Genomic DNA, 126834 nt, shown 5'->3' on the forward strand with positions numbered 1-126834 from the left:
TCAAGAACTTTGCTAGGCATGCGATTGATAAGATATATAGAGTGAGATATAGCATGAAACCAAAAGTATTGAGGAAGAGAAGCCTCACAATAAGGTAATTGCAGTCTCAACCAGATGTCTGTTCTTCCTTTTGGCTAAACCATTTTGTTGAGGTTTGTAAGGACAAGAAAACTGATGCACGATGCCTTTGGAACTGAGAAACTCATGAAATCGATTGCTAACATATTCACCACCCCCATCACTCTGAAAGTACTTAATAACTGCTGAGAATTGATTCACCACAAAAGCATAAAACTTCAAAAAGTGAGAGAACACCTCTGATTTTGCAAACATTGGATAGATCCAAGAGAAACCAGTGAACTCATCAATGAAAGTAACAATATATCGATATCCTTGAAAAGATTTACAAGGCGATGGTCCCCATACATCGCTATGAATCCGATGAAAGGGAGTTACAGCTTTATTATGATGAGTAGGAAATGGTAAACTATGCATTTTGCCACTCAAACAATATTAGCAAATGTGAGGGTGAGAATCGACTATGTGAGGTAAGCTAGCAGACTTAAGCATACTGTGAACCACTTCATTAGTAGGATGTCCTAACCTACTGTGCCACAAGGAGAACTTGACCTGTTGTCCAAGATAAGCCACTTCATGATGAGCAGCTTTATTAGGAGGTAAGGAGGAAGCAGCCACACCAGGAATCAGATAGAGGCCACTATGACTCCTCCCTGTGAGCAGCACTGTTTGGTGACCTTGTCCTGTATAGAAAACCTAAACTGATCAAATATCATAGAACAATTGTTCTCCTTACAAAGCTGATGCACAGACATCAAATTAGCAGTGAGTTTAGGGACATGGAACACATTAGACATGTGTAAAACAGAAGAGGAACTAGAAACGGAGGCATGACCAATATGAGCAACAGGCAAACCTTCCCCATTGCCAACTGTTACTCTATTCTCAGAAGCACAAGGCTGAGCAGACTCCAAAGTATTGACATTTGACACCATATGATGGCTAGCACCACTGTCTGCAATCCACAGAGTCTCAGGAGCATAGGAGACTTGAGCAGTCATAGCATTGAGAGTATGTGGTGGAGGAGAGCCTTGATAGACATAATTCGAGCGATGATAACAATCAAGAGCACCATGGCCACGTTTGCCACAAATCTGGCACTCCACCACAGAGGAGGAAGGAGATGATGTAGAGGAAAGGTTTCGATAAAAGCAATTCACAGCAGGTATGACCACGCTTAGAGCAGATTTGACATTCAGGTGTGATACCAGACCTAGGAAAACCACCGGATGGCCTCGGAGCAAAATAACCACCACGATTGGTCGGACGATGATTAGGAAACCTCCCACGACCAAAATTCTGAGAAGAAGGCCCATAAGTGGAGAAGAGGTAGCACGAAAACCGAGGGAGCAGAAGCGGTGTAGGAAGAATACCAGCCCCTGGAGTTGGAGACATCGATGAACTATGGCCAATCATTGCCGTCATAGGAGAAATAAGAGAGGAAGGACGCGACTCAGCCTGTTCATAGCAAGGAGCTGCGTCGAAAATTCTTGAGAGAAATAGGTGTCTCACGAGCAACAAGCACAGTTCTAATCATATCATAATCGGAAGGTAAACCGTTCAAGACTGAAATCATAAGGTCATCATCAGAAATGGACACACCAGCAAGTGCAAGTGATCACACACATGCTTAAGACGAAGCGAAACTTTTCAATGGAATCGCCTTCATGCGGTCGAAGCTCGTTTTGAGAAAATTGAGGCGAGCTCGAGAGCGAGCATATCGATCGATAAGACTGAGCCAAGCATCACGAGCGGTTTTGCTTCCGATAATGTACTCGATCGCGTCATCGACAGAGTTGCAATTAGGAGGAGAAGCGCTTTGTCAAGCTAAAGCCAGTTCTTGTAGGCAGCCGTAACCTCAGAAGTGGCTACTTCTTCATTCACAAAGGCAAATTTGGGAGGAGGAACAACGGAGCCATAGAAGTGACCAAAGAGCTCATGTCCTTCAAGAACTGATTCAATTTGATACCGCCACTTCATGAAGTTATCATCATTGAGGCGAATCGTAATCAATCCAAGGAGACCATCAACCTTGAGAGAAGAAGCCATAGCTGAAAGTTTGAGGAAGAGACAAAAACGAAAGGTTTTGCAGATTTGCAATTGAAGAAAATTAGGGTTTGCAGAGGGTAGAATTGGGGAAAAAATGAAGAAGAAGATTAGAAATTAAGTTTGGCGGAGATTAGAAGTGGAGAAGAGGAAGAAGAAGACCAGAGCAAGAAGGCGGAAGACAGAGAACTCAGGAAGATCGAGAAGGCGTGAGCCACCAAGGGCGCTGATACCATGCTAACAGTATAGAAAATAGAGAGAAGAACAGAATGATACTTGAGAGAAAACCAGAGGAGTAAACTCAGAAAAATGTTATTAAGAAGAAGATTACCGAGATATGTAGCCACTCAGGCTTCATATATAGCAGAGCTGTGCTTAATCTCTAAGTAAGCTCTGTAACTAACTCACATGAATATTACAGTTGTTACAGCTGTGAGCTACACGTGATAAACCCACGTGGCTTAGTTAATAACAGATAGCTAACCAATTCTAGAAGCTAAGCTAACTAATTCTTATTTTGGTAAACACCCACCTCAAGCCTCAACGCCCCATCTCCTCCCCACAGCCCACCCTCCCTCCCCGTCCCTTATTCCTCTGTCCCTCTATCTTCCTCTATTTCTACCTTCAAACTTTTATTGGGGTTGCAAGGCTCTTGGTTTGTTCAGAGAGAGAGAGAGCTCTCACCTCCTCACTTTGAAGGTGTGAAACGAAGATAGTAGAAACGAGTAGTGGATTTGCAGCATGAGTCTCTGGCTTTTTCCCCCACAAATAAAGAAAATTTTGTATTAATTTTTTATCATTTATTTTTATTTTTTTAGTTGTTAAAAGTCTTATTTACCCCCACAAATGTAACATGTGCTCACATGACTAAATTTAACAAAAAATGTAATGGTATGACCAATGTACCTATTAATAAAGAGTTGATGGACCATTTGAACGAAAAATTTAGTTGAGAGACCAAAATGCAACTCGGGTATAAGTTTAAGGACCATTTAAATAAATAACCCTTATTATGTTTTTCCTTGACCGTCACTTTAGATCATTTGTATGTTGTATATTAAATATATAAAATGTAGCAATAGCTTGAGAGAAATCGAAACTCTATTTCGCTTTAAAGTATTTGAGCTACAAACTCCTTACACCTTAATGTTATTTTAACTATAGCTAACATCATTTCACCCCTCGACTTTTGAGGTGATTTTCAATATGTGTCACGAGATTTCAATTTCATCAATTTACACCCTAAACGTTATTAAAAGTGACCAATTTACATCATTCGTTAAGTTGACTGTGAGATCAAACATAATAGATGACATGAATATTATGGGACCTACCTCTTGAATTGGCTGACCATCCCCTTACAAAAACCTTAAAATCAATTACATGAAATAATAAAATTCTCTCTCTCTCTCCCCTCTTTTCTCCTCCACCACGATGGTGCCTTTATCGGCTTCTGGAACGGCGGCCACCACGACGGCCAGTGAAGCGAGCTGCTGCGGGACGCCGAGCTTGTCTTGGAGGAAGTCGATGAGGATGCGAGCCTCTTGAGGGTGAGGCTGGAGATGTCGGGCCGAGCTTCTCGAACTTCCCAAGGGCTGTGACGCCGCTAAAGGACGGGGCTGGGGGCTTCTCGATCTTATTATTTCAGTTTGCCCCTCTTTATATTAAAGATTTATGTTAGTTGGTAGAACCAAAAACTAGATTAATGGTAGTTGTGATGTTGAAGCTAAAGAGGAGGCAGCCATTGTTGTGGCGTGGATTTGAGTTTTGGGTTTGGGGTGGTGTTTGAGGTGGAGAGAGAGAGAGAGAGAGAGGTTGTTTGGGAAGCCAATGGTGATGTGGCTGGATAGGTTTTTGTTTTAAATTAATTGTATTAGTTTATGTAATTGATTTTCAGTTTTTTTTTTTTAAGGAGATTGGACAACCAATTCATGATGTGGGTCTTATAATATCCACGTCATCTATTCACGCCATCGATTAATATTTGACCAGACAGTCAACATAATAGAAGGTGTAAATTGATTATTTTTAGTACTGTTAGAGCAACTCCACCCATTTGCCCTTAGTCATGGCAGGGGGGAGCTAGGGCAGTTACTATTCATGTGAATAGTGGCTGCCCTTGCAAATAGTATTTTATGTTTCTACCCGTTGCCATGGCTAAGGGCAGTTACTATTTATTTTTTTGTTTTATTCACAAATTTTTTTACCTCAATAATTAATTTGGATAATATTTTCGTATAAGATTTCTGGGTTCCTACATGTCAAGACTATTCATAATCGGATAAAATTTCGGGATAAGATTTTTGGGTTCAAATTTCGGATGAATTTTAAAATTCAAATTTCAGATAAATTTGGGTTCAAATTTCGGATAAATTTGGGTTCAAATTTCGGATAAATTTGGGTTCAAATTTCGGATGAATTTCAAATTTCATATAAGATTTTCATCCAATGAAATCAAGTCACGTGTCATCTCTATCTTGCCAAATTTTTCTATAAAACCAGAGGCTCCTCCACCAATACCTCTCACACCACATCTTTCTATATTTTCATTTCTTAGAGTTTAGAATTCATACTTCATTCATTCTCAATGGAAGAATATAAGAGATGCTTGGAGAGGCAAGAGCGAGAAAGAAAGGAGAGAAACCGTAGAGCCGATGAAATCAATAAGTTGCAGAGACAAGTCGATGAACAAGTTCTCATAGCAGTGGCAATGGAAGAGGAAGAAAACCAAGGTCGCCGTCGTGGTTCGCAAGTCGACCGTCGTTGGAATGTGGACAGACATAGGCATTCTCGGGGTAAGAATCTTTTGGAAGATTATTTTATCCCAACTGCTTTGTACTCTAATGTTGATTTTCGAAGGCAATTTACAATGCAACCCCATTTGTTCAATAAAGTCATGCATGATATTTGCAATTATGATGCATACTTTATTCAAAAGTGTGATTTTGCTGGGGTTTTGGGGCTTCTTCCGGAGCAAAAGTTTACAGCTGTTATACGAATGTTGGCATATGGAGCATCTGCTGATCAGGTGGATGAGGTTGTCCGAATGGGGAAGTCCACCACGTTGGAGGCTTTGGTAAGATTTTGTGATGCAGTTGAAAATTTGTACACTTGGGACTACCTGCGTAGACCTACTCCCAGGGACCTCCAACGGTTTCTACAAAAAGCCGAAGCTCGAGGATTTCCAGGAATGATTGGTAGCATTGACTGCATGCATTGGCAATGGAAGAATTGCCCAACTGCCTTACAAGGTGATTACGGAAATAGAAAAGGCCAAAAAAGTATCATCCTCGAAGCCGTTGCTGGGTTCGACACATGGGTTTGGCATGCCTTCTTCGGAGTTACCGGAGCCCAAAATGACCTCAACTTCCTGGGTCAATCTCCGATCTTCAACGATGTTTTGAGAGGCCAAGGCCCCAATATTACCTATCAAGTCAACAATACAGTCTACCATACGGGGTATTATCTAGCTGACGGTATCTACCCAAGGTGGACCACATTTGTCAAATCCATTCCGAATCCCCGATTCCAGAAGTAAAAATTATTTGCTACCTATCAAGATGGATACATGAAAGATGTCGAAAGGTGTTTTGGCATCCTTCAAGCTCGGTGGTTGATTGTTCGAGGTGCGGCCCGTATGTTTAATGAAGAGATCCTCCGAAGCATTATGATGACTTGCATTATCCTCCATAATATGATTGTGGAGGATGAGTACGATTATGATGCTGGAGAGGTCTACGAACCGGATCCAATGAACACGGCCTTGACCTGGATTTATGAAAGGCTCATGGAGCCAAGTGGAGAACCGTTTGAGCCGGAATTGTTGGTGAGGGACGATCATTTCATGACCCGGATGATAGATCGATATACAGATATGCAATCTTCGTATATTCATGAAAGGCGTCAACTTGACTTGATGGAGCATCTATAGCGATGAGCGGGAATGAAGATGAATGATGGAGTATAGATGCTTTGGTTATGTTTTATTTACTTATGGTTTGGTTGTGTTGTTTTTTATTGCTTATAGTTTGGTTGTGTTGTTTTTTTATTTATTATTGTGCCTTGTTTGTAGTTTTTTTAATTTTGAATTATGTTTTGTTTGATGTATGGAATATGTTGAATAAAATGGTCTTTTATTGAATGCTTTGTTTATTAAATAAAGAAATCCAATACAAGTCATTAAGAATTACTACTACTAAAATAGAATACATGAAGTACACCAACTTTAATACAAAACATGAAAAATAAAAATACATAAAAGGTATGCCAACTAATTTAATGGTTTTGATCATTTAACCAATCCGTGTTGCTAGGCCCATCATCCTGGAAAAGTCTTCTTCTCATAACATCCCTTCGTTCTAGCTTCCAATATTGTTTTGTTTCAGGGGACATATGGCCACTGGCAGATCTACAGAGGCGCAAGGAGGTGCAGATGCACCTCCCCTCGCCGGAAAATCAGTTGGAGAAGCTGGAAATGCCCCTCTGCAATTGCCTACCAGCTGTTCGATTATTTGCTCCAAAGAAGCTCCAGGCAGCAGCTCCTTTGCTTGCAGCGCGCAGGCTGCTTGGCTTCTTTTTTTTTATAAGTGATATGTCCAAAAAGCATAGTTTTGGTCCAAGTGAAAACCAAAAACAAATAATAATAATAAAATAAAAAGAAATGGTCAGCCTCAAATGAGTTTCAATTGAAATTGGATATCCCAAATAAACCCTATCATCCCCAACTCTTAACCTTACCCCTCCACACCTGAACCACCATTACCCACACCGGCCAACTCCCCAACCACATTCCTTTTTTCTCAATCCTCCTTTGCCTCCATCATCCATTAGCTTTTCTCTTTGTGCTTTTTTCATTATCATTGACTATCTCCCACTCTCTCAAATTAGTACAAGTAAATTCCATTACATTCATTCAACAACAAAACCATGAAAGGATCTCTCTCCCTCTTTGTATTCTTTGATTCATTTGGTAGAAACCCATTTGTTTTTAGAGGCAAAAGAAGGGTTGTGAAGTGGGCATAAGCCATGGCAACTCCTAAACCAGAACAGATAAGCCATCCACCAATGGACCAACCCTCCACAATTTGTTTGGAAAATTAATTTCTCTCTCAAATTTCAAAGTAATTTCTCTTTATGCTTTAATTAATTAAGATGGATTGTTAGGTTTTGGTTAATTGATTGAGTTTTTGTTTTGATTTTTGTATAGATTTTTTTGAATTTATTTATTTGTATATATTTTTAGTTTTTAATTAATTAATAAAGATTGCTGTGGTTTGATTAAATGATTAATATGGTGAATCGGTTAATATGATTAATATTGTGTTTTTAGCCTTTTAAATATCGTTTAAATTATCAGGTTATTTGGTTGTTTTTGTTTTGTTAAGCTCTTAACCTTTGAAATATTGCCCCTTCCTTAACAAAATTCTAGATCCGCCGTTGCATATGGCTTGTATCCATCGCCATAGTTTCCCGATCTGTCTTCTCCATATATTTTTTGCGCAAATACTCCTTTTCTCGTGCACACTCGGCTTGAATTGCCACCTCCATATCTTGGCGTTTCTACTTCATTTCAATTCTTATGGCGTTTTGCCTTGTAATTTCCTCCAAAAACTTTGAATTATGATTGCTTGAATTACCCGCTTTCTTTGCCTTCGCAGCCTTTCCGCCAATAGGCCTCGGTTCCTTTTGGATGGGTGAGTCTTCACTCATAGGGGAATCGAGAGGTGAATCCGATGTCGTTGAATCATGGAGAGGCATCTTGTTTAATACAACGTCGGGACCCGTGGGAATAATTATGAAGCGTTTACAATATTTCACCACTTCCCAACATTCATGATGGGTGAAACTTTTTTTGCCACCCCCGGTTGCACCGAACCACATCTGTGCTTGAATGAGCTATTTAACAAAAAAATGGAAATGCAATAAATATTTAAAATATATTGGATATGCAAGTAACAAAATAAAAATAATGGAAATGCAATTAACCTTACAAATAAATTGGAAGTGCAAGAAATATGAAGAAACAATTGGAAATGCAATAAATATTAACAACATATTGAAAATGCAAGAAATATGAAGAAACAATTGGAAATGCAAGAAATATTAACAACATATTGAAAATGCAAGAAATATTAACAAAATATTTGAAATGCAAGAAATATTAACAAAATATTGAAAATGCAATAAATATTAACAACATATATATATATATATTAGGACATTAAACTTAATAAAACGAAAATTACAAAATACTTACCTCGTTAGTACGATTTTCCCCACTTCTATACAAGTTCATCGCTTTTGCCAAGGCATCTCTCCATTTTGCCATCTCTTTGTTGAGAAGTTTCCACCTACTCGACAATGCCATTTCCGTACGAGGCGATTCTGGAATTTTTCGCAAAATTCGGCATGAATTTTTTTCCACATATGGAAAAATTTCATCTCATTGCCTGTCACGGGACAATGACAAACTCGGAGCCAAGCCTCACACAAAGAAACATCTTCCATAGTGCTCCACGCCCCTCCGGTTTCAATAGAATAAGCCATAAAAATAAGAAATAAAAATACAAGGTGAAAGAGATGAAAATGTTGAGTGAAGAGTGAAAAAAATGTTGAGTAATTGTAGAAGTTGAATAAAATGTATGAGAATTGGTGTTGAAAGTGAAGGGTATTTATAGGTATTTATAGGGAAAAAAAAAATCAGAATTTTAATGTATTTTTTAGTTTTTTTAAAAAAATTTTGATTTTTTTTCATAATTTTATTGCTGGAAAATCGCCAGCCGTTGGATGAAGGCTGTGGAATCAAATCGAGCACTAGGGCGTGCCACATGGCTTCGGTAGTTGGGCTGCGTCGCGATGTCGTAAGGTCGGTTCAAATTTTTACCGTTGGAAAATTTGATTATCGCGTGTCGACGTCGACCTTATGTCGGTGGCGTCACCCCCGTTTTTGGACCTCGGGCGGAAGTTGCTGCGGGCCAGCCAGTTGGTGGGTCCCACACCTCCCGGGCCAGGTTGCTCATTGGAATGCAAATTTTTTTTTTCCCCCTAGCCTCAGGCTGGGCTTATCACTAGAGTGACTCTTAGGGTGTAAATTAATGAAATTAAAACCTCGTACCCATATTTAAAATCACCCCAAAACGTGAGAGAGTGAAATGATATTATAGCCCTTTTAACTACGAACAAACGAATCAAAAGGGATTTTCTTTTCAATGACAAAAATCTCATCATTTGACTTCGGACCAATATTAAACAAGGACAAAAATGGGGATAAATTACATGGACCCATCAGTGTTATTTGACCTTAAAATAACTGAAAAGTTACGAACTGAGTCAAGTGAGCTCTCCTCCTAAGCATGGCATGTTTAGTAGAGGAAGACTGTAAATTAGATTACTATCATTTGTCCCAAAAAAAGAAATTGTCTTTTTGTGTTGTCGTCAAAGTGAGAGGGATTTTTCTCTCAAACATTGGTGCCAGTGAATTTCAAACCTAAGATTACTAATTTGCAAATCAAGACTATTTTACTAAAACACTGTTATTAATTTCGAATATGAGATCACTAATCTGCAAGTCAAGACCATTTTACACTAAACTAAACTCCGTTGGCAAAAATTGCCTTCATTTTGAGGCTTCCGACAAATAGCCCAAAAATCACATGCCAAGAGGCCCAAAAATATATAGTTTAGCCCAGTCAGCTAGCTTGACCAATCTACACATTTGCATAATTCTTCCTCACAAATTTGTAATTGTTATAAAATATAAATGTTATGAAAACGCAAATCGAAAAGAAATGCAACACAATTTTTTTTTATTCATCTCTCATATTTAAGCATTAGATTTCATTCACATGGAAACATCAACATCCATCTCAACATGAACAAATACATACATAAACACACACATTATATATAAATATATAGAGCCTCAAAAGATCGATCAGATTCCCATCATTGTACGTTCACCTCCTTCACATCCTTCTTTGGCTTCTCAGTTCTAGGAATGGTGATGGTCAGAACCCCATCCTTCAGCTCTGCCTTTATATCATCAACTTTGGCATCATCAGGCAGCTGGAGGGTGGTGTCATAGTAGCCATATCTCCAACCCTCCGATCCTTCTTCCTCCTCTTCTTTGTACTCTCCTTTGATTTCCAAAAACCCATCATGAACAATGATCTTCACATCCTCCTTCGCAAGCCCTGGCACATCATACTGCAGTTTGTAGCTGTCACTTTTCTCTTTGACACGCCCGGTGAGGGACCATGGTGATATGTTGAGGTTGTCAAGCAGCCTGTTTATGTTCTCTGTCGCTTGCACCAGTGCATTTCCGAGGCCCGAGGGAAAGAATTCTAAGAAAAGAAAATGTTAGCAAATTAATTCTCACTTTGAGCTTTGCTTGCTCAATAGTTTTAGTTAGAGTCACATTTGGGTCACATTGAAAGTCGTGTCAAACTGTCAATCTGAATCACAGGTTTAAGAGTGCAAATAATCGATGATTCAGATTTATAGTCTGAAAACATAATAATCTATAACTAAATTGTACACTTGAACCTAATTAAATCATTAGGTTTAAACATGATTAAACAAGAGTCTAAAATGATCAAGGATCTAGATTATAAGGGAGTGAAAAAGTACCATAAAGAGCAGGAACGAAGTTTCTGTCACTGTCCCTCCAAAGTCCCCTCCTACGTTGCCTTCTAGGGAACAACCTAGACCTTTTACCTTGAGAAACAGCAACATCTTTGTTCTCTGATTTCTCACCAGACACCTTCTCATTAGCTTCTGTACTATATCTCTTCACAATCTCATTGCCACCTCTGCCTCTGCTCTCACCAACAGTCCTCTCATTAACACCATGCCCCAGCACAGAAGCAGCAGAAAAAGAAGCTGGAGAAAGCACCCTCTGGTGCAAGTTTTTCAAAGCCAAACGCGCCAAAGCCATTTCACAAACTTGGTTTTTGAGTCTGAAGAATTAGGGTTGGGGTTTTTTGTTGTACGGCTGGTTTGGTTAGATGATGTTGATGGAGAAAGGGTGGGCGGTGGCAGTGAATTTAGAGAGGGTTGTGGGTGCTTTTAGTTTAGGACAATTGGAGAAGGGTCTGAGAAGTTCTGGTAGTGTCCTAGGTACAAGAGGACACGTCAGCAACTGAAGGTTGGTGATGTTCTTGATCCTTCTCAAACATGCCAATGGATCAGATCAACTATGACCCACGAGGAATTTGTAGATTTTTCTCGAGGGAAATGCATCTGATGCCACGTCTTTTCACGTTGTTTACTTGGTTTCTTTTGACTTACTTCATGTTTACAGATTATGTGGCATTTTTATTTATTTTTAATACAAAGTAATAATTTAAATTAACAGAAATTTTCTCACACAAACTACAAATATCAACACAAAAATGTATTAGCACAAAAGTATCATAAAAATTCGAACCTAAAAACACTTATCTGCAAGTCAAACATCTCTTTGAAAAGACCTCATTAGCGATTATGTGGCATTTTTTTTGTTTTCCACCAAATTGTGTAGCTTTCCAGTCATCCATTAGAAAATTAGGAAAAAGTTACCAAATGTAGAAAGTTAAGAAATTTAGAAGGGTAGATGTGGCTGCTGCTTTTCACAAAAATCTCACTCAATGGAGACAAGACAACCATGTGAAGCCACACATGTTTGCATACACAAAAGAAGATTTTCTTTTGGTTCATTAGTACAAAGGCTCATGATATTTTACGCCGGCATACATGTTGTAAATCCTTATATTCATCCGTTTCTAAATATATTTCATTTTAGGTAAGGGAACCTATTTTTACCGTAAAGCTCATGTTCACCGCACAAACTCAAAAGACAAAGCACAAATTGCGGCATGTCAAATTATCACTGTGATGAAATTTTGCAAATGGAAGTTGAGAATTTTGCAAAACCGCCCAACATGAATGGTGGCAGAAACCAATCCTATAAAACAGTTTGAATGCAGTACAAGGGCGCATCTAAAAGGCCCTGGGAGTTAAAATCCAAGGAGAAGCAAGCAAAAAATGATGTTATAGTCAATGTACACGCCATGCTATCGCTTCCTAGTTGCTAGGAGGCAGTAAAAATGTCACAAATACTTGGATCAACTTCCGTAACTAGCCAACTTAAAAATCTCTAGTACCTCGGCTGCTCAATCATACAAACCCTCTTGCTCCCAAACGTCGACAAGAAAATCTACCATTTCCTGTTAATATCATGAGCAGCAAATAATTATATAGTCTGTTTCTAAAAATTACAACAGGCCGGCAGAGGAAGAGAGACTCACAGGGAGAGGAATAGGCTGAGGGAAAGGCTTGTTACTCCCAAGTAAACTTTCATACGACGCATTCCAACTGCAAAGGCAGAACGATTTAACCATGCTGAGACAATGAGTGCTGACAAAGTACAGAAAGGTACTCATGAATACTCATTTCCTACTTTACAGAGAATGAAGCATGCAGTCAAACACAATTTCCGACTTACTATGTGCAATGAAACTCGGAATGAAGAAACACAGAAAATAAAAATTCTAACATTTATTGTTTTCTAATATAAAAAATAAATATATTGTGAGAAAAAAATTTCTTTTTGTCGGAAGTGAACGAAAGGTTGTTGTATTCAATTGTCGATCAATTACAACAAAAATAGTGGATACCATGTATTTGGTTACGCCTTAAAAGCCAAACAGTTCTTTCTGGCAGATCTAAACATAAGAGGTCCACTAATCTTGAGTAGATAAAGGACAAAAGAAGCAACTTACCTTAATTTGGGTTCTCGAATTTGCTTTGCCGGGCTCTGAGACTTTTTATTCCCTACCCAACGCTGCCTAGTTTGGTTCCAGAGAAGAAGACCTGCAGCAGAGATCCCAAATAAGATAACTTTAACAGGGCTCCACACACACACACACGCATTTGCAAGGCCAGAAGAGCAACGGAAGAGAAAGATACAAATATAACAAAATGACTAGAACACAAAGTGATCTACGAGTCTTGAAATCATGGCAAATATATGAACTGTAAATTAAACCTTACAAGATCACGTCTGCAAGGAGATCTAGTAGGCAAAAGTGCGAAACAAATTAGGAAACGGGCTGTTAGTAACACAAATTTTGATTGACTAAACTAAAGGTAACTATACCGCCAATGCAGCTCAGTCTTTAGGAATGTCCATGAGGAGTCCGAATATGACTCACCTGATAGCGAGTCGATAAACCCAGTTTCCAATTTAACTATCTCAGACACATGCATATGTAAATCCAACAAAGTTACTGAAACCTCAAAAAGGAACAAAGAACTTGCCATGATTTACAAACTCAGAAGGGGTGGTATTGCTGCAAGAGCCACCATGCGGATCAAGCGTCTGGTTTGTGCTGATTGATGACATGCTTCCTTGTGACTGAACTGCACTGTTGTCCATATCCCACGTGCTGGTGGTCCAGAAGTCCTCTGATATGCTTGGTTTATTTATTGTCCGACTTTCGTTTAATAATCCTTTTGGTGGCTCATTCACTGAATTTTTCGGTGTGGTCTTACCATGGCATGCTAGACAGCCACTGCTCTGTTACAAATCACATCTGATTCTGTTAGAAATCATGTATACTCGTGTAATTTAACAACACCAACTAATACAAACTAAACATCAAATCCTATACAAAATCCTAGTCAAAGTCCAAGCTATAGGTTGGTAAAACCACCGCCCTGAGAAAATTTCACCAATCACAACTACAATTTTTCCCTTCGAAAAGATGAGAATCGCTATTGTCAATACAAAAGTAGTGTGACAAGTGAACCCTGAACAGAAAATTCCTTGAAAATAATTACAGAGGGGATCAACATAAGCAGAAAACCACACAATGGCACTGCAATGACAGAATTCCAGATCCTGGTGTCAGCACAAGTTATGAGTACTCAGCTAAACTTCTTAATCAGGATATGCTTTAAATCCAAATCCCAAAATCCAGTTCAACGAAGACCATTACGAAACAGCCCTATTAATAATAATCAGAGGTATGCATTAAATTAACCTCCTAGTTCCGAAAGAAATGTTGAACCTTTGTTGCTTGGCATCTGAGGAATGTGAGCCTCTGCTTAAGGGTACCTTACACAGAATTTAATCTAATTGAATTGACAATTTGATAGTTTTCTCTATCAAGTCCAACAGTATACAATTCCCAATTTATCCTGTTTACTTAACCATATACAATCATATTACTAGGCTAAGCTAAGTGGGTGAAATTCCTAGAAACTAAAATCCAAGTATAAACCCACAAATCCTATTTCCGATTCATAATTTCTCAACCCAACTATACAACCCATTTCCTCTTCTCCACCCAACAATCAAATCAATTATTGACACACAAAATTTAATCTAAATGAATTGACAATTTGATAGTTTTCTCTATCAAGTCCAACAGTATACAATTCCGAATTTATCCTGTTTACCTAACCATATACAATCATATTACTAGGCTAAGCTAAGTGGGTGAAATTCCTAGAAACTAAAATCCAAGTATAAAATAAACCCACAAATCCTATTTCCTATTCATAATTTCTCAACCCAACTATACAACCCATTTCCTCTTCTCCACCCAACAATCAAATCAATTATTGACACACAAAGATAACGAATGAAGAAAACCCACATAAAGTCAAAACCAGATATCTCATTCATCCACACAATCTAATGAAATTTCACAACCCAGAAATGGAATCAGAAAACTTACCCCATGCATGCAATACAGGAAATACCCAGAAAGCAATATCAGATCTACTGCGAGGATTTTCCCGGGAATGTAAAATCAATTCAGCAAAATCCGATGGAAAATTGATTACAGGAAAGAAAACCAGAGAGCCCTTCCTAAGAATCCAAACAAAAACAAGACAAATCGATCACAATTCAACAATGAAACTCAATAAAACAATAAAGAACAACAAAGAGAGAGAGAGAGAGAGAGAGGTAAAATCTTTGATGGCATAGAAACTGACCCGTGATAAAATGTTTCTTTCTGTTATATTACTCTCGCCCTCTCGCTCTCAATCCTGAAATCAAATTCCAAAGGCATCGACTTCCTGAAGCAACGCCCAGAAGAAGAGATGGCCCTTGGATTCTTTGAACTTTGCTTCGTCTTCTTCTTTTCTGGCAAATGGCAATTATTGGAAGACGGAAGGGAAAGCTACGACTGAGATGGGAAGATTTATATAATGGGATTGGTTAGTGGTAAGCTTGGATTCTCACCATTTAATTATTTTGCGTGGGACTTTTACCTTACCTGTTTTTACATTTTAGACCCTAAATTTGGTCAGTTACCCTTTGTTTTTTGGTCAATCAGTTTCCCTTTTGTTTTCAGACAAAGAATTTTCTTAAAACCGAAAAAAGAAAAGAAAAAAGAAACACTATCAGAAGAGATTCCACGTTTTTTCATGTAGGAAAGATGATATTTCATTAAACCGGAAGGAACATTATATGATAAGAACTAGCATGATAACGGCAACTTCGTTAAAACCTTCCCTTCTCAAAGAAAACAAAACCCCGGAACAGGAAAGAGTATCACTCATGCTATTGACTAAATATAAGAGTCAAACAATTTATATGAAACAAAGCAACCTAAACCCCAACTACAAAACCCTTAAAACAACATCACATCATTACGTAGGGATTGTTAAAGAAGTCATCCTATGATCTAGAAAAAGCATCATAGTTCTTCGTACATAGTCAAAAACGTACTATGGGTATTAGAATAGATCCAGCCAATCATCCAACCACAAAACCATTGAAACACATCCAGTGGCGGATCCAGAAATTCTTCAGGGGAGGGGCAATGTTTAAAAGACTAAAAGCAAAAAAAAAACAAAGAAGCAGATAACCAATTACCCTTATAATTACCAAAGTTTTAAAAGGCAAGGTGTAGATGCTAAGTAACTTTAGTCCCGCAAGATGAAGCGTAAGTCTTAAAATGATGATTAGTAAGTTTTTTGTGAAGAAAAATTATAAATAATAAAATATAATGAAACTAAATCAATAAATCTGATTAAGGCTTCATATTCAATTAAATATAAGTAATAAATATAATAATCAATTTCAAAACCTAATATTATTCAATTAGTCATACAATTGAAATGGAGCAGGATGATTCCTAAATTGACAGGAAGGTTAGGGCGAGAGATACATGCGGTTGAGAAAAAAATAATTTGGGGTTTAGTGTGATTGTATTGGGAGGAGGGAGAAATAGATTTGGAAAAAGGAAACGACAAAAAAAAGTTTTAAAATAACAATCAAAACGCACACTTTTATTAAAACCCAAAGGTTAACCCAACGACGTCGTTTAAGAAAAAGAATGGGTTTGGAAATCATCTTCTTCCTCAAGCAGCAGGTTCTTCTTAGCGCATCCAACACGTTCAGGCAGAGTAGAAGGGGCAATCTCTACCACTTTCAAAGCGTTTTCCAGCGTGAGGAGGTGCAATTGCGCCTCTGTGGATCCGCCACTAAACACATCTCATCGCTACGCAAATAATGTCAAAGAAAGCCTCCTATGATCTAAAGAAAGCATCATAGTTCTTCGTACAGAGTCAAAAACTTATTGTGAGCATCATAGCAGATCTAACCAAACACCAACCGCCATCTCCAATTTTCCTGATCTAAAACCCCAACCGACAAGTAAGGGAGACCAAGATTGGCTTCTTAGCCTGAAGAAAATTCCAAAGAAAGATCTTCATAGTAGGAACGTTCATTAGTTGCCAAGCCCACGAACGTTCCATAGGAGAATTATTAGGTTGACCTTGGAGACCCTTTGAGGCTGGTCTCCTCTGCCTTGTCAACAAAATCCTTAATACAAAATCTATGCTTACTAGAAAAATTCATGCCACCAACAAACAGATGCCCAACACCAGTTTCCGCACATTTTTTATTCCAGCTTGGTGCAGCATACTTGTCATCCTTTTCAACATAAGAGGTGGTGGCCACCTCCATAGTGTTAAGATGGAGACCCCTTACCAGTGATCGGCTCCTTGGGAACCTAGAAAGGAAGCTGATGCATCCACCCCACGGAGAACAAAAGAATGAAAAAAACGCAGCGTACCCAATACACCAAAAAGAACCCAAAGAGACAATCAAAGTAGACTGAGAGAGACGACGCAGAGAATGAGTAAAGAAAACTGGAGAAATCCTAACCCTAGTCGTCAAGGCTCTCATTGAATGAACGAGAGAGCGACCTTTTTTTGCTTAATTGATAGAAGAGATTCCACATTGAAATCCATTTTCTCATAGGGATGAAAATTTAATAAATAGGAAATTACAACTCCCTCTCAACATTTTTCCTTAAAAAAATCCACAGTTGTTTGGTGCTTTTCGAATTGCTAAAAGCACTTCTAACAGTGTTTGGCAGGAAAGTGTAGAAGCGTTTATAGGTCATAGAAGCGCTTTTTGAAGAAGCACTGCTAAGAAGAACATGAATTTTTTTATTTATGAAAATTCAAGATTTTGATAATAAAAGCGCTTTTGTTAGAAGCGCTTGTTAGAAGCGCTTATGAGCAGAAATAGTTCCAAAAGAAGCCGTCTCAAACGAGCCCTAAAGAGGCACCTGTGTGTTGCTGGCCAATAACTGTTCGACAGTCAAATTAGTAAATTTTGGAAGTGATGTCAGTAATGAAGGATGAAAATGGTTGTTGGGGCAATCTTGGTAATCGTGTAAATGTCATTAGAAGACTTAGGACCTGTTTAGGAATGCTTTTGAGATGGGTAAAAGCATTTTTTGACAACTAAAAGAGCTTCTAACAGCATTTAGCATAATTTAGAAGTGCCTTTGAATCATAGAAATGCTTTCTGGAGAAGCACATGCTATGTCCTTCTTCAGGAAGCACTCCCAAGTGCTTTTCCAAAAAGCATTTGGATTTCTTATGAAAATTTTACTGTCTTTATGTACTTATGGTGTTTCCAATCTCGAAGTAGCTTGGGAGTTGGTTCTCACATGATATATGTTCAGCATTTGTCACTGATTCTTATGGATCATGTGGGTGGGATTCAAATGCATGGAGTTTTTAAAAAAAATAAAAAAATAGCCAAAATTTACCCCCTACTTTCATAAATGTCAGTTTTTATAAAACTAAAAAACTCACCTAAAAATACTCAAATTCCCTCAAAACTAAAACCTAAAAAACCTAAAAAAGAAAAACATGGAAACTTGCAATCTCTGTTTTCATTTGATTTCAAACATAAAAACTCCCCTATGTCAGTATCTGTTGTCTCTGTCATTGGGCTCTTCGGTAGTATCTGTTGTCGTCAGCCATTCTGATGTTATCACCATTGAAGGCCACGCACAACTCTTTGTCAACCATATATGGACTTCAAAGTTGCTAATTAGATTCCAATATGAATTCAACATTGCGGAGATGGATCAATAACTCTATGAGTGCCTTGTTAAATATATAATACAAATATATGGCTTATTAGAGATAATTAAGTAATTAGATAATGGAGATGAATGAGATCATAGAACAAAAGCTTTCCTTCACCTCAATGTTGGGTGGATGCAGTACTCGTAGTACACTGGAACTCAATGCTACTTATAAATAATATACAAATTTATAAATAAACCCAATCCTAGACATGTATTTATAAAAAAACCCAAGCACTATTTAAACATAGAAACACACCCAAAATTAACCCCAAAGTCAACTTTTTTGGTGTGTTTATAAATGGGTTTTGAGTGTGTGTAATGATGGGTTTTGGGTGTGTTTATATGTTTAAATAGTGCTTGGGTTTTTTTATAATTTCAACCCCCATTTTGGGTGTTTTAGTGAAACTCCCTAAATAATAATGGAGGGACTAGCTAGGAATCAAGTCATATTCATGGTTCAACTCCTTCAATGATATAACATGGGATTGAACCTTTGTTTTTATGTTTAAAATCAAATTGAAAACAGAGATTCAATCTCAAATCTGATAAATAAATAAATAAATAAAGCTACATCAAAGAGTTGAAAAATCAACTTATAAAAATCGAAAAATAATTAGAAAATTCAAATAACAATTTAATCAAGAAAATATTACCTCAATAGTAGAAAAACTTACCTTCACGTCAAAACATGAAAAATACAATAGAAGAAGAAGATCGAAAACTGCACTACAATTTCTTAAAAAAAACCCAAAAATTCCCATATTTAAGTGGGATTTTCAATTAAAAATGTAATTTTTCATGCTTTATTATTGAAAAACAAATTATATTTCATAATATCATATATAATTACTAATGTTTATAAGATTCTACTTCCAATGCTAAGAAATAATAAAATAATTTAGCCAATTGTAATGAAATGAAAAATGCAATGCAGTGTGTGCAAAATTGCAATGTCGTGTATGCAAAACTGTAATGGACCACCTATCTGAAATTTCACTGAACTATATCTGACATAAGCAATCATAAACTGAATTTACACACACAAACTTAGACCTCGGAGTCCGTAATGTAGTTCATGCCATAAACTTGAAATTAGCAATTATATCTCTATTATAATTTGGTAGGCCAAAGTATATTATTGAAGTGGTGGCAGTTTTTTTGTCCACCTCTAGCTAGAACAGTAAAGAAAAAAATTTGAAAATAAACTCAAATCTGACAAAAAATACTAATCAATGCAAGCTCCAACTCAAAAACCATAAGAAATCCAAAACTTTCAACGAATTTCAAACAACTGCACATTAAAAGAACCTGAAATCACACAAAAAATTGAAAAAAAAATCGCACTGATTTGTTGTATGAAATTGGAAGAAGAAATGGAAAAGAGAGGAACATGGCTCATGAAACGCAAACCAAAAGCTAAATGACTGAAGAGCACATTTACTTGGATTTGTTTTTAGCTATATTTCAACTTTTTCTCCGATGGCTTTTGATGATTGGATTTCTTGAGTATACAATTTTCATGCTTTGACTACTTCATCTGGCACAGAAGAAAAGAACATATGTGGCTTTTGAAGGATGTTCTTAGGTTCAGCATATGCTCAGGATAAACCGATCATTTCACCTAAAAAATTAAACCAGCCCAACAAGGCTGACCTGCTGTTTGGCCTTTAAGAGCATTCCCAACCGATGTGTCAAAAGTGCCACATTAATATTTAACGGTTAGAAATAACATCTCACATCACTCAAACCGAATTATCAAAGCTGATCGTAATGAAGACTGAACTTTCAACCGTTACTTTTGACATCCCAAAAGTAAGATGTTAAATGAATATTTTTTTATTTTTAGAAGATAGCTAGCTGTTACTTTTGACCAAACCTAGCAAGATGGCATCAAAGGACTAAATAATACACCTGGTATATGAACTCAACTAAATCTTGTCCCAACCGATTGCGATTGGCTACATGACTCCTTTTGCTAAAACAGAGGAATGGAGTGCTAAGAGCGATTCAGCCACACACCCAGGGAGGGGGAAAAAGACAAAAATCCGTTTCGACCATGCGGCCGGGCCGGGGTGTGGGACCCATCAACCGGTGGCCGAAGGCAACTCTCGCCCCGGTCCAAAACTCGGTGGAGGTAGCGTCCATGACGACGTCGGTGGCGTCGTCACGCGTTATTCAATTTTTAACGTTGGCGCGTGCAATGCGCGCCATAAAAATTTGAACCGCGTCTTGACGTCGGTGCGACGTCGACCACAACGGGTGGAAGCCACGTGGCAGATCCCAGCTCGATTTGATTCCAAATTTTAATCCAACGGCTGGCGATTTTTGGACAATAAAATTATGAAAAAAAATCAAATTTTTTAAAAATTACTAAAAAATCCTAAAAAATTCTGATTTTTTTTCCTATAAATACCTATAAATACCCTTCACTTTCAACACCAATTCTCATACATTTTATTCTACTTCTACAATTACTCAACATATTTTTCACTCTTCACTCAACATTTTCTTCACTCTTCACTCAACATTTTCATCTCTTTCACCTTGTAATTTTAGTTATTATTTTTATGGCTTCTTCTATTGAAACCGGAGGGGCGTGGAGCACCATGGAAGATGTTTCTTTGTGTGAGGTTTGGCTCCGAGTTTGTCATTGTCCCTTGTCAGGCAATGAGATGAAATTTTTCCATATGTGGAAAAAAATTCATGCCGATTTTTGCGAAAAAATTCGGACTCCACTCGTACGGAAATGGCATTGTCAGTAGGTGGAAACTTCTCAACAAAGAGATGGCAAAATGGAGAGATGCCTTGGCAAAAGCGATGAATTTGTATAGAAGTGGGGAAAATCGTACTAACGAAGTAAGTATTTTGTAATTTTCGTAATCATTAAGTTTAATGTCCTTATATATATATGTTGTTAATATTTATTGTATTGTCAATATTTTGTTAATATTTCTTGCATTTCAAATATTTTGTTAATATTTCTTGCATTTTCAATATGTTGTTAATATTTATTGCATTTGAAATATTTTGTTAATATTTCTTGCATTTTCAATATGTTGTTAATATTTATTGCATTTCCAATTGTTTCTTCATATTTCTTGCACTTCCAATTTATTTGTAAGGTTAATTGCATTTCCATTATTTTTATTTTGTTACTTGCATATCCAATATATCTTAAATAGTTATTGCTTTTCCATTTTTTGTTAAATAGCTCATTCAAGCACAGATGTGGTTCGCAACTGGGTGGCAAAAAAATTCACCCATCATGAATGTTGGGAGGTGGTGAAACACTGTAAACGCTTCAATATTATTCCAACGGGTCCCGACGTTGTGTTAAACGAGACGCCTCTCCGTGATGCAACGACATCGGATTCACCTCTCGATTCCCCTATGGTGAAGATTCACCCATCCAAAGGAACCGAGGCCCATTGGCCGAAAGGGTGCGAAGGCAAAGAAAACGGGTAATTCAAGCAATCATAATTCAAAGTTTTTGGAGGAAATTGCAAGGCAAAACGGCATAAGACTTGAATTGGAGCAAAAACGCCAAGAAATGGAGGTGGCAATTCAAGCCGAGTGTGCACGAGAAAATGAGTATTTGCGCAAAAAAGATATGGAGAAGACGGATCGGGAAACTATGGCGATGGATACAAGCCATATGTCCCCTGATACAAAATAATATTGGAAGCTAGAACGAAGGGATGTTATGAGAAGAAGACTTTTCCAGGATGATGGGCCTAGCAACACGGATTGGTTAAATGATCAAAACCATTAAATTAGTTGACATACCTTTTATGTATTTTTAATTTTCTTGTTTTCTATTAAAGTTGGTGTACTTCATGTTTTTTATTTTAGTAGTAGTAATTCTTAATGACTGGTATTGGATTTCTTTATTTAATAAACAAAGCTTTTAATAAAAGACAATTTTATTCAACATATTCCATACATCAAACACAACATAATTCAAATCAAAACAAAAACTAGAAACAAGGCACAATAATAAATAAAAAAACAACACAACCAAACCATAAGCAATACTAAACAACACAACCAAAACATAAGGCCTAAAACATAACCAAAGCATCTATGCTCCATCATTCATCTTCATTCCCTTTCACCGTCCATAAATGCTCTATCAAGTCAAGTTGACGGCTTTCATGAATATAGGAAGATGCATCTCTGTATATCGATCTATCATCCGGGTCATCATACGATCGTCTCTCACCAACGGTTCCAGCTCAAACGGTTCTCCATTTGGCCCCATGGGCCTTTCATAAATCCGGGTCAAGGCCGTGTTTATTGGATCCGGTTCATAGACCTCTCCAGCATCATAATCGTACTCATCCTCCACAATCATATTATGGAGGATGATGCAAGTCATCATAATGCTCCGGAGGATCTCCGATCAAACAAACGAGCCGCACCTCGAATAATCAACCATCGAGCTTGAAGGATGCCAAAACACCTTTCGACATCTTTCCTGTATCCTTCTTGATAAGTAGCAAATAATTTTGCTTATGGGATCGGGGATTCGAAATGGATTTGACAAATGTGGTCCACCTTGGGTAGATACCGTCAGCTAGATAATACCCCGTCTTGTAGACTGTATTGTTGACTTCATAGGTAATATTGGGGCCTTGGCCGCTCAAAACATCGTTGAAGACCGGAGATTGACCCAGGACGTTGAGGTCATTTTGGGCTCCGGCAACTCCAAAGAAAGCATGCCAAACCCATGTGTCGAAGCCAGCAACGGCTTCGGGATGATACTTTGTGCCTTTCCTATTTCCGTAATCACCTTGCGGCAGTTGGGCAATTCTTCCATTGCCAATGCATGCAATCGATGCTACCAATCATTCCCGAAATCCTCGAGCTTCGGCTTTTTGTAGAAGCCGTTGGAGGTCCACAGGATTAGGTCTACGCAGTAGTCCCTAGTGTACTGAGTTTTCAACTGCATCACAAAATCTTACCAAAGCCTCCAACGTAGTGGACTTCCCCATTCGGGCAACCTCATCCACTTGATCGCAGATGCTCCATACGCCAACATGCGTATAACGGTATAAGCTTTGCTCGGCGAAGGCCCAAAACGATAGCATCACACTTTTGAACAAAATATGCATCATAATTGCAAATATCATGCATGATTTTATTGAACAAGTGGGGTTGCATTCTAAATCGCCTTCGAAAATCAACATCATTGTACAAAGCAGTTGGGATAAAATAATCTTCCAAAAGATTCTTACCCCGAGAATGCATATGTCTGTCCACATTCCGGCGACGGCGACTTGTGAACCACGGCGGCGACCTTGGTTCTCTTCCTCTTCCATTGCCACTGCTATGAGAACTTGTTCATCAACTTGCCTCTGCAACTCATTCATTTCATCGGCTCTACGGTTTCTCTCCTTTCTTTCTCTCTCATGCCTCTCCAAGCATCTCCTATATTCTTCCATTGAGAATGAATGGAGTATGAATGCTAAACTCTAAGAAATGAAAATATTGAAAGATGTGGTGTGAGAGGTATGAGGTGAGCCTTTGGTTTTATAGAAAAATTTGGCAAGATAAAGATGCCACGTGGCTTGATTTCATTGGATGAAAATCTTATCTGAAATTTGAAATTCATCCGAAATTTGAACCCAATTTTATCTGAAATTTGAATTTTGAAATTCATCCGAAATTTGAACCCAAATGTATCTGAAATTTGATTTTTGAAATTCATCCGAAATTTGAATTTTGAAATTCATTCGAAATTTGAACCCAAAAATTTATCTGAAATTTGAATTTTGAAATTCATCCGAAATTTGAACCAAAAAATCTTATCCCGAAATTTTATCTGATTATGAATAGTCTTGACACGTAGGAACCCGTAAATCTTATCCGAAAATATTATCCACATTAATTATTAAGGTAAATAAAATTGTGAATAAAACAAAAAAATGAATAGTAATTGCCCTTAGCTAGGGCAATGGGTGGAAACACAAAATTCTGATTTTGCAAGGGCAACCACTATTCACGTGAATAGTGGCTGCCCTAGCTCCCCCCTTGCCATGGCTAAGGGCAATATGGGTGGAGTTGCTCTAAGAGGGCAACAAGAGAACCCGATTTATTGGAAGAGAACACTATAAAAAATCTGCTCAAAATTCCTTCCTTACTAACTAATCAGGAACCACAAGATTTAAAAGGCACCGTTATATCTTTTGTTAATTTTTTTTTAAACATGCAATGTTTCTCTAAACATTCACATTATCTAAATTTTTTCTTTGTTGTAAACAGGACGATCTAGAATATCTGGGGAAGGTGGTGGCTTGTTCCATTGTGGCTGCAACTGTTAAGTATGGAAGCATAGGTTTTCCTGAGATAACCGGACCCAACTCCTGTCATTGTAGCCATTTATTTTTTATCAAGCAAAACCATGCATGCAGAGGGGTAAAGCTAGGATAGGAAAACCCTCGTGACAAGTTTCACTCACTTTCTTAGCCCTTTATTTCACCAATTTTGTGGAGCTGCTACAAAATTTCCAATGATTTCTTCCACATCCATTTGAAAGCACTTCCTGTAACATCCATTTGGTCTACTTGAAAGCAAATTCAACTGCCATGAAATTTTCAGCTGCTGAGATAAGAAAATCCCATATTACATGAAAATCAGATATAAAAGCCAGTGCATTATTGTAGCCAGTTGACCATGAGCAATGTGTCAACCCTTTTGCGCCTAAGTTAGATTCCTCTCGTCATAAATTAGAGTAGTTTAGACTATCAAGAGTTGATGATTGAATTATTGGCTATATTGTACATATTATCTTATATTTCATATCAGAGAGATATATAAAATCTCAATGGATATCATAATATAATATAACATCTCAATAGATTTGATGATTGAATTATTGGATATAATGTACATATTATCTGATGTTTCAAATCAGAGTGATATATAACAACATCTCAACAGAGATTGTAATATAATATAACATCTCAACAGAGTTCATGATTGAATTATTGGCTATACATACATATCGAATATTATAATTATTTTCCCTACTATACAACGTACGTGCTTCTGACAAGATTATCTTCAAAGTGTGAATTCAAATGAGACTTCTCTCTTTGCATGCTAGAAAATACCTTCAACTGCTGACATAAGAAAATCAAAACCTTCTTCAACTTCAGTAATTGTAGATAGAATAGATATAATTTATGCACAACATTCATCGTATAAGCAGTGGAGTACATACCTGGAATTCGGAAATGGGGTTGTCGGCACGAATCTAGGCCTAGCCAGGTAGGGACAGTCCTAGCCCGAGACAATTTTTGAGAATTTTTTTAATACCTACATAACCCATTGAATTTCAAACCATTAAAAAATTATATATATATCCTCTTAAAAAGTATTTGCAAAATATAAAAAAATAAAAACATTCTCCAACGATTTTATATTTATCTTTACTTTACCCTCACTACATGTAAGTTTTTTTTAGAGTGCTACTATTTCCACCCACTTGTCCTATTTCCCCAACCACCTTATTTTCAAAATTTCAAAGACAAATTTATCCCTTTGTAAAATGACTTATAAGGACTTATGGTAAAAAGGATATTTTAGAAATAATTAAAGTGCAGGGTATTTTAATTTTTATTATCTCTTAATCACTAAACAATTACCCCTAATTTTTTTTCTATGTCTGACCCTCACCCTTCTCTTCTCCTTGGAAATTCCATTATATCTACAATTCTCACTGGCGCCGCAAATCACATCAATACATTCATCATTCTTTCTCTACATCAATTCAAGTATTGCTGGATAATACAAAAGGCTAATCCTATAGAAACCTTATATCCTCTTGAGACCATCTAAAAAATCCAACTAAACTCTTCCTGCAAATCTGAAAAATCTTTTCTTTCATCGTCACAACAAATATCTCAATAACTTTCCTAGTTGAAGTCTTAAAACAAATCGGTTCATGATAGGTTTTATAATTATTAGTTATTGTATCCCAAACACCTAGAACAATGTATCTATCTAAACCAATTATCTTCATACATAGATCTGGAAAATATAGAAGATGAGAGAGGCATGAATCATGATGCAGCGGTAGTGAGAAATCCGATACAACTGCCATGGTGAAGAGAGGGAACCGTCATGGGAGAATGAGTGAGCGAGATGGGTTTAGCGGCGCCGGTGAGAAATCTGGCGACAGTGGAAATTTTGTGGGAAAAGGGCGGGGGAGGAGGAAGAAGACCGAGGGAGATGGAAAGGCTTTTTAGTAATTATTGCTTTAATTAGGATATAATAAATAAATAAGACTTAGCTGTATTGGATGAGTTGGCATGCCACATAAGGTGGTTTATAAAGGGTATTTTAATAATAATGGTGGGTAGAAAGAGAGGATTGTCTTTTTTCAAATTTACATGGTGTGTGAGAAAATAAGGTGGATGGAAAATAGTACAAGGGGTGGAAATAGCAGCACTCTTGTTTTATTATCAATTTAGTATTTGAATAAATAGACACATGGAATTTCCCAAAGAAAAAACAAACATAAAGAAAAGAAGAAAATTTGTGATGATAAATGAATAATATAGATAGACATTAACAAAATGAAATCTTAATAGACATTACCAGAAGAAGATGTGGAAGCAGCACGTGGCGGCTCATCATCATCAATTTGGTAAACTCCGTCTTTTTGTACAAATTCTTTACCAACTTTGATGTTTGGGATGTGAGAAATCTTGGGCCACTCTCCTCTGCCTTTTCGGCAACCTTCTGCAAGTGCTTGGAGAGCATTCCTCATCGATGACCAACTCCTTGAGATGGTGTATTTCGTAAGAAGTTGGGCAGTGTTTCAAGCGAATCGCAAGAAATAATTCTCAAGGAAGAAAGGCAGGGCATTATTGTAATTGTCTTTTGAGAATCCTCTTCTTCACTCCACCCTGTCATTCCTTCCCACTCTTCCCACATGGGCATATAATTGAATTCAAGTCTTTTCAAACTTGGGAATAAAATAAGTGGTGATGAGGATGTTTGCGTTTCTATTGTTCCATCTATTCCCAAAAACTCAACTCCTACCTTTTTCAATCTATCCCAACTGAATATGATTAGTACTTCAAGGGACTCCAATCTCCCCAAAGGAGGCACAAACTCAACAACAGGGAAACTTAAGAGGGTAAGGCTTCTCAATTTGTTTAACGACGTCATCCAATGGGGCCGGAGTATGGTGCCAATGTAGAATTTGATAGATAAGGATTCCAGATTTGGATGTGGTTGTAAGGCATTCACTGTTTCTTCCTCGATGTGCTGCGCTGTTTCATCTAGGGAACTCGAATTCAGACTGACAAGGCAATTTTTGTTCACCAAATGCGCTTTCTCGGCCTGCCTCGCGTCCTTGAGATTCTCCAGAAATTGTATTCGGAAACTCCCACGAAGCTGGTCCATGTTTCTCAAATCACTTAACTCGAATAATGCTTCTTTGTTGTTATCAACGTCATCATCGTCATGGATGCAAACTTCATCTAGCGTTCGTAGACTTGTTAACCTTGCAATCCCCTTGGGCAATTTTAGTCTACGACACCACCGAACATGAAGATGCTGCAAGTTAATCAGCTTTCCCATGCCTTCAGGTAATCTTTCAAGTCTTATGCACCAAATGAGTCTCAAGGTTTGCAAATTGATTAAATTACACATGGTGTCTGGCAATTTCATCAAATCATGATTATTAGACAAATCAAGATACCTCAAATGTGCCAATTCTCCAACCTCATTTGGAACTTCTTTCAATGAGTTACCACTTAGATTCAACGTTCTAAGACATTTTACTTGTGAAATTAACTCTTGACCAAAACTAGTAATCTTTGAATCAAAAGTTGCAAGAGTCCGTAAATTCTTGCAGTTGCACAAGGAACTCGGAATTAGTGGACCTTCGGGTGCAAACATTAATGTCAAATGACGAACTTTCGTATATCCATCAAACTCCATTATTCTCTTATTATTACCACCCTCAGCCTCCAAAACTAAGCATTCATTCTTAGTTAGAAATTGTAGAAAGTCATGCACAACATCATGCATCTTGCACCCCGTTATATTTCCAAGTTCATCTTCCTCAAATTCTTGAAAGAAAGAGCGCGTTACTAAGTTATTAAAGTATATTTCACCTACTGCTTCTTTTTCTTTGTTTTCAATTGAATTAAGATAATTTTGTGATATCCACAATTCAATCAAATCATCTTTAGCAATCTCATAATCTTTTGGGAAAATAACACAATACAAAAGACAACGTTTGATTGCTGGGGCCAAATCATAATAACTTAGTAACAGTGGTTGGAAAACTTGTTCCTCAACCACATCTAACTTCCATATCTTACTATTCAAAACGTCTTCCCATTCTTTCTTCGTTTTCTTATAGCGCATGAGACCACCCATTGTCTTTGCAAGAAGGGGCAGGCCCTTACACTTTTTGACAATTTCTTTACCAATAAATTCTAATACTTTGGACTCATTTTTTTCTCTATCAGCCAGTGCAATGTGATAGAACAATGCCCAACAATTTTCTTCACTCAACACCTCCAAATTGACCATATGATGTGCTCCCACCATCCTCGCAACTTCCTCTTTTCTTGTGGTCACCAATATTCTACTACCCACAGCCCCATTTTGTAAAGGTAGCTTTAATTGTTCCCACTTTCCATAGTCTTGGTTCCACACATCATCTAGGACAAGAAGGAACTTCTTGCCCTTAACAGACTCATGTATAATGGACTTTAGAGTTTGCAACTCATTTGAAGCTGGGGTCTCTTTTGTCAGACCCTCAATGATGGCTTTGGCAATTTTGATCTCATCAAAAGGATCTGAGACACAAACCCATATTCTAGTGTTGAAATGAGCTTGAACCTTTTCATCATTATAGGCAAGTTGGGCAAGAGTTGTCTTGCCAATCCCTCCCATCCCTATAATAGGGATGACAAGGCAGGTCGCCCCTCCTTGACCATTGCCACTCACCAACTTTTCTACTACTTTGTCCTTTTCGTCGACTCGACCAAATGTCTTATCAACGAAAGAAGAACTTTTTTGTCGTTCAATTTGTTCAATTCCTCTTTTCGTGGATTGAAAGTCATACTTTTGTCTTTCACTAGCAATCAGAGCTAATCTTTCATTTAGTTCTTTTATCTTCACAGCAATGTCATGACGAAGAACTACTTGACGGCCAAAACAAAACCAAGGGGCAGGAATGCAGAAACATACCTTCTTGGTAGTACTAGTACTACCAGCATTACCAGCTTCTTGTTTCTGAATATGTTGCTTCAGGATTTCAGTACTCCACTTGTCCAACACGTCGTCCACCTCGTAGGATACATCCTTCAACCTCTCCAGCCATTGTCTCACGTCCACCTCCTTCACCTGCCTCTCTTCTGCATTCTCGAGCACAACTTCAATATCTTTGAAATTGCTGGTGAGTTTTGCCACTTCTTTCCTAACACCCATAACTAATCTGACCTCTTGTTGGATGATTGAGGCCAACTGCTCTAGGAGCACGGAAATGAGTGCTTCAGCCATTTGTTTGCTCTAGAAATGGATTTCTAGTGGAAGAAAAAGAAAGGGAAAAGGAAGAAATCTTTTAATGCAAATGATAACAAGGTAGTGTTGGGAATTGTTGTAGGCGTTCTCATTTCTCCCCAGCTAGTTTTATAATGTTGAGGCTGATGAAGAATGCTTGTAAGTCAATTCAGGCACCACGACGACAACAATCAACACGAATAGAATTTATCTCTTCCCTAACTTGTTTGTTTCTTCTCTTTTAATTCCTTACTTTTGCTTTCCCCTACCTTATTCCCTTATTCTTTTCTTGTTTGCTTGGTCGAAGCATCCTCCAAACAACCTCTTATTCAAAAATTAAAAAAATTTGATGGCTTCTTATCTCCTAAGTGAAGCTGAAATCGACGAGTTGTTTTTCCTTTTTTTCCCGATAAGCTAAAAACAAGTGAGGTCTAGGCTAGTTTTATAAGAACAAGGCCGGAGAATGTTGCTTGTAAGCAAACATCATAATATTCATCCGTGGTAATTGGTAAGCAAACATCACAACGTTAACCATTTGGGTGAATTGACTTTGCATACCTTAAAATTCACCCATATGGTTAAGAACTTCTTTGACATGTGCACAGCTCAACTTCCATCAAGTATAAATGTGCTCTCCCAACATTTTCCTTTTCGGCATTCCATTTCATGATAGAGGGCAAAAAGGGGAATTCAAGTTGTAAGAGCAAACCCATTATTGGGGCTCTAAGAGCACTTCCATGGCCAAAGGGGGCCTAGGCTCCAAAAACAACTCCCACTGAGGGAAAATTGTCATGGCAAGAAGTGGCCCATGAAACTGTGCAAACCCAAAAAGAAGACTAGCCTGGGCTGCTACTTGGTCAAGTTGATGTCAGTGTGATGTCCGCCATCAATTTACATAGCAAAATAATTGGAAAAAAAATAAACCAAAAATTCAGATTTTTTTTTTCCATAAATACCTAACCATATTCTTCACTTCCCACACCAAAATCCATACAAATTTCTCTCCTCAAAATCTAATGTGAATAGTTGTTGCCTTGGATTGCCATGACAATGGGCGGCATTAGAAAAATTAGTGATTAAGTTATGATAACAAATGATATGAAGTCATCGGTACTTTTCTGAGAAAGAACCCAATGGTAACGCATTGGTTATGCATGTACGTTTACAAAAAGCCTCACCAACTAATTGTAGTACTCAGACAACAAATATCCATCACAAGAAATTGAATAAACCGCTTTGAAAATGAGATATACGTGAACTAAAAAAATGAAATTTTCATTTTCCCCTCTAACCTGCTTCAATGATATAAATCAGTAAATGCATGGACCAGGTGATTCTGTATCATCTCACAAATGTTAAATTACAAGTAGAACAAATAAAACATCTGCCACTGCACATTCAATGTCTTCACACGCTGGCAAGTTTGGGAAGGCGTTGGAAATTCTTGACGGCACGGCTCATCCAGTACCCTTTCTGGAAGAAAGAAAAAATCTAGAGCCAAATTTTGGTAAACACACCAGACTAGAGGTTGTCTCTCAGCCATTTTAGAGCACTGTTTGCAACGGACCTGCATATTCCAAAGACATGTATTTATAAAAAAACCCAAACACTATTTAAACATAGAAACACACCCAAAATCAACCCCAAATTCAACTTTTTGGGTGTGTTTATAAATGAGTTTTGAATGTGTGTAATGATGGGTTTTGGGTGTGTTTATATGTTTCAATAGTGCTTGGGTTTTTTTATAATTTCAACCCCCATTTTGGATGTTTTAGTGAAACTCCCAAAACTTTTTTGGTCAATTGCTTTGCATATGATGAGTACATTAATTAATGAAGAGAAGATGAAAGTAACTAGATACACATCTGAAGAACAGAATACTCTACACATGAAATCAGACTCCATATATAATCTCGAGAGCTTAGAGTATATGATAGGTAAGGGACACAACCCTAAAAACAAAGTTTCACTAAAGTTTATAAGAAAATGAGTTCGGGACTATCTATTCGGCCGTTGAAATGTCTAAACCACAATGCATAGTGATTAGAGCTAAGGTAGTGTGTGGTTGCTCTAACCAAAAAGTTGATACAAAATTAATGGGTGCATGGCCAATAATCTGGTGAGAGATCACAGGCTTCTGTGGTCCTTATTATTGCCCAGGCATCAACTGAGGACCTACATCACCAACCCCACTATCTGCCTGCCACACGTCCATTAGATATTGCAAATTAAGCTCAGCGTTACCAGCCATTCCCTTTCTTTTAAGCAAAAAGTTGAACAAAAATTAAACAAAAAACAATGAGGTGAAGTGTTTTTTTTTTTTTACAAGCAAAATTTCATTAATAAAAGGGTATATAGAAAAGATGTATAAGAAGAACACACTTTAAAAAAAGGTAATTGCATACGATAAATTGGGAAAAATAAATTCAATAAGATAGTGAGTAATAAATATTACAAAATTAAGCCCAACTCACTCGGAGTTGACAGATAAAGATAAAGAATCAAGATGATTCTGTTACGCACCAGTGCTACAAATTGGAAGTGGTGTTCGTTGAACAAAAATTATTCTCCAATACACTAGAGTTGGGTTGGTTTGGTCAACTTAGTTGGGCAGCTTAGGCTACTTGTAAAATCATCTCCATGGGGCCCCCACGCCTCTGATTCAGTGGTCGAAAGAGCTCCCATGGGTTGCTTGTTGGCAGTCCTTTAAACTTGGAATTTTTCCTTTCTTTATTGATTGATTCACTTTCAAACTTGAGTTTGAACAAGTAAGTGGATGTGGTCCATTCTGAGTTTTGGATTCACACGGTTCACATTTTAACCTCAAGCCTATGAATGGGACTGATCGAGAGTGCAATTATTAGTTCTTGTCAAACTCAAAACAAGTACTTCTGGTGATCGTTAGGTTTAAATTCTTGACTGGAGGGGAGACCAAAGCTTCCCCTTCTTCACAAGGAACGCGTGCAGTTGTTTATGTTTCATGTCATTAAAGATTTTACCACTAACTTGATCATATCGACGAGGAGTTGAATGACACTTGAGCTATAAGTTCTTTACGATGTGTGCAGAGAAACAGATATCTAGCCAACATAAATTTTTTTAATGAGCAAAAATTGAGGGATTTGAACACTCGGGACCTCATCAAAAAGAAGGGTGAGGGTGTCTTAAGATAACATCAATATACAACCATTTTATTTTCTAAATAATAATTTTCATTTTTATCAATTCTTTAGAAAAGGATTAGTTCTTAAACGAGTGTATGTAACCTGTTCTCTTATGAAGAATCCCAAAATTCAAAGCAAATAAGAAGAATAAATAAATAAAAGCCAATAATTTGTTGTAATAAACCAAAAACAAGAATTATACTCAAAGATTTCTAAATTTGATTGGTAGAAAATAGAGAGGAAAAAAAAAAACCTTGCCCAAATTTACTTATTTAATTGGACAAAGTTCAAAGTATTTACAACCACATTTGGGAAGAACAAAAAAAAAAAAAAACAGAACAAATTTACAACCACAGAAAACAAAGATTTTTCTTCTGTCAACCAAGATCCCAAGAAACACCAGAAATTTCCAGAGGTCAATGAGAACACTGCATCCTTTGCACACGGTTCTTGAGAATTCCATTGTACAAAGCAATCCGATTCTCAGGAATTTCGTTTCTGCAACTTCTTCTCTCAACTTTGCTCTGCTTTCTCATCACCATTTCCTCTCCACCGCCAATTGGCGGCTCCTCAACATTTTCAGCAAAATGCACTTTCTTTTTCTTCCTCTCCCTCTTCTTATCACCTAAAGAAAAAACAAACCAAGAATCATAAAATCTTTGCCACAATTCTTCAAGAAAGGAAAAAACCCCAGAAAAAGAAAGAATTAATAAGAGAAACAGAAACTCAAGTACCTGAACACAAGCAAGAACGCAGAGTAGTTTTCTTTGGATTTTTCTGGGAATTGTGGCTATCAGAAAGTTGGGTTGGTAGGAAAGTCTTCTGCCTAGAGAAAGCAAGGAAGACGAGAGTGCTTGAGACGGCCATGGCTGTGGCCAAGACCAGACCTTGAGAGCTCAGCATAGAAGACATGGTGGAACAACAAGCACAGAAGAATTAGACAAGGAAAGGGAAGGAAGAGAGGGTTTCGGGCCACCGATCGAAGAGGATTTTTTATGTTTGCGTTGTGCGTACAAGTTACAGACGGACATGAACGGGCGGTCGCGGTTGGCATATATATGGACTCTGTTTTGTTGGATAAAAATGAAAAAGGAGGGGAATTTATGATAAAATAAATAACTGGAAATTGTTGACGTGGAAACAATAAATTAATTTTGGTTGTTTGGTTGTGGGGGTTGTTTCACAGGCTTGAGCACTTTCCATGACTCATTTTGTTTAACGAGTTCGAATTTCCGAGCAGTTTAAATTAAATTAAAGCAAAATATCGTTTGTATAAAAATAAAAAAGGAAATTTGCGTTGTCATCCAACCGCTACAATCACCAAAATCTCCAATAATAGTGTTTTAGGTTTGAATGTTTAACCGCAAAAACAACTCAGTTACTTAATACTTGTAATTTTCAGGTGATGATCTTAGTTTTTCTTTTTTGAAGACTTTATATTACATTCCCTAAAATAAAATTTGTGAAAGTTTTTTTTTTTTAGTTAACAATAAAATAAACGTGAGCATCTGGAATTCTCTATTGCTTTCTGTATTTTCTAGGAAGGCAAAGGTAGAAGTGTTGGTTTTGGCTTTTAGTTTGGGTTGAGTGGTTTGGTTAACTGCGTTTTTCTAGACAAAATTAGAGAGAGGCCAAATGGGTCCTAGGGATATAGTAAGCGGTCAACTTTTGTTGGACTTGTAGTGTGGACAAGGTGTTTGAAGGAGTGCAAAATATTGTTTGAAAGCCAATTAAAAAATGTCATGTGGGGTTGGTTGATATGCTCTTCAAGCTTAAGATTCCTCTATGGCTACCATTACCCCTTTCCCAAAGGATAATCCATAACTAAGTAAACACAATGCATGTGACGCAATAAGTCGTCACTTAAGTAGTTAAGAGTAATTACTTATGTACTCAAAGTTCTATTTTCAACATCTTTAGTCATTGAGTTTAGTCATAATAAATGACAACGGACTATGGAATTGAAATTTTAAATTACCAATCTCATACAAGCGAGTTAACGACAAACCCATCGAATAAACATAATTTCGATATGTATATAAGCTTCAACAAATAATGGGATGAGCCTCGTTGTGGACCTCCAAACAATTGATTAGGATTATAAATTCAATTTTATCATGTAATTCTGCCCACCAAACGGAATCTAAGCGAAATCATTCTCCACTTTTGAAAATATTCTAGTGGCAGCTTCCTTCTCCTACCAATTTTGTAGTTTGAAGGTTAAATTTGACTGGCCACCACGTGTGAACACAAAGACTTGGAAGTCAATGATTTGGCCATGCTGACACGTGTCCTGCAACGGAAGCACCACCGCAACAGTACGATTTTCATGGTCCAACCGAAACTCCGCGTGCTTTTGTTGCATGTACGATTCGTCGAGAGAACCTGGAAGAAGCCGTGTATTTGCAGTCCAATCTGATTATGACCTCAATTTTCTTCTAGAACTTCTTTTTTCTTTCCCAAATTTTTTCTATAATCAAAAGAAATATTTACAAACAAGGTTACTGATAGATTCTTTCACAACAAAAAGTCCGGAAGTTATAAAATAAATAATAAATAATAAAAAATTGGTGTGAGTTCGGAACGTTATAATTCATTAATTATGGGCTCGTTTAAGAGTAATTTTAAATATAACAAAATCATTTTTGAAAAAAATCACTCTCCAGTGTCCATTTAGCATTAATTATTTAGACTAAAAAGTGATTTTTGATAAAGTTTTTGAAGTACACACGGTTTGATAAAAGACGAGATAATTGCTTTTGGGATAAAATAGATGTCAGCGTCCTTGATTTTGGAAAGCAGCTCAAGGGCTGATTTTATTTCAGCTTTCGCGGAAAGCTAAACAAGGGCCAATGGTGTTTAATGAATTTTAACGAAGTGCCTATAATGTCCTTGTTAACTTTTCTAATTTACATCATATATCCCTCATCTTCTTCCAGCCCAGCACGTTTCAACTATCCCTCATCTTCTTCTCACAGAGGCCGTCGCATTCTTCTAACAACCTTCAAAGGTGAAAACCCTCTCAAACCTCCTGGGAATATTTTGATAAAGTAACAAATTGACAAAGCATTATTGCACACAACAAATTGAAACCTTTGAATAATTTGATAGAGCAATGGAGGGTTTTTCGTCCCTAAGCTTCAAACAGTCAGAGAGAGGCATAAATCTCTCTATCTGCCACGAAGTCAAAGCTCAAGGTAGAGAGTGGATTGTTTTTGGATGTTGTAGTCGGTGAGGGTGTGACCATCATCGAGCTGCTTGCCAGCAAAGATCGGCCTCTGCTGGTCTAACAGAATACTCTCCTTGTATTGAATCTTGACTTTGACATTGTTGACTGTGTGGGAGCTTTTCAGGGTGTTGATTGTCAAAGATCATGGTGGATCTGGGAGGGTGGGTCGGGCTGGAGAGAAACTCACACATCACTTTTTGTTATTTTCAGCCAATAAAGCAATGACACGGATAATTTTAGGCAGAAGTGATTCTCATAGGGCCTGTTTGGGAGTGCTTTAAGAAGGGCCAAAAGCGCTTCTGACAGTATTTGGCAAAAACATTTGGAAGCGCTTCTGGGTCATAGAAGCGTTTCCTGGAGAAGCACCTGCTATGTGCTTCTTTAGAAAGCACTCCCAAGTGCTTTTCCACGAAGCACTTTAATTTTTTATGAAAATTCTAAATTTTTATAATAAAAGCACTTTTGTTAGAAACGCTTATGAGTAGAAGTACTTCCTAGAGAAGCAATCCCAAACGAACCCTAAAGCACTTAAAACCACTTAAGCTAATTATTTAGAGAAGTGATTCTTCATATAAATGATTTTTGACTTATACAAAATCACTCACAAATGAGCCCTACAAATTGTTGTTATGGTGAATAGAAATTCTATTTTGTTTTCTGATAAAATTTTCCGATTAATTTTCTCATAGAAATTACTTGTCCCCTTAAATTGGAGTTTGACCCTTGTCGTCTGTGTAAATATTTTTTAATTAGAAACTAGCCTCTCTACACACTCTTCCTCACCTGCAAAATTTTTTAATTTTATTTTAGAATTAAATTGGGTAATTGTGTTATATGATTAATTATCTGATTTTTCTTTTAATTTAATTTTTTTAATATGAAAAAATATAAATTCACTGTATTATTCTTATTTAATTAATAATTTTAATTCTTAATGTTTGCCCTAACTCCTGACATTTTCTGTTATATTATGTGACAGTACATGTCTCACAATAAAGTGGAACCCCTCGAATCAGTATATTTGTTTGGCTTTTGACCAAAAAAATAAGTTGAAATGTTCCATTTGCAGGAATTAGAACAAAGATTTCTTACGGACATAGCAACAAAGGAATTGTTAAAAAAATGAAACTAACGCTGAGCATGAGCAACAAACTGTGTAGGGCCAGATAAGAAAAGAAAAAAACCAAATAAGATACACACAAGAAAACATTGCTCATAAGTCACACAACAGTATTACCACATATCACCATAAAACCTGCTATGAACATCCTGCCATTAAAAACATCTATGCAGGTTGTGACACAGATACACTTATTAATCTACTATCACAAATAGTAGTGTTAAAACAAAAACAACATAAGTTTTTACTTTGACAAAACCAAGTGAAAAAAAGACACTCTTAAGTAGTAAGGATCGGAGGAAGGTAGTCAGACTTGGCACCTAGGACACGAGCCTTGGTATCGGGGAAGAATTCACATCCTGGCAACTCGGTGACGGTTCCTTCGCTGGAAATGCCAATTGGATATCGGAGCAAGTGACCAGGCAAGTCATGATTAAGAGATTCACTTGAATACAGATCCCAGTATTTGTCAGCAATCTGGTTCACCTTGGTAACACATTCAACGCTTTCTGGCTGGAGGAACTTCTCATCGAGCATGCCAAGGTGCTCATACCATAGTGCCATGCGGAAACCATGGATCTGACCACGTGCTGGCTCCCTGACCGACAGATGATATGGTTGGTAGGCTCCCATGGCAATTTCAGAGTCCCTGGCACCATCCATTGATCTCTGGTTGATGTTGGCAGATCCAATAATGATGTACTCATCGTCAACTGCAAAAACAAAAGGGTGAGTCAATTATGTGATTTGTAATATTCAAGATAGGCAGAGTAAAATCAGCGTTGTTCTATGAAATACAACACTACGGTAGAAAGTTTCACAGATTTCTTTATAACAGACTATCTAATATTGTTATTGTACTGTATAATGATAAACGCCATAAAATTGAAGAAGCTTCCTGGTGTTTGAATTAGGATCAAGAAGCAGGTAATGATAGCTACATTACCGACACTCAGAACAAGAAAACAAAAACTGCACATCACTTCCTACTATAAATCGTCCCCATAACCACCACAAACCAAGATAAATGTTAGATAAATTCTGAAGTTTGAACCAAGCACAAAAGTGAGTTCAGTAGAGAATTGGGCTTGGTTCATGTGAATGGAGATGTTGGATCAGGAGCAACTTACCTATCATCATCTTGGTATGAACATAAATCATGAAGCGCCGGGCTTCCTGAGCTCTAATATAATCTGAATCTGGTTCTGGTCTCTCTGAGGGTTCATATTCTCCAGGCTTCTTCACCTCCCGGTTCCCAAGGCAGAAAAATGTCAAATAATTCCGAGGATCCTCCTCGATGCCTTGCTCTTTAAAACTGTTAAAAATATCTGAATACATCATATCCATAGTCCTCCTCTGCCAGTCTAATATTGCCTGAACAGATGCCGACTCTGGGATCCCCTCTGGCCACATTGGGACAACGACATAGACAGTAAACCTCTCTCCTTTTTGAATCTTGTCACAAATCTTAAGCGAAAGCTCCCTTGGAATTACATGCAAAGCGCCAATGTCCTCAGGCTTTATACCATCAGCTTCCCAGGCAAAAGAGCTACCAAGAAAGTACTGATTTTCAATATAAATGAAATTCTTTGCGCGTCGAATAGCATGGATATAAGCATCCTGAATGCTTCGGTCAATGATGTTATCCTTCCCACTAACAAGCCCAGCTCTGGCCGCATCTTCAGGTGTATCCGGGAAGCCAAAAGCAGCTCCTCCATCAATTGATCTGAATAACTGAACATTCCAAGTCTCATGGTCATCCGGATACATAACAGGAGAAGGGGGAATAATGACATTGTCTAGCTCTCTTAGCTGAACAAGTAGATCTTTACCACCTTGCTTTCTCCATCTCTGCTCGAAGTTAAACAAAACATCCCAAGCAATAGGCCCTTCTAGTCGAGAGTGAATATCATGCCAAGGTTCTCTTGGACCACCTTTTGTAATGGATGCACCAGTAAAATTTGGCTGATGGAAATCATCATGGTGTGCAGTATCCAATGTCCTGAAAATTGAATGGAAGGGGGTATCATATCTTCCATCACACAGATCAAGACCACCAACGAAACTCACAATTCTTCTCCTCTCTGATCCTCCATTTGGCATGTCATTGTCCACAACCACAATCTTCTGGTGATGAGTGAACATGGTAGAGATTTGTGCACCCTGAACAATGCTTCCACCACCATCAGGATTACGAGGGCATAAGACACAGTGCACGTCCAGTATTCTGGAAGAATTGTGCAGTTTCTTCATCATGGGTTGCCATGAGTCCATCTTTTTTTAATAAACCAACAGAGGTTCTGTCATCCCAAACAAGCACAAGAACCCTAACACCTTCACTTGCTTTCTTTTTAAGCAATTCACCGATGGTGATGTCACCACCAGGCTTTGGCCTCCTTGAGTCCCTTACCAAGGAAATTTCAGTATACACTGACCAGCCAGTAATGTAGATCAGGTGTTTTGCATTAGAAATTGCATCAAAGATATCTTCCCAGCATCTGTGGGGCTCATAAAACTTGCCTCCAGCAAGAGGAATTTTAGGAATAAATTTATCGGGGATATGAGCATCTTGGTAAAGGTTAACCTTACATCCTTGTCTCTGTGAGAAAAAAGTAAATGGAACTCCAGGAAATTTAGGACTCCTAATACCCAGACCCCAACTGCGGTCCTTTGTAACATGAAAAAATTGTAGCTTCACATGTATCTTAGGATTTCCATGAACGGGTCTTTTCTTTTCGTCCAAAATCTCAGCCCACCTATCCACTTCTTCCCCCTCAACAAGATCGTCAACAGGTACATATGCTCTTCCAATTAACGACGCCCCAATAGGATTAGACTCTTTGACAGTAAATATAACATTTGCAGCAACGTGGGCACAGTAAATGTGGAAAGACTCATACCATCTAGGATTAGAGGGTTCTTTCTCTATAACTCTGGTTCTACCAACCCTAGCCCTTTCCAGATCAACGGTTGCATAAAGTCTACTAACTCCTTTGCCAATACCAACAGTCTCCTCAATTTTTCCAGTAATCTGCACGGTAAAATTTCACGATAGAGATGTATGAAGGTCAGAACAAAAGATTAGCTACGTTTCTAATTTATCATGATCTTGTGACAAAGAACATCCTACAAGTAACTTCAAAAACTTCTACTAGAAAATGGACATCCTACAAATAACTTCAAAAGCATCAAGTGGTTAGAAAGTTTACCAATAACAAAAGGAAAAAAAAAAGCAGAAAGACCGATAATAGTTTTGAGTTACTTATATAAGAGTATCTGCAACTCCCATGAAAGAAAATGATATCCAAACTGACCAGATTTGTTAAGCAACACGTGTAAAATCCATGGAACGAAACAGACAAAATTGTCAACAACTATCATATGTGCCGCAAAGTGGAAGGGGGTGAGTGAAAACATCTAGCCTTTGCCCCAGCCAGCTGCCCATCCCAGTAGAATTCTAATTCACACTTTGCTGAAATGTATCATTCAAGTTACATCCACAACCAAGCTTCTCAGGCAATTATTGTTTACACTCAAGTTCTTTGGTGTTTTATCTAATAATAAAAATAAAAACATCTGCATTGACCTCAAAACTTCAATTATTTTTCCTTATTTTTATTTATTTATAAATTTTATCTCCATCTGTGTGATTACATGAACAATGCTACCATACAGTCAACAGAAATGCCTACTTAAACAATATCACAAATGTCCTGGACTTCTATTTTATATCTAAATCCAAATGGACCCGGTTTTCTCATTTTTTTCAGGAACACCATAGACAAAAAACAAACTCTTTTTATATACTGAAATAAATTTAGTGAACCATTCCTGCAACTTGCATGCTCACTATACATTCCAATGACCAGAACATACACGCGAACACGCGCGCATACACAATTATATGGTCATAAAATTATACGATCACAGATTCACAAAAGATCTCAAATCACCATTATCAGCTCGGATCTAAACGATAAACAACAAATAAAAAATTAAAATCATATAGCATATACCTTACGGAGGAGATTTCCACTACTACTATGCAGCTTATCAACCTCATAGATCGTAGCGTGAAGCGTTCCATGAAGCCATTGTTCCTGGGGCTCCGCCATTTCTCACCTACAGTCAATGATCAAACAAAATAAACAAAACCCAATTCGTAATGAATCCCCAAACCACCAAATAACCATAAAAATGGAAACTTCACTCAAAACTAACCAGAAACCGATCAGATCACACAGAAAGAAATGTACCCAACAAATTCTTTTTGACTATATTGCAATGAGAATTAACGTTGATCCAAATGAATAGTGATTGAGAATACAATTATTAATCAGAGTTGGATGAGTTGGGAAGAACTCACTTTTGGTTTCAGAGAGAGAGAGAGAGAGAGATCTGAGAGAGTGAAAGCAGAGCAAAGAAGAACAGAGGTGTGATCCAGTATTGGCTCAACGTGTAGATATAAAAAAAAGTTAGAAATTGATGCGCACTCTTCTTACACCCTCAGAATGTGAAAAGTCCAAGAAAAGGAAGAAATAGAGATCCGCTAAATTAGCTTTTAAGGCAACCCGTGTAGAAAGATGAATGGTTCTTCTCTTTCATTTCCATGTCTCCATGATTAGCTTTGTATGCAAGTCCCTTGTCATTTTTTAAATTGCAATCATGCCCATTCACATTTTGGTTCTTTTTCTTTATTCACTCCAATTTCAGACTGAAGTAAATGATTTTATGAAAATACTGAGTCTTATGATAAATTTTGATAACCTCAATAAAATAGACCACTTTTTATTTATTTAAAATACAAGTGATAGTCAACCAAAAAAAATACAAGCGATAATTTATGAAATTCAAACTTTGGTGTAATGAGGCGAGCTCACAATTCTGGCCAACTCGCCTAACTTATGTATATCAATAAACTAATTTTTTTCAATGAAAAGAGAAAAACCAACTAAGCATATCAAAACAAATTTTTCCAACTACAATTAAAAAAATTAGAAAACCAAACACAGTTTGTAAATAAATATATCTTATATTTGTCAAGAACTCTGCAAAAATAAATTATCTTAATCATTTCAGTTACAAATTATAAATTTGAATCTCTATGAGTGAGAAAAGTTCAAAGTTAAACTTTTTTAATTATTTGGAGAGTATTTCAAAATAATTTTACTAATAAATTGCCGGCTTGGCCAATATTAGTTTATAATAAATTATTCCTGTCGATATTTGATAACGTGGTATTAAATTGCATCTATGACTTCACCACCGCCCCATTCTTGGCCACGTGCATTCAGACTAGAGCAATCTATATTAATATATAAAATATACAAGTGTCAGAGAATATGACACATTTGGGAACATACCGAGTTATTGGATAATATCAATATAGAGGCACAAGGAGGTGGAAATCCTTGAAGATGGAAGAAAGTTGCAACTCTGCTTAGTTTCTGGTGCACTCCATCTGTTCGACAAAAGGACTCAGCGAATTGACTCGGCCTTTGTTGTCGTGCGATGTGCGCTTCTCTTTTTCTTTTTTTTTTTTTTTTATATATTAAAAAAAAAAAAGGCCAAAATAACGTCGTTTTAGGCTAGGGGAAAAAATAATAGTGTCCTTATTATACACGAAGGAGAATAAACTAACCGCCACCAGGGAAAAAAAAACTGACGTGGGGCCAAAGAGAAATACAGTGGGTTGATGAAGAAGAGTTAAGGGTGAGAAAGATAAGTGAGTGGGGTTTCGGAGGAGAGGGTTTTGCTTGCATTTTTTTTTTTCTATAATTTTCCTGGAAAATGGGGCAGAGAAAGTTGCACCCAAAAAATAAACATAGAAGAATGACAGGTCCAACAGAGAGGATGAAGTTGATGTCTTTATTGTACACCGAAGAGAGGAAAGTTAAGGAACTAAACCTCTCCTGCTGTTGTAAAAAGATTTTTTGAGAGATTTTTTCAATCCCCACCACACTAAGTCTTTTTTTATTTTTTATTTTTTTAAGAGTGAACTCCATCTAAATCTTTACAAAACATTTTAGCTAAATATAAAACAAGTCTTTATAAAACATCATATTCATATCCTTTTTTTTTTAAAAAAATAGAGAATTCCAAGTCTTTATAAAAATTTGTTCATCAATCAAGTTTTGTGCCTTTAAAAATTGTATCTCCGTTGAAAAATTCATGACCAGTGTACGCACACTATCACGGTAACATTGTCACATCTTGGGATCGGCTCCACTGTAGCATGATATTATCCTCTTTGGGCTCCCTTCTTTGCCCTCACGATTTTGTTTCTAGGAGCTCATGAGCAACTTCTCAATGAGTCACCCATTTTGGGATTGCTCTAGCCCCAACTCGCTTAACTTTGGAGTTCCATGACTTGTGTGAGCTCCCAAAGGTCTCGTCTTTAGATGAAGGTGGGCATGTACATATAAGGCACATCACCCCCTCTCCGTTGGTTGATGTGGGATGTTACAATCCACCCTCCTTAGGGGCCCAATGTCCTCGTCGGCACACTCGGACCACATGGCAGAGTGACTTTGATATCAAATTGTCACATCCTAAGATCGACTCCGCCGTAGCACGATATTATCTGCTTTAGGCCCCTCTCTCTGCTCTCACGGTTTTGTTTATGGGAGCTCATGAGCAACTTCGCAGTGGGTCATCCATCTTGGGATTGCTCTAGCCCCAACTCACTTAACTTCAGAGTTTTCATGACTTCAAAACTAGCGAGCTCCTAAAACACCTCGTGCTAGATGGAGAGGTATGTACATATAAGGCACATCACCCATTCTCCGTTGGTTGATGCGGGATGTTACAAACATAAAGATTCGAACATGAACTTATTTGTCTACAGATCAAAGTCATTTTTCACTGGGCTAAACCTCGTTAGTACCAACTTTTTCTTAGTCAAATGATATTGGGAGAAAATATTGGAATAGGTTGAAAAAACATGTTGGGTGACATAAATTTATCTTTTTGTTTTGGGGGTAGAGTATTAACCCTGGACTTCCTCTAAGAGCATCATCAGTGAGGGGTTGTATAATAAGGTGTATGTTAAATATACACCTTTTGTGATTGAAATCACTCGCAATGAGGAGGTGTAAACCATTGTAAATTTGCATCACAACCGTGAGATGCAAATTTAGATGCACATGTACATCTTTTTTTACATCCCTTAGAGCATCTACAGTGGAAGGTGTATTTTCGGGGGTGTAAAGCTACTTTTACATCCCATTTACACCTCCGATGGTTGTAAATGTGATTTTTGCTACAGTAGGGAAGATGTAAATCTCAAGATATATACCTTTTCTGCTGTAAGTCTCACTTTTGTTCACTTTTTCTTACATTTTCTCATGTAGGTCCCATCTGCAAGAAATGTAAAAAAAGATGTATATGTGCATCTAAATTTGCATCTCATAGTGGTGATGCAAATGTACACTCGTTTATACATCTCCATTGCAGGTGATTCCGATCACAAAATGTATATATTTAACATACACCTCATTATACACCCTCCCACTGTGGATGCTCTTATAGGTAGGGCCTACATGAGAAAATGTGAACAAAAGTGAGCAAAAAAGTTGTTGAATGAAACTCACTTGCCCAAGATGCCCCGCTACAATAGTTGCAGGACCAAAACTTCATATGTGGCCCCATGCCTATAGGATGTCATCTCCCCAACGACTACATTGCAAAATTAAATGATGTAATTCCTGTTTTTGTTCAAAAACAACCAACAGACAACAGCTTTAATTTTTTCAAAATGAAATCAGGTCCAACAGTTCAGATTAAATGTACTTTACAATCCAATGGTTCTTTTTGAATGAAATCATATCTTCTCAGAATTCAAATATTTTTATGTCTATTTGTTCGAAAAAATAAAATGAACCTAACACACACAAAATTAATTTTATAAAGTTAACACAAAAATGAATTAAGACAAACAAAAGAAAATCAATTATACATATTTAGATTTACATCTTCCCCACTGGAGCAAAAACCACATTTACAACCCCCAGAGGTGTAAAGAGGATGTAAAAGTGGCTTTACATCCCCGAAATTACATCATTCCACTGTGGATGATCTAACAAAATAAATTTTTTTACAAAATATTTTCATAATGCAAACTTACACAAAATTACACCACCACGATGCTGATAAAACCCTTTATTGCAAACGTTATTTAGTTTGTTCTCACTTATTTATGGTGTTTGTGCTAAAATAGTCATTTTTCACAACTTTTATTCTATAATAGTCCATGTCTCATATAGTGTCTCTTTGTCGTTCCTATAGTGCCTCTTTAATGTAAAGGGACTATTTTAGAATAGAAGTTGTGAAACAGGGTGATTTTAGCCAATTTGACTTTATATTTTGTCTATAATTCATGAGGAAAAAATGTTGGAAATATCTCCTCATAGTCACTCATTTGGTACATAATTTTATCATTTGGCCCAAATCTTAGCACATATTACACACCAGTTTTTTCCTCTTTTATTTATTCTTGTCAGAAATAGAGCTTGGAGACAGAGGAAAAATGCTCATCATAATGTAATTAGTGGGGAGCCCTGATTGTGGGCCCTCTACATCATGATATTTGTGGATAAGCATGGCTCACCTCGAGTCCTATATAAAGTGCCCTTGCCACGTTTCTGTCGCTCTCACTTTCACATCCGGTTTGAGTTTGACTACAGACTACGCGGCTATTACGCGCTCTGCAGTCCGCACATAATTTTTTGTAAATGTTTTAAATAGTAATATTTATACTCCAATTTGAATATTTATAAATAAATAAATAAAAAGTATTTCTAATCCTAAATCCTAACCATCTTTTTAAACATAATTAAAATTTCATCAAGCTTTTTTTTGGGGTTAGTCTATGTAATGGGAGGGAAAATTGAAATGAGTTAGTATTAGAATAACATCATTGGTTGGATCTAAATAAAATTTAAAAAATATTCATATTAAATTAAATATGTGAGTATAATTTTTCAGTTTTGTGAAGGGTCCAAATTTGAATTCCCGTCACAAAAACCGCACCAACAATTATTAAAAAGTTGAAAAAGAAGATAATATAGTATATTAGAGAGATGAATGAAAACTTGAAAAAAAAAAAACAAGTGTTTAATTGTTATTTGAATGACTTAATGATGTCATTAGAACGACATAACGTTTGAATATAGACACGACGAAACTTCAGAATTATATATTGTTATTTTATTGCTAGACTATGAATGTTGTCACAATGTAATCCTTTGATGCAATTTAGATGTGAAACGCTAATGTTCATGTCATTTTCTTATTAAATGACATGACAACTACATGAAAATAAAAAATATAACCCAGACTTGTGAGAAACGAGAGGAATCCGCGGTGGGTTCCTCCACTCTCCCGGTGTACATATATCACCGACCCATCCAACGACAACTAAATCATTACCACTCCCTGTCCTAGCTATGTTGTCGTCTTTTTGTGGTCATTGTCGCAAACAATGGGCTTAAATAATTTTCCTTGTATTTCAATGTCTAGCTTTTTATTTTGAGTATCCATGTTGACATTTCATCTCTTTTAGCCATTTGTACATCAAATAAAATGTTTTACAATTTTGTTTATACTCACAAATAGAGTGTACAAGGTTAAAAGAGGTGTGTTAAAATCACTTGTAATATTTTATGATCAGAAAAAAATCGTAAATTAAAGAGGGATGTGACACCATAATTGTATTCGTGAATCACTTTCTTATAATCAATTACACTCTATCTGTCGTTTTTCATAAATAAAAGAAGAAACTGAAAAAACTTTTGATGACATTACTTTATATCTCATACATTTCAATTTTTTTCTGTGACAAATATGGACTTCAACTTTGCCCAAATTGAGCAGCTTTCAAAGGTTGAACTGGAAATTGGAGTATAATGAATTTATAACATGTTTATTTATTAGAATGGGTATTGAAATGATTCTAATTCCTGCTTTTCCTGTGCTTACTAACACATGAGTATTGGAATCATTACAATTCATGACTTCCACTGTGTTTATTAACACATAAGGAATAAAAGATTATGTGGGTTCCACTTTAAAATTTGTAATAGAATGTCCTCAAATTAGGTAATGGAATCAACTAGAGGAAGTAGTTAATTTGATTCCAATACCTTGATTCTCTTATCTAAATTCCCCAATTTATTGCTTCTTCCATTCTTGATATGTAAACATGCTTAATAGAATCAGTGTGATTCATTTAAAAAAATTCATCACAGCGAAGTGAAGAAGATTGTAATGTTGGTAACCCAAAAGAAAAAGTTTGGGTTACCATGGGGATAGACAGTAAGACGTTGTAGTAAACTCAACCAATCTTTTGCAAAGGGAAGCCCAAACGATGGGTTGTCCGTGGCCCATATCAATCTTTTCCTTCTTGTACGAAGCTTGAGCAATCAAAATCTAGCACAAGCTTTGCTTGGGCCAATCATGTTTCTTCTCATTCTCAATTATAAGCAAACAAGCCCTCAAAATTAGGCATCCTATGGTAATTCTCAAAAGTCAAATTTTACTTTGGAAATTGACTTCATATGATGCGTCTAGTCGTAATTTTCCTAATAAGTAGATATGTTATAGATAATGCGTACAGAAAACTAGTTAAATCTCTAGTTTGGTGTTTCTTTTATGTTTAGCTTAAAAGATCAAGAAAATGACAATTGGTTAGCCCTTGTAAAGGCGAGAAAATCGGTTCGAATCATAACAAGTGAAGTGGTCGATCCTTTCATTGTAATTAAACAAGATAAAAAATAATAATTTAGAGAGCATTGTGCTTGGTGAGTTGAAGAGTAAGCAAACAAATGTCTCCATGGGCTAAATTTATCTCCATTGTTGTTTTTCTTAGGCAGCAGCAAAAGCGTGGCCTTCATTTGTGTTGGTCACTGAACACGGAAAAGGGTGTGAAGTTATCCAAGTCATAAAATAACAAAGGGAGATAAAGGACATGGAATCCAAGAAACGTAAAGGCGATGGGTACTAAACTAAGTCATAAACTCCCTCACGAACTTGTCATGATATTTTACATGAATATCTCTCTCCTATATAAGCTGGTACCACCCCTTCAACTCCTCTCACCCCTTCAACTCTACTCTCTCTCTCTCTTTTCTACCGAAGCTGGTTTTCGGGTTCTCTTCCACATCACCACCACTCTCTGTAGGCTGAGTTATTGTTCATGGAGTGAGACCTGCTGTAATAAGAAGTGACGTAGGCAACTGAACCATGAGCTAATAGAATTATGAGAGTGAGGATTCAAAGTGTGAGAGTGAGGGAAGTTGACACTTGACACTTCCTCAGTCTCATACTTTGAATTCAAACTCATAATTCTATTAGCTCATGGTTCAGTTGTAGTTGATACAACGAATTTCTCTCCGATATAAGCTGGTACGACCCCTTCAACTCTTCTCTCTCTCTCTCTCCTCTACCGAAGCTGGTTTTCGGGTTCTCCTTAAGGCACGGCAGTGGCCAATATGATCCCCGGCTGCCAGGACATGCACGTGCTTTTCCACATCACCACCACTCTCTGTAGAGGTTATTGTTCTTGGAGTGAGACCAGCTGTAATAAGAAGTGGCGTAGGCATCCACCATCAAAGTGCCAATGGCAGCAACCAAGCCCAGTGAAGGGAAAAAAAGAAGGAAAAAACACATTTCTCCTGTATGGAGTTGCAAAGAAACTACACCCAATCGAAGGTATTTCTTTTACACAAGATTCTTAGATTTAAGCTACATCATTTTATGCAAATTATAGAGAAAGAAAACACAAAACTTCAGAAAAAGAACCAAACAAATGGCCCAAAAAAGGAAATTAAATTATAAGCATTAGCCTGCCTTGCCTACGCCCATATGGCTAAGAAAGACATGCAGCCAGCCCCAAGAATAAGAGATCATAAATTAGCCCCAAAGTGTTGGTTGAAAATGATGAAAGAAATCTTTTTTTTTTCTTTTTCTTTTTTACAAAGAAAGTCTTCTGGTTCAAGTCCCATGCATTAATTCAAAAAATTGATGGAAGGCCAAGGCAGCTACTAAGGTCTTATGGTGGCCAGACTTCCAGAAACACCTAAAGAAATTCCTATGATAATGGAGTGGACAACAATACCCAACTCCAAAACCTGCAACAAAATAAAAACAAAACAATAGTACTTCACCACTAATTAACTAGTACTTGTAAGTAAATAAAACATAATGGATTAATTAATATTACCTGAGAAATTACTCTATGGCTAAGAAGTTCAGTTGTAGTTGAAAAGTGTCAACTACAACTGAACTATGAACATGAGCAAGAGTTGCGTGAGTATGGACAAGCTCTTAAAGTTAATGCTCTTCAACATCACCACCATGAGCATGAGCACTTCAAGTGGTGGTGATGTGGATGAGCATCAACTTCAAATGTTTGTCCATACTTAAGCAACTCATGTTCATGCTCATGGTTTAGTTGCAGTTGACACTTCAACTACAATTGAACTTCTTAGACATAGAGTAATTTCCCAGGTAATATTAATTAGGGGAATGCTAGCAACATTCTCTCCAACCTTCTCTTTTGGACCTTCTCCCTTTTTAGCTTGACATGTGTCATTCTCTTTACACTTAAAGCAATGTCATTAATATATTATACAAGCTAACTTTTGCTTTCCAAGTTTACCTTATTAAATGCATTCAATTTATCCCAAAAAAATTCACAACTTTCTTACCATCTTATTAAAAAAAAATTTAATGACAATTTTTTATTTATTTAAGAAAATGTCTACTCTTTAAAAAAAGAGGAAATGTCCCTTTTTTTTTAACGTCAAGTTTAGACTTTTTTTTAATTTAAAAAAAAGGACATTTCCTATTTTTTTAAAAAGCAAAAATTTTCTTTAAAAAAAATAATTTACGTTAAAAAAAATTTAATAAGATGGTAAGAAAGTTGTGAAATTTTTTTGGATAAATTGAATACATTTAATAAGGGTAAACTTGGAAAGCAAAAGTTAGTTTGTATAATATATTAATGATATTATTTTAAGTGTAAGGAGAATGACACATGTCAAGCAAAAAATGGAGAAGGTTTGGAGTTGGAGATTGTTGTCCATTCTATTCTTATAGGAATTTCTTTAGGTGTTTATGAAAGTCTGGACATCATAAAGCCTCTATAGGAGCTGCCTTGTCCTTCAATCAGTTTTTTGAAGGCATAGGACGTGAACAAGAAGATTATTTGTAAAAAGGAAAAAAAGAAAAAATATTTTCATCATCATTTTCAACCCACACTTTGGGGCTAATTCTCTTCTTCTTGGGGCTAGCTGCCTGTCTTTGTTAGTGATATGGGCTTAGGCAAGGCACCCTAATGTTCATAATTTTTCTTTTCTTTTTTGGGGCCATTTGTTTGGTGTTCTTTTTTTGAAGTTTTGTGGTTTCTTTCTCCATAATTTGCTCTCAGAATCTTGTGTTAAAGAAATACATTCGATTGATGGTGTAGTTTCTTTGCAACTCCATACTGGAGAAACGTGTTTTTTTTTTTTTCCTTTATACAGTCCAACTTTCATCTGAACCATTAATCTAGTTGATTCCTCTCCCATGCATATGCATCAATGTCATGGTCCGCCAATTCTTTTCTATACAGAAATTATTCTAGTTGAGAAATGCTGAGGAAGTTTCCCTTTGAGAAAGGATTTTTGGATCTTTCAGTTATGTCTTTTGGTTTCCTTTGTTTCTCATATTTGGTTATCACGTTAGGACAATCTCAAAATCATTAATAAGCTTGACGGAGCACAACTCTTGATGAATAGTTGTGACTTACGTGAAAGGTTACCTCTTAATGAAGAGATGCAACCAAATTAAGGAAAGCGGTGCTTTAAAGACTTTACATGCCAATTCAAATGCACTGGAATAGATACTTTATAAATAGAGGTTGTACATATGCATGAAAACATAACCTATATATATATATATAACAAGAAAATACTCTCTCTACCATACCTCCATTGTTTTCTAGAGAAACTAAACCACTAGAAACTAATTTTTGCAGTTTCAATTTCTAATTCATCATTAGTGTGTTTGGGTTTGCCTGTGTTTTTGGGTGTGCAAGTATTAGTCAGGGTTTTTTTTTTCGGTCGAAAGTGTTAGTTAGGGCGTATATTTGTATATCTCCTAAAGGTTGTGGGGTGCAAATAAAGTCTGAAAGACAAGATACCTACGTGCCTTGAAACAATATTTTATCGTACCATAACCCACAAGAACTATACAACAAAAGTCAGACCCATAACCCACATTAACGTTGTAAGTTGTAACCAAAAGCATTAATTGGTGATTTAGCCCTAAACTTCTACCTAACTTTTGATTTACACCTATCCTTTTTTTTTTATATAGAAAATTAAGGATATGAACTTTTTTACGCCAATTTCCCTATTGCCGTCTAAATTCTCAACATTTCATCCAATTTGCTGTTAAATATGAGGACAAATTGATCACTTCAATGTTAAAGTAAAATAAAATAATTTGAAATAACAATGATAACAATAAAGTTATAAAAAAAAAACCCCGCCACCCACCTCTCTCTCTCTCTCTCTCTCTCTCTCTCTCTACAAGCCCTTCTTCCCCAAATCTCAGCCTCCTATGTCCTCCTCACAAATCACACCACCACCCATTCTCTCTCCCTTGACTTCTCTCTCTGCCTCACTGCAACCAAAGCTCTAACACATCCCATACAACAACACCAAAACAACCACCATATATTTGAACAAAAAAAAATCCAGATGCACATATTTGAACAAAAAAAAAACAAAAAAACAAAAAACAAATCTATTTGAGCAAAAACCGCACCAAGGGCGGGGGTTGTGGTGAGGTGGGTGACTTTGTGGGTGTCGGGGCTGAGCGAGAGATACAATGAGGGAGAGACTTGCGGGGAAGAGGAGAGAGAGAAGGAGAGGAAGAAAAGAATAAAAAGGGGGAAATGAGGAAAAAAGAGTATACAAATTTATAAATAAACTCAATTCTAGACATGTATTTATAAAAAAAAACCCAAACACTATTTAAACATAGAAACACACCCAAAATCAACTTCAAAGTCAACTTTTTGGGTGTGTTTATAAATGAGTTTTGAGTATGTGTAATGATGAGTTTTGGGTGTGTTTATAAAGTGTTTTGGGTGTTGGGTTTTTTTATAATTTCAACCTCTATTTTGGATGTTTTAGTGAAACTCCCGAAAGAGTAAGAGAGAGAATCGGGATGTGTGTTGTGAATCCTTTTTCAATTTTATTTATTTATTATCACGTAAAAGTTAACTAAAGATAACAATAAGACAGATGTAACTATTTAAGAGTGGAGGTGAGCAAAACTGCTCCCTTTTCTAAAGTAGTTTATCCTTTATTGCAACTGTATGGGTAAAATTGAAAAAGTGGAAATTCATTAAAATGATGGGTATCGGCAGTAAGAAATTGAGTGCAAAATATCCCCACTCAATCGTATGATTTTAAAAAGAAAAAAAAAAGGGGTTTTGATTTGTCCCTAGGAAAGCTAGTTTATAGTAGTAAAATCTAGTCTCTCTCTTTTTAGGTCGAAAGTAGTAAAATCTTACTTGAAAGGCCTGGTTTTGGTTTGAGTCTTAGGGTAAATTGCCCAAGGGTTAAAAACCCATTATGATCTATGTACTGCGGATGCGATGCGATCAACTTAATTACACTCTTTGACTAGAAAGAAATTGGGTATGGCAAATTCTTTAACATTGATTATGGGTTAAGCTACTTACCTAACGTTGCAGATCCTCCACCTTTCAACCTCAACCAACCCAAAAGGCATATTTTGAGCCATCGTCAACCTCTCATAACTCAAAGTTTCTTCTTCTAGTTGTCAGGACCAGTAAAATCTGTGGTTGGCAAATTGGTGCATAGCCTAACTTAGTCGACATGTGCTTTCTGACTGACTAATTGAGCTTATGCAGATTTTCGTGGTGCCTATGAACTTGCTTCAAAACGTCACTTTAATGTGTATCACGAACTAGTGTCTCCGTTTGGGTTGGGGGGGTCCTCATTGATCTATAGCTGAGCTGTTTTTTGCTAATGTAATGTAATTATATATGTGTGCAATCAAATTCTTAATTACTACAACCACTACCTATATGTTTGGATTGGGAGTAATGTTATCTTACAAGATAGTTCGTTATACTATATTGTCGGATTGCGACACGATTCATTATTGTTTGTATGTATAAGACAATGTTTGACCTAGTATATTACTCCTAGTACTGTATAGGTAGTGGTTGAATGTACAGGATTGCAATTACATTGTAGTTAGCATTCGAGGATGGGTCGAGAATTGGGATAGACATTATTTTATGTTGGGTTGAGTCAGACTTGGGTTTCAATACCTTAGTCTAAGCTCATCCACATGAGCCGAGCTTTTTCAGGGTATTAGGCCGGGTTGGGGCCGCCCATGAAAATATTTTTCTTATTGAAAATGAAAATATAGTCAACTATATTCAGGCTTAATTTATTAATATTCAATTGGATATCACGGGTTCGGGCTGGTCCTTTTTTGCCTGCAGATCACAAGAAATTTTCAATATATATAGGACATGTGGAATTATTCTTCAAATTACTGCATTGCTTTCTATGACATGTGGCTGGCTGCAGCCTGCAGTGGAACTATTTCACATGTCCTCTGACTATTAGATGGTGCACCATCCACGTGGTGTACCAAAAACACCCGAAAATTACTCGCAAATCACGGATTAAATAATGATCCCTAATTGGGTAGGATTTGAAAAGAATAACAAGTTAGAGAGCATTGTGCATAAGGAGTTGAAGAAAACATGTATTTTAATCCCTAAATATCCCTCCAAACCATGATGAAACCATAAAATCACCACTGTTGCTATGCAAACGACGAAACTAAATTATTATTTTTCCATTCAATGCAACTAGCAATAGGTAGGCAATCTCAAATGACAAATAATTTAGCTTTCTTACCTATACTATATACTTCAAAAAGATTCAGAAGATAGATCCAAAAGTTGCCCGACTTTTTCCCTCAAGTGTAGAGTTGTTATAAACATATGAATTGATGGTTTACAATTAACTCATGACAATTATTGAGTGCCCACTTTGGTGTAAGGTACAAAGCCGCTTTCAAAGATATGTGGAGCTAGCTAACAGCTGCTTCTGTAGTCTTCATCATGTAATAAAAACTACAATATATGCTTGCAAAATCTCCTAGAACCTAATAAAGTTGCAACTTATAATAGACTGATTCTTAGTTTTTTTGCACGTTAGCAACAAAATCTGCGATCAACATTCAATTTCTTTCTTATTTTTGGTACAAGTCGAGCTGTCCAAATGGGTCCTTCAAAAGCAAAAACTATGTCATATTTTTATAGATTTCACTCCTTAAGATAGGAGGACCATCGTTGTAAATTAAGAACATGTTTAGAGCTATCTGTGTAATAAATAAGTACTTTTGTTTATAAGCGTTTTAATTAGAAACATTACAAACTTCTATTAAAAATCCTATTACTCTTTGAAAAACCACTTAAAAGTGTTTTGTGAAAAACAGAAAAGCGCTTTTATAACCTATAAATACTTTAATTAATTTTTTAGAAAATTTGACATAGATCCAAATTCTCATTTAAGAGTTGGACTTAATCTTTGGATTTTATGTCCAAGTACTTTGACTTGAATGCCACATAAGATTACATTACTCTTTAAATTTTTTGATGTAATCATATATATTTTTTCTTTTAAAATCTATGTTTCTATTCCAATTATGCCCCTATGATTTAAATTGGGAAAGACTAATTTATATCATAATAATTAGCTAATTAATACATCTATGAGTAATGCTATACTTACCACATTTTTATCCCACATTTTTATACCACATGATGTGGCATGTCCATATCATATGTCATATCAATTAAATGAAGGGAGTTTCACTAAAACACCCAAAATGGAGGTTGAAATTATAAAAAAACCTAACACCCAAAACACTTTATAAACACACCCAAAACCAATCATTACACACACTCAAAACCCATTTATAAACACACCCAAAAAGTTGACTTTGAAGTTGATTTTGGGTGTGTTTCTATGTTTAAATAGTGCTTGGGTTTTTTTATAAATACATGTCTAGGATTGGGTTTATTTATAAATTTGTATTAAATGAATGAAGTGTATTTTAATAAATAAAATTAGAAAAACAGAAACTATTATTTTACATGATATGGTATGTATACATCAGCTGCCACATCATGTGGTATGAAATTGTGGTATAAAAATGTGGTAAGACTAGTATTATTCTACATCTATTGACTCTTATTGCAATTCATAAAGGGATAAAAAATTAATTTTTGGCCAATAATTACTATATTTGACCTTTTAAATAATTATGATTTGAATTTATAAAATATTTGTATTTATTCTTACCTATTCATTTGAATTTTGAAAAGCCTATAAAAATAACCAAATTTTTTTTTCCTATAAACGCGCTCTTTGGTGTAATGTTGATGTCATTCTATGGGGTTTCTTTGTCTTTCTTATTCATCTTGTTAATCTTCTTCTTTCTTCTTACAATCCTGAGAGTTATTTATTTGATGGATGAAAGTGAATAAGCCTCATACATATTTTCATGACCTACAAATTAGGTAAATAAATCCAACCAAAGACATATGATGTTTAATTACCTATGTTGTAGATACTTAAGTTTACCCTATTGTGTAGGTAAAGTAACATATATGTATGTTTCTATGCTCTCGACATGGTGGATCGTAGGTGTTTTAGTTTATGTACATGAGTAGGTAACAATTTTTATTTTTGTTTACTCTATGGTAGAGGTATATTATATACTATTGTAGATAGATTATCCTATGGTGTATGTATATTGTCTTGTTGCCTATTGCATAGGTATATATGTGTGTTTTTTTTTTCGTCATATTTTCGACAATGTATAATACTATTTTATGTATCTTTTTTTATAGGTAACATACACTTTTATTTGTCTATTTTGTATCTGACTTATAGGTAGTCTTCTATTTTATATTCCTAACTTATAGGCAGTCTTCTAATTTATGTTCCTGACTTATAGGTAACACAATTTATCACTAAGTTTTTTTCATTGCTAATAATAACACTATTTACCTGTATGTTAAATACATAAATTCATGTGGGTGCTTGCCTTACTGTAATTGATTAAATTGTATTTTATGCATATATTAGGTAAATATTATAAAGGAAAGAATTCAAAATTTAAATCAAGAAATTCAATTATAAGGAAAATAATGCATTAAATTTAGATTTCAATATGTTTTCCTTATTTACCTCGAAGGGTAAAATCCACACACACACACACACACACAAAACAAAAAAAGAAGAAGTCAAAGGACCTACATCTAAAACAAAAAACTGAGCTAAATCTAATGACAGCTAATCATTTTGGACCTAAATCTAAGAACCCTTTTTAGCTGTCAATGTTAAAATCTAAGAACCCCTTTTACCAATCAATGTTAAAAATGCTCTTGGTTGTTAAAAAAAAGGTTTTTGACCCTTTTACAAACAATGCTAAATATTAGGGCTGGGCTCGGTTTGGGTTGGTTCGGTTTTGGGCTCAATCCAAAATTGAACCGTAGGCTTTGGTTTGGCTATTTTGAAAACCGAAACCAAACTATAATTGATGAAAATTGACCACTTCGGTTAACCAGACTTGGTGGTTTGGTTCGGTTTCGGTTTTTTGGCTTTCTTAGAGAGAGAGAGAGAGAGAGAGAGAGAGGAAATAAAAGCAATGAAGAGGAGAAGAAGAAAAAAAAAAGGGAGATATGGAGAAGAAGAAGAAGAAGAGGAGAAAAAGAAAGGTGAGAGAAGAAGAAGAAGAGGGAGACGGAGAGGGCGTGAAGACATATATAAGAAGAATGAGAAAATAAAAATAGAGAGAGATGGACTGATGAAGACAAGACAAACAGAGAGATTGAGAGAAAAGAAAAAGAAAAGATTAAAACTATGTATTATATATATATATATATATTTCTTATAATAATATTATATATAATATTTTTTAATATTTTCGGTTTGGTTTGATTAAACCGTGGGTTTGAATATTGCAAACTGTACACCGAATCATATATTTCGGTTTAATTTGAGTTCAAACCGATGACTAAAAAAAAATTGAAAAAAAACCAAACCAACCCAATCCATCGGTTTGCTTTGGGTGGGTTGGCTAGGTTTCGAGTCCAAATGCCCAGCCTTACTAAATATAATCCCCAAATCTCATTCTTATCCACTCTAGTATAGTGTCAATATTAGTACTGAAACAAAGCCAGTGGAAGAAGCCAAATTTGGTTTGACTTTGTTTCGGTTGGGATTGTACTTACTCTTTTCAATTCGACCTCACAAAACAAAAACTAGAATCATCTAGCTTGTTTAGAGAAAAGAAAGAAAGAAGAAAAAAAGAAAAAGAAAAAGAAGAATTAAAAGTAGATGTTACTGTCTAGCTGTCCCTATGACGAGCTTATTATTTCATATTGAAAGCACAACTCCCACATTTTTTATTACACTGCTTCCATAAACATCTCTCTCCCTCCCTCCCTCCCCAACTCCCTCCTCCCTCTGTTTCTCTCTCTCTCTCTCTCTGACAAAAATGGTACAATCAAAGAAGTTCAGAGGGGTCAGACAACGCCACTGGGGCTCCTGGGTTTCTGAGATTCGTCATCCATTACTGTATTCTCTGCTTCTCTTCTTCTCTTCTTCTCGTTTCCTACCAACCCCCCTCCATTAATTCCATTGCTGTTTTCTCAACAAACTATTCACCGTATACTTCCACTCTTTAAGAGCACAATTACATATATATATATATATATACATACGTCACAGCTCCTTTTTCTTTATATTTTGCTTATAAAGCTTACATATATTTTTCTAGTTCTTGATTCTATGTGTTCTTCAATTGTAAAAAAAGAGTCCCATTATAGCATGGTGGTGTCTTAATTACTTGTTTAGCGTATGGTCTTAATTTTGGGTTTTGGTTATAGGAAAAGACATAAGTACCAATTTAGCTTATAGATTTAGTATGAGTGACAAAGTTTGTTAGTTAATTATTATGGGTAGGTGTTCTAATTAAGGGCCTAATTAGGAAATGTGAAAGAAGTGTCAATTCATTGATTTGATTCTTAGTATCATTAATTAAAATTTTATTTTATTTTCTTTTTAAATTGCTAATGCAGGAAAAGAAGGGTATGGCTTGGGACATTTGAGACAGCTGAAGAGGCAGCAAGAGCATATGATGAGGCAGCTATTTTGATGAGTGGTCGAAATGCCAAAACAAACTTTCCAGTCCTCACAAATGAAGTGTCCAATGATCATAACAACAACAACAACAACTCTTCATCATCTTCTTCCTCAGCACTTTCAGCAATCCTCAGTGCCAAGCTTCGCAAGTGCTGCAAGTCCCCATCTCCTTCCCTCACCTGTCTGAGGCTTGATACTGAGAATTCCCACATTGGAGTCTGGCAAAAGGGTGCGGGGCCGCACTCTGATTCGAACTGGCTGATGATGGTTGAGCTGGACCAGAAGAGTTTGCAACCACCCCAGCCAGAAACTAGCACCTCTGTTTTGGACACACAGGAAATGGCAGCAGGGCAGGATGGTGGGGATGATAGCATGGATGACGAGGAAAGGGTTGCATTGCAGATGATAGAGGAACTTCTGAACAGAAATTGATAAAATTGGTACTTCGGTGTAATATGGTGTAGTCCAATCAACATCACATGAAGGTTGATCACCAAAGTGTATTAGGAATTTTCATGTGCTTAGTCTTGTCAATTGATGCATTGGTATTTGTTTGGTTTGAAGTTAGGATTTGTTTCTTTCGTCAATAACACCATGACATATGTGATAATATTTTCACGTGACATAGTATTATTGATCGGGGATGATAAAACAGTGTTATTTCCTTTGCAACTAAGTTTTTCTCTTACAAGACCCTCCATATATATATAGAGTATCACTTTAGAAACTATTTGGTTGGTGTTAGAAATAAGAAGAAGAAAAAATGAGAGGTATAAAATTAGTGTTTTATATGCAGTCGCAATATTTATTAAAATCAGGGTTTGCAAAGAGGATGTAATGATGTAATGATGTATGATAAATAAAAATTGATATTGATTGACTTGGTTTTGAGTTCTCCATCTCTCTGATCACTGATCAGCAAATATGTATTTGTTCTGTTGTGCATATAGATCTTTGTGAGGTCACAAATGAATTGCAATCCACAAATTAGCATGTGATTTTATTTATTTATTTATTAAAAAGCTCCAACATACATGGAAAGGTGATAATGCTTCAAGAATATGCTAAAACTTCTTGTGGTTAATGTGGAAATAATATTATTAATGCTTGGCACGTGTTTAATTTAGAGCAACAACAACTAGATAGTGATAGTTTGAGCTATAATTTTCCTTCTTAACAGTCTCATCTTTTGATGAAACGAAAGATAACTTCTTCTTTTTTGTTTTTTTTTGGTACAATGGAAAGGAATCGCATCTTAACTTTATTAGCATAAATTTCATGATAATTAAAACGAGTTATATGACGCATGTGGTTTCTTATATAAATCCATATCGGTGGCAGTTGGCAGTTGGGTGCCATGCGTAAGTCCTTTTGATTCAAGGTTGTGGGTCTGTTTTAGCGTTGGTGGTAAAAGTAGTCAATTTCTCTCTAAATTTTTGTTCACCAAAAAAAAAAAAAGGAGTTATATGATGCATGTGATTTACAACACTCTAGCTTACTTACCATAAAGTCTTGTATCAGATGAGCACTAGTGTGTAGACTTTTCATGCTACAAAAAAAAGAAAGAAACAAATTGCATCAAAAATAAATTTACCTATTTCGTATGGCCCGAATTAGAAGGTGGGTTTTTTGGGATAATAAGAGGATCGATGGATTTTATTTTCGGCTGTTAGGTGTTTTTTCCACAAGAGATGTGAAAAGCGTACGGCTAATTCTATTAGAACTCAAAATACCATTTCTCTATAATAATAAATATTCTCATTATTTGTGTTTTCAATTAAAGAAAATACAATTTAATCAACTAATAATGCTTTGGGTTGATAGCCATGGCCCACATGGTGTGCCATTGCAAATTGCAATACGATGGTTGCCAGGCAGAGAGAAGTAGAAGGAAGAGGAAGGAAGAAGAAGAGCTTTATTTTTTTGAGTTTTATGAATCGATCTTTCTTTTGTTTTTTTGTTTTTCTTTTTTATGAATCGATCTTGTCAAGCACGTTTATAAATTAAACGAAGTGCATGAGGGAGAATGGCCTTTATTTAGATATGCTGCATGTTAAAATTTGAGCAAGGTATATATGAAATGTCTCCTCAATGTCACGTGTTCAGGTAAAGCATAGAAAGAATTGTAAATGGCTATTCTAGTATTAGAAATGAGACCTATTATGTTTTTTTTTTACACTGACGATATTTGAATAACAAAGAATCGAACACAGAACATCAAGTGTAGAGATACATTTTAAATATTAAAGCTACAGGGCCCTTTATTATACTATTATAGTGTACGAGCAAGTTAATTTTTTATGTGAACATCGAAGAACAAATGTGTCACATTGACAAAGACACTTTGGGTTGTTATTCAACCGTGCACACCGAAGTTAAATCATTAGTAGGATTTGGACCAACCATTATAGGCTCTAATGAATATATTACGTAAAGTATATTATATTGTTGGCAAAATAGGATCTAATGAATATATTTATCACATAAAATTTAGATATAATCATCATAATAATCAAATGGGTATATAATTTCGAATGTTGTATATTTTTAACAGGAATAATCATTGAAGGGTGATGTTGAAAATGGAGGGTTATAAAATTATGAGACCAAAATGCACTATGAGAATGGAAGATATAACTGGCATTCCTCCAACTAGTGATATATATTTGTTGGGACTTGGGAATATAAAATCTCATGTCAAGTACTTTAAATCTTTTATTTTAATATATAAAATGTTTCATACTCTTATATCTTGCACTCTAAAATTAGACTGTAAATATATTTAAAAAGATTAATAAAAGAAGTGTGAGATGACAAATTAGGCGTGTAAATATATCATTTTTCATATATATAAATAATTACTTTTAACTATTTGAGCTATAATTTCATTGTGCATTGTCACATTCCTAAAGGATAATGATGTGAGTGTTGCACGTATATTTTCTCATATCAAATTAAAGTAATTAATGAAGCTCCAATCTTGTTGGCACTCTTTAAGGATACGCGTCCTTGAAGCTTTTCAGCATTTCAATGGAATTTGCTGGTGTTTGGAGTATCAAAACCCATGTGGTGGAGGTCCATTAGGTTCTAGGACCATGAAAGGGCTTAACCCATTTGCATCTTTAACAGGACCACGAAATTTAAAAACCAATTCATTAAGCCAGGAACAGCCAAACCAACAGCCAGCTGGTTGTTCATCGATACTTCATCTACAGTTTGTAAGTACTGCCCACTTAAATGTTGCTTAGCATTAGAGAGTGGAAGGCATTTGATTTTGCTAAGAGTTTAGGCAACTTTGTTTTTTTCTAAGAAGTGGGCTTTGTTAGGGTTTAGTTTGCCTTTTAAAATATATATATGTATATATATAATATAATTTTATTTTATACAAGAGATATTCTATTTTAATCTAATTTAAATTACGAGAAGGGGAATTTGAACTCGGATGCAGAATGAGGAGCACATCTACTCTAGTCAACTTAGCTAAGCCCATGTATGCTTAATTTGCCTTTAAGAGCATTTCCACCCATTTGTCATGGTAAAAGGCACCGCAAGGGCTGTTATTATTCACATGAATATTGCCTACCCTAGCAATTATTTGGTTGGTTTTCCACTTATTGTCATGACAACTTAAGGGCAACCACTATTCATATGAGACACGATGAGAGGAATTTGTATAGAATTTTGGTGTCGGAAGTGAAGAATATGACTATGTACTTATAAATAAAAAATTTCATTTTTCTTTAATTTTTTTAAATTTAAATTAGTTGTTGACGTCACAATGATGTCAGCATTAAATCATCTTGCCTTGGCAGCAGCCCAGGCTGGTGGAGCCCAGCACTTGCCCTTGCAAGAATTGGGCACTGGAAAACGGCATTGGGAGCCTAGGGGGCCTCTTGTCTTGGCTAGTCCCTCCCGCTAGAAATGCTCTAACAAGGGGAATTATGTATAAAAAGCGGGAAAAAGCCAAAATTCATAGAGGATCAATTCATTCCATTTTTGAGGGGGCTAATTTCCAACTTTTTATCTAATTTTTTTGATGAACAACTAGCTAGAAATGGCAAAAGACCTAAAGTATGGTAGCTCAATGGATCCAAATCCACAGAGAGAGTTCTTGCTTAGAGAAGAATAGAAGAAGCTAGTACATGAATGTACTCTCAATACAAAATCTCAAGGACCTATGAAAACATTGTAGCAAATAGCAACCTAAACAAAGAGTAGGCGTCAAATTATAAGCATGAAGAAAGCAAGCATAGCATGAGGCAATTTTGGTGGGCACTTGGAGCATGGAATTTTTTCCCTTATTTGCAAGATCCTTCATTGTTGCACTTGCAGTAATAATCATAGTCCCGCATTATTCTGAAGCCTATCGTGACGGTTGTGTGGGCTTTCTATACAATAATTTCTCGTTTATTATGACAATGGCTGGTGTTCACTCAAATCATTCTACAGGAACAATGATATTGAACAAGAGGCTTAATTAACGTACAAGGTTTTTAGGGTGCATTTTAGATGCTACATTATCTAAAGTCATTGATGGAGTTCTAGGGTGGCTACATACGAATAATTATTGATTGAAAAAAAAAACCTTTGACTTTTATGAAGTGTCATTAACCTAGAGGTGTTGGTTAGTAGGAAAAGGGGTTTGAGAATGCAAAATCAATTATTATTATTATTATTGTTTTTCATGTTTGGAAAAATTTATCTTGACTTACGGGACTGACTACTAAGGGAGAAAATGAAACCCTCCATTGAAAAATTCAAACAAAACCCATTTCCAAAATAGCAAGTGTATGACTACTCGGGTTCCATTTTCAATTCCTATTGGAAATCGATGCAAACATTAGTTATATTTTAAGTTTTTATAATTACATATTGCTAATTTAGGGCTGTAATGTAAAGAGAATAAAGTGACATTCTATGGTTATTTTCTCAGCATGATCAAATGCGGGAAAAAGAGTCTTTCACTTTCCATCATCTGAGAAAGACAGGAGAATGATTTTCCATAAATTCCTTTCTGGAACCAAATGCCTTGAAAATCCCATAATTGTTCCTTATGATATATAGAACTTTCTGGTTATTTTGTCTCTAAAATTTAATTATATAATATATTTAGGCCATACTTATAATCTACACAATTGTCGTTCATGAGAAATCAGGCCATACTTAGCTTTTTATTATTATAAACTTATTCCTACTTATTTTAGGCAAAAATAATGTGCTCAGGACGTGGTCCAGTTGTAATTATATTTAAGATACTGATAAAGCCCATTCTAGGAAGGCAAGCTATCAGTAGGTTAGGCCCATAATGCCATCATTTATGTTCATATTTTCACACTAGAATTCAACGTCCTTTTGTTTTTGTTGGATTATTTGTTTTTGTAATTCGAATGCTGCTCTTAGTATCACATCCTACAATGCATGTAATTTAGACAGTTGATATCTTAAGGAGCTCGATATTTTTTGGGGAATTTTTGACATACTAAACCTTATGAATTGATATGTGTTTTTTTTTCCTTTTCCGTTTTGTTATTATGAATCTATCATACCTCTACGGCAATTGATCTAAAACATGAATTGTTTATTCATCACGTAACGTTAGGTGAACCTCATTCTTTTTTGACTTATTTACTGTAGTACTCTCTGAAACTTCGGTTAAATATCATTTTACCACCCCCAAAATTAAAGTGATCCACTTAACCCTCCTGATCATGGTTTCGTGTTCCATTTTACCCCCAACCGTCATCTTTATTAATAACTTTGTTAGTTTTAATGACATGGCATGGTTATTTTAGTCTTTTTACCACTAGTGATGATGTGTCATGTAAAGAGCCCACTTTTTTTTTTGTATAAATGGAATAAAATATATAATAAAATAATGTAATTACTTGTTTAATTTAAAAAAAATGGAAAAAATGAAAAATGAAAGTCTTTCTACATTAAAAAAAACAACAATAAAATCTATATTAAAAAAAAATTGAATTAACTACACTTTAGTCCCTGGAGGTTTAGTGTTAGTATCGAAATGGGCCCCAAGGTTTTATTTTAATCAATTTCGTACCTAATATTTCGAAATATTACCAATTTAAACCAGCCATTACATTGACCGTCAAAGTCGGGCGTTAGCGCTCGCTAACGTGGCGGTTGTGGGACTTACCTCATAACCAAGCGTGATTAGAAAGAGGCGAGACGAAGGGCAATTTGAAAAAGAAAAAAACCAAAACCAAGCGGTCGCCTTCTCCAACGCACGCGTTCCAAGGCTCCTAAGCGATTACGACCTTGAAAAATCGAAGAAACTCATAAGCCGAGTTGTGTTCATGTTTTGGAGAGGAAATAAGTGACGAAAAAAATGGAGGGAAACTGTCGAAGAAGATTCAATTGGCTGGCCAAAATGGATGAAGAGGAGCCGATGTGTTGGTGCGGAAAGGCTGCTACAATTCGAACCTCTTGGACATATTCGAATCCTAGGAGGCATGTGTGCAGCAAAGGTACGTGAGACTAAGAAGGGTTTTAAGGGCTGTCAGTGCAGGCGAGTTTGATCCGGCCATGTGTGAACGGTTGAAGGCAGTGATTCCTGGGCTTCTAAAATCGTGGAATAAGCTGGAGAAGTCAGTGGCAAAGGCAAGACAAAGAGAAAAGGTCGTTTGGGTGTTGTTGGTGGCTTCATGGGTTCTATTTGCAAGCATCATTTTGGGAAGGATGTGTGGATGTGGAGTGAACAAAAAGAGGAGCTTGGAATTAGCTTCTGCCATGAATGAATGTGTTGTTTGTGGGTTGTTTTGTTGATTCTGTGATTCCGTTAACCTTTTATTTGGGTTGTTAGTAGCATTTTGTAATGGTTTAATTGTTATGTAAGGGTTTAGGGTTTTAGTGTTAAGGGTTATAGGGTAAGGCTTAAGGGCTTAATTGCTGACTTTTTATAACTTGATGAAGTGAATGGAATGGCAAAATTTGTAGAAAATGGAATGGCAAAAACAATGTAGCAGGGAAGTTAGAAAATGGATGCACCTGGAACAATCAAGTGAATGACCAAAATAATGAAGTAAAATGGCAACCCAAAAACTCAGAAAATTCTGCATTCAAAATGGGCTCAAAATAGCCAGATAATAACATTGCATATCTTACATATTTCATGTCCATTCAAATTCATTCCAAAATGGCAGTTTCAATGGATGTATTTGCATTCACAGTGGTTGAGGCTTATGTGAATGCCATTACATCCATCAAAAAAAGTCAGCACTAAAGTTATACAGGACCTATTTATCAAAAACAAAAACCTCCTAATCACAAACTGCCTGTCTAACAAAAAAAAGTGAGTCATCAAATAGCTTTTTCAATGAGCTTCGATTTACAACATTTGATCCTGCAGTTGATACAGAAGTTGATGCTTGAGGGCATGAAGTTGAGGCTGGTTGTGCTTCAGAAGTGGCATGTCCTTTTTTACTTGGTTTTGGCTGCAAAATGATTAGGATGTTAACCTTTTATTTGGAAATTGAAGAAAATTGATAATAAAATTCATGAAGAGAAGTTACTTACAGAGGCTTCCTTTTTTGCACACGCCTTGGAGGCTTGGATCTTTGCTTTAGGGTGCTTGGACCACCAGCTAGAGTGGATGCGTCAGATGGATCAATAGTGATCTACAACATAAAAACTACAATAGTTAGCAACAAAAGCTTAGGGTTATTAAGGGATAGAATTGAACAAGATTGAGTTGCTATACCTAGGTATTTTCAGTACCCCTCTTCCTCTTAGTTGCAGGTTTGGCTTTTAGGGGAAGATTCCTATGGAAAGTCATCTTATTGTGCCCCTTTTGACCACATTGCCCACATTTGAGAGAGTCCTGTGTGTTGGGAATGCGAGATAATGCAGTTTCAGCTTGGTGGCTTAATGCTTTCATCTTCATCTTGCCCTTGTGCTCTCCCTGTTCTTTGTTTCTACATTTTCTTGGCCTTCCAGGCTATTTAGAGTAAGACGGAGGAAGACATGGCTGAAAGTCACTCTTATCCCACATATCCATCCCATTCATAGGCAGTATGAGATTCTCATATGTCTTCAAGTAAGTTGTTTTCAAATAGCAGTCATCCACAAAATCCATGACATTAAGACCCCCTTTATAATTTATGGCTGCAATAGCATGAACACAAGGCCATCATTGCAAATCCCAAGCTCTACAAGAACAAGTTCTCAATTCCAAGTCCATAATATATTGTGCATGGCCAATAGTTGACACTTGAAATTTACCTCCACCTGACCACATTGCCACACAAGCACATGCATTGGCTTTATTTCCCTCCACCTTCTTAAATATCCTTGGGCAGATAGGCCTGTTCCATGTCAGCATTTTGTCCCTTCTTCCTTGTATTCTCTTCATCAGCTTACATCTAATATACTGAAACATTGACAGAATTGGTCTATCCCTACATTCCAATATGGTAGCATTGAAAGACTCGCAAAGATTATTCAACAACATGTCACACTTCAAATGAGTGTTGAAGTGTGACTTGGACCAATGCCTTGGAGGTTTATCTGGAGTGGTTAGCCATTCATATGCATCATTTGACAGTTTTTTCAGGTCTTCCATGGCCCTTGTAAAGTAAGGGGATATTGGTTGCATATAATGCTTCCCAAAACTTGTCTCTGACGCTTTTTGCTTTGAAAAACACCCTATAGTTGGAAAACGGGTGTCTTGCACAGAACTTGTGGTCACAATTAGGGACCACTTGCCCAAAAGCAGGTAGTAAACCTTTTTGTTTGTCGGATATAAAGGTGAAGCCAAATTGATTAACAATCAGACAATCCTTAACCAATAGCTTCAGAAACCAAATCCAAGATTCCTTGCATTCTGATTTCACAACTGCATAAGCAATTACCCAGGTTTCATTGTTGGCGTCTATACCCACAGCAGTTAATAGTTGCCCTGCATAAACACTCTTCAAAAAACACTCATCTAAACCTATAATATGCATGCACCCAACTTTGAAGCCTTCCTTAGCTGCTCCTAAACAATGATACAACCTTTGAAACTTTGGTTGCCCCAACTGTTGTTGGAAATCACACTTAACCATTGCTGTGGTTCCTAAGTTACTCTTCCTTAATTCCTCACAGTAATCCCAAATTCTTGAATATTGTTCATTGAAACTGCCCTCAATCAGCTTTAGTGCCTTATCTTTTGCCCTATACACTTGTTGTCTTGACACCCCTATATTATAATCATTCTCAACAGTTTGCTTGAATGACCTGACTGCCACTGGGGATTGGACTTCAAAGTGTGAACGTATTTCTTGCTTATCCATGTTGACTTCACAGTAGGGTTCTCCCATAACTGTGTACATGTGTACTCACCTACATATGTCTTCATTTGCAATGTGTTCTCATGTTGCATTTTTGAAGCATACATCATCCACCCATAATCTGGGTCCCCACAAACTGCCTTCAGCTTCAAAGCCTCGTTCCTAATAAACACTACATCCCTATTCTGCAAGATGGAGTATTCTCTGGCAGCTGCCATAAACACCTTACAATCACTAAACAACATCCCAATCTCAAACTTTGGATCTGCCATGTCAGTTGCAGCATTGAACTCTAGCCAATTCTTATCAACTTCCTCGTCAAAATTATACTTTGCATAATCCTTGCACTCAGAATCTTCATAATCCAATTCAACATCTGTAGGCCAATCAGGAGCAGCCTCATTCCCAGTTTCTTTAACCTCTATCCATTCAGTTTGGTCATCCACCCATTCATAAAAAAAAACAAAAAACATCATCTTCATCTTAATCTTTACTAAAGTTCTTGGGAATCATATAGTCTAAGTCCTCACTATCAGAAGCATCATCATTTTCATCTTCAAAGTCTACAGCATTTGCCAATCTTCTTCCACTTCTCAACATCATGGAATGCCTTTGAAACTCAATCCTGACGCCATCAACCCTTCCTTGAAAAACTTTGTTTTTATGGTGAACAGTCTTTGTCCTCCTCAAACTGCCGCATCTTTTTTTACCAAATGCACGCTTCACCCTATGTGATATGTCTTTATCCTTGCCTTTGCCTTTATCAGAACAACCCTGACTTGGCTTTTCTTGGCCCTTGTCAAAATTCTTCTCATTATTCACAGTGGCAGTTTTTTTGCCTTGTTTAGAAGCTTCATCAATCAACCCATCTTCATTCAACTCTTTGCCTTGTCCACCTGCTTCTTGATTCAACCCTTCTTCATTCAACTCTTCTATTACAACACTTGTTTTTTTTTTTTCACCTTTTGCACCTAGGATACTCCCCCACCCACTGGAACAATGGCACCATAATTGTCATCAAGCTCTTGAATCACTACCCCAGTGTTGGTCCCAAATTCATCATCCAAATTTATAAATATGTTTGAACCCACTTGACTGTAAAACTGCTCTTGACTGCATGCCAAGACATGTTCTAGGAATATATTTATCACCCTAGTGTCTGGCACAAATACTAGCATGTCTAAGACATCTGTATCCTCACTCAGCTTAACTAGGCCACCATCAAAACTATCATCTGGAATATTGTACCAGCAGTTAATCAAACCTTTGTGCCTTAAATCCTTGACCATGGCGTCTATCTCAGTTATTGATGTAACAACCCGGTCCTAAATAAATTGGTAATTATTAATTTATTCAGATAAAAGACCATATAATATTTTTATTAGGTTTAAAGTTGACTTTTTGACCAGGAAGGAATTTGGGAATTCAGATTGTACCGTTGCATAGAGCATGGCGAAATGAGTCCATAGATATATAGTGGGCCCGAATCAGAGTTGTAACGAAAAAGATATGATCAAAATACCATCACTGGCACAATCATAAATATTGCGAAAAAGGTTTGATAAAATCTGATTTTATCTCTCTGTCCCTCTCTCTCTCTCCCCCGCGCAGTTTCTCTCTCTCCCTCTAGTTCGCACAAACCCCCTCCCTCTGTTCACCGACAGCCATTTTTGGCCGTCGTCGCCGCCTGAGTACCATCGGCCACTAGACTGGTCGGGTTCTAGCTGCCACCCAAGCGACCTTTCCGACCATCTCCGATGTCACCACCACCGGAATCCACCGGAAAAGCCGTGAAAGTCGTCGATTTTTGACAGTTTTTCACCGGCTTCGTTCTCCTTCATCTAGCCACCGTTTCCAGCGAGTGAGGTATGCATTCTCACCTATTTTTCACAATCTAGCTAATGGTTGGGTAGGATTGCATCAATTTTGAGCGTAGGTAGCTTGATTTTCGAATTGAATTTCGACCGGTTTTGGGATCGTAATTCCTGCCACTTCCGGTCATTTTTTCGGGGTATGTCCAAGAACAAAAGTGGTTCCAAATAGGGTGTTACACCTAGGTAGGAGTCTAGAGTCGTGATTTTGAGTTTTTCGGTGATGTGTTATCGCTTTGGATAACGACGCGTGGGTACTGTAGAAAAAGGGCATTGTGTCTGACACATTCTCCTGGTCCTCACGAGTGCGTAGGTATGTTCGGATTTCAATTTGGATACCGTTTGAACCCCGAGCGGATTCTGCCTATTGTGTGTTATCTGGGTTCGATAGGTTTGAACTGTTGAATGGTCTTGAATTTATTATATGTTTATCTAAGCATTCCTAGGATCGTGTAGGAATTCATGGATCATGGATCGGAACCCCGGATGTTCTGATTTAATAGCTTGAAGTTGGTGTTTTATAATAACTATCCGATCGTGTGATCGCGAGCAATCCGACCGTTCGATCAGAACCAAACTTGTAGGGCATATATTCTAAACCTTGTGGAACCCATAGGAACTTTCGGATCAAAATGTGGAGGTCAGGGGTCCCGTGGGCCCGATTGACCAAGTTTGGGTACTTTGACCCTTGGTTGACCGTGAGTCTTCCGATGTAGTTTTACCTTCCTAGGAGGACTATAATGACCTTGGTGATAGGTCTTGAGCGTTGTTGAGTTATGTTGATTACATGGGTTTAGGATATTAATTTGTTGTTTTTAATTGGGGAATTATTGAATGTTATATTGTGGTTAAGGTTTATGCAATATTGGAAATTAATATATATATATATATATATATTATAAAGATATAAAGATGTTTGATTACACTGTGTAAGTACCATCATGTGATTGTTAGGTCCCACGTGGCGAAGAATTTTCGGTGTGAGGACATACCCCATACGTGGCATTTGATGTTCCAGCGTATGGGGAGATTATGTGATTGTTAGGTCCTACGTGGCGTATGATTTTCTGGCGTGAGGACAGACCTCATACGTGGTGTTGGATGTTCCGGCATATGGGGAGATCATGTAATATGAGATAATAGGTCACACGTGGCGTAGAATTTTCTGGAGTGTTGACAGATCCCATACGTGGCGTTGGATGTTCCGGTGTATGGGGAGATTATGTGATTATTAGGGAGATGAATTAAGGGTTGTTATATTATATTGGGAAAGGAATAAATAGTAGAATATGTTGTTTTGTATTACCGTTATTGATTGTATGTGGTTGGAACCGGGACTTCCATTGAAAGAACTGCGTGTGGCTTGATCCCTTAGTAAGGGTACGTAGATAGCCTGGGGTCCCACCTAGGTGCAGCCGTGAACTAAAGTTAGTTTGGTTTGTGGTTGAGTTGGTATCGACTTGGTTGGTGGTTTTAAGGCTTGATCGAAAATGAGGCTTGAGTGAATAAATATTTATGATTCAGTTGGACTAAGTGAATGTTGTTGATTTGTGGTTGTGGCCAAGTTAGGTTTGAAACCCGGTGTTAATTACGATGGGTATGCGTAAATTAGTTTGAGTTCATTAAATGCATGGTTTGTTTTCATAATTTGAATTAAGAGCTGGGTAGGTGGTTTTGCTGCGGATTAAATTGAAGGCCGGAGGCCGTTTATATGAATTGCTTGAAACTATATTGTGCATGCTGCCGGTTGTGATATTAAATGTGTTTTATGCAGGTTGGAATTCTGGGAAATGTTCAAATTACAGGGGAGACTCTGCCAAAGTTTCGGCAGAAAGTCTCATGCCTTTATTCCTTTTTGGGAAAAGAGGATATAGTCTCAGAAGTGGGCCCGACATCGGGGTGATGTCGGGAATTCCACAGGATTCGTCTCGGGTTCCGATGAATTCGGGGCGGGTCCGGTCAATTGACATTCTATCCTTATCACAATAATCAAACCAATCCACAGACCCATTCACATAATAGTTACCTCTTATTTCACCATTATGGTACATTTGAATAGAAAATCCTGCCTCATCCCCTGCAGGTTGGAAGCCACACATGAATTTTTCCAATTTTACCCAAAAAAAAAAAATACATGTACTCTTGTTTACAAATACGCACATACAAATACACATACAAATACAGATATACAAACAGACAAATACAAACACACATATACAAATGCAGGTTTCTATGTCAGTACACACATAAACAAAAGGTAAGATTCCCAGTAGTTGTAGGACCATATACAAAAGCTAATGTTTACTTCCGCATACCACATATCATTCACACCATTCTATCTACCAATTAAATAGACCCAGTGATACCGACACCTAACTCGAAACTCACAATCCATTATAAAAGCTAAACTTTCAATCGACACCAAACTCGAAACTGACTCTATTTGAAACTATCACTCGAAAACATCATCTGCCAAGAACCTTAGAACAATAAGCCATACATACTGTAGAAAGGTTCTCCATATCCTTCCGGATGTCTATTTGAAACTATCACTCGAAAACATCATCTGCCAAGAACCTTAGAACAATAAGCCATACATACTGTAGAAAGGTTCTCCATATCCTTCCGGACGAAGTCCCCAACTCATATTATTCAGATTTTTTGGAAACCTCCGTTTCAATATGATTTTTGCAGTCTATTTCAAATTTTTGCACTCCAAAACACGAACAAACCCTTAAACCCTCTCCTCTATGTTTGTCTCAGTACACGAACACAACTCAGAAACAGAGTTTCTTGATTTTTTGAAGCTTGGTAATTGAAGCACCTTAGAAAGCATGCATTGGAGAGGGAAGGAAGGCAAACATGTGTTTTTTTTCTCTTTCCGAAATCCCCTTTGGTCTCGTCTCTTTCTAATTGCTATTTGGTTATGAGGTGGGTCCCACGACTGCCACGTCAGTGATTAACGTCTAACTTTGACGGACAATGTAACGGCTGGTGTAAATTTGTAATATTTCGAAATGTTGGGTACGAAATTGATTAAAATGAAACCTTGGGGCCCATTTCGATACTAACACTAAACCTCCAAGGACTAAAGTATAGTTAATCCAAAAAAAATTTAATTGATAACACAGCACTTTCCGATTACCTCCCTAAACCATTCAATCACCACCATCACCTTATATAACCTTTACCTTTATCACCTCATCCTCTAATTCAATCTCAATCTCTCTCTTGCTTTATTCTCACAATCTCAAAGAACCCACCAACATATGGACAACAAGCCCAGCTCTCTTTGCCTTTTCTCTACATGTCATTCTCAACGGCAGTGAAAAAAACTAAATCCCCAACCCATCTCAATCGACGCCGTCAGCAAGCCTTCTACAACGCAGAGAATGAGATTGAGATCCTCTCAAAGTTCACAACACAGGATTGTGATTACTGTGCAAATTCGGTAATTGACGGCCCACGGTGAGAGAGAGAGAGAGTGAAAAAGATAGAGTTGAAATTGAAAAACCATAATTGTTTTCAAATCTGGGTTGGCTGGTGCGATGGGTTCAAGGTTTTGTGTGTGGAAGGGAGAGAAAGGAAGAGAGGGAAGAGAGAAGAAGAGATGGGGAGAGGGAGACGAGTGGGTTGGGTTGGAAGGGAGGAGGAGTAGTTGTGGACAAATACCAAAAGAACGGGGTTCTGTTATGTAGGTGGTGGTCAAAAGAAATCGGGTTGCAGGCGGGAGAAGAGGGGGAGGGGTTTTGGGACTGGGTTCTAGGTTCTGCGGTGGGGTAGGAGACGGAGAGATGGGTTTGTTTGATTATTTTATATTTTTTTGTTACTTTTTTAAATTTTACTTTGTTTAAATGTAGTTTTTTTATTTTTATTTTATTTCAATTATTAATTATTATAATATTTAATTATATTTTTTTATTTATATGAGGTGGGCTCCACTTGCCATGTCATCAAAGTTAATGGACTTTTGGATGGAGTTGACAGAAGGAGGCAAAGTGAGTCGTCAAACTTCGGTCAAGGGGGTTAAGTAGGCCACTTTAATTTTGGGAGGGTAAAATGAGATTTGACCGAAATTTCAAATACTACAGATAAATAAGCCTTTTTTTTAATAAGTAATATACTGAAATTTGTACTCCCATATCATTTAGTGAATATGTTATATGGCGCTTTTCATTTGGTACACAAAATCTCGTTCGGTTAAGTTTTAAGGGGTTGTTTTCATTTTCATAGAACAAAAACACGGCAAGAACCTGTTTGGCAGGCCAAAAACATGGAGAATGTTTTCATAAAATGAAAACAAGTTCACATATACTTGTAGAGAACATAAAAAAAAATGTTTTCATTCTTACGGGAAACGCTCAAAACAGGGGAGGTTGAAAAAGAACAGTTGTCGCTACTCACTATCGTCAATCTCTTGCTCAATCTTCTCTCCTTATCGGACCAAAAAACAAAATCTTCTCTCTCCTCGCTCGCCCTTTTCTTCTCCCCCTTTCTCGACCTAACAGCCATTACAAGCCAATCGAACCATAATCACCACAACAGACCAACCACCTGCTAATCGCACCACCACCCAGTCGATCGACCCTACCATCAATACCACCACCCACTTAGCAAACTGCCAAAGGGGGGGAAGAGAGAGAGAGAGAGAGAGAGAGAGAGAGAGAGAGATGTCAGGCCTTGGATGGGAAGGAAGAAGAAAATAGAAAAGAGAGAAGAGGAAGAAAGAAAAAAAAGACAAGGAATAGGCATGGGAAGGAAGAAAAGAGAAAGGAGAGAAGAGGTAGAAAGAAATGAGGAGAAGAAAAAAATAAAAAGAAAGGGACGGTGTCGGCTAAAAAAAATAAAAATAAAAGAGATAAAGTGTTGTGAAACGTGTGTGTGTGTGTAGATGTAGCAAGACTTTTTGTGTATGAAAAAGTAGATTGATGTAAGTGAAATAGTGTTTTGGTGGGTGAAATGTTTTCACCTCCAATTCTTCCGCAAAGCATTAACTGCTTTGCTCTTGTAACTTTCTCTATAAAAGGGATCCTCAGCTGAAGAAGAAGATACACTGATCCAAAGAGAAAATAGAGAGAGAAGAGAGAAAAGAGAGTGTAAGATCTAAGAATTAGAAGAATTTTATCTGAGGGAGAAAGTTCTATCAGTGTATACCACAAGAGCAAATATCATTCCACTCCAATACTCAGTGGTACTTTCATACTCTGTCTATTTTATAACACGTTACCAGCACGATAGTCTCTCTCGTTTACCTCTTAATTTTTCTAGCTAAACACTATGTAGTTATTTCTCTGTTTCCTTTCTGTCATATTCTACTCTCACTTTACTATTACAACGACATGCAAACTTTCTTTTTTGTATGCTCACAATTTTTATGTGTTTCATTTAGGGATGGAATCGGTTCGGTAACCGACCCGATGGGCTCTAACCAATAACCAACCGAGGGTAGTCGGTATACCCAAAATTGAAACCGCTGCTGACTCCGACTCCGTCGGTTGAACCGAAACCATCTGTCGGAATAGTTCGGTGACGCTAAGAAACTAGATAGATCAATAGATAGAGAAAAAGAGGAGGAGAAGAAGAAGACGAAAGATGAGGAGATGAAGATGAAGGCTGGCGGCGAAGAGGAGAGAGAAGGAGGAGGAGGAGAAGAAGAAGAAGGGTTGTGACGAGGACAAGAAGAGAGATAGAGGAGGAGAAGAAGAAGAAGATGAGATGGTGAGATGAACTTCGAAGAAGAATGGTGGCAGCAAAGAGGAGAGAGGGGGATGAGAAGAATAGATGAGCTCATGAGGGGGATGAAGAAGATGGCGGCTAGAGAGAAAAATAAAAAGAAGAAGATAAGAATAGGGTCTGAAATTGAAGAGATGCTAGGGTTAAAAACCCTAATTTTTTTAATAATATTTTTTAATTCTCTTTAGAAGCTATTAAATACTCTTGTTGTACAAAGATTTAATAAGAAAGTGAAGCAATCTAGTGGAAAGATGGAATGATTTGAAACCCTAGGTCAGGGAATCGAATCCCTTAGAATGCATATTTTTGCACAATTTCACACGCATGTCAGTTCGTTCGATGAACGGCTAGTTTCGGATTTCCTCAACCGCAACCGGTCCGATTTGTTGCGGTTCGGTTTAGTTTGCAAATCGAAAATTGAAATTTGAGTAACAAATACCGAATCAGCCGGTTCGATTCTGTCCGATTCGTTCAGTTTTACGGTTTTCGATAGAAAATGCCAGCCCTAGTTTCATTCATGTTTGTTTAATTTATTTTTTCGTATTGTAATTTGGAATGACGCAGTTTTATCCCTCATCCTATTATTTTATGGTGGTGTAGTTTCATTGCCCATCACGTTGTAACATACATTATCGTAATAAAAATGGTAGTGTGATTTTAAAACCCATCTTATTATATCTTGAATAGTGGCGCAGTTATATTGCTCACAATGTGATAACTTATATAATGGGAAAGTGTCAGTTCTACCGCCCTCCCAATAGTAATATATATTTATTTATCAATAATTTCCATTTATATATTTATTATATAATGGAAAATTACTTATGGATGTCATTATCACATATCTGTATGGAGAACTAGATACAGATATATACATGAAAGTCCCAGAAGGACTTAAGTTGCCTGAAGTAGCGACCAATAAACCACGAGGCATGTTCTCAATTAAGTTGAGAGATCATTGTATGGGCTAAAGCAATATAGACGAATGTGGTGCAATCGCCTTAGTAAGTATTTACTTAAGGAAGGATAAACAAATGATTCTATTTGCCCATGTGTGTTTATTAAGAAATCAAAGTACGGGTTTGCAATAGTGATAATATATGTCGATGACATGAATATAGTCAAAACTCCTGAAGAGCTCTAAAAGACTGTCGATTATGTCACACCAGAGGCGGAGGCACATGGGGACTAGTGTAGTCACTAGCCCCACTGAAATTTTATTTAAAGAAATAGTACTAGTATGCAGGAATCTAGCTACATATTTAGAAGCCATATGGGCGAAAGAAGTTAAGCCATAGTGGCATGGTCCAGCAGCCAAAGTAGATTTCAACGAGGGCCCTATTGACCAGCCAAATATCCTAAAATCATACACTACCCATTCCTAAAAGGATTAGAATTATTATTATATATTGTCTTCTTGTATAAATCAATAAACTTAAGCCTTTTTCTCTTTTCTTGGGTCAGAAACACGACCAAACCAGCCAGTTGCTTGTGAGTTTTTTTTCTTCTTAAATTCTAATTATATTATCAAGTTTTTTTTTTTCTATTGATTTTAATGTTTCTTTCAATTTATGTGTAGATTACCAAAGGGAAAAGGCTTTGGAGATATTTGATAAATTGCTATTCAACTCTAAGTATGCATTTGTCTATCCCTTGTAATTTTTCTTGCGTAATATGTAATTGTTTATCCCTTTAATGCAATTGTGAACTTGTGTTGGTGAAATTCTAATTTTAATTTATAAATTTCTATATATGTGATTCTCTATTGGTTTGATGTCTTGTGAGTTCGAAGTTTTTATTATTTATATTTTGTGAAAGGCCCCCAGACACATGAAATCCTAACTTCGCCACTGTCTCAAACACAAACTTAAGATGAAAGACCTTTGGAAGACAAAGTATTGTTTTGGTTTGCAGATTGAGCAAAGTGTTAGTGGGATTCTGGTTCATCAATCAAATTATACTGAAAAAGTATTAAAGCGATATGGCATAGATAAAACTCATCCACTTAGCACCCCAATGGTCGTTCGGTCCCTTGACACTAAGAAAGATTCGTATTTTGATGCTTCGTAGTTGAAGATGATATGGTAAGGAATGTTTATCCATTTTTTGTTGTATTTTTATGATTTTTTTTAATCAATTATTTGTGAAGTTTTGAAGATAAACAACAACAACAAAAAGGAAAAAGAAAATGTAAAAAACATGTGGTGCTACCGGAGAGTGACACCTGTCAGAAGCACTGACGGTGCACCACTACCATTGCCACGTATCATTTTCTTCAATTTATTCTTATTTTCAATGTTTAAACATTCATAATAACTTCATAAAAACTGAATAAAAGTTAACCGAAAAATCCTACGAACTCATGGTGACATTTTCATCATCTTTTAAGCTTCAAAATATAATTTTGAATTATAAAATTTTGAATTATAAAATAAATAAATAAAATTTCAAACTCAATTATGTCAGAGTGAGTTGAAGAACATTCACTTTCCTCCAAATGTTAATTTTCAATTTACCTAAGTCATTTTGATTTTAGCACTTCGTAGTCAAAGATGTTGTCCTAAGGAATTTTTATCAATTTTTAGTGTATTTTTCTGATTTTTTAAAAATCAATTTTTGTGAATGTTTTAAGATATACAATAACAAAAAATGGGTCACGTGGCGCCGTCGTAGGACATCAAGTGTCAGTGATACAGTGTGCACACTTGTCAGCAGCTGACACGTGTTAATCGTTTAATTTAATATGAATTTTTCTGTCAATTAATTTTAAACATTCATAGTAATTCCTTGTGACATTCTCTTCACTTTAAAGCTTCAAAAATCTTTTTTTTATTTATAAAAATTAAAAGTGACAACAAAATACGCAAATTAGATTTTAAACAAACCAAAAAAACTAGTTATTGTTTCTATAACATAACACTCTTGCTCTTTTGATCCAATTATTATTATGAACTCAAAGATGTGGAATCATAATTTTAGACCCGTAAAATCAAAGGGTTTGTAAGGAGTGTGTAGCGTTTTTCGGTATATTTTTCTGATTTTTGTATAATTTTGTATTAAATTTTTTAGATAAACAACAAAAAAAAAAGGCAAGAAAAAGAACACATGGCGTTGTAGCTGGACGACACGCGTCACTAACACAGTGTAAACTATGTATGTGTTGGCAAAGCCCCTCTATAGAGGGACTACAGAGGCACTATAGAGGGTTCATCATGGATTCAATAGGAAGACATTATTATAATTAATCAGATCTTTTACTAGAGAATGCCAAATATTGATACGCAGGACTGGAAGTCTTTGATTTTCATGTTATATACATGAAAAAAGAAAAGGAAAGAAAATTCATTAAATTATGTCGCCTACAAATGATACTAGCACAGAAGTTTCCAAGTTTGACAAAGATTGATTCATTGCATTTTCAAAGGTAGATGGAAATCATGTTAGAGACACAAGAGATAACAATCATGCAGTACTCAGGCATATAGTCTCGGCATATACCTATACTTGTTAGTAATAGTAAAACAAAAACCAAACACCTATATTAGCAAAACCCATGGCCAAATAAAAACCAAATATCTGCACATTCATGCATCTCTATTAAATTAAATACAAGTTTAAAAAAATTAACACATTTGCTTACCAAAGTTAAGAGGTCAGCAAGAGTTGCACTAGGTGTCAGAATCTCTTCAAACCGATCAAGTCTCAAATCTCTCATTTGCATCACTGAAATCCAACCAACTGAAGTTAACCATGTCACTTTGAAATGAAATTGGTATACCAGATAGTTCAAAGATGCCTAAAAGGTTAAATACAAACCTTAAGAGAATCAAATATGTATTCCACACCATGCTAAGGTTGTTTTAAACGTCAATTAAGCAGTGTTAAGGGCTATTTTCTTGTAGTATTTCAGTAATCAAAATGAAATAAAGAAAATTCAGGAGAATGTCAAAACTGAAATTACTTTCTCACCAGTGTAATGACAACGACATCGATTCTCATTCTCATCACATAACTCCAAGGGACCAATGATACCATACCACCAACCTAATATACATTAAGGTTCAAACTATTGATGTATTTGCGTACTAAGTAATGGAAATTTAGAAAGAAAAAGACAAATATCGGCACATAATTATATTAAAAGAGAGAATTGAACCAGATCTGAAAACTAATTGTGGAATTTATGCTTTTTCTTGTACCACAATATCATATGTTTACTTCAATGACGACACTTCGCCTTCGAACTCTTCATGAATATGTGTAATCTTAAAGGTACAATAAAACTAAAAGTTAATAATGAGTACCATTAACAGAAGTATAAGTTTTTATTCGACTTCACACATGAGATGCACTAAACTTAAAATTTCCTCTCCATGTAGCTTGTGCTGCTCCTAATTAATCTATAATATTTTCCCATAACCAACTTTCAATGGGAGAAGACTGCAACATACATATTTATTCTTTTTTTTTTCACATACATACTTTTTCTTGTATTAGGTAGACAAGAGAATGGTCATGGGATAACCAAGGGCGCTCATAGTACAATCAATTGCAGGTACATCATGCTACGACAACTTTAGCATATTCTTGTATCTCTATCAAATTAGATACCAGAAAAAAAAAATTAACACATCAACGCTTAGTAGATTAAAGAGTCAACAAGACTTTAACACGCTTTGTTAATCTGCTCAACCATTCAGGACCATATCTCATTTTCATCACTCAATTTGTGGATCTCTAGTGCTGTTATTATGTAGTTCCAAAATGGTTGGTATAGATTTGATTTGATTTGTGGGAATTTAGGTCGAGGTAAGCAATGATTCAAATTTGGTTGTAGTTGCATCAAGTATGATGTTAGATTGCGTATGTATCCTTAACGGAATCAAACCAACGTAGTTAAAAAAAGATTGATTTAATTTGAGTGGTTTTGTACCACTTGGGCTTCAATTTAATAATTTGGGAATTAATGAGTATTTTGGATTTGAGCCCATTAATCTATAATTTGCGGACTTGATTTTGCACCAATTGTTTGCCGATTGGATTCTTAATGGACAAGTTTGTTGAACTTGAGACTTGCAACAGAGACCATAGTCCAACTTAAGAGCAATATAGAGCCAATATAGCACAAGAAAGAGGCGATACAGAGACTTGATACTCCCACTATAATGCGAAATGCCCCACACGTATTATAACACTGCTAGAATTCAGATAAAAATTCGCAACATTACTTCTGCGTTTGATCCCCACGACTCTATCGTAGACAAGAGTATATCAGTATCCAGTTAGGAAGGAAGGCATTTCTTTGATGTGCAACTTTCGCATGCCTAATTTTGTGTTGAAGCAGAACCCCTCACGAACTTGTCATGATATTTTACATGAATATCATCTCCCTATATAAGGTGGTACTACTACCACCCCTTCAACTCTTCCCTCACTCTTACTTTGAAAGTTGAATTTCAAACTAATACTTCTATCAGATCAACTCTTTCCTCACTTTCAGAATTCTATTAGATCTTCACGGACTTTTTGACAATGAACAAACCAATTATCTTCGCGTCCTTATGCCTTCTAGTAATTCCCATGGTGGTTTTCGCCGACTGCTCCGGTGAGGCTGAGGCTACTGAAGCTGGGCAGGGGCACAAACCCCAGGCCCTAAAATTAAAAGTCGCAGCCATTGCATCCGTACTGTTTGCCGGCGCAATGGGTGTTGGCATTCCCATTCTTGGGAAGGCGATACCTTGTCTAAATCCGGGCAGCAGCCTGTTTTCAATAATCAAGGCGTTTGCAGCCGGTGTCATATTGGCCACCGGCTTCATTCATGTCCTTCCCGATGCCTTCGACAACTTGACGTCTCCATGCCTGAAGGAGAACCCGTGGGGGAAGTTTCCATTCACTGGGTTTGTGGTGATGGTTGCTGCCATTGGAACTTTGATTAGGAAGAGGGTGATTAATGTTAATTAATGTTTTGTTTACTAATCAATAATAATTACTAATATGGCCCACTCCATTAGCTTTATTTTGTTTTAATTAATGTTTTGAATACTAATTCTTTTGTTTGTACTTTGTTGCAGGTTTTGGAGATGTGTACTGTCGTCCACTCCATCATCATAGGAATCTCCTTGGGTGTTTCTGGAAGTCCAGACACCATAAGGCCCTTAGTTGCTGCGTTAGCCTTTTATCAATTTTTCTGCGTTAGCCTTTTATCAATTTTTCGAGGGCATGGGCCTTGGTGGATGTATGGCTCAGGTAACTGCTTTGCATATACGAAACAAACACATTACCTTTCTCTCTCTTTTGTTAGTAGACCAGCCATTAATTATGCATCTTAATTGATTCCTATAGTTCAATTAAACTCTGGATGACGTTAATTGATGGGATTTTTTTCATGTTCTTATTTTTGGTAGGCGAATTTCAAGTCTCAAGCAACTGCAGTCATGGCACTGTTCTTCTCCCTTACAACTCCTATTGGAGTTGTAATCGGGATTGGAATATCGAACATATATACAGAAAACAGCCCGACAGCCCTTGTGGTTGAAGGCGTTTTGAACGCAGCTTCAGCGGGTATTTTAATTTACGTGTCGCTGGTCGATATGCTTGCAGCCGAGCTTATGAACCCAAAGCTGCATAGCAATTTAAGGCTTCAGGCTGGGGCCAATTTATCAGTTCTTCTTGGGGCAGGGTGCATATCATTATTAGCCATATGGGCTTAGGCATAGTCTCCACCATATAGCCGAGAAATATGTATTTTCTTTTTTGCCTTATATAATGGAAATTTCTAGAAAAGCTAATCGTGGGTTCTTCTTTCTATTGGAACAAGAGATATTTATATACTCATTTTTAGCACTAAAATTATAAATAAATCCTACACTATTTAATTTCTATAAACAAATCCAAAAAATGACAACTGACTCTATTGAATTTAATTTTGATTATTAAATTACTTTGATGCCATATTGAATGTTTTAGGCTTTTTTTATAAGGTTTTGGGGTTGGGTTTGTTTTAAGAAATTAATGACAGTTTTGTAATTTAAAAGAACTTAAAAGCTTTTTGTTATGTTGTAAATGAGCTTTGAGTGTATTTCTAAAGTCCATTTCATATAGGGGTTTTTTTTAATATATAATTTGGGCTCATATATTGGGTATAATAGTGAATCTCTCTAGTTTTAACTTCCTCTAATATCTCTTGATCCAGCAGAAAATATTGCATTTCTATGCCATACATACATTAAAACAAATAATGAAAAATCTAATTATCTAACTTTAAGAAACTCTTGTAATTTTTTTTTTTGGGATAGGGAGACTCTTTAATGAAAGAAAAATCAAACTTAAAAGAACTTTTTCTATCTCACACGCCCTTTGTAGGCATTTTGATGAGAAAAATAGATGAATGACATTCAATATCCATTTTTTGAGGTTGTGGAATAAATGTGATTGGTTTTTTTTTTAGTATAAGCAATAGTCGAAACTACATGGGAGGAGATCTCTCTCTCTCACACACACAATAAATGTGATTATTTTGTTAGGTAGATGGTGTCTCATAGAATTAGTCAAAAGTCTTGGCCGTTGTTTGAAGTGATGAGGCTGAACTTATTAAAATGGACAATAGTCCCACATATTGTGTCTTACAAGTCACACCTATAGGAGTGGGACTCATAAATTCGTATGACACGAGACACTCTTACACTCTGCATGTTATGTTGGCAGAGCATAAAATACAATTCCCTTCATTCTATAAAACAAACAAAAAAGCCATATCTAATAATTTTATTACACAAACATAGTAAATAATTAATACAAACAAATCTCAAAAGGAAAATGAATATATCTATTAATTTAATGCGATGCGTGCGGCGATTAAACTCAGAAGAATAAGAAACAGTTATGAACCCTAACCCAACAGAGAGAAGAAATAGGTGTGAGAGAGAAAGAGGGCGCACCAACTACCTGCCTTTATTTTCCACCATTGCATTTCCTCTATTTTCACAAAGATAAAATTATATGTTATTTTAATGAACAGTAACTGCAACTATTTGGTGTACGCTTGCGTACCGAAGAAAGATCGCAAACCTATACCTCCTGCAATTATATACAAGTCACAGGAGATAAGTTTGAACACTACCTTAGAAAAATTCAACATAAGAAAAGAAGTAACTTTACAGAATTTGCAAATGGAAGTAAAACTAGTCAAAAAGGAAATAATAGAGTTAAGGCAAATAAGTCACAGATTACAAGCTGAAAACATAGTGATTAAAAACAAGATTTGATTAATTTAATGGAAAAAGAAAACTCTGAATCTAAGGGGGTTGTATTGAATTAATAAAAGTCTGGTGATATTCAATTATGATTTTTAAATAATCAATGCAAGTCCGGTGGTATTCAATTAGGACTTTTAAAAGATAAGAAAAAGTACGGTGGTATTTAAAAACTTAATGATTTTAATGTATTTCATTAAATTGTGTATTGTGTGAGATTTTTGAGTGTGTAATACAAACAACAAATCACATAAGAAATCCCACCCTCATATGCCTTATTCTTATATATGCTCTCATACGTTTTTTTTCCCATTATTTTTTCATGCTTTCTACTGTGCAAAAAGATATAAATATAAAAACAAAAAACAAAAAAAAATTTAGCTGGTGGGCTCGTGTGTCTTGATTGGTTTCCCCTCCTACCTGAGTAGCGGTGGCATTGGTCCCGTGGTCTTGAGGTTGTGGCTGAAGCTGAGTGGTGGGTACTTTGGCTTGGACTTGGTTTTTTATTTTTATTTTTATTTTTTTTATTCTTTAGTGGACTTGGGTGGTCTTGCTGGAACTTTTGTGGTTCTTGGAGTGGACAAGCTAGCTATGTGGATTTTCATTCATTGTAGTTGCAGTTTTATGTTGTATTATTTTGCTTGTGAGAGTTAATGGTAGTTTTGCATTTGTAGTTGAGTGCTCATGTGAGTGGTGTTCTTGCATGTTATGTGAAATTGGTACTTAGGTGACGAAGGGTAAATTTAATTACACAAACAAGACACAACAACATAACAATCTTCACACACTTTAAACCTTGACCAAATACACATATGACTAGTCAACTGCTAGTCATGAACAATCACAATCAAGAGAACACACAGATCATGCCACAATGTACCTGCAACCCTAGAAGATTACTAGTGACAACCTATGCACTCAGAAGGACCCGTCAATCTAGGCATCCCCTGTGCTAGCAACAACTATGGTGAAAGTGTGTGAAATCATCATAATCATGCAAATATCAAACAGCAGATAAAGATGACTAGTCAACCACCAAGAACACAAACCCAGAAAAATTACAGATATGCAAAACAGATTTTGTTCACCCAGAAACTCACCATTGGGAAAAACTGGGAGTCATTAACCGACCAGGCACTCCACTAAGTAGAAAAAGATTCTTACAAAGGAAATACAACCAAGCTCAAGATGCACCTAGGTCTATTTAGGAATATGAGCAATACCTCATTTGTGCAATCTTCTTCTCCAACTTAGCAAAACTTGAAGCTCAGTTCTTCATGGCAATGACAGCTCCTTCTCAGCTCGTTCATCCCATGGCACTAGCTTGCAAGCTCCAACACAGACCGAAACCAATATTTGGATTCAAAGGAGAATGACCAATTTCTTCAAGAAACCATACTCTTGAAGAAATCAGTCTTGAATCTGACCTAGATATAAATGAGAGATGATTTAAATAGCTAGATGCAAATTCGGGTTTCAAAAGCAGTTTTTCAAAAAGAAATCAATTGGAAAAACTCATAGATGAAATAAGATGGTTCTCTCGAGGAAGAAGAAGCGAAAGATGGCAAGCCAAACTTTCCAAAACTTCCACCCAAAAGAGACGACCGCCAAATGACCAAAATCGTGGATTTTACAGACCAAAAAATTCCTTAGGTCAGAAACCCACATGGCAGCAGAGAGAGAGAAAGAAGAATAGGACAAAGCAGTTTGTTATCCAGCTGGAAATCCTACAGAGCAAGGATGACTAGTCATCTGAGAAACGGATGACTAGTCATCATTTTTATGAAGACTGTTTTATGAAATGATATGCAATGCACAATACCTTTGTCAACTTGCTTGAACCTCCATAGAGCAGAAGTTAGAGAAGAGCACCAAGAAAGGTTTTCCTTAATCTAAACTTGAGCTTGATAAATAACAAAACACATCCTATTACAAAGTTGTCAAGGGAAGCCAAAAGAAAATAGTAAAAACCATACATTAACATTATGTCTAGGCTCTCATTATCTTCAATGTATTCATTCTGGTCATGTGTGGTTATGTTGGGAGTTATTTTGTTGATGTCAGTGTACTTCCCTTGGACTAACATTTGATGGTTATTGTGTCACTATCTCTATATTAACCCTACAAATTGAGTATATGTATCCTAAAAATTGGGCAAATTCCTTCAAGTTATGTATAGGTGAATGATGATGATCGATAGAGTTGAAGCCAGTATAAAAATATAAGTAAAATCATATAATTGCAATCTATCAAAATCATAAGTAAAATCCTATGTAATTGCAATCTATTAAAATCATGAGTAAAATCATATAATTGCAATCTATTAAAATTAGGGGTGGTTGCGGTTCGTAATTGCTAATATTTCCTCGAACCGCAAACCGACCGACTATTTGCGGTAAGGTAATTTTTGAAACTGCAAATCGATCCCTTTCTTTCGGTTTATCGACATTGCGGTAAACCGCAAAAATTGGTCGGTTACCGTGAATTAACGGTTTAAACCGATTTGAATATTTTGGGCCTAAATTAGACAATTTTAGATCTTTTTGTGTCATAAAAATTCAATCTTCCATACTTTTAAGCTTAGGTTTGATGCTTTTTTTGAAGCTTTTTGAGTTCAAGCATACTTTAACAAAAAAATATAAATTCACAACCTCAACTTCTCAAGCATATATAAATTCACAACCTCAACCTCAACTTTTCAAGCATTCACAACCTAAAGAAAAATCCAATTCAAAGTTAACTTAGGTGTAGGTGGTGGTGAGTGGATTTTATTATAAGAAGAAGCCATTCTTTATGAGTTGGAGTGGAGGTTGTGTTTCGGGTGTATCGGTTTGTGTTTGGGGGATTAATGGCATTATGTGTGTTAGAGTGGCTAGACTCCATCTATAACACACCACAACACAAAAACAACAATATAAAAGCATATTGATAATATATTAAACTCAGCCAAATTAAAACACAACATCTAACTACTAAAATGAAATTTAAAAATATATATATTTGCGGTAACCGCGAGTTGCCAAAATCACATACCGCAACCGCAATTGCGGTTCGGTTTCTAAAACCGTAATTTTCGGTCTGTTTTTAGCTATTGCGGTTCCAATGTGGTATAATGTCGGTTGGTTTTTGCGGTTTTTCGGTTTAAAATGCCACCCCTAATTAAAATCATGAGTAAAATCATATAATTACAAATTCGGCTAAAATCCATTACATTAAGATCATGTCATTACAATCTGTTAAAATTTCTATTGAATACACCCCCCTAAGAGTCAACCAGAAAGCCCAACAAATTCATATGGTGAACCCTCCTAATGATCAAACTATACAGATCCTGATCTCTTGGACTACAGAGATCCAAGAGATTTGTGGTCACTCACCGTTGGATGTAAATTCAACGGTTCACTCACTCTTGCACTCCTTTTAAAAAACTTTTTGAACAAGTGGATTAATATCCAACGGTGTGTGATCACAATCTCTCAAACTCACGTGGTCAGAGATCAGGTGTATATATATATATATATATTATAAAAATCTAGAAGGAAAAAAAAATAAAAAATCAGCCTATTGGCCCAAGGGGAAAGGCTAAACAGAGAAGCCGAAATTACAAAACCAAAAGGCCACAGCCCAGAAATACCAAAAAAAAAAAAAAAGGCACCGAGGCAACAAGGGAACAACCAAATAATAATAAGAAATAAAAATAAATAATAAGAACCCAGCTCAAAGATCTGCGTAGAAGGAGCAGAAGACCCCGAAAGCCAACCAAAGAAAACGATACCAACTCCCACCAAAACCAGCAACAGTAACGTTCCAATTCTGCAATATAGTCAGACTCAGATTGGTTTTGGAAAGCTTTGAATCGTATAGAAAATTTGACCTTTTTCAAACAAGTTTATCGCATAATTGATAATTGGTGGTTTACACTGATCCTACCTATTTACTACTCAATTCTGCAAGCGAGCTATGATACTTGCAGTCTTGTTCGCCAACTCGGAAGGCAACATCCTAGTTGAACGGTAAGTGCGGATCTACATCTTCCGTTCTTTATTCAAAATGGTTTGAAATTTCTCCAACGTCATGAACTTGTAACTTTTGATTCTGTTTGTGGTGTTTTTGACCGAAAGTTATTAATTTTGGTATACCCTTTTGTGGGTTTAGTTAATCTAGCTTGGAAATCTTACGACTTGGATCTGAATTGTGTTTTGGGTATTTCATTTCTGTATAGTTTGTCTTTTACTTTGTGTTTATGGTTTGAATCGGGTGGACTTTGTTTTTCTTCGATGGTTTTTTATTTTTCTTGAAATGGTTTAATGGGGAAATGGATAGCTTTCTGTTGTACAATATCCTATCAGATTAAGAAGTGAAAAGGATAGTTAACAATATACAACGATTCATGTATAGCATGGTGTGAAAATTATACAGCATTTGCTATAAAAGACCTCATCTTTCTGCTTCGTTGCATATTGTATATGCAATTGCTGTATGGAATATATCGAGTACGAAAGAGCACTCTTGAGTTAATTGCTTTGACATTTTTGTGCATTTATGTTTCCTATATTTGAAGCATTGACTCCAGGTTTCTATGCTCATTGCAGTTTCAATGGAGTTCCTGCTGAGGAACGGCTGCATTGGCGATCTTTCCTAGTCAAACTAGGGGCAGAAAATCTTAGGGGTGTGAAAAATGAAGAGCTCCTTGTTGCTTGCCACAAGTATGTATACTTTTCTCTTTTTTCATCCTGCACATTTAATGCTTAATGTCTATGTTGAGATTGCCTTAGTTGTTCTAGTGTCATCACATACCTTGGGGATTGGATCCAAGAATTGAGCTGGAGCCTAAAATTTCCTCCAATGAGAATATAATGCTGGGGTATAATAAAACATATAAAAGTTTTGAAATTTCTTTTGTCAAGGAAAGCTTTTTGGAATTAAGTCTTCAGCAAAGAACTCCCTTTTGCATTAAAGTTGTGACCTTCACAGAAATAATGCTATTCCTATTTTTAAATTAATAAAAAAAAATGTGACTCGGAATCTGGTATCAGTTTACATTATTTGACTTGCATTGATGTATTATCAGGTCAGTTTACATTGTTTACACTGTGCTTGGGGATGTCAGCATCTATGTTGTGGGCAAGGATGAGTATGATGAACTAGCCTGTAAGTATTCATCACTCAGTTCAAGAATATGATGATAGTTTATAGAAAGGGCAGGATGAAACTGTCAATCGAAAGCTAAAATTGCACTTCACTCTTGTTTGAGATTAGAGTTCTGAACCAGCAGTTTTCACATCCTTTTGATACCTTTTCAATCAGTAGTTTAGTTAGTTGCAACTAAGGTGAAAAGCTTTTCCCTTTTGCATGTGTAATTTTTGCATGCTTTCCAAAATAGATTCATGTTGTCAAATATCTTTATGATAGCAAGGTTCTCACCTATTACAGCCGGCCAGTGCTATAGTAGGAAAATTTATGCCATTGCTCTAAAGAAACAAGTAAAAAACAACTGCTATCTCTTTCCACACATCACTGAGTCACTGACTCTGCTTTAGTGCTTGGTGCAATTGGCCAAAGCTAGCACTTTTTTGAATGGAAAATTGACACCATCACTTACAGTAAACAAATTCAAAATGATACTCGCTTTGTGGTGCTTACTATGATTGGCCAAATTGTAACAATTTCTTTTGGATGGGAGAGGTGTGCCGTGCTTGATTTTTCTGGTTTTGCTTCTCTAACCTGGATGGATTCTTGCTAGTGTCAGAGGTGATCTTTGTGATAACATCAGCTGTGAAGGATGTATGTGGGAAGCCTCCAACTGAGCGCCTTTTCCTGGATAAGTATGGAAGAATTTGCTTGTGTCTGGATGAAATTGTTTGGAAGGTGAGGTGATGAATAAGTTTTAAATAATTAAAGCATTGTATTAAAAAAAAAAAAAAATTGTTGTTGTTTGTTCATCCTTCACCCAAACATCCAACAAGTTAAATCATTTAGTATGGAATTCCTTTGATGGCTGCATCTTACAGCAACCATCCCAACAGCACAATGAAAATCATGTGGTAGAAGTTGTCCATAGTAGTCAGACCAACACCACTTTGGTATTATTTTAGTGGCAGGGTGGTGGAGGCTCACAATGATCCAAGACTAAATGTTAAATCACAGTTCCCGATTAGAATGGGAAATATGGAAATTTTCAACGTTCCTTTATAATTACATTAAAAGCAAGCCTTACCTTTCTTTTAGTTTCGTTTTATTATTTGGGTTGATAGGTTGATAGAAAGCTTTGCTTCTTATCCATTGTTTCATCTTCACATACTGACTTCATGTTACATGGCAATTCTATATTGCTGCCTAACATTTTGCTTTATAATGTTGAATTTTATCTTGTTTGACATCTGTTTTCCTATACTTTGCAGGGGTTGCTGGAGAATACGGAAAAAGACAGAATCAAGAGACTAATAAGGTTAAAGCCTCCTACTGAGTTTTAAATCAAGCTTCCAAGTGAGCGTTGAACCAAAAGCTTCTTGTTGTAACAGCGGCACTGCTGAATTCATGCCCAGTATGTTGTCCAGGCTTTGTGACAGCCATTATGTTTTCAAACTTCTAGTTCTTGCATTTTCGGTGGGGAGAAGATAATAGGAAAATAGTAAATACCCGCATTTTTCAATATTCTGAACATAATGTTAAGTCAGTTCCTTGTTTTGAAATATGTTATACTACCTGCCTAAGAATATAAGAAAGCTATTTTAAGAACTCTCTAAAAAATTTCAACTGCAACCGTACTCTATAATGTGGATAGTCATAAATGCTATAATTCTTTTTTGATTGGTCAATTTCTATTAAAAAATAAAATAAAAAATAGTTAGCATTAAATAAAAGTTTGAAATACTCATTAAATAAAGCAACATTATATTATAAGAAGCCACTAGAAGTCTTTTCTCTCTTCTCAGATTTAGGAGCTCCTAGAGGACTCTATTTTAGGAGATGGATAGGGAGCGTGGTTGGAGTTGCATTTTTACGATTTCTCCCTCAAATTTGTCTGAGGAGGTGGTTTAGGGAGTCCATTGTAGATGCTCTAATGTAGCTATAGTAGGCTTTTGCAGCGGAAGCCAAGATGGTTCTTGTGGCAGTTTGTTGACCATATGTTTATGTTTCGCAGCTTTAAGCAATTGCTTGTTATTTAACTTTATGTAAACTGTTTCCAAAATTCTTAATTCCATATCATTGCAGATTTAATGAGCGATCATCAGTTTATTTTGCAGCCAACTTTTTCTCAATAACTTGGGCTGGGGTTTGAACTTCAGAACTTTTTCATTATTTTGAAGAGAAATACAATTAAACTAAGTGTGTGTTGGTAATAAAACTTAGAAATTAGATATTTTATACCAAAGGTTTAATAATCAGATTTTTACTCCATAAAATATTTGTAGTCTATAAAATAACCCTGGTTCCTGGCAAGCCATACATTGCGCACTACATTGAGGCAGATTGTATAAAATAAAGGTCCTTAGCAGTTGAGCAACACATTGAGGCACCATTAAGGTTTCTAATTGAAAAGTGGCTACAAAAATAAGAGAATATTTTGCAAAAGTATATTCCTAATGACACTGATCATATAGATAGAAACAATTTTTCATGACCTTGAGCAATTTTGTGGGAGTTACCTTATGCTCTCGGATGCTTCAGGTGCATGTATTGATCATAGGGGTTTAGATTAAGAAACAAGAAGATGACATTTAGTGCTTGTATTGGCTTTGCTTTGACACTCACGGCCGGCTTTCTGCACTGTAGAAAGAACTATGCACGCATAGGAGGTTTTTATTTGACAATCTTATGCTGTGGTGGGTTGTTATTTGCTGGGTTTATAGTGCTGCTTTGTTTTGTTTAGGGTTCACTGGTCGCGTCTGTGTTTTTTTGTATTTTGTTTAGTGTAGTGTTTCATACTGTCTTCTGACTTTCAGCATGCTTCTCAATCTATGTGCTGCCCAACGGACTATGTTTCCGTTGCCAGTGTCAGCCTTCGGTGGTGTGCTCTCTAAAGGGTGTTCTTCGTTCGGGTTATTTTTTGTTTTGTGTCTCCCGCTGTCTTGCCCCTTTGCAGATTTTCTCTTCTGAGTTGGTGTGCTTCCATGGGTTTTCTCTCTGTTATCGTCTCCGTGATTTTCTTGGTGTGCTCTGTTGTGTCTCTGACCTTTGGTGTGCTCTGTAGTTCTTCTGCTGTACAATGAACTATGAGTTCTTATAGAAGGCTTATTTTGACAATTGGGATGCGTGGTTCTCTCATGTAGGTCTACTCTGTTGGTGCCTAGTATGGTTTTCTTAACATTTTGGTTCTTGTAGCGGTCCAATATGGCTTGGGTCGGACTCTCTTGTTAGTCCTTGGCATTTAAGGTATTCTTTCCTCATATGGAGTTTGTCCATGTGGTTTTTTCTAGGAAGATTTTAACAAGGCCATTGTATTTGTGTCGTTATTTGTATACCTTTTTTTGGTTATAAATTGGTATATCTTTTTGTTTACAATTGAATTCTTCTTCTTTAATAAAAAAAATAAAAAATCCCCTCTTAAAATGAAGGTTTCGCCAAAAGGTATAAGATCAACTCTTCAATGCCTACAAGGCCATAAACCAATGTGCATAACTAGAGAATAGATTCAACAGAAAGAAAAAGGGATGTGTTTAAATTAATAGATATATTCATTTTCCTTTTGAGATTTGTTTGTATTAATTATTTACTATGTTTGTGTAATAAAATTATTAGACATGGCTTTTTTTGTTTTATAAAAAGAAGGGAATTGTTTTTTATGCTTTGCCAACATAACATGCCAGAGTGTAAGAGTGTCCCGTGTCATATGAATTTATGAGTCCCACTTATAGATGTGACTTGTAAGACACAATATGCGGGACTATTGCCCATTTTAATAAGTTCAGCCTCATCACATCAAACAATAGCCAAGACTTTTGACCATTTCTATGAGACACCATCTACCTAACAAAACAATCACATTTATTGTGTGTGTGAGAGAGAGAAATCCCCTCCCATGTAGTTTAGAGTATTGCTTATACAAAAAAAAAAAAAAACCAATCACATTTATTCCACAACCTCAAAAAATGGATATTGAATGCCATTCATCTATTTTTCTCATCAAATGCCTACAAAGGGCGTGTGAGATAGAAAAGTTCTTTAAGTCTGATTTTTCATTCATTTAAAGAGTCTACCCATAAAAAAAAAATTACGAAGAGTTTCTTAAAGTTAGATAATTAGATTTTCCATTATCTGTTTTAATGTATGTGTGGCATAGAAATGCAATATTTTCTGCTGGATCAAAGAGATTAGAGGAAACTAAAACGATTAAACTATCTGTTATGGAGTTACAATAGTATTTCAATTACAATAGTTAATCCTACTAATGATAGGAAATGGTCAATTGTCAGTTACGTTGTTATTAGGCCATAACACCATATTTATGTTTGTGATAATCACTTGTTGTAACTGTAGATTATTCTCTGCATTCTTTATATATATTGTATAATGATCATATGAATAATATAAGGGAAAATCAGTTTCTACATGGTATCAGAGCTAATGGCTAAAGCCAATTACCGATCCTTCATTTGCCAACATTGAGAGTCGTTGGCTCTCCTCGCCCGAAAGGGTGTTTGCTTATGTATAGTTCTCCATATTCTCCTCCCTTCTATAATCAGTAATTTTTTTTTTCTTTCTCTTTGTCGCTGCCATTTCCTTGTATTTTTCAACTCTCCCTGTCAAGCTCTCTGCTCATTGATGAGCCTTTATCTTTCACTCTCTCCTTGTCTAGCTCTCTGTTGATGATTGAGCCATTTCTCCTTCTTATGCTCTCTATTGAAGATTGAGCCTCGCTCGCCAAGCCTTATCCTAGTCGGCCTTTGTCTCTGTCCTGTTGTGCTTCACTATCGTTAGTCCCTTTGCTTCACTGTCGTTAGTCTCTTTGAACTCTCTCTCTCTCTCTCTCTCTGTGTGGTATCAGCCTCTCACGCTCTATCTATGCTCAACCTGTGTTCTTCTCTCCTCTTAAGCCCAATCTCTTTCTTTGGTTTTACTGTTGGTCTCTGTCTTCTTCAATGTTGTCTTGTACTGCCTTTCTTCTTCTCTGTTACAAGGGTATTATTTTCTTTTCTTTATAATTCTTTTATGTTACTGGGGTATTCTCTTCTCTTCTTTTCAATTGTGTTGTCTCTTTCCCTGTCATGGGTTGTCTCTGCCATCTTGAGTTTCATTTCTTTTTCATGGGTTGTTTCTTGCCTCTTGTTCTCTCTCCCTGTCTTGCCTACTTTCTCCTTTTGATGGGTGTTACCTTTTCTCATCTCTTTCTTTCTCTTTTTTTTTTTTCCATCTTTTTATTTTGAAAAGATTTTAACTCTGTGTTTTGCCCACACTCTTTTTTTCCTTTCTCTGTCTCACTTAGCAAGTGTTTCTTCTCTTTTTTGAGGTTTTTTTTTCTTCCCCATCCCTTTACTTTTAAAATTGTGTTTCTCTCTCTTTGTGCATGACTTTCTGGCCTTTCCCACTTGATGATGGGTTTCACTTCCCTATCCCTTTATTTTCCCGCTTATCGCATGCTCTTTATCCTACCTAGAGGTGATTCCTAGGTAGAGTTATGTTTCTCAGGTGCCTAGAGTTGTTCCCTAGGTACATTTGACTTGTATGTCATCCCTTCATTTTGTTCCCTCCTTCCATGAGCCCATGCGCTCCTTCACTTGCTGCCTCTCACTGGGCATTATTTTTATTTTTCTGTTACTTTGTTTCTCTCAAGCCATTGTTGCACCTATGAAGTTCTTCTTTTTTGTTTCCCTTACTAGACTATTACAGACGATCTACTGCCATCTCCATCACCATGTGGTTTCTTCATTCAAATCTTGCTATGCTGTGCGCTCGATTTGTGGGGAGTGTTATGGAGTTACAATAGTATTTCGATTACAATAGTTAATCATACTAATGATAGGAAATGGTCAATTGTCAGTTACGTTGTTATTAGGCCATAACTCCATATTTATGTTTGTGATAATGACTTGTTGTAACTGTAGATTATTCTCTCCAGACTTTATATATATTGTATAATGATCATATGAATAATATAAGGGAAAATCAGTTTCTACACTATCAACTTTAACTAGCATGTTTGAGACCAAGCAAGATAATAAGAATAGCATGTGAGGTCAACTGCATTTTCATCGGGTTTGTCAAGCTAGTTTTGTAATATTTGCTTGCATGGTAAAGGTGGAAGAGATTTCAATCAATGTATAATAATTCAAATAACCTTGATGACCTCCCATGTGTCGGCCCCCCTCTGCGAAGGTTTTCTTGCTTGGTGCTTTACTTTCCATGGCTTCCTTCAAATTCTCCAACAGTCCCGTTCTCTTCTTTGGTATTGGTAGCTTCGTTTTACTTTAGCTCTTCCCTGCCGTTCTGGCCCATTCATATTTTTCTCTTCCTGTTTTAATGGGTTTGTTGTATATCTTTTCAATTTCAATGAGTTTAAGGGTAAATATTAGGACTGACTTTATCATTACAAATTGGAAGTGATAACTCATAGTCAAGATTATTATATGTTATGATATGCATTCAATGAAGCTATTTCATAAACAAGTTGAATATGTAATGATAATACTTAAGTGTTTGTTTATTAACAAAAAAAAGGTTTAGTACTTTGGGGCATGGTTGTTGTGATTTCATAAGACAAATTGGAAATTGTCAGCTTATCCACGTTTACAGGAAAAAAAAATTGTGTTGCGGATTGTTTGACAAATTGAAGCTAAAATTTAGACCTGGAAATTTGGTTTTTTGATGAGGCTCCTGATGGGTTAGCTATCTGTTGATGAATGTTTTTTCCCAATATTTGACTAGATATTATTTTCATTTAATTTATTTTATTTTATATAGAAGCAATAATTAAAATGTTTATAAATTAACCTTATTTACGTAGAAGGGAATTATAAAGGTGTGTAAATTGGAAACTATATGACTAATTCTATAACAAGTGTCGCAAAAAAAACAATGAAGGGTTAAAGTTCAGCCAAAGAAAAACAAGTGACTGTTATGCCTGATGCTTTAACTGAGGTCCTGCCAGCCAAGCTACATTGGCAGACAAGACAACGAAAGGAAAAATTAAAGGACCAAAAGGTGTGCATGTGTGCAGGTGTACACGTGGTGGCCTGCGCTGGATGGAACATTAAATGTTGTTTGTCCTTTTGGAACTGACCTCATTAATATACATTACTTCACTCTGGGCTGGTGTGTAAAATTGTCCAGCTCCACTTGTGGCTGAAATTTCATATTATTTACTCACTAAAAACCAAAGAAGGAAATTTCATATTATTATGTAAATCCAACAGTGAATTAATTGTTTAGTGCACTGAATCTACTGTGGTTTCAACTAATACAACTAATGCGGTGTTAACAACATGACAAAGAAGCAAGGGGTAGAGTCCGATGAAAAAGGACTTTAACTTGCAGATAGTCTCATGTTCGAACCTTTTATTCATTTTATAATTTAATCTATCGTTCGTATTTTTTAAAATGACAAAGAAAGAAAAAAAGGAAATTTAATGTTAGTATGTAAATCCAACAGTGAATTAAGTTTTGAGTGCACTGAATCTACGGTGGTTCTCACCTAATACAAGTTACAACTAATGATTTGTTAGCAACATGACAAAGAGATTAATGCTTGAGAGAGAGAGAGCTCTAGTATATAAAGATGGCACCACGTTCTGTTCAGACTATATTGAAAAGGGTTAAGAGAAGACAAAAATGATGAAGGCTGTGAGTTTTCTGCTTCATTTTGCCTTCCTCTTCACCTTAACACAAGGCAGATCAATCGTCCCACAGCCCCAACCTCTCAGATCCTTCAAGCTCAGCAATAACCAGGTATGATCAATTCATTTGGAAGCAATTCTTGATAAATAGATTTATATACAGAGACTTAAATTGTAGTATTGTACTGCGTGTAGAAAAACAGAAAAAAGAACCAGAAATTTCTGCCCTGGGATTTTGCTGAAAAGACAAGATCCTTTGAAAGATCAAGTACCTAGGTGAAAAAAATTGATTCAAATCGTTGATTTGTTTGCAAGTGGTGGATGTTATTGAACCAGAGAAAGAGGGCAATATACTGATTCTATATGAGAATTTAACTGTTATGGTCTCTCACAGTATGCAGGGAGCTGTTCCTACACAGTATCAATAAAGACTAGCTGTTCTTCACCCAGATACACACGAGATCAGATCAGTATTGCATTTGGTGATGCTTATGGCAATCAGGTACTTCAATTAGACATTGAAAAATTCATGTTCGGATATGTATTGTCCGGATTAACAGTCTAACAATGTAACATGGACAATATATAATTCTACGTGTCAGCGTGATCACATTAGTGCAGCAATTACAACTAATATAATCCAACAAAGAAGATTATATATATTTCTGCATAATGGGTGATTAGTCATTTATCAATGTTATTTATGTCTCGGATGATGATCAGGTGTATGCACCCAGAATAGACGATCCATCTTCGAGGGCATTCGAGAGTTGCTCCACGGATACATTTCAGATTTCTGGGCCATGTGCGTACCAGATCTGTTATGTGTATCTCTATAGGAATGGATACGATGGGTGGAAAACACAGACAGTGACAATCTATGGTCATTACACCAAATCTGTCACATTTTATTACAACTCTTTTATTCCCAACGGTATTTGGTATGGGTTTAATCATTGTAATGGTGGTGCTTCAGCAGCGTTATCCACTTCAAGCATGTAGCCAGATGAGATAGGAGAGCAGCAGGACTCTTTGTTTTCAGGTCATTATTTTGGCTCTGGTTTGTAATGGTTTCGGTGCTTTGGCATTATCTGTTTGCCATCAGATTTTGCTTGTTATGGTTATTGGGGGTATGTAGAAAACAGCCCAATGAATAAACTCTTTATTGATTTATTTTTGTTTTTTGATACAAGTGGTATTAGACAAGGGAAGATTCAAACATGACCTCGGGTGTGGTGCTTCTGAATTAAAGCGATTTACCCTCTTTTTCAGTTCAATAATAATTGGGCCTAACATTAGCGAAATCGACCATGGGCTCAAAATATAGCCTAAGCCTGCCGCAGTATTGAAAGCTTGTAGTGGGGAAGAATATGGAGCCCACAATATGCACATCACCGCCTATAGTGGAAACATCTTGATGATAATATGTTTGACATTCAAAGAATGAGGCCTCCTATGCCTGTAAGTTGCACCCCACATGTGACGTATCATATGTGGTCTATGGAGGAGGTGACCCCAGAGGAGAAATTTTCCTTTATAGACGTGTGGCTATGCAAATTAATCTTCTGTGTGTCTTCTATAAAACTCACATTTGTTCTCAAAGTCCTAGCTTTTGGGATACAAATAGCCGAGAACTGAATCTAGGGCTGGGCAACTTAACCCGAAAACTGGCCAAATCGGCCGAACCTTTTCGGTTCGGTTTGGTCCGGTTTTTTTCTTCTACTTATTTGAATTTTCGGTTGCATTGCACCCCTCTTATCCTCGCGCTACCCTTCTGACATGATTTTGAGTTTGAAATATCCATTCCTCGCAGTGACCATTACGTCCTTCAAAAATATCTCCAAATTCGCAACTAGGAGGGTACTTTCGTCCATTCATTAACGTCACGCTCCCTATATCTTCTCCCCTACCTTCGAATCCCAAGTCCACTCTTCCCCTCCTCCCGAACCCTAGATCCAGGGTTTATATCCATTCGCTCCGTTCTTCTCTCCCAAACATTTTCAATTTTCAATTTTTGTTATTATTGTTTTTGAATTTTCTCAGAGGCCTCGACACTCGTAGATCATTACTCTGAATCTCTCTTGCTCAGTGGAAGCTCAAAGGTAGGCAATTTAAACCGTATCAAAGCAGTTCAACTAGTTCTTAAAGCTTCTGATTCACAATTCTTAGAAACACCCTAACGCTCGAGCTCAAATTTTGTTGTGGTTCTATAGCATGGGTGAAATCAGAGACAACGATGGTTACGAAGAGGAGCTGGTCGATTATGAAGAGGAAGACCAAAATGCCCCCAACTCCGTCTCCGCCAAGCCGTCTGGTGATACTGTTAAAAAGTTAGTATCTTGAACTTTTTCTTAATTTCGCATCTTCCATTTTACTATCACCAGTCAGTTGGGCTGTTTGCTTGTGTACGTATAGATAAAAAAAGTACTTTTTAATGTTGATTTTGGTTGGTTTGTGGTTGTGCTATTTGTACTGTTTTGTACTTTGCTTGGTCACTGTGAAAACTGAGGAAAAAGTGGAGAAAGTAATTTTGGATTTGATTTGTTCGCTTCTTCAGAATGTTTTCATTTTTGGAATATAAGTTTACCAAAAAAAACAAGAGATTTTGTCAAATTTGACTTAGATGTCTTTATGGACAGAGACAGACCCAAATTTCTTATAATAAAATAGAACCTAACAAATTCAGTTTCGTGCTTCTACAGTGCTTAAGTTTCTAAAAGATATGCTCGACCAAATAAGGTTAAACATTGTGATAAAACCTCACTGTAGTTTTTATTAAGTCCATGTTCTCACAAAAGAAAGGTGTTCCCGGTTAAGCTCCTTTTGGCATCACTTTGGTTATTGTGCGTAAAACTCTGGGGTTCAGTATTGTGATTTGATGGAAATGCATTTTTCATATTTTCTTATTGGAGGGTAATGCTTTAATGTGTATATTGCCTCTTCCTCTGTATGCTGTGATTCAACTACATCAAATTTGTTATGAGGTTTTGTTGATACATCTTGCTAATCTTCTACGCATTTCATATTTTCAGATTACATGAGGTTTTATTTGTTATGGATCCCTCAAATTTATTTATTTTTTCTAAACTCCTATGTAATATGGTGCAGGGGCTATGTTGGCATCCACAGTTCAGGATTCAGAGACTTCCTGTTGAAACCAGAGCTTCTTCGAGCGATTGTGGATTCTGGATTCGAACATCCTTCAGAAGGCAAAGTTCCTCTCATTGTTATAATTATATATCTGTGTCAAGAGTCTGCTGGACTTCTGATTCTGTGGTCGGAAGAATTATGTTGCATAATTATGTGGCGTTGCATCTCATTTCTGCATTCCTGGTTACAAGTAGATGAATGAGTTCTTTTCATATATTTTTAGCCGTCGTAGTATTTCTATGCTATGCCACTTGGGTATTATCAATTCTTTGGATGGGTCTCTGAATTTTGAATTTCAATGCAGTATGTGTCTAGTATCTATACGTTGTCCATCTTTAAAGTTCTCGAGTGCATGATTTCATTGGTCTGTTGTTTCATATCTGTTGGCTGTACCACATGAATTACTAACATAAGTGTGTAATTTACATCTATAATGAATTATAGATGCTAAACGTTCTCTCATCAATTGATTTCTTTTACATGGAATGTGAGAATGGCAAGATTGTCCTTAATTGTTTAATCATCTTTTGTGGTTGACTATTTCTGAGTTTTCTATTTTTTCTATGTCCAGGTAATCACTAATTCCATATTCATGATTTCGGCAAGAAAACTGGTTTGGTAAACCTTTCCATTAAAAGGATCTGGAAGGTCATTTATACTTACTGAGGTTTCGTCCGGTACAATTTTGTTTGCTTCATCAGTTCAACATGAGTGCATCCCTCAAGCTATATTAGGAATGGATGTTATCTGTCAAGCAAAATCTGGGATGGGAAAGACCGCCGTCTTTGTTCTATCAACCCTTCAGCAAATAGATCCGGTTGCTGGTCAGGTTGCTGCTCTTATTCTTTGCCACACAAGAGAACTGGCTTACCAGGTATGCTCAATGAATTCATTATCAGTGTAGAGAACTCCGATTTCTAACTATTAAAATTCTGATATGTGCATTATGCATGCATATATGTGTTGATGCACAAATGCATTTTGGATATAAAGCTGGTGCTGTTTTGGCCATACGATTCTATGTTGAGGTTCTGTTTAATGAAGCTACTATTATTATTTTTTGCTACAGATTTGTCATGAATTTGAGAGATTCAGTACCTATTTGCCGGACCTAAAGGTTGCAGTCTTCTATGGAGGTGTCAGTATCAAGGTTCACAAAGACTTGCTGAAAAATGAATGTCCTCACATTGTTGTTGGAACACCTGGGAGAATATTAGCTTTGGCAAGAGATAAAGAGCTTGGACTAAAGAATGTCAGACATTTTATTCTCGATGAATGTGATAAGATGCTTGAGTCACTTGGTAATTTTTTAAGATTAATCTTGTTAAAGGGGACTTCACCAGTATTTTTCTGTAATGAAAATTATTTTATGTTAAGTTTTATTTAATTTTCCGGTTCTTCCAACTTTTTCAGATATGAGGAGAGATGTGCAGGAGATCTTTAAGTTGACTCCTCATGACAAGCAAGTGATGATGTTTTCAGCAACACTAAGCAAAGAAATCCGCCCTGTTTGCAAGAAATTTATGCAAGATGTAATATTATGAACTTACAAATAATCAGCTTCTTATGATTGTAGATTGTTTAAACCCTAATTTTATTTTATTTTGAAATTTGTATCAATATTTATAAACTTTGATATATGGTGATGTTTGGTCTGGTTTGTTCAACTTTTATGTGTGTGCTTATTATGGAGTATTGGAGGTGCAAGATTTGTGTTTTAATTCAATTTGTGATCATATTTGTTTGTTGCAGCCCATGGAAATTTATGTAGATGATGAGGCCAAATTGACACTTCATGGTCTCGTACAGGTATTTATGTAATGTGATTGATGAGCTTTTGTGTTGTTGGTTAACTGTGTCTTGCTTGCTCACCCTCATGCTCTCTCTCTGTGTGCAGCACTACATCAAATTGAGCGAACCTGAGAAAAACCGCAAGTTGACTGACCTTCTTGATGCATTGGATTTCAACCAAGTTGTTATTTTTGTAAAAAGTGTAAGCAGAGCAGCTGAGCTGAACAAATTACTTGCTGATTGTAACTTCCCATCTATCTGCATTCACTCTGGAATGCCTCAGGAAGAAAGGTGTGCATTTCATCCCCTTGAAATACAATAAATGAGAGAAAGTACCAATTTATTCTTTGCATATAGTATTGATAATGTATTCTGACAGTTGTTACCCTTCATTGTGCTTGCTTGTGTCCTGTGAGAATTTCATCAATTTTGTTTTCCATATTGTTTTATATTGGTTTATGTTTGCTTTAGTGGAGTACTATGAGTGTTGCATTGATTTGGGTTGGTATCTTATGTTACATTTCGGGTGGGAGTAAGGTGTTTGTGTTTGCTTCCTGATTTCCCATTGTCTGATAAGCTAAGTGTACTACAATGTGAAATGTCAGATTTTATCCTCCTAATCGATGCAGATTTGATTTGTAGCCTGAAGCAGGTTTATTTGTGCAGTTTATAATTTATTAGGCCTGGGCTATTTTTTTCTCTGTTTTTGAAAATACTGCTGTGAATGCAATATGATTTATAAATATAGATATGTTGATTATTTTTTAATCTATTTTTTCTTTAGTGATCTGATGTTTCTGTAGTATTTACAATAACTAGTGGGAAATGGAGTTTTAGATATAGTTGAAGTTATTATAAGAGCGTGAGTTCTTGTAATAGAGTTAAGTTCATGTTAACATGCGTATAATAAATTTGATATCATATTCTAGTTCTTTAGAACTGTAGTTTATAGTTAAAAAAACACTCATTAATGTCCTGCATTTACTTTCTGTCACCTACAACTACCAAGAATGGATCAGTCAGGAACTTTCTTTTCAAAGATGTTGCAGTGATCAACTCTCTTCAAATAACAGCCTTGTCCGGCTGACATCAATACTTAATCAATCTCCATCCAATTCTGAACTCACCTGCCTATTAGGATCCATCTTTTTTTACAGTGATTATCTGCGAAATTTCTGCAAGATGCATTTGGCTCCCAAGGATGTTGTCTGTCAATGAAAAGCACATGAATGAAAAAAAATGGAATGGTTTAGAAAATACACTTGGAGCATCTCATCTTTTTGGCATTTCTCCAGTATGAGGTTGTTGCATATGGGCAGTTTAGCACTCAGCAATGCCAATGTGCAGATGATCCTTGTTTGGAACAAGAGTGGGTAGCTGGTTTTAGAAATTCAAAATGGAAAAAAAATGGCCATTGTTTTCTGCCTTTTTGCTGACAATTATCTCACTAAAGGTAGGTTGTCTGGTTTCATTGGTTTGCCTTTACTACTAAACTCGGGGAAGAATGGACTAACTATAGCATAGCAGCTGAAGTCCCTCAATCTAGATGATTCCTTTTTTGTCTTCTGTGAGAAGTCTTATTCATATTACCTAGGTTATCTAGCCCTCAAGTGACTCTTTGTTTCTTCTTCTTCTCTTCTTGACTTGCGAGCTATTTAGCCTCTTATTTTACACTCTGTGATCTTCCTTTTCCGGATTTTAATGTCAGGAATGCATAGTATCAACTGATTTGGCATGGTTTTCCATTTGCAGGTTGAAACGTTACAAGAATTTCAAGGAGGGGCTTTCAAGGATTCTTGTGGCAACAGATTTAGTAGGAAGGGGAATTGATATCGAGCGTGTTAACATTGTTATTAATTATGACATGCCAGATTCTGCCGATACCTACTTACACAGGGTATTTGTTTTTCTTTTAACAATTTTGTTACTTGTCTTTGTGCATGGGTGAAGGTCGTCTCCCTAATCTCTAGCTGACTCCAGTGTTTCTTGTTTCTGTGCTTCGTTTCCTTCCTTCATAGGTTGGCAGAGCTGGTAGGTTTGGTACCAAGGGACTGGCAATTACATTTGTCTCTTCTGCATCAGACTCTGATGTTCTTAATCAGGTAATATATATATATATATAAAATATATATTTCAGTACAAGCATTTCTTCTGCTTTTGCTATACCCTTTTCTTAAACCAAATTTCTTGTTTCAGGTCCAGTCAAGGTTTGAGGTGGACATAAAGGAGCTTCCGGAGCAAATTGATACTTCTACATACAGTAAGACAGCTTTTTTCACAAAATGTTAATATTTGCAGTATGGTAGTTTTAGAAACTAAATCGGAGAAGCTGGTTAGATAAACACTAGTCAACATGAAGAAGTACCATCTAATGATACCTTTTCATTCAATCAGTGGAGATGTATTTCTCTCATAATTAATTCTTCAATCATGAAGAAGTCTTGTGGTTATCTTGCCTACTGCTAGAAGATGCATTTTATGTTTTTCGGAACTGCGTTTCCTTTTCTGGTTTGGTGGGTTTGCGCGCTTTGGTGGTTAAGATTGCATAGGGGTTATCTTTGCAACTCAGGATACAGTACAAATACTTACAGATGTTTCTGATTTATGCAGTGCAAGTATGATAGTTTTTTGAAGTGAACGACGAGCCTTGCAATTCAAAGGATGGTGGACTCTGGATCTGATCAGCCTAGTTAATAGCATTTCTTTTGAATGTAGAATACTATCATGACAGAAGAGGATTAGAGTGCTTGTGATGATGTTTTTTTTATCCCCATTTCAGTCCAACTTTAGATTGATAGCGAGCAGAGAATTTGTAAGACTTAAGCCTTCAGCTGAATTTTGCTTATGATGGCAGTTTTAACGTCAGATTTCTGTTCTCCCAAATTTCCCTTTATTAATCGCCTGTGTTTTTATTTTAGATATTAAAAAGAAAGGAAAATTAGGTATTAGACATAATTAAGTTTACTAATTAGGAAGTGAGATATTAGGTATTTTAGTTTGGGTTTTAATACTCAATAAAAAATAGCTATTTTAGATTAGGCCCAAGGCTGGCTCAGATTCGTTGGGCCAGCTTAAAAATGTCAAATAAAAAGACAATTCTACCCTTTTCTCTTAAAAGCTCACTTATCCGTAAACCTACAAATTAAATGACGCTTTTCTCAACGCGTTTAAATGACGCGCGAGTTCTTCTCTTTCGTTCGTTTTCTTCTTCGTTTCAGAGCTGGGTTCTGCCATTGGAGCTCAATTTTCTTGTAGGTTTTGCTTTTATTTTCTTCGCTTTTTCTGTCTTCCTTTTTCTGCTACGTTTTCGTTCGATTTTCATCTTTGAATGATCGATTTTGGGTGATTTGCTCTTTAGTTCGGGTTTTTCGAGCTCAGTTTTGTGGCTCGATTTTGCGGCGCGATCTTGTGGCGTTCAATGCTAAACCCTATATTCTTCGTTTCGTGATCAGATTTGATTTTAAATTCTTTGTTTGGTTGTGGAGATTTTTGGCAGTCCTAAGTTTTGAGGTATGAGTACTTTAGAACCTGTTTTCGATTATGTCGACTTGTATGTTTATGGAATTTAGTTTTAGTACTTTTATCGTGGTTTCCTTTTGGTTTCTATTCGAATTGTTTTGATTTTCTGTCATAAACTACATCTGTCATAGATTTCTTGTTGAGACCGTAAATCGCTGCAGCAGTTTCTTGTTCGATAATTCAATTTTAGAATAATTTTTGCAAGTATATTGGAATGTTACAACTGCTGACCTACTTAAATGTGATTTGATATTAGTTTTAGTACTTTGATTATGCCTTTACCTTTTGAGCAAGTGCAGATTTTGACGAGAAACTGCAGCTTTCTTGTTGAGACCGAAGCTGCAGCGATTTCTTGTTCGATAATTCAATTTCAGAATAATTTTTGCAAGTATATTGGAATGTTACAACTGCTGACCTACTTAAATGTGATTTGATATTAGTTTTAGTACTTTGATTATGCCTTTACCTTTTGAGCAGGTGCAGATTTTGACGTAGAATGCAGGTTTCTTGTTCGAGACCTGCAGCGCAGTTTCTTGTTCGATAATTCAATTTCAGAATAATTTTTGCAAGTATATTGGAATGTTACAACTGCTGACCTACTTAAATGTGTTTTGATATTAGTTTTAGTACTTTGGCAGAAACTGCATTGCAGTTTCTTGTTTCATAATTCGATTTCAGACTAATATTTGGAAGTCTATTGGAATTTTACAACTGCTCATGTACATTATTTACTGATTTAAATTGTTTTCTGTTTTTGTTTGTTGTTTTGTTTGCATTTTCAAGGCTAATGGAGGTGTGTGTCATTGCCAAGTGCACATATAAGTCGGAAACCATTATGTTTTCAGTTTCATCAGAGTCATCCATGGTTGATATTTTGAAGACTTTGTGTCTAAGGTTTAAGGGTTTGCAGTTGGGTTGTTTTACGTTACGGTATTCGCTGCCCAGTTATCCGAGTTGTTTTCTAGAAACGGATAGCGATTTGGACATGATGAGGTCATTTTTGTTTGTATCAAATGAGAAGAGTGTTGATATTTTAGTGAAGGATTTATGCGGGAGCAGTGAATATAGTGGTGATTTTTGTGCAAATAAGGAGTTGATAGCATGTGAAAAGGGCGAGTCGTCGTGTTCTAGTACTTGTCGAAGACAGAAATGAATTTTTGGGCAGGTCGAAGAGAGCAAGTGCTAAGCCTTTGTTGTCGAATGAGTGGGAGACGTACATACATCATGTAGGGCGAAGTTTGACGGTGGTGCAGAGGAGTTCCGTTTGAAATTGTGCAAGTACGCTCTTGAAGTAGGATTTAATTTTTTATATGCCGGCAATGACAAGAAGCGGGTGGTTGCTATTTGTTCGAATAAGAAATTGGAGGGTTGTAGCTGGCGTGTTTATGCTTCTCGTTGTGAAGCTACTGGCTGTTTTGTAATTCGGACATTAAATAATGTGCATACATGTGTGGGTCGGATACGGGAATCAAAGAGTAAGATGATGAAGTCTCGTGTGGTGTCCTCCCTCATTGTGGACAGAATTCGTGCAAAACCAGAGCTGAAGCCAGTTGAGATTATACACGAGTTCAAAGATTATTATGGTATAGACATTTCATACTACCATGCATGGTTTGGCAAAGAGTTAGCTAAATTGAACGTTCACGGTGATGAGTCGAAGTCCTTCAACGAGTTAGTGTGGTATGCGGACGCCGTAAAGGAAACTAACCCTGGTTCTCTCTGCACTCTTGAATGTGAAGCTGGAATTAATCGCTTTAGACGGTTTTTTGTGTCGTTTGGCGGTTGCATTGCTGGATTTCAATATTGCATACCCTTGTTGTTCGTTGATGCTACGTTTTTGAAGAGCGAGTACAAGGGGCAGCTTCTCTGTAACTTCCGGAAAGAATGGAAATCAAGGTATGGTTACTGTAATGTATTGCGATTCCATTTGTTGCAATTTTTTAGCGAAACTGCATTGCAGTTTCTTGTTTCATAATTCGATTTTCTTAGTAATTTTTTTATGTCTGTGGGAATGTTGCAACTGCTCATGAACTTAAATGTGTTTTAAATTTAGTTTTAGTACTTGGATCATGGTTTTGCCTTTTGGTTTCCTTTCAAATTTGAGCAGATTTGTTTTCAAAAACTGCACTGCAATTTCCCTTTTTTGCTTATACTTGTGCTCTTGGTTTTGTTTTGCAGGGTTTTATCCTCTAGCTTTTGGAGTTGTTGATTCTGAGACAGAGGAGAATTGGACTTGGTTTCTTCAACATTTGGCTTCTATTTTGCTACCGATGGGGAGAGTGGTGACCTTTTTCGGATCGCAATCAAGGTTTGTTAAATGCAACGGGGTTTGTGTTTCCTGGATGGCCTCATTCTTACTGTTACATATCACCTCAAACAGAATTTGATATCGAAGTACCCGAAGTCAGGTTATGGGAAATTGCTCCAGGATCGTGTTATCAATTTATTTAGTAGGTGCGCATATACTGTTACAGAGGAAGAGTTTACGGTAGCAATGGAGGAGTTGGTGATTGTTGGGAGTTCGAAAGTGAAGACATTTATATCTGATTTGTCTAGAGATCACTATGCTGAACGCATATTTCAAAGGAATGCGGTATGGGGAGATGGCAAATAGTTTAGCGGAGTCATTTAATAATTGGGTTGGTGTGTTTCGAGATTTGCCGGTGCTACCTTTGATAGAAGGGATTCGACAGAAATTGATGGTATTGAATTCTCAACGACGAATTGAAGCGGAGAAGTGGACAACAATTTTGTGTCCGGAGATGGAAACTAGACTGTGGGAAAATGCGGAGGCCGGTAGGACTTGGGTAGTTCGTCGTTCTAGTTTCACTGTTTTTGAAGTATTTGCTGATTATTCTGTGATGGTTGATCTTGAGCAAAGGACTTGTTCTTGCCGTCTTTGGCAAATTGACGGGTTTCCTTGCACGCATGCGGTAGCTGCAATTCTAGCAAAGAAAGATTCAATTTATGATTACGTGGAGTGTTACTATAGGATGACTTCTTTGAAAAGCCTATGAGAGTCATATTTTTCCTATTCGGATATTGGGAAAGGCTTGGGCAGCACCAGTTTTGCAGCTGGATTTGTGCTTCCGCCAATTACAAAGAGGCCAGCCGGAAGACCACCAACAAAGAGGATCAAAGCTTTTGGTGAATTTAAAAGGCCATTGAAATGCAGTCGGTGTAGTGTTACTGGGCATAATAGGAAGACTTACAAGGTGTGATATGAACATTACTTCTCGATTGACGATTGCTTACGTTAGATATGGTTTAGTGAATGTATAGTCAGTTTCTGCATTGCAGTTTTAGTTGCTTTTAATTGGCTACACAGCTTCTAATTGGATATTATGATTGTTTTTTGAAGTTAATGAAAATTATACAATTGTTTCATGAGTGGATATTCGTTTTTGACTGCCATTGAATGCTTGTTTTCAGATTTGAGCAGATTTTGTTAAGCCGCTGCAGCTTTTATTTATTGCAGATTTTGAAACAGAACTTGTCCCATAATTCAATTTCAGAATATTTTTGCTAGTCTATGTTGTGATTTGATATTAGTTTTAGTACTTTAATTATGCCTTTACCTTTTGAGCGTGGTCTGATTTTGACGAAAGCTATGCTTTCTTGTTCGATATTTCAATTTGAATAATTTTGCAAGTATATTGGAATGTTACAACTGCTGACCTACTTAAATGTGATTTGATATTAGTTTTAGTACTTTGATTATGCCTTTACCTTTCGAGCAGATTTTGACGAACTGCGGTGCGATTTCTTGTTCGAGACTGTAAACTGCAGTGCGTTTCTTGTTCGATAATTCAATTTGAATAATTTTTGCAAGTATATTGGAATGTTACAACTGCTGACCTACTTAAATGTGATTTGATATTAGTTTTAGTACTTTGATTATGCCTTTACCTTTTGAGCAAGAAGGTGCAGATTTTGACAGAAGCAGCAGCTTGTTCGAGACGAAACGCAATTGATTTCTTGTTCGAGACCAGAATGCAGTTTCTTGTTCGATAATTCAATTTCAGAATAATTTTGCAAGTATATTGGAATGTTACAACTGCTGACCTACTTAAATGTGATTTGATATTAGTTTTAGTACTTTGATTATGCCTTTACCTTTTGAGCAAGTGCAGATTTTGACGAAACTGCAGCTTTCTTATTGAGACCGAAAGCGCAGCGCTTTCTTGTTCGAGACAGAATCGCAGCGTTTCTTGTTCGATATTTCAATTTGAATAATTGTTCGAGACAGAAATCTGACCGCAGCTTTTAATTTGTTGCGATTTGACCGAAAATTCAGTGCGGTTTGTTGTTTCCCTTTCGTTTTGTTGCATCCTGTTCCAAGATTATATTACAGTTTATATGTATAGGAAATATGTTCTTATATACCATAACTAGAAATATTTACAAACATCCACAAGAATTAAGATACATATTGTCTTGAGTTAACGAAAGGCAAATCACTAGAGACGATTAATTACACAGTGTTTGTGGTGTAGGAGTTTTGTGACATATTGTGCTCGATATTCATTCATGAAATTCTTGTCCACATTTTTTGGAATGGGCTGTCCTTGTGCTATTTTATCCATGTAGAACATGAGCGAACATGCCGCAATCCAACCTGCAAATGAATACGAGATTAGCTTTTGGTTTTGAATGATTTCAAATTGTAATGAATGGTTGAGTAGACACAATTCTTACGAAGACGAATTTTGTTGAGCACATTCTGTGTCATCCTCAAATGGAAACTGATATGGATTTTGCAGAATCCAATTTAGAGTGAGTTCTTCATTTGGGGACAAATCAACCTGTGCAGGTGTAGGGGGCCTTCTTTTTGCTTCACAAGTTTTGGTATTGTTTTAGTTTCTAAGAACTCTTGTGCTTGTGGTCTGATATATTCTAGCCACCCTTCCACAATATTAACCTGTTTAAAGAAGAAGAAAAAAAGAGAAAAAGAAATGGTAATCAGTGCATTGCATATTATAGTTTTGTCCAAATTAAGCAAAGATTATAATACTGTAAACTGCATTGCAGTTTCTGTTTGTGTTTGTGCTGAGAAATTAAGACAGTTTCATTCCACTTACAAAATTTTGAGCAATGTCAATACACCTTTCTTCTTTTCTAGATCCCAACGATCTAAGTGGATTGTAGTGTCTCCACTTTCGTTCCATTTTGTGAAATGTGAGAAGTGTAAAGTGGAACTCAGAACTTGAAATGATCGGGAAGAAGAGAACATTGCATTTTCCGAGTTTTTCAAGTAAGTGTTCATACAGGGCCCTATGCCAATTTGGTTCTAGAAAGGTTTGCATGTAAGCCTGCCATCATTGAATGGCAATTTGTTAGTATATATTTTTCAAAACTGCAGTGCCGTGTCTGTTTAAACAACTTTGAATTTTCAAAATAATTCTTACCCAAGTCCATGTAGACATGTACTGTGGACTATCTGTCTGCATGGGCCCTATTTTCTCCTCCTCTATTTGGATATAGGCCTCAATAACCTGTTTCACATTGATTGGAGAAAAATGGAATTATTAACGGGTAATATAGGTAGCACAAATAAAAAATGCAGTGCAGTGTGTGTTATAGAATTAGTATTTTATACTTACGTTTTGTGACAGTTCCAGGTCCCATACAATATCTTTGATATCATGGTTTGTCACTTTCTCATTATCGAGTCCTGCCCAAAAGCTATCACTGCGGATTCGAATACATGAAATTCACAAGATTAGTTTTAGTTTATTGTAATTAAAAGATGAAAGAGTTGTTCTTTTGGAATAGAGATATTACCTAGGTTGAGTACTTAAGTAGTATTCTTGAATTATGTCCCTGTCCTCCTTTGGAATTTTCTGCCAAACCCTCTTTTGACCCCATCCTAGTTTTTTCTTTGTTGGCTTTTTTTTTCCTTCATCTTCATCATTTGATTCTTGCATACCTACAGGTATTGAATCATGAAGGCTCCTTCCTTTTAGGGGATCAGGAATTGGATTTGTGGCATCGGGCTGAGATGCCTCTTGTGTTAACTGCAGATTGAAAGGAAACTAATTAGAAACTACATTTGATAAAACAGAAACTGCAATGCAGTTTCCGTTTAGCGTAAACTGCAATGCGATTCCGTTTAAAGCGAAACGCAATGCGAGTTTCTATTTGCTGCAATGCGAAAAGCAGCAGCTTGAACTGCAGTAATTGCATACCACCTTCTGATTTTGAGGATCCTCTTGTGTTGATTGCTCCTCGGAAGAGATAATCTTGAATTGTGGTAGTTCTTCATCATCCTTTTTTGCCTTCTTTTTTGGTTTCTTATTTTTTTCGTACACATAGCAAGATGCTTGAAACCTCTTTCTTTCTCTATTCTTCAGCCTTAGTACTCTTGAAGGAACATCAGGTTTTGGAGCATCTTGCTTCTTCTCTTCTTCTTTCTCTTCTTGTTGCTTCTCTTCTTCTTTCTTGTCTTCTTCTTTCTCTTCCTCTTCTTCTTCTTGCTCTTCAACTGGTTGTGTTGGTTGTGTTGTAGGCAGATCCATCTCCATTTCAAAGACTGTTGGGTCTGAGAACAAGCTTTCAATTTCTACCTTGTACTTTTCTTCAATCTCCTTTTTCTTGGCAATCTTCTCCTTGTCAATACAAGTTTCCTTGCCTTCCAATTCTGCAATCCTCCTTTTTAGATTTTGTATTTCCTGAAGCCGAATCTGTAGATTCCACTGTCATGGTGGCAGTCAAATATTCTTCATTATCTAATTTCTCTACGTATGTTGCCAACTTTGCTTCCAAATCCTTTGATCTCTTTTCTCCTTGGATAAATATATCCCACAATTCCTTCATTTTCTTCTCACTGTCTTCATTTATTTCATCCTTCCACAGTTGTAATCTTTCTGGGCAAATGAAGGTAGGATCTTGACGTTGGCGACAGTTGATTTCGTCTGTCATGGACTTCACCAAGAGGTCTTGAATTGCAAGAGGTTCATTTCCAGCTTCATTCTCAAACATTTTCTTCTTTCCATCCTCTTTTAATTCTGGAGTTTGATCAGCATTATCAGGTTTTCCTTGGTCTTCTGCTTCCTCTGCTTCTCTTTGTTGTCCTTCATCTTCTTTTTCTTTTTTCTGCATATTGAACGGAAACTAATTAGAAACTGCACTGCATTGGAGGAAATGGAAACCGCAATGCATAATTCTTTGTTTAGAGATTCTTATACCTTGTCAAGAGGGACTCCCTCTTCTCTAGTAGTTTTTCTCCTTTTATATGCTTTCAAAATACCCTGTACAATGAGATTGAATGATTCAAAAACTGCATTGGATAAAATACAAACTGCAATGTAGAAAACACAAACTGCAATGCACTGTATACAGATTTTAATTACCTTGTCAACAGTGTCTTCCTCTTCCCTGGTAGTTTTTCGCTTTTTAGGAGTTTTAAAAATACCCTGTACAATGAGAATGATTTAGCATGGATTCACATTCAAGATACATTAAAGTAGAACATGCGATAAATTGCATACCTCGATGTCATTCAAGTCCTTTATTTGGTTGAATCTTGTGTGGAGTTCCACAAGACTCCATTTAAGAATGGCAGGAGTTTCTTTCTCCTTGCCCAGGATTGGTTGTATTATGTTTGTCCTCTCACACAGTAGAAACTGCACAGTTCAAAAACAAGATATATCATAAAACAGAAACTACAGAAGAACATGGCGTGAAATGAGCAACATTCAAGAAGCACAGAAACTGCAATGCAGTTTGTCTTTCACTAAAATGCAAAAAAGAGAATACACCAGAAAATATGCATCAACTTGACATGAAATTGAAAGATCAGCATAGCCAAAACAAGAACTGCAAAACATAACAGAAACTACAGAAGAACATGGGGTGAAATGAGAAATATTCAAGAAGCCTGAAACGCAATGCAGATTTGTGGTAGAAATCTGAATGTCAGTTTGTGGTAGAAACTGCAATGCAGTTTGTCTTTCACTAAAATGCAAAAAAGAGAATACACCAGAAAATATGCATCAACTTGACATGAAATTGAAAGATCAGCATAGCCAAAACAAGAACTGCAAAACATAAACATGAAATTGAAAGATATATCATAAATTAGGTTGGAAACTGCTTAGGATAAAACAGAAACTGCATTGAACTAAAGGAAAACTGCATTGCCTAAAACTCAAAATGCATTGCATAAGCCACTGTTTACTTACCAATATTAGGATAATGCAACCCGAAACAGCTCCTATAGAGCCTTCTCCACCCTTCTTTGCTTTTGCTTTTGCTTTTGCGACCAAGGATTCATTCATGTAGGCTGAAACAGCTCTTGCCCAAGAATAGCATGAAAGTGTGTCTAGATTCACACAATGCTCAAATACTTTCCAATGCAAAGTTGATGAAGCGTTGGCAAAAAGGAATGTCATGCAGAGGTGAACCAATACTAGGCTGACCACCTCCTTGTCGTAGTCAACTTCTTCTTCTTCTTCTTCTTCTTCTTCTTCTTCAGCTTCTTTCTTTTCTTTTCCTTTCTTTGTTTTCTTCTTTTCCTCTGCCTTGGCCTTTTCTTTCTTCGGTTGGTTTGCCAAGGAAATTGTCTTTAGTAATTCTTCTTCTACCTTATTTTTTGATGGTTTTCCCTTTAATCCGAAGTGCCTTATTCTGAAGGTAGAAGTGTACTTATCATTGACAAGTTGGACGGATTTTCCTTCATTTGGCAGTCCTAGAATCTGACTCACAGCATTGCCTGTGATCTTGAATGCTTCGGTGCCAAAGTTGAAGGACTTTGTATCTGGATCAAACTTCTTGAGCAGCTGAACTAAGTCAAGGTCTGACTTATTCATGTTATTCATGTCAATCCTTCGGTTGTAAAACACCTCAATCAAGTTCCAAAATGGGGTGTTCTTGAGAAGCTTCTTCGCCTTTCATTGAGCTTGTCTTTTACATCCGTAATGATGCTGTTGAAAGCGTTGCAATTGCACCGAAATTGGACATAGTCTGGGTGCTTTGCTTTCCGATCATAGTTTGGCTTTGACTTTGGCTTTGGTTTACTCTTTTGAGCCATCATTTTGAATCTTCGCTTTGGTTGGTTTTGAGCTTCCTCCTTTTGTGGTGACATTTCTTGTGCCATTTGTGATCTGCAACAAGAAGGGATGAAAATACTATTAGGACAAGTAGAGATAAACTACAAGCAAACAGAAACTGCAATGCAGTTTGTGGTAGAAACTGCAATGCAGTTTGTCTTTCACTAAAATGCAAAAAAGAGAATACACCAGAAAATATGCATCAACTTGACATGAAATTGAAAGAAGAGCATAGCCAAAACAAGAACTGCAAAACATAACAGAAACTACAGAAGAACATGGCGTGAAATGAGCAACATTCAAGAAAATGCAGCTTTGTGGTAGAAACTGCTGTTTGTGGTAAAACTGCAATGCAGTTTGTCTTTCACTAAAATGCAAAAAAGAGAATACACCAGAAAATATGCATCAACTTGACATGAAATTGAAAGAAGAGCATAGCCAAAACAAGAACTGCAAAACATAACGAAACTCTGAGAAGAACATGGCGTGAAATGAGCAACATTCAAGAAGTACTGAAATGCAATGCAGTTTGTGGTACTGTCAATGCAGTTTGTGGTAGAAACTGCAATGCAGATTTGTCTTTCACTAAAATGCAAAAAAGAGAATACACCAGAAAATATGCATCAACTTGACATGAAATTGAAAGAAGAGCATAGCCAAAACAAGAACTGCAAAACATAACAGAAACTACAGAAGAACATGGCGCGAAATGAGCAACATTCAAGAAGCAAATGCGGTTTGTGGTTCACTACAATGCAGTTTGTCTTTCACTGCAATGCAAAAAACAAAATGTACCAGAAAATATGCATCAACTTGACATGAAATTGAAAGATCAGCATAGCCAAAACAAGAACTACAAAACTGCAGGTAGAATGATTCAAAACAAGAACTACAAAACTACAGAACAACATGACGTGAAATGGAAAGAAGTATAAATAATTTAGCAGAAACTACAATGCAGTTTCTGTTTTGTTCAGTGCAGAAAACAGTTTTGATGCTCTTTTTCTTTCTTTTGTAATTTTTCGGTTTTTAGAGGTTTTCAAACCAAAACTAAACCCAAAACCTAAACTACATTGCAGAATGAAGAATGAACAGTAAGTAAAATTTCAGAACCCTAGAATCTAAGGCAAATTTATGTTAGGGGTCATTTTCTTACGATTTTTTCCCCAAGAGAGTGCTAAACCCTTCAATCGTCGTCTTTGGTCGCCGTCGCCGTTTCAGATTTTGGGGGAATAGGTTGGAACTGCTGAAAGAGAGAATGAAGAATCGGCTTCGATCGTTGGTGGTCTTCGATGATGGTCGCACGAATGGGTTGGTGGTCTTCGATGATCGTTGGTGGTCTTCGATGATCGTTGGTGGTCTGGAGGTTTCTGGAGGTGAAGTTGCAGAGGTTTCTGGAGGAGAAGTTGAAACGTCGCGCGAAAGGGTTGTGATTCAATTTTGGTTTCGGTTGATGTCGTTTTGGTTCAGTTTTGGCTTGATGTCGTTTTTCAATTTTGGTTTAAAACTAAATACTGAAAATGGCATATGTTGTAATTTTCATATTTTGTAATGGTATTTTTATTACATTTTGTTTTTTTGCCTTTTGCTAATTAGACTAAATTGTATTTCTTTCTACTAAATTAGTAAACTATATTATGCTTTAAAACTAAAGCTCCCTAAAAAGAATTGGGCATTGGTTCATGTTTCATCTTCTCATCCCTATGGAATGATTTTTTTATTATTATTTTTCAAGGACCTTTCTTATTGAGAGTGGTGATAACATACGAAATTTACGCATACTACACGGATGACGGATGTTAGGACTCGAACTCATAACTTTTCATGAGAAAGCAATTGCTCCAAACTAATACATTAGTTGGTCCTTCACTATCGTATGATATTGTAGTAAGGCTCTTGTTATAGCATACATGTGCATGATTTTGGGTAACAAAACTACAACACCGGGACCAAATAATTTTTTTTTATTATTTTTTTATAGTGTGAATTTTATTACACTGAAATGGAGGAAAATACAACTATCTCCAGTCCACATTTTTAAACAGAAGATTTTTACCGACATATTATACAATTCGTTAAAGAAAAAGTACATACATAACATAGCCCTCAAAATTCAAATGAGTTTGAGCAGCTAATCAATAATTTATTGCATATCAACAACTGCAAGCTATACTGAAGACGATTGCAGACTTACGTACGCGTGTGTATAGAGAAGATGAAGGCTTGGCTGGTCTAGGTCTCTCCTGCGATATTGTTGTTAGGGCCATACCTTATAGGACTTCGAGGCTTAGGTATTCTCGGAGTTTGAGGAGGCTTAGGTTTCCCAGGAGTTTTCTTTTTAGGACGCCTTCTTGCAGCCTGAACAAGAAGTTCGGGAATTTCTGCAAAATCAGCACCATGTGGAAGGGAAGAGCCAAGCTCAGAGGGAATGTGAGATTCAGGGACCAGAGAAGAAGGAACCTCTTCCGCACAGGCTTGCACTACAGCTAGGGCTACCACAAGTAAAATTATCAATGCCATTTTGATAAGCCTTAAATTTATGTGCCAAACTAATATATATATATATATATATATATATATGTATATATGTATGTATGTGTGCGCGCGCACGGGGTGCCGTATATAATACTTATGAAATAGGTTATTGTTTCCCATGTCCTTCATGCATCAATTGCAGATGATCAATTGGATGTGTGCTAATATATTTATCAGATAATAGGATATATTATGTTGGGTAGGCGTATAAAATATATATTTGTTATAATTTGGAAGAGGGAGGTTATTTTATTTATTTTCATATCCTTTCCAACTAACTTCGATTTCGAGTGACTTTTCTTCATGCCTTCCGTCACACCTCTTGCCTAAGGTTAAAATACGATTGCATTGCATATCTCTTAGAAGGTTAAAAGTTGTTTATGATTAGAAAATATGTTAACTTTCCGCTCATGGTTAAGCCGATTTTTTTACTTGTTTTGATACAAACGATATTTGGGAAGGAATGAAATGAATCGAACCTAAAACCTCAAGTGTATGACAGTGATTTAAACTACTTAAGCTACAAATCCCTTGCACTGACTTTTTATTTTATTTATTTTGAATTATGTCTGACACTCATCAACGAATGCAAACGGGCTAGCCTATGAGCTTGTCAGTCTGTAAGGTGATTTTGTTATAGCCTAGCCACTCCTCTAGATCTTTCTGACAAATTAATATATTTAGTAATTACTTATAGTTCATAAGTTTGTTTTGTTTCTGAATAAAAAAGAAGAAGTGAAACATTCCATATCGTGAGGAGAGGAAATATAAGTAATTACTTTGGTAGCAAATTATATATTGTTTGCTACTTCTATACAAATGGTTTTCCGGAGGAAGTGACGATATTTGATTTTCTGGCTTTCAGTCTTGCACTTCAATTTAATCTTAATTAGTGTTTTTTCGTTCAGATTACAAAAGAACACTTGGCCAAACAAATGGTTTGTCATTAGTAATATATAAACAAGAAAAGAGAGAAGAAATAAAAAGAAAAGAGAAAGGAGAAAGAAGAAAGAAATGACAAAGAAGAAAAATGAGAGAGAAGACAAAAATGACAAAGAAGAAACATGAAGAAAAGAAGAAACAAAAAAGAGAAAAGAGAAAGCGGAAGGAATGAGGAACCCATTTTCAAGAGGAAGGAAGGAAGACAATGTTTCAAAGTTTTGATTGTGCTTAATGGATCAGTGGGCTAACGTGTGGAGAGTCTTGGGCTGATTTCTAACTTAGCTATATTAAATTGCACATATAGGTCCATTTTGAAAAACCAGGGCTGTCTGGAGCCCACCCTAGCCACCACCCCTGGTTCCGCCCTTGAGTACCACCCATACTTTCGACTAACAAAAGAGTCAACTTTACACAAACAAATCTCTCACACCAATAATAACAAAATTAAAATCATCATCCTAAATCGGGTACCATCGCCGACGCCGCTAACAAAATGACAAAAAAGGCCTCCTATGATGAAGCAAATGGGACTATTGAAATTCAGTATCATAGTTCTTTGCAAACTAATTGTTACATGTGCATTAAACTCCAGACCATATATAGATTGAGAACCACAACTCTAAGGCCAACTTCAACCCTGTTGAGAAGGCAAGCACACATTGCAGTTAAAAGTGTGTGCTAAACTATTCTCATAAATAAAATTTTATTTTAGAAAGGAAATCCTTTAGAATATGGTAACAATAGAAAAACGACTCCCAAGTTCTCAGAGAGACCATTCACGGGACGTTTTGGGACAATTATGCAACTAATCGCTTGTGACATAACAACTGTACAATTGGAAGTCTATAGGGAGACCAATCACGAGACGTTTTGTGACGATGATCAAGAATATCTAGCACGTAGAGGTATATGCACATTGGGACAAGAGGGGTCGCACGACCCCTTGGAATGCCGAAAATTTTGCAGTGGACTCTATGAACGGTAGTGGAACAACTCCTTGTGTGCACACGGTGCTCGACGAAAGTCCTAGCCTATTGCCTTGCTCTCTCGCGTGCCATTTTTTAAAACGAGCCGGCCAAACGACGCGTCGTTTGGTCCAAGGCTCGATCAAAATTTTTTTCATTGACATGGCCTCAAAATGGCGTCGTTTTGGGCCAGATTTTTTTTTATAAAAAGAAAGATAAACACTTACCCGACTCTCGGCTAAGCACCACGTGTTAAAAGAGTAAAGCCAAGCGTCTATATTATTTTTCAAAAAATTAGGGAAAAATGTGTATAGCCTATTTAAATTTTTTTAAAAATGGGTATATAGCCGCACGGCTGTAATATTTTGGCACATTACAACTTAAAAGTGCAGTAACTATATTATATTTTAGGCAATTATGTACATGCTGTGCTTTCCAACTTATCTCGATTACATGTGGTGGAAAACGTCTCAAAGTACCCCCAATGTGCAAAAAGCATCTCACGTTATCCTTTCCGTCATTTTTTGAAGTTCCGTTCTGAGCATTCGTTCATCTCCCCAAAATTCCAGCCTCCTCCCATTTATTCCGCCATCGCACCAGCTTTTGGGCTGCCATCGCCTCCTCCGGCCACCCTGCGACGACATGGATATCAAAAGAACCAGCACGTTGTCCTCTACCACCCTCACATCTCAACCGCTGCCAACCGTCGTCTAGATCACCGAAAAAAGCAAGAAATTGGTGGTTTTTACCCAAAATCTCCATTGCTCGTTCGGGCGATTTGAGCACCATTTTCTTCGATCCAGGTATGATTTTTCAACCTCTCGAATTGTTCTTGCTGCTAGTTGTGTTGGTTAGGAGAAATTTCTGAGTTTTGGAGGGTAAATAAGCGATGAACAGTAACAAAGGGGAGGCTACTTGTTGCGGAATTTTGGGGAGATGAGCAGTAACATTCGTGAACGGAACTTCAAAAAAGCTGACGGAAAGGGTAGCGTGAGACGGTTTTTTGCACGTTGGGGGTACTTTGAGACGTTTTCACCACAGGTGTAATCTGAGATAAGTTGGAAAGCACAGCATGTACATAATTAAGCCTATATTTTAATATAAATTTTTAAATATATATTGTGTCCAATATAGATCTTTATATTTTATATTTCCTAGACATATACCCATCATCCCATTTCTTTTGGTTGTCATTCCCTCTCACATATTGGCCCCTAAAATTGTAAACCAAAAAAAAAAAAAAAAATCTATAAATTACATATCCAATAATGTACCTATGAAAAATATAAATATAAATATATTATTTAAATAAAATATAGTTATATTATTTACCTAATTTTTTTTTTTTTTAAAAAACTAAGTCAGTTACTTTGTAATTGAAATCTCTGTACATTTTTCATAAATTAAAAATAGGTACACAATAATTTATAGAAAATATAGGTACATTATTTACTCATAAGGTAAATTATTTTACAAAATGTGTATAGGTACATTATTTGGAGAGGAAAAATAGGTTCATTAAAAAAAAAATATAGGTACATTATTAGAGGAAAAAAATACGTACATTATTTGGAGAGAGAAAATAGGTTCATTAAAAAATATATATATATATATTTCATAAAACAAACAATAAAAAAATGATCAAATTGTTTTTCACAAAACAAATAATAGGTACTTTATTCAGGGAAAAAAGGGCACATTATTTAAAGAAAAAAAATAGGTACATTATTTAGAGAAAAAATAGGTTCATTTAAAAAAATAGTTTTCATAAAACAAACAATAAATAGATTATCAAAGGATCAAATTGAAAATTGGAGAGCACGCTCTTTTCCTCAGGAAATCATACAAGAGATCCTAATTAGTCTGATCAAAAGTACTTCAGTCTGCTAGACATGGAGGTCCATGATCATAAACCAAAGCTTTATTCACCCCCATCTCAGCCCAACAGTATACTTTGCTAACCAGAATGACATTGACCACTTACTCCACAGAATTTCTGGTAGCTGTAGCCTCACCTACTACCAAAACAAGGTCATTCACAAGGTAAAAGACGAGGTTCACTCTGTGCATCATGATAACCAGGCGTTTGATGTGTACTCCAAGATCGAATTTCCAATTGCCGCAAAGAAAAACTTTGGGAATTCACATATTAATGTGTGGTTGGCACTTGTGATGGGCTAATTTGCCTTGCGGATAATATCGTTTCTTATGCTAATATGCTTACAACTTCTTTATATGGAACCCAACCATTAGAAAGTTGGTGACCCTTCCGAGGCCTGGTATTAACTTTCGGTCGCATGGTAAGAACAATGCTTCTTTTGGGATTGGTTTTGATGCTATGACCAATGACTATAAGGTTGTGCGACTTGTGACTTTATTGGAGGAAGATGAGCAGCCAACTCTAGCTGAGGTTTATTCCCTAGCCACGGGCACATGGTGCAATCTTGGTTGTGTTTCTCCTGCATCTCTAATAACAAAAACCGAAGCAGACGAAGAAGAAGCTTTAACAGAACCATCAAAGTTCATCTTGAGAAATGGGGGCTTGGGCGGAAGCCAGATTGGAGTAGTTTGGCCACGAGATCTCCCCGAATTAGTAGTAATACAGAAGAAGTACTATGCCAGAAGAACTCAACACAAGCGCGAGCAACAACTGTCAAAATTTTTCTGGATGAGTGCATATACGTCAAAGATACAATGAGTTATGGACTCCCAAATCTGCCAACAAAAAGTAAGATTTTGGTCAAAGCTAGAGAAACTGCGATATGAGCATTGTAATTAGTTAAACAATTCATTAAGCAATCCTGAAAAGAACCTCCATAGCACGCTTTCATTATTAGAGAGGGCAATGCATGAAAAGTATGAATGAAATACATAATGCCCTAAACCCAATATGTGTTTTATTAGGCAAAATTTGTAAAAAGTACAAATGAAAAGTTTGGCAAAATATACAAGCTACAGAAAAATGAGGGGTCAAAATAGAAATAAGACTCCATTATGGCGATAAAAAGAAATTTCCGCATAAAATTGTTCCCCGGAAAGCTTTTCCAATTCGTAAACCACCGGATCAACCAGAGATAAACCTTATTGAAGCTTTTTAATCAGGGACGGAGATTTAAATAGAGAAGAGAGATGCATTAGGGTTTCAGCCGATGCATTTCTTCTTCCACACTATCATGTACGGAAATGAATGTCCTAGAGGCTAGAAAGGGTTCTACTCCTTTCTTCTTCACTATTCTTCTCTAACGTCAGCTCCATTTCTTCGGCTATGCTCATCAGGACCAAAAATTGTTAGTTCCTAAAGTTTCTCTTTCCTTTTTCTGTCAATTTTGAAAAATCGGCGCCTAGGAGCTAGGCGGCCGCCTAGGCGGCGCCTGGGCGGGTCGGATATTTTTAAAAAATAAAATGATGGGCTTGGCTTTAGTGTTAGTTTTTTTTTCTTCCCTGATGAATTTGGAGTTTTGATTGATAGAGTAGAGATTGGGTTTGATTTGAAAATTATGCTCTCATGGATTGGCCCCTAAAGTCAACTCAGCTCTCATGGAAACTCAATTTGTAGTGCTGTAACGTCGTTTGCCTGAAGTGCCTGATGCCTGATGTGCAGTCACTCCCGATTCTTGTTATCTAACATGTTGATTTTGTTGCTCATCTGTAGGGCAGTAGCGTCCTATGCCTGAAGTGCCTGATGTTTCGTTGTATTTACTTGGCATGGAACTTGTTATTTGTAGCACTGATATGTTTTTTTGTACTAGTTCTTGCACTATTTAGTCATCACCTTTTGAAAAACTTTAATGGAACTATGGAAGTATCTAGTTACAACTTTCATTTGGCTTCGCAGTACGGAACTCTACACCATTTTCTATTAAATGCCTTTGCAATTTTCTTTTCATTTTCATCGCATAGTTTTCCCTGAGCTCAACAATTGACAGTAGAATCTACTTTTGAATAATGAAGGTGCGGTGAGACATTAACTCAACCCCCATTCAACATTCTTCTCACTAATGAACACAGATTCTCCTTCAGTCGCCACAACCTCCTCCTCGACAACCACCACCACCACCACCATCACCATGAGTGGCATGATCACTAGCTGTTGTGGCCAAAGCAACACCAGCTCCTGCCTTCTCAGTTGGTATAACTATTTGACTATGCAAGACATGGATAACATACAAGATATCACACAAAGGATACACGAATTCAGATTTGAAGCTTTTCCTCAGGAAATCATACAAGACATCCTATGTAGGCTACCCGTTAAATCTTTGATCCATTGCACTTCAGTGTGCAAGACATGGATGTCAATGATCATGAACCAAAGCTTTATCCGCCACCACTTCAACCTAACGGTCGATTTTGCTAACCAAAATGACATTGACCTCCTCCTACCACCACCAAATTTTTGGTGAAGGCAGCACCTACCACCCCAACACGTACATTTGCGAGGTAAACGACGAGGTTCACTCTGTGCATTATGATAACCAGGCTTTTGATGTCTACCCCAAGATAGAATTTCCAATTGCTCCAAACCAAAAACTACTCAATCCACATCTCTGTAGGCGCCACGTGTCAAAAGAGTAAAGCCAAGCGCCTATACTATTTTTCCAAAAAAAAAAAGAAAGGAAAAAACCGAGTATAGCCGTCCGGCTATATTTTTTTAAAAAATAAATAAAAATCCGAGTATAGCCGCGCGGCTGTACTATTTTGGCACATTACAACTTAAAAGTTCAGCCACTATATTATATTTTAATATAAAATTTTAAATATATATTATTTTTATTCAATAATGTGTGAGAATTTTGTGTATAATACTTGAATTTTGTGTCTTGTTGAAATTTTTATAAAAAATACGTGTATATAAACATAAAAATATGTACGTACATATATAATACGAGTATTGTACGTTTGCTTTTCAAAGATTTGGGCCTTAGGGCTCTTAGGCTATGGAGAAATCTAATTAAGACACTCAAACAAAATAAGTAATTTGAACTTCAAGTACTTATTATTTATTAAGTCATTTGTGAAATCAGAAATATATTTAAATAGGGAGTTTCACTAAAACACCCAAAATGGGGGTTGAAATTATAAAAAAACCCAAGCACTATTTAAACATATAAACACACCCAAAACCCATCATTACACACACTCAAACCCATTTATAAACACACCCAAAAAGTTGACTTTGGGGTTGATTTTGGGTGTGTTTCTATGTTTAAATAGTGCTTGGGTTTTTTTATAAATACATGTCTAGGATTGGGTTTATTTATAAATTTGTAATTTAAATATTCATTAATGAAATAATAATTAAAACATAATTACTAATTAAACTATGGCCTTCTGTTAACCCAAATTGAGCCAGTAGATGAGCCACTTAGTTCCCTTTCCGCGGCTGGTAGATCACTTCCAACACCTCACAACTCACCAACAATCAGCGTACATCTTCCACAACGTTCCCTAAATTGGTTCACCACTCCCCCCACCCCTGCAATATGGTCATAGCCTGCTGTGAATCAGAGGCAACAGTAAATCTAGAGAAACCAGCTGCTGACATCGACCTGAGACCCTCCCGAATTGCAGCCAGTTCAGTACCCAGAACCTTCAGCCCACACGGCTCATCTCCAGCAAAACTACAACGAAAGAACCCATTGTAATCACAAAGACAACCCCCAACACCTCTGGCTCGTCCACCCTTACTAACAGGCCCATCACAGTTGAGGATAAAGGAATTTGCAGGTGGCTTGATCCAGCGAGCGTGACGGGGTACACGCACAACCACCGGCTTAGCATTAGACTTTAAAAGCAGCGTGCCACTCCAGTGCTTTCTCCACCCGCAGCTCCAGGTTCCACGAGTTTCCCGTGCACAACTTCATTTCGCATATGCCATACATTCCATGGACAGACAACAAATTGCTCCACCTCAACACAAGAAAAATTCTGAAAGGCAAGCAAACAATCGGCAAAACTGCCACCAGTAACCGAAAGCTTATGGAGAAAAGGAGAACATCGCCAAAACTTCCTACTACACTTACAGGACCGTAGAGCTTGCATCGTATCTTCACAAGAGAGGCCACAGCGCAAACAGCTGGGAGTCTGTAGCAGCTTCCTTAGAAATAAATTTTAGGCAGTTGGTAAAATATCGCAGCAAGCCTTCCACAGCATAATCTTGATCTTATTAGAAATATCCAAGCTCCATAACCGCTGCCAAAATACAGATTGGGTCCTAGGGTTGGAAACACCAACACCAGCAACTACACACGGATCCTCACATAACCGTAGGGCCACATGATAGCCTGATTTGACTGTATACTTCCCATTCTTTGTGAAAAAAACCAAAACTGACCATCATCCAACTGGACCACTGATCCCAGAGCAATGGATTAAACCGCTTCACAATCCTCCTCATTCAAAGCTTGTTCGAGCATCGGTAAATCCCACCCTCCTGATGGCGTAATCAAGTCAGCCACCAATGCTTCCCCATTTAAACCTTTATTCAACAAAGGTCTGAAAGTGTTTGGTTTAGGTATCCACTTATCCTGGAACACCCGAATTGAAGCACCATTCCCCACTCTCCAAACGAGCCCCTCCTCAACAACTTCATGTCCCCAAAGAATGCCACACTAGGGATGGAGAGGATCCCAACGTAGCATTTAGTAAATTGACATGAGGGAAATATCTAGCCTTCAATGTGCGAGCCACCAGTGAACTAGGATTTTTCCATCAACCTCCAAGGCTACTTCGCCACCATTGCCTTATTAAAAGCCTCAAAATTCTTAAAACCCAACCCCCCCATACATTTAGGTTGATAGAGCTTACGCCAACAAAGCCAACGAATAACCTTCTCCCCGCTTTCCCACACCAGTAATGTGCGATCATAGCTAAAATATCAGGGCGTAACTGAGTAGGCAATTGGAAAATGCCCGTAGTATAAGTAGGTAAGGTCTGGCCCACGACCTTAATTAGAACTTGTTTACCCGCCGCAGATAATAACTTCCCATTCCAGGCATTGAGTTTCTTCCAAAGCATTTCACGAACATGGATAAACAACTTCGTCTTGTTTCTTCTAGTCATAGTCGGCAAGCCTAAGTACCGTTCATGGCAATCCACAATCCGTACAACAAGAATAGCAGAGATCAATTGCTTCATAATCGGATCGATGTTCGGACTAAACGCAGCTGCCGATTTTTCAAAATTTATCCTCTGACCGGAAGCACGTTCATACAACCTCAATTGACTTATTCACTAATCCAAAAACAAAAACCAAAAAAAAAAAAAACCCAAAAAGAGGAGAGGGGAGGAGGTGCAGTAGCGCTTCTTCCTCCTCCCTCTCTATTGAATTAACTCAGAGAGACAATGGCTAGTTACTTTTAGTACTCAAACTAACTTTACCTCAACATATTATGTAGTGTTGTGCAAAGATTAGTTTTCGTTTTGATGAAAATGCAAAGATTAACTAATTACCTTCACCACCGAAATACAAAATTAAGATAACACCAAATGATAATTTTAGCTCCTGTAATTTGTTACGAGTTTCCCTTTTGTCATTGTAGATCCAATTTGGGCGATAGTAGCCAAGTACTTTCTAGATGTTGTAAGTTGAAGGACGACTTTAGAATTATGTGTTTTTTCAGTTATATGGACCAATTTTCCGTTACTACAAAATAGACGAAACTTCAAAAGAAAAAAGACTAGATGGGAGCCAAAAATTATCCTCGACTTTGATCATAGGCAAACGGTTATTTTTGGTCTTTGTAATTTATTGATTTTATGTCTTTGGTCTTCGTAGTTTCAATTTGTCAATTTAATCCTTATAGTTTTGAATCCGAGCAATTCTATTTTGTCAAATTATGTCAAGGGCTGATCCAACAGTTTCCCTGTGAATTTCTGTTGCCAAAATTGGCTAGTCGATTCCTATTAACAGCAATAGAAATTAGAATGGAGCATGTCATACTTTTCCTTTTCCTCACAGCTCGAAATCCAATCACAACAAATTTTCGGTGTTAATTACTATATCCGCAGCTTATGTCTAACTCAGGTACTGACGGCCTTAATTTCAAAATATAAAAATGTTGAATTTGAAAATGGAGAATAGTAATCATTAAGCGTATACGTTTATTAGTTATTACAAAATTTGGAGATATCTTTTTCCTCTCATAAA

At 36.6% G+C, this 126834-nt stretch overlaps 13 protein-coding genes, 1 long non-coding RNA gene and 2 pseudogenes across 21 annotated transcripts; 9 read left to right on the forward strand and 7 right to left on the reverse strand.

Annotated features, from left to right (window-relative positions):
- Window positions 1-9903: 9903 nt before the first annotated feature.
- LOC103341966 (HSP20-like chaperones superfamily protein) lies at window positions 9904-11882 on the reverse strand. The gene is made up of 2 exons (XM_008245518.3): window positions 10753-11882; window positions 9904-10466 (listed from the first exon to the last, which is right to left on the reverse strand). Exons 1-2 carry the CDS (start codon window positions 11057-11059, stop codon window positions 10069-10071), a joined length of 705 nt encoding a protein of 234 aa, XP_008243740.2. The 5' UTR covers window positions 11060-11882; the 3' UTR covers window positions 9904-10068.
- A 143-nt stretch (window positions 11883-12025) lies between these two features.
- LOC103341965 (uncharacterized) lies at window positions 12026-15330 on the reverse strand. 4 transcript variants are annotated; one of them, XM_008245515.3, is made up of 6 exons: window positions 15109-15330; window positions 14847-14980; window positions 13423-13681; window positions 12885-12975; window positions 12411-12477; window positions 12026-12329 (listed from the first exon to the last, which is right to left on the reverse strand). In XM_008245515.3, exons 2-6 carry the CDS (start codon window positions 14853-14855, stop codon window positions 12276-12278), a joined length of 480 nt encoding a protein of 159 aa, XP_008243737.1. In that variant the 5' UTR covers window positions 14856-14980; window positions 15109-15330; the 3' UTR covers window positions 12026-12275. The 4 variants fall into 4 exon arrangements, with proteins under 4 accessions (XP_008243737.1, XP_008243735.1, XP_008243736.1 ...); XM_008245513.3 differs by having other exon boundaries at window positions 12411-12519; XM_008245514.3 differs by having other exon boundaries at window positions 12411-12519; window positions 13423-13676; window positions 15109-15316.
- A 10026-nt stretch (window positions 15331-25356) lies between these two features.
- On the reverse strand, window positions 25357-30229 carry LOC103341964 (putative disease resistance protein RGA1). The gene is given in 5 exon segments (XM_016796665.2): window positions 25357-25636; window positions 25741-25835; window positions 27120-27276; window positions 27278-27310; window positions 27312-30229. Coding segments are annotated over 4 exon segments (2982 nt in total). The 5' UTR covers window positions 30048-30229; the 3' UTR covers window positions 25357-25636; window positions 25741-25779.
- A 3178-nt stretch (window positions 30230-33407) lies between these two features.
- On the reverse strand, window positions 33408-34259 carry LOC103341962 (cytochrome P450 family protein). Its single transcript, XM_008245512.3, has 2 exons — window positions 33946-34259; window positions 33408-33836 (listed from the first exon to the last, which is right to left on the reverse strand). The coding sequence occupies exons 1-2, from the start codon at window positions 34121-34123 to the stop codon at window positions 33628-33630; spliced, it is 387 nt and encodes a 128-aa protein (XP_008243734.2). The 5' UTR covers window positions 34124-34259; the 3' UTR covers window positions 33408-33627.
- Window positions 34260-37609: 3350 nt separating this feature from the next.
- Window positions 37610-42222, reverse strand: LOC103341961 (phospholipase D alpha 1). 3 transcript variants are annotated; one of them, XM_008245509.2, is made up of 4 exons: window positions 41927-42222; window positions 41577-41682; window positions 38691-40591; window positions 37610-38273 (listed from the first exon to the last, which is right to left on the reverse strand). In XM_008245509.2, the coding sequence occupies exons 3-4, from the start codon at window positions 39832-39834 to the stop codon at window positions 37840-37842; spliced, it is 1578 nt and encodes a 525-aa protein (XP_008243731.2). In that variant the 5' UTR covers window positions 39835-40591; window positions 41577-41682; window positions 41927-42222; the 3' UTR covers window positions 37610-37839. The 3 variants fall into 3 exon arrangements, with proteins under 3 accessions (XP_008243731.2, XP_008243732.2, XP_008243733.2); XM_008245510.3 differs by having other exon boundaries at window positions 41782-42163; XM_008245511.3 differs by having other exon boundaries at window positions 41817-42126.
- Window positions 42223-48649: 6427 nt separating this feature from the next.
- Window positions 48650-54022, forward strand: LOC148917866 (uncharacterized). Its single transcript, XR_016126144.1, has 2 exons — window positions 48650-49269; window positions 53157-54022. It is a non-coding gene; the product is annotated as an uncharacterized LOC148917866 (long non-coding RNA).
- A 3979-nt stretch (window positions 54023-58001) lies between these two features.
- Window positions 58002-59493, forward strand: SHN1 (Integrase-type DNA-binding superfamily protein). Its single transcript, XM_008245647.3, has 2 exons — window positions 58002-58250; window positions 58754-59493. Exons 1-2 carry the CDS (start codon window positions 58171-58173, stop codon window positions 59247-59249), a joined length of 576 nt encoding a protein of 191 aa, XP_008243869.2. The 5' UTR covers window positions 58002-58170; the 3' UTR covers window positions 59250-59493.
- A 7278-nt stretch (window positions 59494-66771) lies between these two features.
- LOC148917867 (uncharacterized) lies at window positions 66772-68586 on the reverse strand. Its single transcript, XM_089050427.1, has 4 exons — window positions 68052-68586; window positions 67539-67731; window positions 67056-67231; window positions 66772-66938 (listed from the first exon to the last, which is right to left on the reverse strand). Exons 1-4 carry the CDS (start codon window positions 68584-68586, stop codon window positions 66772-66774), a joined length of 1071 nt encoding a protein of 356 aa, XP_088906553.1.
- Window positions 68587-81118: 12532 nt separating this feature from the next.
- On the forward strand, window positions 81119-82496 carry LOC103342079 (zinc transporter 3-like). 2 transcript variants are annotated; one of them, XM_016796644.2, is made up of 3 exons: window positions 81119-81651; window positions 81780-81954; window positions 82113-82496. In XM_016796644.2, exons 1-3 carry the CDS (start codon window positions 81241-81243, stop codon window positions 82241-82243), a joined length of 717 nt encoding a protein of 238 aa, XP_016652130.2. In that variant the 5' UTR covers window positions 81119-81240; the 3' UTR covers window positions 82244-82496. The 2 variants fall into 2 exon arrangements, with proteins under 2 accessions (XP_016652130.2, XP_088905652.1); XM_089049526.1 differs by lacking the exon at window positions 81119-81651 and having other exon boundaries at window positions 81672-81954.
- A 5172-nt stretch (window positions 82497-87668) lies between these two features.
- LOC103341960 (SNARE-like superfamily protein) lies at window positions 87669-90652 on the forward strand. The gene is made up of 5 exons (XM_089051022.1): window positions 87669-87973; window positions 88553-88666; window positions 89032-89111; window positions 89704-89828; window positions 90362-90652. The coding sequence occupies exons 1-5, from the start codon at window positions 87921-87923 to the stop codon at window positions 90431-90433; spliced, it is 444 nt and encodes a 147-aa protein (XP_088907148.1). The 5' UTR covers window positions 87669-87920; the 3' UTR covers window positions 90434-90652.
- A 5995-nt stretch (window positions 90653-96647) lies between these two features.
- On the forward strand, window positions 96648-97906 carry LOC103341959 (embryo-specific protein ATS3B-like). Its single transcript, XM_008245507.3, has 3 exons — window positions 96648-96845; window positions 97128-97235; window positions 97457-97906. The coding sequence occupies exons 1-3, from the start codon at window positions 96729-96731 to the stop codon at window positions 97733-97735; spliced, it is 504 nt and encodes a 167-aa protein (XP_008243729.2). The 5' UTR covers window positions 96648-96728; the 3' UTR covers window positions 97736-97906.
- Window positions 97907-98052: 146 nt separating this feature from the next.
- On the forward strand, window positions 98053-104557 carry LOC103341958 (DEAD-box ATP-dependent RNA helicase 15-like). Of its 2 annotated transcripts, none has more exons than XM_089049877.1 (12): window positions 98053-98835; window positions 98947-99063; window positions 99842-99942; window positions 100455-100757; window positions 100953-101184; window positions 101297-101415; window positions 101636-101692; window positions 101781-101965; window positions 103427-103571; window positions 103693-103776; window positions 103871-103934; window positions 104285-104557. In XM_089049877.1, the coding sequence occupies exons 4-12, from the start codon at window positions 100620-100622 to the stop codon at window positions 104293-104295; spliced, it is 1035 nt and encodes a 344-aa protein (XP_088906003.1). In that variant the 5' UTR covers window positions 98053-98835; window positions 98947-99063; window positions 99842-99942; window positions 100455-100619; the 3' UTR covers window positions 104296-104557. The 2 variants fall into 2 exon arrangements, with proteins under 2 accessions (XP_088906003.1, XP_088906002.1); XM_089049876.1 differs by having other exon boundaries at window positions 100585-100757.
- A 2116-nt stretch (window positions 104558-106673) lies between these two features.
- On the forward strand, window positions 106674-107402 carry LOC148917868 (uncharacterized). Its single transcript, XM_089050428.1, has 2 exons — window positions 106674-107089; window positions 107372-107402. The coding sequence occupies exons 1-2, from the start codon at window positions 106674-106676 to the stop codon at window positions 107400-107402; spliced, it is 447 nt and encodes a 148-aa protein (XP_088906554.1).
- Window positions 107403-107463: 61 nt separating this feature from the next.
- Window positions 107464-108414, forward strand: LOC148917869 (uncharacterized; annotated as a pseudogene).
- A 1550-nt stretch (window positions 108415-109964) lies between these two features.
- On the reverse strand, window positions 109965-114027 carry LOC148917870 (uncharacterized). The gene is given in 11 exon segments (XM_089050429.1): window positions 109965-110114; window positions 110275-110505; window positions 110602-110688; window positions 110797-110884; window positions 110978-111210; window positions 111385-111876; window positions 111878-112288; window positions 112381-112443; window positions 112546-112608; window positions 112684-112818; window positions 113377-114027. Coding segments are annotated over 11 exon segments (2589 nt in total). The 5' UTR covers window positions 114013-114027.
- Window positions 114028-118519: 4492 nt separating this feature from the next.
- On the forward strand, window positions 118520-121383 carry LOC148917871 (uncharacterized; annotated as a pseudogene).
- The last annotated feature ends 5451 nt before the right edge of the window (window positions 121384-126834 follow it).

The sequence above is a fragment of the Prunus mume genome, linkage group LG4 (assembly GCF_029339155.1).
Source record: "Prunus mume cultivar Tortuosa linkage group LG4, ASM2933915v1, whole genome shotgun sequence".
In the NCBI taxonomy this organism is placed as follows: Eukaryota; Viridiplantae; Streptophyta; class Magnoliopsida; order Rosales; family Rosaceae; genus Prunus; species Prunus mume.

Excerpts from the sequence above, each read along its gene's own strand:
- SHN1 (XM_008245647.3), top strand. The coding sequence starts at position 58,171 with ATGGTACAATCAAAGAAGTTCAGAGGGGTCAGACAACGCCACTGGGGC. Across the intron at positions 58,251-58,753 it reads GAGATTCGTCATCCATTACT|GAAAAGAAGGGTATGGCTTG; the intron begins GTATTCTCTGCT and ends TTGCTAATGCAG.
- LOC103342079 (XM_016796644.2), top strand. The coding sequence starts at position 81,241 with ATGAACAAACCAATTATCTTCGCGTCCTTATGCCTTCTAGTAATTCCC. Across the intron at positions 81,652-81,779 it reads GAACTTTGATTAGGAAGAGG|GTTTTGGAGATGTGTACTGT; the intron begins GTGATTAATGTT and ends ACTTTGTTGCAG. Across the intron at positions 81,955-82,112 it reads TTGGTGGATGTATGGCTCAG|GCGAATTTCAAGTCTCAAGC; the intron begins GTAACTGCTTTG and ends TATTTTTGGTAG.
- LOC148917867 (XM_089050427.1), bottom strand. The coding sequence starts at position 68,586 with ATGAAGATGATGTTTTTTGTTTTTTTTTATGAATGGGTGGATGACCAA. Across the intron at positions 67,732-68,051 it reads CAATCCCCAGTGGCAGTCAG|GGCAACTATTAACTGCTGTG; the intron begins GTCATTCAAGCA and ends GTGTTTATGCAG. Across the intron at positions 66,939-67,055 it reads GGCAATGTGGTCAGGTGGAG|CCATAAATTATAAAGGGGGT; the intron begins GTAAATTTCAAG and ends ATGCTATTGCAG.
- LOC103341965 (XM_008245513.3), bottom strand. Across the intron at positions 12,520-12,884 it reads ATTCGAGAACCCAAATTAAG|CACTCATTGTCTCAGCATGG; the intron begins GTAAGTTGCTTC and ends GTACTTTGTCAG. Across the intron at positions 12,330-12,410 it reads CTCAGCCTATTCCTCTCCCT|GAAATGGTAGATTTTCTTGT; the intron begins GTGAGTCTCTCT and ends TGATATTAACAG.
- LOC103341960 (XM_089051022.1), top strand. The coding sequence starts at position 87,921 with ATGATACTTGCAGTCTTGTTCGCCAACTCGGAAGGCAACATCCTAGTT. Across the intron at positions 87,974-88,552 it reads GGCAACATCCTAGTTGAACG|TTTCAATGGAGTTCCTGCTG; the intron begins GTAAGTGCGGAT and ends TGCTCATTGCAG. Across the intron at positions 88,667-89,031 it reads CTCCTTGTTGCTTGCCACAA|GTCAGTTTACATTGTTTACA; the intron begins GTATGTATACTT and ends ATGTATTATCAG.
- LOC103341958 (XM_089049876.1), top strand. The coding sequence starts at position 98,948 with ATGGGTGAAATCAGAGACAACGATGGTTACGAAGAGGAGCTGGTCGAT. Across the intron at positions 101,966-103,426 it reads GGAATGCCTCAGGAAGAAAG|GTTGAAACGTTACAAGAATT; the intron begins GTGTGCATTTCA and ends TTCCATTTGCAG. Across the intron at positions 103,572-103,692 it reads CCGATACCTACTTACACAGG|GTTGGCAGAGCTGGTAGGTT; the intron begins GTATTTGTTTTT and ends CTTCCTTCATAG.
- LOC103341961 (XM_008245509.2), bottom strand. The coding sequence starts at position 39,834 with ATGGACTCATGGCAACCCATGATGAAGAAACTGCACAATTCTTCCAGA. Across the intron at positions 38,274-38,690 it reads TCATACCAAGATGATGATAG|TTGACGATGAGTACATCATT; the intron begins GTAAGTTGCTCC and ends TTGTTTTTGCAG.
- LOC103341962 (XM_008245512.3), bottom strand. The coding sequence starts at position 34,123 with ATGTCTTCTATGCTGAGCTCTCAAGGTCTGGTCTTGGCCACAGCCATG. Across the intron at positions 33,837-33,945 it reads GCGTTCTTGCTTGTGTTCAG|GTGATAAGAAGAGGGAGAGG; the intron begins GTACTTGAGTTT and ends TTTTTTCTTTAG.
- LOC103341959 (XM_008245507.3), top strand. The coding sequence starts at position 96,729 with ATGATGAAGGCTGTGAGTTTTCTGCTTCATTTTGCCTTCCTCTTCACC. Across the intron at positions 96,846-97,127 it reads TCAAGCTCAGCAATAACCAG|TATGCAGGGAGCTGTTCCTA; the intron begins GTATGATCAATT and ends GGTCTCTCACAG. Across the intron at positions 97,236-97,456 it reads GTGATGCTTATGGCAATCAG|GTGTATGCACCCAGAATAGA; the intron begins GTACTTCAATTA and ends GATGATGATCAG.
- LOC103341966 (XM_008245518.3), bottom strand. The coding sequence starts at position 11,059 with ATGGCTTTGGCGCGTTTGGCTTTGAAAAACTTGCACCAGAGGGTGCTT. Across the intron at positions 10,467-10,752 it reads CTTCGTTCCTGCTCTTTATG|AATTCTTTCCCTCGGGCCTC; the intron begins GTACTTTTTCAC and ends TTCTTTTCTTAG.
- LOC148917868 (XM_089050428.1), top strand. The coding sequence starts at position 106,674 with ATGATGAAGTCTCGTGTGGTGTCCTCCCTCATTGTGGACAGAATTCGT. Across the intron at positions 107,090-107,371 it reads CGGAAAGAATGGAAATCAAG|GGTTTTATCCTCTAGCTTTT; the intron begins GTATGGTTACTG and ends TTTGTTTTGCAG.